At 51.8% G+C, this 137,707-nt stretch overlaps 7 protein-coding genes across 14 annotated transcripts; 3 read left to right on the forward strand and 4 right to left on the reverse strand.

Moving 5' to 3' along the window:
• Positions 1–14,987: 14,987 nt before the first annotated feature.
• TAFA3 (TAFA chemokine like family member 3) lies at positions 14,988–30,606 on the reverse strand. Of its 6 annotated transcripts, none has more exons than XM_033080366.1 (5): positions 30,521–30,606; positions 25,744–25,828; positions 18,592–18,741; positions 17,579–17,703; positions 14,988–16,267 (listed from the first exon to the last, which is right to left on the reverse strand). In XM_033080366.1, exons 2-5 carry the CDS (start codon positions 25,775–25,777, stop codon positions 16,256–16,258), a joined length of 321 nt encoding a protein of 106 aa, XP_032936257.1. In that variant the 5' UTR covers positions 25,778–25,828; positions 30,521–30,606; the 3' UTR covers positions 14,988–16,255. The 6 variants fall into 6 exon arrangements, with proteins under 6 accessions (XP_032936257.1, XP_032936252.1, XP_032936256.1 ...); XM_033080361.1 differs by lacking the exon at positions 30,521–30,606 and adding an exon at positions 25,360–25,478 and having other exon boundaries at positions 25,744–25,831; XM_033080365.1 differs by lacking the exon at positions 30,521–30,606 and adding an exon at positions 25,550–25,623 and having other exon boundaries at positions 25,744–25,831.
• Positions 30,607–34,766: 4,160 nt separating this feature from the next.
• Positions 34,767–43,705, forward strand: PPM1J (protein phosphatase, Mg2+/Mn2+ dependent 1J). Its single transcript, XM_033080228.2, has 10 exons — positions 34,767–35,014; positions 36,241–36,343; positions 36,818–37,141; positions 37,632–37,744; positions 39,349–39,433; positions 40,955–41,073; positions 41,249–41,312; positions 41,480–41,587; positions 41,710–41,861; positions 42,123–43,705. The coding sequence occupies exons 1-10, from the start codon at positions 34,767–34,769 to the stop codon at positions 42,268–42,270; spliced, it is 1,464 nt and encodes a 487-aa protein (XP_032936119.1). The 3' UTR covers positions 42,271–43,705.
• A 2,055-nt stretch (positions 43,706–45,760) lies between these two features.
• On the forward strand, positions 45,761–54,469 carry RHOC (ras homolog family member C). 3 transcript variants are annotated; one of them, XM_033080280.1, is made up of 6 exons: positions 45,761–45,866; positions 47,048–47,314; positions 52,643–52,800; positions 53,034–53,154; positions 53,438–53,568; positions 53,708–54,469. In XM_033080280.1, exons 2-6 carry the CDS (start codon positions 47,293–47,295, stop codon positions 53,879–53,881), a joined length of 606 nt encoding a protein of 201 aa, XP_032936171.1. In that variant the 5' UTR covers positions 45,761–45,866; positions 47,048–47,292; the 3' UTR covers positions 53,882–54,469. The 3 variants fall into 3 exon arrangements, with proteins under 3 accessions (XP_032936171.1, XP_032936172.1, XP_032936173.1); XM_033080281.1 differs by having other exon boundaries at positions 47,048–47,120; XM_033080282.1 differs by lacking the exon at positions 47,048–47,314 and having other exon boundaries at positions 45,776–45,866.
• A 1,012-nt stretch (positions 54,470–55,481) lies between these two features.
• MOV10 (Mov10 RISC complex RNA helicase) lies at positions 55,482–61,422 on the reverse strand. Its single transcript, XM_033079941.1, has 21 exons — positions 61,289–61,422; positions 60,492–60,585; positions 60,263–60,396; positions 59,938–60,176; positions 59,488–59,728; positions 59,184–59,303; positions 58,942–59,095; positions 58,706–58,860; positions 58,430–58,606; positions 58,201–58,348; positions 57,947–58,108; positions 57,749–57,852; positions 57,420–57,517; positions 57,209–57,328; positions 57,018–57,120; positions 56,693–56,816; positions 56,422–56,613; positions 56,207–56,281; positions 55,971–56,096; positions 55,701–55,789; positions 55,482–55,596 (listed from the first exon to the last, which is right to left on the reverse strand). Exons 1-21 carry the CDS (start codon positions 61,420–61,422, stop codon positions 55,482–55,484), a joined length of 2,904 nt encoding a protein of 967 aa, XP_032935832.1.
• A 1,517-nt stretch (positions 61,423–62,939) lies between these two features.
• Positions 62,940–73,437, reverse strand: CAPZA1 (capping actin protein of muscle Z-line subunit alpha 1). The gene is made up of 10 exons (XM_033080004.2): positions 73,306–73,437; positions 69,354–69,417; positions 69,045–69,096; positions 68,155–68,218; positions 66,641–66,847; positions 66,178–66,257; positions 65,678–65,756; positions 65,134–65,205; positions 64,501–64,563; positions 62,940–63,921 (listed from the first exon to the last, which is right to left on the reverse strand). The coding sequence occupies exons 1-10, from the start codon at positions 73,420–73,422 to the stop codon at positions 63,781–63,783; spliced, it is 939 nt and encodes a 312-aa protein (XP_032935895.2). The 5' UTR covers positions 73,423–73,437; the 3' UTR covers positions 62,940–63,780.
• Positions 73,438–73,950: 513 nt separating this feature from the next.
• On the forward strand, positions 73,951–94,642 carry ST7L (suppression of tumorigenicity 7 like). The gene is made up of 16 exons (XM_033080002.1): positions 73,951–74,152; positions 74,812–74,894; positions 75,777–75,936; positions 76,444–76,498; positions 77,020–77,135; positions 78,974–79,052; positions 79,843–79,997; positions 80,122–80,219; positions 80,498–80,612; positions 82,369–82,441; positions 83,153–83,255; positions 86,404–86,554; positions 86,672–86,764; positions 89,335–89,474; positions 93,824–93,891; positions 94,107–94,642. The coding sequence occupies exons 1-15, from the start codon at positions 73,951–73,953 to the stop codon at positions 93,875–93,877; spliced, it is 1,677 nt and encodes a 558-aa protein (XP_032935893.1). The 3' UTR covers positions 93,878–93,891; positions 94,107–94,642.
• Positions 94,643–101,522: 6,880 nt separating this feature from the next.
• On the reverse strand, positions 101,523–120,295 carry WNT2B (Wnt family member 2B). The gene is made up of 5 exons (XM_033080416.1): positions 120,012–120,295; positions 107,191–107,411; positions 105,427–105,704; positions 104,750–105,014; positions 101,523–102,548 (listed from the first exon to the last, which is right to left on the reverse strand). Exons 1-5 carry the CDS (start codon positions 120,173–120,175, stop codon positions 102,319–102,321), a joined length of 1,158 nt encoding a protein of 385 aa, XP_032936307.1. The 5' UTR covers positions 120,176–120,295; the 3' UTR covers positions 101,523–102,318.
• Positions 120,296–137,707: the final 17,412 nt, after the last annotated feature.

The following is a 137,707-nucleotide window of genomic DNA, read 5'->3' on the forward strand; positions in this document are numbered from 1 at the left end:
AAGGCCAGGCTGGACAGGGCTTGGAGCAGAGCTTGAGGCAGTGGGAAGTCCCTGCCCTGACAGGGGTGGGATGAGATGAGCTTTAAGGCTCATTCCAAACCAAACCATTCTGGGATTCTGTGGTAGTGGCTGTCCCTTGTATCAATAGGCCAAGAAAAATCCATGGATTTACCTTCTCCTGCCTCCTCTCTTTCCATTTACTACACCACCCTAGATTATTTTCTTTTATATCTCATTAGGACATATAAAATATGCAAAATTAGAGCAAAAACAGAATTTTGAACATTTGTTCTTCTCCTTTGTTCTGAGTGTTGATGACAGAGATTCCCAGCAATGTTTGCTTTTTCTCCACAAAACATCACTGTCAAAACTGACCTGGTTTGGGACATCAGTTGTGCTCCAAAAGAATGCAAAAGTGTTTTATGTTAAAAATCACAAGAGCTTTGTTTTGTTTTCCCTTTCTTTCCAATCCTAAATAAAAAGAACCATTCTGTTTTCTCATAATTAAATGCCCAGGAGTATTTCAGCTCTCCAAGATGTCTCAATTATCCAGCAAGCATTGGTACTCCTCAGCAAAGGGTGAAGCAGAGGGTTAAAGGGTCAGAAACACAACTGCCAAAAACAGGGGCTTAAGACAATTCCTGAAACACCAATTATTTTTTATCATACAAGTACATGCATATGTGGCAACATTCAACAAGTGAGCTAAACCCTTGGGGTGTAAAGCACACATTAAAATACAGGACTAAAGTCAAAGTGACAAATTAAAGGAGATTATTTCCGTAAGTGTGAATGTGAATTTTCTGTCCTTTTCCTCCAGGAACATTTTTATCCTCTCTGCACCCAATTTCCATGGCTAGCTCATTCTTGTAATTGCAACCAATTTTTTTGTATGTAAATTTAATGAAACTGTTTTCAATGTTTAAACCAGCTCATTAGAAGGTTTTATCTTGGTGAAAAGGGGAAAAAAACCCACACAGAGACTGTTATCCCCGAAGGGATGAGCCCCTATGGATCAGCCTGAACCCAAGGGTCCAGAGGTCCCTGGTCTGGCTGGGCATGAGGGACCCCGTGGGATGGGGGCAGTGAGGGACGGGGGTCCCTCCCGGAGGGGTCTGGCTGGCCTTGGAAATGTCCTCATTATGTGTCTGCACATCTCTGTCAGCCTCTCCCCAGGGAGAGGGGCCAGCGAAGAATGCTCTTGTCAGAGCGATAACGAGCTGTGAACTGAGGAATACATTTAGGCTGGAAACAACAAAACTGTTTCTGAGCTTGTAGCAGGGTGGGTCAGGCTGTAAAACCCTTCCAAGAACAGCGGGGAAGAAATCCACCCTACTTCTACACCTGAGGTTTGGCGAGTTCCCACAGGCACTTGCAGGGAGCAGGGACAGGGCTGGGCTGTGCAGGCATCCTCCAGCTCTGAGCTCTGGGAGGCTGGCACAAAGCAGCACCCAACCCCTGGCCAGCTGTGCCATGGAGGGCAGGCATGGCACCCAACCCCTGGCCAGCTGTGCCACCCAGGGCAGGCATGGCACCCAACCCCTGGCCAGCTGTGCCATGGAGGGCAGGCATGGCACCCAACCCCTGGCCAGCTGTGCCACCCAGGGCAGGCATGGCACCCAACCCCTGGGCCAGCTGTGCCATGGAGGGCAGGCATGGCACCCAACCCCTGGGCCAGCTGTGCCATGGAGGGCAGGCATGGCACCCAACCCCTGGGCCAGCTGTGCCACAGAGGGCAGGCATGGCACCCAACCCTGGGCCAGCTGTGCCACCCAGGGCAGGCATGGCACCCAACCCCTGGGCCAGCTGTGCCACCCAGGGCAGGCATGGCACCCAACCCCTGGGCCAGCTGTGCCACCCAGGGCAGGCATGGCACCCAACCCCTGGCCAGCTGTGCCACCCAGGGCAGGCATGGCACCCAACCCCTGGGCCAGCTGTGCCACCCAGGGCAGGCATGGCACCCAACCCTGGCTGAGTGGGACAGGAATGTCCAAGCCCTGCAGGTTGCGAGGGGATGATGACCTGGGCACTGCCAGGGCAACTCTGGGCTCTGCTTTGAGAGGTTCCAGGGAATGCTGAGGAAGCTGATTCACATCCTCTGCTGACCAGGACTGCACTGCTCAGCATGGGGAGAAGCCAGAAGATCATAAAAATAATCCAAATAATTCACAAAAAAACAACAAAATAAAAATCGAAACTACCACCACCACCACCAAAAAAACAAACCAAAGAACTGAAGAAAGTCAGAGAGGGACAAACAAAAATCTTCTTGCACTCTCTAGAAAACACCAGCAGAAGGTGCCCTGTGCAGAGCATGGCTTGTGCACTGTGCTCCCTCCTGGGGCCAAATACATCTCTTGGAAAAATTACTGGCTGCATGGAAGTGGACTAACAAGAGGCAGGCAGCACCAATGAAAGCAGTTAACTGCTTATTTTGCTTTCCTTTGCTGATCCCTGGTGATTTTCTCACCACTGAATAATTCAACAGCCACTGACACGAGTAACATCTCCTGATTTGCATTGAGCATCATTCATTAGGAAGAGGATGAAAACCTCATCTATCTGCCAGCTAAAACTCCATCTCTGGAAGTGTCCCAGGCCAGGTTGGACAGGGCTTGGAGAAACCTGGTCTAGTGGGAGGTGTCTCTGCCCATGGCAGGGGGGTAGAACGGGTGAGCTTTAAGGGCCCTTCTATTGCAAACCATTTGATGATAATGCAGGTTTGTTTCTTGTTCAGGACCTGGCAGCCCAACACATCCTTCTGTGGACAGGAGGGGAGCACCATGTCCTGATACCAGGGAGTCCCCACCCCATGGAGAGAATTTTGGGACCATCACCCCATTCAGTGCTGGCCAGGGATGGGAGCCCACATCTCCAAATCCGCCTTATTTCCAGCATCAGCCTTTTGGTGCTCTAAATCACTGAGTGCTGATAATCAGATTTACTGATGGAGCTTCTCTGTCTCAGAGGCTCAGCTAATCCCTTTTAATCCTTTTCTTAAACTCTTTCTTACAAGTGCTTACAACTGACTTTATCTTTCAGCTTTGCATCTAATTTTGGTTTCCAAATGTGGTTTATTTTCAAGTAAGCATGTAGCTCTACTCGTCATTTCTAAATGGCTGAAGTGGAACATATTATAGAAGCTTTATAATTATTCCACTGCTCTCCCAGCTCATGCACCATCCTGAAAAATGCATCCACATGTAGCAAAGGGGCTGGGAGAGACACGGACATGGAGTTTGGCAGCAACTTTGCCTCCCGAAAGGGTGTGTGCCACCATCTGCCCAGCATGGGGCATGTCCATGCTCCAGGCTCACAGAAGGGAGGGTTTTAGCTCCCTTTAGGTTTTCAGGGATCATTTTTAGGAGAGATTGCTGGTTTGTGGTGTGTGATGCACTATCAGGATTGAGGCTCAGCAGGCCTATGGCTTCAGTCTTCCTTCCCATAATCTCCCAAATGGAACAAAAAAATTCATTTTTAACCTGTGAGCAATACTGGTGAGGTGAAGGGCAAGGGGAGGAACAGGCTCTTGCCTTCCCACCAGCAGTAGATGGTCCTGATGCCTGAGCAGTGACCTTTACAAGTGAGGTTTAGATTGAATATGAGGGGAAATTTCTTTTCTGGAAGGGTGGGCAAGCATTGGAACAGGCTGACCAGGGAAATGATGGAATCACCATTCCTGTTCAGAAAACATGTAGATGTGGTATTGAGGGACACGGTTTAGTGGTGGACCTGGCAGTGCTGGGTTAATGCTGGACTCGATGATCCCAGAGGACTTTTCCATCCATGATTCAAAGTCAAAGGTGATTTAGAAACTAGTGGACAAAAAAAAATCATCAATTTCCTTTTTTTTTTTTTTTTTTTGAGTGGGCGCTACAATCATTTCAACACCTCCTCACTGCAGTCCAACTCCAGTGCCCAGGCACCTTTTGGGAGGGCTGCAAATTGTATAAAAGCCCAGCCTGAGTCACACCAATTAATCTCTGCATCCACAGCCCCACTCATTCCTTCTCTTGCCTCTCCTGGTGTGGGCTTCCAATCAAGCAGCTCAACCTGTTCCCATAGAAACTGAGCAGCACATCACTACAGAGTCAGCTACTCGGGCTTTTCAAGTTCTCATCAGAGCTTTATTCCACCCCTCAGAAAGCCAAGCTGTTCACGGTGGCTGAGGACAGCCACTCTGCCCTGGCTGCCAGCAGAGAATGGGACTCAGCAGCTGATGATCCCACGCCAGCACCTGGAAAGGCAGGAGCTGCAGTTTTCTGTCAGTATTTCCATCTCATTAATCTATTCCAGCTGCAGATCAGGCAAGAAAGAGAGGACACAAAGAGGGTAAAGCCAGGGATGCTTTTTTGCCTATTGGCACCAATATTGGTCCACTTTGTGCAGGTCGAGTTTCTTAAGGAAGTACTTTAAAAATTTATGTATTCAAATAAACTCCAATGCTTTTATTTATTTTTTCCCCCCAGAAGTGGAACTCCTGGACATCTGGCTATGATTAGATTTGCTTATAGTTTGCAACTAGTTTGATTAGATTTTACATTTCAATCTCTAATTTATGGTAAATTGCCTACAGATTCATTAAAAATCCCATCCTTTAAATATGTCCTGAATAATCTCTTCCATGCATTTTATATATAGAACAAAAGAGAGGTGATTCTGTATTCTAAAGGGACACCTACTGATAAGAACATGTTGCATTTGTAGCAGTTTAAATGCAGGATATAGAAAATGTCTATCTTGTTGGGATTTTAAATCCCCCTAAAATGCATTTCAAGGAATCAATCTGTACCAAGTCAATGTACAAGAATTGCTTTAATAAATCTAGAGGTGTCAGACTCTAAGTGAATTGCACACTAAATAAAATCTGATTCTTCATTGAATGTATTGATTATTATCATTAAGAGCAGATCTGCTACTCTTGGTGAGCAGGGGGCTGACAGAATGACAGCAGCACTGCTGAGCTCCAGAGAAAGGATGTTTTGTGTGCAACCTGGGAAGTTCCACAGAATCCCAGAATAGTTTGGGTTGGGAGGGGCCTTAAAAATCACCCAGTTCCACCGCCTGCCCTGGGCAGGGACACCTTCCCCTGGAGCAGGTGGCTCCGAGCCTCGCCCAGCCTGATCTGCTCTGGAGGTCAACCCCAGGCACATCTGGAAGAGAGCCCAGGGCTGGAGCAGGAGCTCGGGCTGGGATGGGGATGGTGGAGACTGTGGGGATAGAGGGGATGGCTCACAGCTCTGCCCTGGACACAACACCATGCCCTGCGCCCACCTGAACCACTGAGCTGTGACTGTGGCAAGTTCTTAATTCACTGCTTGCACGCAGATGATTATAAAATAAAATGTTCAACCCACTGCCTTTGCATTTTCTTTAACTCCTTTAATCAGTTCAGGACAGATATTCTGTAATATATATTCTACCCAAAAGTGTGTATTTGATGCAAAACAAACTATTCCAATGTCTGATTTATAAGGCAAGTGAAATTTCTAAGTGAAAAAAAAAGAGATGATGAATTTGTCAGGTGTCTCACTGATTTATTTGCCATGTGGCAATTGATTAGTCATGTCAGCAACTTCATAAGTAACACAATTAATTCTGAAGTTATCCTCAAGTTATCCAAGTCCTGTGTCACTGATGAATATGTGATGGGTCTGAGTTATAGGTTGTCTCTCAACTTGACTGACTCGAAATAAGTCACCGAGCTGAGTCGTAAATCACAAGAGATGGATCGGAGTACATCGCTGAGTCACAGGCAGGTTAGATCACACACATCCTGATTTACAGGCTGCTGAGTGGCCTCTGCTCTGTCTCATGCTTTGGGAGGAAATGTCAGAGTGTAAATCTGGGATGGCAGTGTCAAACAGCACCTTCCTCGGGGACGTGCAGCACCTTCCAGGACACTCTGTCACACACAGGAGCACGCTGGAATCTGCACCAACGTCCCTGTGCAGAGCAGAGCTCCAGGTGTGCCTCACATCTCCTCCTGAGGTACTGACTCCACAGTGAGCCTGACTGGCGCCGGCAGACATTGCAGATTATTAATTAAGGTGTCATTTACAGGCCCACTGGGTGACCTTAATTAAACTATAAAATGGCAAACACTAATAAGGAAGATCATACTCCTGTGGGGGGTGAATCAAGCACATTAACCTCCTGGTGAGGAATTCTCTCTCCATCTGACAGACGTCAGAGACCTCACAGCTTGGTGTGAGGTGTCCTCGGGGTCCCTGCTGGGCTGCTTACGGGACACATTCCTCCTGCACAGCTGTGGTTCCTCCTGTGGAGCACAACTTGGTGCATAACTCCTGCAGGCTTCACATGGGCACAGGGACAGCCCTTGGACCTTTCCTCAGGGCATCAGACACTGCTTTCCAGGAGCATCAAGATGTGGTTCCTTTCTCCTTGCCCTTCTCCTTTTGAGGCTCTTCTCCCTTTTTTGTTTATTACCACAGACAGGTGGAGATCACCAGAAACTCTGAGAATGTACATGAAGCCCTTCTGTTTGTTTTCCTTCCTGTGCATCGCTCCAATGCTGTTACACTAAACACTAATTTCATATTCCCAGGGGATGAGAGAGATGCCATGAGAGACACATTTACATCTGTAAACTGCAATCAAAACTAATTAAACCCAACACAAATACTGATTAATAGAAGAGGGAACCTGATGTCAAGTCCCACAGCCCCATCCCAAATAACAGTGGCTTCTTTTTTAAGACACAGATTTGCTTGGTTTCTTTAATTCTTAACATCTGGTGGCACATCTCCAGCTCCTGGCTCGAAGGCAGCTATACTGCATTTGGAAGGGAAAACCATTTGACAGCCAGAGCTCTGCCTGAAATGCAGCTTCTCTTTAAAAACTCACCACTGGGACACTACAATATGCCACGAGCTTCATCCTTGTGCTCGTTTTTGCACCAGGCCACTGGCTTAATTTTATTTCATTAAAGCTGAATTTATTCCAGCAAAGCAGTTAAAATATTAATTAATAGCCTTGTTGCCTTTAAGAGTCCTAGATTCTTTGCTCCAGGCATCAGCTTTCCAGATGAGGTCTCAAATGGAATAGGTGCTAACAGGAGAGATGAAGGTGCAGAAACACTCACTGGAGTGAGTGGCCACACCAACACCTGCAGCGAGCACAAGCAGCAGCAGAATCCCCCTGCGAAAGCACAAAGCATGACACTTGTTATGGAGCACTGAGGGGGACTGGGGGGAATGGTTCTCAAGGGAGAAAGAGCCAGTTTGTTGAAAAAGCAAATTATTGATTATTGCGGGGACAAAGCAAGCAGAATCACTGGGTGGGGTATGAGTGATGGACATTTCAAGGAATATTGATTTGGAAGTGGTGACTGTGGCATCAATCATCAGCTGTGTCCTGGCAGACACAGACCCACCAGTGCTGGGACAGCACCCACCCATTGCCCCAGAGGATGGGAGAGCCAGCCCAGGGCAGCAGGGGCTGGGCTGGATGCCACAGGCAGGGACTGCGATCCTCAGCGATCCTCAGCGCTCCCTCCCCGTCCCAGGAGAGGCAGATTTGTTCTCTTTCATTCCCAACATCTGGTGGCACATTTCCAAGTCCTTGCTCCAAGGCACAGACAAATAATTAATGTTAGTGAAGAACCACTGAGATACTGGCTCATCTGGCTTTTCCCTTCACAATGAGTCTTTATAGTTAGTCGCCTGACAGTTACTATTGTCACATCACAATTTTTTTCCACAGCTAAAGGCTGCTTTCCCCTCAGCCAGTGGGCATTTTATTGTTTGAATAGTGTGAAATCCTTCTTTATGAGCCACTTGCCTTCTGGTCTACAAGAATGGCCTCTTGCAGCATCCAATGCTCCCTCGTTAACCCCAGCACTATTTGTTAGAGAGACAGCCTGTCCTCCCCTGCCCCACCATCTCACTCCAGGTGCTGCTCTTGAGGATTTAAAGATAAAGTGAGGGATGCTGTAGATGAGGATTTCCAGGCACTGCAGCCACAGGTCATTAATCTTCCCGTTTCTTGAACAGGATTTAAAAAACATTTCCTGGTGGAAATGAGAGGTTTGCTCTGCTTGCACTTCTTGGGCTCTGCTGTGCAAGGCTTCCGATTCAAAGTGAAGGCGGAAAAGCCAATCCGAAATATTGAGCAGACCGCAGAGGGCTCCAGCTCACTCCTGCCTTTTCCCAGGAACGAGATCAGCTGGGAGAAAGGCAGAGATGGGGCTGCAGTGGGGGGAGGCTGTGCCCAGGGCTAGCTGTGTGCCAGGGCTCTGCAGGGCACACACTTGGGGGGGCAAAGCTCTGAGCTCTCCTTGCCATCAGCCAACACCCATCTCCTGGCACTGACACTGGGTGCTTCAGTGCTCAGACACCCTGCACGGCAAGGACACCAGCTCACAGTGATCAGTGTCAGTCTGATCACATAACGTTGATATTCCACCTTTAGCTCAATTTATTAACCCACTATTCCTTTTAAACAAAATATCACATTGCCTAATTATGTCTTGGCTGACCATTTGCAAATGCCACCAGATATGGAGAACATGACACCATTGCCTTTTGCCAAGCACTGGAATCAGACTCTGTGTCACCCTCTGACAGGAGCAGGGTAAAACTGCATTAATCAAATTGTGAATCAGTCACAAAAATTAAAGAGTAATTTGTCAAAGTCACGTCTGGGCTCAATAACCATTCGGAGATGACTAAGTAATTAATCAATAATGTGTTCTCACCTTTTCATTTCCCTAGGTTCCTGAGACTTGCACGGCAGAATGACTGGAGAATAACGCACTGGGCTGTCTGGTTAGTGTTTACAGGGGAAACATTGGTTGGTGTTAACAGGGGAGCGGATTCAGCCCCACCTTCCTCCCTGTGTGGCACGTCCCAGCCCAGTGGGAGCTGCACCTCACAGCAATGGTCCTGATGCACAGAACCCATGTCAGGCCACATGCCACCAAACAGAGGCCAAGGCATGAGCAGAGGGATGGAAAGCCTTGCCCAGTGCTTGTGTTCCCAGCCAGACTCCTGGATGGAATCCTGCCCAAACCCTCTGCTGGGACAGTTCACCCCAGAGCCAGACACAAGCTTCAATTCCTCAATCCAAACCAGGCTTTTCACCTCAATGCTCACCCCATAATTTAAATAACTGTTTGCCAGAGATCCTGTAAGTCTAATTTCTTATTTCTTAATGTTTCTGAAAGAACACCCTCTAATGCAACCCCAGAATAACACATCAACGCAATGAAAAAATTTGCCCATGAGACTGAGTTGTGACTTCTTCGATGCCGTAAAAGTGATAACTTGATTGATAAAATGGTCAGATTTGCAGTACCACGAGGCTTTCCAACTCAGAATCAATCACTTTACATTTATTGCTCAGTATTGGATTTACTGAACATGTTGTTGAACTCACTGAAAACTGTGTTAGTAATATTAAGTAATTAGTGAGATTAATGCTGTCGCAGAGCTATAACCTGGGCAGAGTCCAGATTATTCAGAGTTAATTATCTTCTGCTTAAATGATTTATATTCTTATTTCCCTGTTATGTAAGAGCAGAAAGCCTGAAGGAAGATTGCTGTCCTCAGCATGGTCATGCACGTACGCAACAGAGGATGTTTCAGAAAGACACCCCTCACCAGGCAGTCACTAACTCATCCTCCTCCTCCTCTTCATCTTTGTCCTTCTCCAGGCCAGGTCAGTTAATTTTGTGTGTCCAGCGATCAGGCCCGTGATCCATCTGCATCCTGGATGGCTCAGGCAACTCTGTGTCCACTGCAAAGCCAAAATTCTCTGCAAAGCCAAAATATTCTCAATTGGATTCATGGATTCAGCACACTGTTTGGCCCGGAGGGTGGATTCAGTAACTTATGCATGATCCTGGCTTTCTAATCAAAATTTCATTATTATGACTGATTGCAAAAGTTTTCATATTTTACATTTTGTTTTTGCAGGGAATTTTAAACATTAATTTTGTCCCTTGGTGCTGGTGTATGTAATAATCCTGCTGATTCATATTCATGTCCTCCCAGCCTTCCAGTTCCTGCACAGTTTTCACCATTCATAGGATAAAGTCCTTACAGAACTGAGTATCCACTATATTTATTATTGTTGTTAATGAACATGGTCTCAGCCTCTGTAATAATCACAGGATTCCCCGTGTATTTAAGTATTATTGTATTTAAATAATTGATTGACTTAGAGCTCACTAATATGAATGCATCCCGGAGTGTTTAATAGGATCATTACTTAATCCTGCCTCCGTGCACTATATCACATTACCAATAAATCAATTATGCATCTCTCTGCCTGTAGGATCTCACTGCTGGTGGCTCAGAGGACCAGGCTGGGCTGGGAGCATTGCAGAGAAGGTGACACAAGGGACGTGGCCAGTCCTGCTCCTCAGGGCTCCAGGTGCAGCTGGCTCCTGACACACGTGGGGAAGCTGAGACCAGAGTAAAGCGCATTATTAGACGGAAATGGAGCATGTGCTAATTTGTCTGTGCTTTCAGTTAGCAGGCATTTATTAGGAATGTCTGACTTGTTCATATCCAGGTCAGTCTGCTAATACATTAACCTCCAGTGTCACTGATGCGCACAGGAAAAATTCAAACCAATTCACAGGGATTTTACTCACTGCCCAAAGCACCTGTCAGCACTGGCAGCCGGAGGCACCACTGCTTGCCACCACAGCATCCATCACCCTGACAATGGAGAGATGCTGAGGCTCCTGATCTGGGGCTCTGGGCCCAGCAGCAGGGGACTGGGGGCCCTGTGAGACTGGGAACAGGGCACTGAGATGCCCATGAGACAGAGCAGAGGGGATTGAAACTGTCCTGTGATGGGGAGCAGAAGATTGGGACCCTCTGAGATTGGGACCAGGGTATTGGGAACTCTGTGAAACAGGAAACAGTGGCTCAGGATCCCCATGACCCAGGAAGCAGGGGATGCTGAATGGGTCACAGACCAAATGCTCCTCCAAATGTCAACAAAACCATATACATATTTTCATTTCTACCTATTTGACCCATTAACTAACTGCAAAATTTCTCAGTAATCTCTAGTAGAGCATCAGAGCGGACCTAAGGTCCACGCTAATCCCTTTACTATGAAGCAATGCTATGGAAATCAAATACGAGCAGTAAATCAGGAGATTAACAAGCTGGGAAATGCACAAATTAAATTGCATCATCCCTCTCTGCTCTGCCCCAGCCAATGGCTCTTTTTCTGCTGTGGCCACTGCAGCTGCCCCAGCAGGAAAACAAGGCTAGAAATCGCTTTATAAAAATGAGCCTCTATTTAATCCAGGTAGTAAGCAGAGCCTGCCCAGGATGAACCCATGTTTGTGCAGTCCCTCATGTCCATATGCCCTTCTCCTGGGGAGGGCAGAGCACGATGCTGTGGTTCTATGACTCTATATTCTATGATTCTACGATCCTATGATCTGCCTTTGCCCAGCATGCAGGGACCCAGAGGTGGAGGTGGAGAGGAAAGACATACGGTGCTTGGGACTCCTGACTTCTGCCAGCTTGGGAGGGGAGTCAGGCATGGGGTTTTGACTGCAGCAGGATGGGACACGGGCACTGCTCCATGGTGCAGTGCCACCTCCACAGCTGTCCCCAGGCTGTCCCATGTCACCTGCCTCAGTGTGGCACAGACAGACTGACCCTGGACAGAAGAAAATACACACAGCAGAATCGTGGAACCCTGGAATGGTTTGGGTTGGAAGAAACTTTAAAGATGACCTTGTTCTGCTCCTGCCATGGGCAGGGACACCTTCTAGCAGGCCAGTCCCGTCCAACATGGCCCAGAACATTCCCAGGGATGGGGGAGTCACAGCTCCTCTGGGCAGCCTGTGCCAGTGTCTCACCATCCTGTCACGCAGTGACTGCTCCAGGGCCAGATGGATCCACGAGTTCTGCATGGAGGGCTGTGCCACAGCCTCTGGAGAGGGCTGGGGTCTCCCAGGCAGCTGGCAGCAAGGGCCAGCAACCCTCATCCACACCAGGCAAAGGTGGGGCTCTTGGGATGTCCTGTGCAGGGTTGGGAACTGGGCTCAGTGATCCTTGTGGGTCCCTTCAGCTGAGGATATTCTGCAATTCTGTGATCCCCAGGGACCCCAGGGCCCCTCAGGAGCCAGGCTGCCTGCAGGAGAGCAGCTCTGCCCTGACTGCCTTCACTGCACAGTAGCATCTGAATAAATATTTTATTCATTCCCTTAAGAACATCTCCACAAATGCACATTTGAATAAAACATGAGGATGCATTTTTGGAAGAGCCATCTAATGCTTCAAACAACCCCATCACAGTGTATTAACAAGAGAAAAAACTGTGCTGCTGTATTTTTATCTTGGTGATTCTAATGGAGCCCCATGGCATAGAAGGCAATGGGGAAGGTGCCCATGGCCCCACGTCCCTACGGCCACATGAGGCCACATCCTGGCACTGGGGGCAGTGGCTGCTGCTGGCTTCTGTCCTGAGTGCTGGAAGGATCGGGCAGCATGTCTGGATGCTGAAGCCATTTGCTTCACATCCCCAAAACAGGGATACATCTGCTTGCAAACAAGCCAGAGAGGGGAAAGAAAAAAAAGAAAAAAAAAAAAAGGAAAAAAAATTGGCAAAGTAGAAAAAAGCCTGACTCACATGCTCATGTCCAAAGACACGAGTGCCAGAACAGCCACATGCACCTGCCACCTCTGTGAATCCTGTAAGCTGCACGAGACAGATTCTGCTGCTCTTCAGTTCAGCCAGTTCCAGTTTTCTCCATTCCTGAGCACGGGAGATGCACAGGGATGTTTTTGCATAGCTAAGGGGATTCTAACAAAAAATCTTTCCACTTCAGGAAAAGACAATTCTTGTTTGAATTAATTGAAAAGCAGCAATAAAGCAAATGGGCAGAGAGGAGCAAGCAGGGCAATGGCAGGAGGGTGGAGGGGGCAGAGGTTATAGGGAATGGGAGCCAATTAAGCCTGAGAAGAGGAAATTCAGCACAGTTAAAGAAAATGTTCCTCCAGCCCTAAACTGGAATTCAGGCCATCAGTGCAAGAGGCCACAGATGGTAGGTTCCTTGTGAGATGCCATTGGAGCAACACCTGCAAAAGTCAGAAGGCTGGCACTAGTTAGAGCAGCAGAGCATCAGGGAAAGGGAGCCAGCTTTTGGGGAAGAGGACAGACCAGATGTGGCCTGAGGGCACCATGGCTGGGTGAAGGAAAGGGCACCAAAGATGTGACCCTTGGAAGCATCACCTGCTCCTGCAGTGACACAGAGTTCACCACCCAGGAGAGCAGCCCCAGCCTGGACAAGGTGAGGTCCCTGTGAACAGCATCCCTTGGAAAAGTCCTGCTCTGGATTGGCTTGGCATCACTGCTGACAGGTAACACTGATTTATAAAATAGAAATAAATGAACCTGCTCTGCAATTTCACCTAATTTTGTCTCCCATTTCAACTTGCCATCTTTCAGCATAATGCTGGGTGGTTAATTATGTTTCCATCTTATTTCTCTGATAATACTGCACCTTGTACTGCTCAAAGGGTTTCATTTTACCTTTCATTTCACCTCCTAGCACAGCTCTAAATTTAGTCAGCTTGTAATTTGGGGGGTATTTTATGCATTATGCTTTTAGTATTTGTAGGTAAAATGGAATCCTTGTCTTTTAATTCTCTCTCTAATAATTCTCCACCAAATCTTAATACAAAAGACTTTTTTTTTCCCCTGAAGACTAATTGAATGGGATGTAATTATAATACCCAGGGAGACGATATTGAAAGTACGTTATCTGTGACAGTTTCCTCTAACTAATCACCCCTCGGGAAACTTCAAATCTTGTCTGTGCAAGCTCCCAGTCAGCTGCTGCACGGATGTGCCAAGATGGAACTCGGCACAAGACCTCCCCACCAAGATGGGGACTTGGGCAGGGTGTGGGACCCTGGGGTGTCCAAGCTGCTGCTGCAGCTGCAGGGTCTGATTTGTGCTCCAGGGACCAGCAGTGTGGCCACATGTGGAGAAGGAATTGGGGTGTGCAGGGGGCTGGGACCATGCAGGCAGCATTGTCCCACTGAGACAGGGCAGCAAAGTCCTTGCCTCAGCCTGGAGATGTTCCCATCACCATCACCCTCTTCCTTCCTTTATTGCTGTTCGTCTGCTTGGCCGAGGGAAAGCATTGAAAATTCAGTGAGTGGAAGAAGGGCAGAGGGCCAGGAGTTGTGGCAGGAGCATCCTTCCCTGGCTACTCAGGAGTCAGAAATAACACCAGCAGCCCTGCAGGCTGCAACGTTTTCCTTGGAAACGCTTTTACCTGCCAGGAGAGGAGCAGCAATTTGAATATTTGTGTACTCTGATGGTGTGATAGCAGCGAGGTCAGTACTCAGCAGAGACACCAAGGGGCTATTTCCTCACTAAACTGTGCACTGCAGCAAATGAAAAATAAGCTTCAAGGGTGCCTATTATGCAGACAATAAAATGCTTTTATATCAATGTAGGTATCAACCCCAACACTTCTGCAGAGTGGATCCTTCACATTATGAGCCAGCTGTGAGAATGCTCAGCCAAGCAGGGATGCTCCCATCTGCAGCCTGGTGTTTGCTACTGGAAATAAGAGATTCTCACTCTGCATTCAGCAGCCTGGGTTCTCAGAGGGGACAGGGCTCCAGGGGGGGACCTAACAATCACAGTCTGGACTTTGGTAGGGGCAGATCTGTGGGGAGATGGCACTGCAGCAGTGGGAACTGCCACACAAAGGTGGAGGGGTGGAGGGACAGGACAAGAGAAGCTCTCAGCAAAGCACCCTGTAGAAATTAATGCACTTTTCTTTAGGATCACTATGAGCTAATCAGTCTTTGCTGGCCACAACAGGCTTTCAGCTCCCACCTAGAGTCACCACCGAACAACCTGGTTGGGATTGGAATGGCCAGGGCAGTCCCCAGCCCCTTCACCTCAGATTCAGCAGCATGAGAAACACTCTCAGAGCCCCCCTTTGCTGCTGAGTGAAAAGATTCTTTGCAGAGATTAAAATTAATTTATTATTTCACAGTTTGGTATTTACATCACATCTGGAGAGGGTATTACATACCCCATTACAAAAACGTCTCAATAATGAGTCCTGTGGTGGGAGCCAGGGCAGGAGGCAGCAAACACCAGTGACCCTCTCACTGCCATGGCCCCACATCATCTCCAGCCCCTCCTGCACCAGCACATCCCCAGCAGGGTCCCAGAGCAGTCACAGAGCAGGGCTGGAGGTGTTGGTCCCATAGCCCCAGGGTCCCAAGCACTCTGACATCAGGGGCACAGAGCTCACATCCTTCCCACCCTGAGCTGCTGCACCTCAGGAAATGGCATGTCCTGGAGAAGGTCATGAGCTCAGGGCCAGGAGGTGGTACATTTTTCTTTATTTTGGATTACTGCAACAAAATGTGGCTCAGTCTGAGGCTCTGTCTGGGCACCTGCATGCCCCAGACACCCCAGAGTTGCAGAGAGAGAGATCCCCTCACACAACTCTGAAATTCAATTGCAAACACAAGCAGAAACTCAGTGCCTGGGACTTGCATGGTGGAAAACATTAAATTTGCAACCTTATTAATGCAATTACCGAGGAAGGAGCAACCAGCAGCATGCGCCATGGAGACATCTCACCGTCCCTGGGGGCCAACAGTGTGTCAGACACCCTCTGACCACATCTGCTGCATGTGCATGGCAGGAAGGCAGCGGGGCAGGGAAAGCTCAGTGCTCCGAGGGCTGAGCAGCCCCCAGTGACTCAGGATCAGGCTGGAGCTCAGCAGCTGCTCCGAGGAACCCCAGGGCCAGGAGCCACATGGGGAAAGATTTCACAAAGCCATTGACTTCCTGATTCCTGACTGCAACTTGGATTCAGGGAAAGGCAACTCACAGCAATGATTTCAGCTATTCAGATTAAAGAACCTTTTGGAGGCCTGCTGCCTGTCTGTCTCTGTATTGTCAACAGCTCTTACATAGTGGGAGTATTTTATGTAGGAGGCTTGGAGAACGAGCCCATTTCTTGGTTGGTGTCCACAGAAAAGGAGGAAACTGTGGAGTGAGGGGATTCTGGCAGCTGCACTGGGGTCCCTGCCTGCAGCTCCACGGCAGCTGGGCTCAGCGGATGCTCCGGTCCAGCAGCTGTCACAGTCCTGCTGATGGGTGCAGGATGGTAGCCCTGGAGCATCCCAGCTCTGCAGGCACTGGGCACATCCTGCTGCTCACGGGAGCACCAGGACCCACGCCAAGGCTGGTCAGCCAGGGCCACGCTGCACAGAGGCTATCGAGTGACCTGCAGGGGAGAGGAGAAGTTATCCAATGCATCCCGCTGATTCCCCATCTGTGAATGATCAGCAAACAGCCTGAAGAGGTGCCAATAAGGTTTGCTCTTTGCTTTCATTTAATGGAGTGCCCATTCCAAATGTTGGCTTATGGATGGTTTGTGATTTCTGTGCTCTGGCTGCAGCTCCCACTGAGGTCTGTCTGCACAGGGGACTGAGATGCAAATCCTGCCCTTTGGCACCATTCCAAAGTCACTGAAATCACCCAAAGTCACCAGAAATCCTTTTGAAAACATGGGGCTGTGTTTCCAAACTGCCACTTCCCTGAGGAGGGCATGGCACCCAAAAGGAGGTTGGCCATGGAGGGGTCTGCAGGATGAGGCAGGAGAGCAGCAGCTCCCGAGTCCCACTCCCATTCCAGACAGGAATGGTTCCAGTGAGAATTCAAGACAGCAAAGCCAGAGCAGAGGCTTTGGCCTAAGTTAGTAGCTGGGGGAAACCAATGAAGCAACACTAAAAGGGGAAAAAGACAACCAGCTGAATGTAATGCTGCAATTACTGGTCAGTGATGGATGCTCAGGGAGGGAGGAACCTTTTTGGATGTCCACAGAAACACCTCAGGATGAAAGTGCTTTCTGTGCACAAAAATAACAGCAGAAATGAAAAAAATCCCGACGTGGCTTAATACAATAATTTTGTGGTGGGGGATGTGGGGCGAGGAAAATGAAAGCATAAGGAATAATTACACTCAACAGTATGAACAATGATTACAAAATTATGCAACTGATTAGCCATGGCATATATGTAATTACTAATGAGTTTGATAAAATTTTAATTACACCTTGTTCTTTGGGGCATTCAGCAAGCCACAAAAATAATAATCGTGTAGTGCTCTGTCACAAATGATTGCCTCAGACAGGGAACAGGGACACATTCAGGGCTGTGCCACTGGGTTGGGAAGGGCAACCTGCTGCCCTGGGAAGAAACCCAGCCACCGTGGGAGACCTGGGACGTTACAGAGACACACCTAGGATGTCTGCCCAGGGACTGAGCCATCCAGCACCAAGCCACCCAAAAGAATTATCAGTTGGAAAAGCTGTGGCATCCACTCAGGTTGTGGTACACCTGCCAGCCCCTCCAGCAGCAGTGACAAGGGCACAGCCTGGACCCTCTGCTCTGCTTCACTGACTCCTTACCAAGCTGCTCCTGAAGGAGCTGGAGCTCTCTCCTTCCCCACAGAATGTGTGTGCACTTCTGGGTTTTGCTTGCCCCCGGCTGGGGAAGGCACAGCTGGGTTCCCCCATCACCTGCCAGGGACGAACCTTGGTCGTCTTCACTTTGTTGCCACTGCTGCAGCTCCATCCCGAGAGGTCAGGCAGCACTTTGCATTCCTCCCCTTGGAGACACGGCTCCATCTGGCACCACCACTTCTGCAGCACGATGGAGGCTGGGGGACACGAGGGAGGGGATCAGCGGCCCGGCTGTGACACCAGGGGATACAGCCCCTCTCTCCAGCACAGCTCACACCAAGGAGCCCTGGCCAAGGAGCTGCTCCTCACCTGCCTGACCCAACTGCTCCACCTGCCTCCAGAACACCCTGCTTTCTCTCACTGCCCCAGGAAAAAAGAGCCCAGTGTCCTCACTCCCAGCGAGAGCAGTGCTGTTCAATAACCTGTGTCAGGCTCCTCTTACAGAATAAAGGGATTGCCCCCACCACTCTGCTCTATTAGGGTCTTGTGAGTCATGCCTCCAGTTTGGGCAACCAGAGCGGGCTCTCTCATAGTTGGGAACAATATGACCTGAGCAGCTGGGGACAACAAGAGCCTTTCCTGACAATTCATTCTGGCATTACTTAGTGTTGCACAGAACTGCAGCCCCAGGGCATTGGCTGTCAGGCAAATCAATACCATGCTGTCAGGGGCTGGCGGTGCTCCTGATAACTCTTTGGTCATGGCATTCAATAAAACACACACAGTTTGAGTTTTGCTTGGTGCTCCTCACAGGCAAAGGTGCTGCATGGCTGGAATCACATCCAGGCTTCCAGCAGGGTGAGGAGACGTGCAGGGATCAGTGCTGCAGACCTGACCCCAGCACAGTGAGGCTGGAACCCCAGTAACTCCCCCACAGCACACAGCCCAGGGCTGCTCAGAGTGGAGTATCACAGCCACACCAACTGTGTTAGTGTCCCCAAAATGTGCCCCCTTCCCCACTGCTCTGCTGCAGGATCCCTGGGCAGGGACACGGACAGGGGGATGGACATCCCACACCAGCTGTACCACATGTAAAGATGAGGTCAGGGATTGAAAAAGGTGGAGTTGCACCACGGGGCACTCACCGTCCACGCAGGAGGGAGCTGCCCGTGTTGTCCCTGCCACCTGTCCCGGGAAACAGGAGCATTTCACCGTCTGCGAGCGCTCCTCGATCTTGTTCCTATTGCAGCACCGGTGAGCGGCGATCACTTCGCACGTGCCGGGCTCCACGTGCACTGCAGGAGGAGAAACGGCCACCTCAGGCCTCAGAGACCTCGGGCCATGGGCTGCCCAGTGCCTTGAGCAGAGACCCCAGACCACCTGCTGCCCAGTGCCCTTCCGTGAGCTGCTGTGAGCTGTGCCCAAGGCCCTGGGAGAGTCCGGGGTGTGCGGCGCTGGCCCAGCCTCAGGAACCAGCCAGGGCTGCTGGTGACACGCAGGTGTCTGGGCACAGCATCTTCCCAGCACACCTGTCAGGAGAAGTGGTGACTCCTGCTCCACACCTCTTGCATCTGAGCTCCAGCTCCCAACAGCTCTCACACCCATACCACCCTCCAAAACTGATCCCCTCTTGCCACAGCTAAGCCAAGAGCTTTATTGAAACTAATTATTGAAACTAATGAGCACATCAGCTAATTGCAGCTGATAATGACATGCACTCTGCTACAAAAGGGGATGGTGCATTGTGCTGCTTTTGGCTTCAAGCAGAGCACCACCACCTCCCACCCCGCTACAGCCAAAGCCTCCAGCTCGCCATCACCCACCCTCTGCCTGGAGAAGGAAGGATCAGGATGGGTTTCCACCCTGCAGTGGCAGAGAAATGTCATGGTGTTCATCAGCAATCCAAGCTGCTCTGCTGCTCCCCCTCCCAGTGCCATTAAAATATTAAGGAAAATAGAAAGCTACTGTGTTGGCTGATCGCCTCTGGGATCAGAGTTTAGAGCTGGTTAGCATCTCAAATCAGTGCTTCGGCTGGGTAATGGCCCACACAAGCACAATACAAATCAGCCAGAAAGGGCTGAGAGACTTCATTCCCATGACCCCAGAGATCCGTGCAGGTCCTGCTTAATGAGCACTGGAGGAGCAGTGCAGAGCCACACACGGGCACGCCTCGGGTCCTGTGGGTCACCAGGAACAGGCTTCCATTCCCTAGCAAACAGGAACCAGGCTGGGCAGAGGACAGGAAAGCTGCATTCCGGCAGTGTGGCATCCCAAAACACACCTGCCTGCAGGTAAGCAGGCATCAGGGCATCCCTTGGCTCAGACACCTCCCACATTCCGGAGTGCAGGAGCTGTCCCCAGAGGGAAGGTTTGGAAGGAGGTGCAAGCAGGACGTGCAGGGCTGTGTGGAACGATGTGTGCTGCCGCTGCAGGGAGCTGAGAACACTCTGTCCCCTCCCAGCACATCCCTGCTCTGACCCACCCTGCATTTGCCCCATCCTGCCCCAGCTCCCAGCTCTGCCTCACCCCCGGTCACTGCTGGAGTGTCCTGCTGGGGATGCCATCCACCCCAGTGACACCAGGACAGCTGGCCCGTGTCACAGCCAGTGCCACCTTGGCAGGTCCCCACACCCACCAGCAAACACTGCCCAGCTTTGGGAACGCAGCCACTTCGCCTCTCCAAGGAAAGCTGAGGGAAATGGGATCTCTCTCCCACCGCTGGGGGAAACACTTTTGTCTTGCAGACATTTTTTCACATCCCTGCTCGGAAAAGCTCGTCTAAGTGTAAAGGCCTGGCCTGTGCCAGCGGGGCATGGCTGCACCAGCTCCAGCCAAAGCACTCCCTGCCCTCCTGCTCCCACCGTGTCTGAGCGCCAGACAGGAGACACAGAGGATGTGAGAGCTGCCCCAGGACACAGCCCTGTGCCCTGCACCCACCACACACAGGCACAGTGGGCTGCACAATCACCATGCCTTTAATTTTCTTTATTTATTGCTATTTCATGGTAATTTTCTTTTAATGAACCCTTACTTTCATTTCTGTCCATAATAATTACACAACTATTATATGGAATATTTTGTAATAGCATCTCTGGCCACAAATGTTATCTTCGACTTGAAATGCCATCGTAATAATGAATTCCATTCTTTTTGCATAAAGAAATTGTAGACTTCGGTGAAAGTGAAAAGGAAAGCAATTATTTGAAGAGCAAACATGACTGTTTTGCCCTTTTTTTATGCTTCATGGGATTTTTCAGATAATCTGAGAAAGAAGTAGAGATCCTTGGGTTTGGCTGCCTATGAACCCACATTACTGTCACTCTGCGGTCCAGGACCACAAGGAGTCACTCTTCCACCCCGTGCATCTCACCGGGGAATTTTACACCCTCAAACCTCAGTGTTAACACGTAGTTATGGTTTTGACTCATTTTCAGAAAAGCCTCATTAGCAGAGCTCTTCCCGGGAGAGCTGCCCAGGCAACCCCTTGCTCCCTTGCATTCCTGCTCTCCGGCTGCTCATTTTCAGCTAATTTTCAAAGGCTCAGCCGAGGGGGAGCCAGGCAGAACTGAGAAATCGCTCATTACAACCATGCAATAGCAGTTTGCTAACGTGTCAAAGCCCTTTTAATTTGCTCAGAAAGGTGCAGCTCAGAGATAAAGAGAAATTTGACTCCCTCTGCCTTACTGCAGTTAGCTGAGTGTGGGGCACTGCGGTGCTGGACCTGCAGCCTCAGAGTCCCTGCCCAGGAGGAGCTGCCTGTGTGGGGCAGGTACCCCACAGCCCTAACACAGCCCCACTGTCCTGGCACAGCCCCACTGCCCCTAACACAGCCCCTGGCACAGCCCCACAGCCCCTGGCACAGCCCCACTGCCCCAGCACAGCCCCACAGCCCCTAACACAGCCCCACTGTCCTGGCACAGCCCCTGGCACAGCCCCACTGCCCCTGGCACAGCCCCACTGCCCCTAACACAGCCCCACTGCCCCTGGCACAGCCCCACTGCCCCTAACACAGCCCCACTGCCCCTGGCACAGCCCCTGGCACAGCCCCACAGCCCCTGGCACAGCCCCACTGCCCCTGGCACAGCCCCACTGTCCTGACACAGCCCCACAGCCCTGGCACAGCCCCACTGCCCCTAACACAGCCCCACTGTCCTGGCACAGCCCCACTGCCCCTGGCACAGCCCCACTGTCCTGGCACAGCCCCACTGCCCCTAACACAGCCCCACAGCCCCTAACACAGCCCCACTGTCCTGGCACAGCCCCACTGCCCCTAACACAGCCCCACAGCCCCTGGCACAGCCCCACTGCCCCTAGCACAGCCCCACTGCCCCTAACACAGCCCCACTGCCCCTGGCACAGCCCCACTGCCCCCTCGGGGCACACACAGCCCCTGGCACAGCCCCACAGCCCCTAACACAGCCCCACAGCCCTGGCACAGCCCCACAGCCCCTGGCACAGCCCCACTGCCCCTAACACAGCCCCACTGCCCTGACACAGCCCCACAGCCCCTGGCACAGCCCCAGAGCCCCTAACACAGCCCCACAGCCCCCTCGGGGCACACACAGCCTCACAGCAAGAGCTCTACTGATGGCATGCAGCCCCAGAACCCATCCTGCTCTCAGGTCACAAAATACTTCCATTTGCCTAAAGGTCGTAGAACTGTAGAATCAGAGAGTGGTTTGTATTGGAAAGGACCTTAAAAATCACCTTATTCCATCCCATGCCATGCAGGGACACCTTCCCCTTGACCAGGTTATTCCAAGCCCCATCCAGCCTGGCCTTGGACACTTCAGGAATGTGTTCAAGGGCACCCTGTGCCAGGGCCTCACCACCCTCACAGGGAAGAATTTCTTCTGAACATCTAATCAAAACCTGTCTCCTCCCAGTTCAAAGCCATTCCCCACTGCACTGCCTTGTGACCAGCTGGCACGCTGCTCTAGGACACGATGGCCCTGGAGATTTGTCCCTCAGGTGCCAGCCCCAGCCCTGGCAGCAGGACACACTGCATCCCCCTCCCAGGCCGTGGCATTTGAGCAGAGCTGACTGCCCATGGGGTAAGGGCCATCCCAGCTGGGATAAAGCACCTCAGCTCAGGCACACCAGATTCACTTGTCTCCCCAGCCCTGCAGGCAACTGGACTGTGCCAGACCCCAGCGTGCACAGGAGTTTGGGGTTTGTAACTGAGAGCAAAGAAATCCCTCTGCCTCAAAACGGTGATTCCCAGGACGTCAGCAGCAGACACTGCTGTTCCCTCGCTGCAGAGGAGATGAGCATCCCCAGGAGGGATCCAGCAGGAGAGAGGAGCCAGAGCTTTCATGTCCCACCCCTGGAAATGCGAGCAGGGAGGGTGAGCCCTCGTGCAGCGCGAGCAGCGGGCTCAGAGCTCCCTGCAGCTGCTTCTCCTTTTGCTGAGCAGCAGGAAACTTGGAACAAAATGCGTATCAGATGGATGGTGTGTTTAACACCGACAGCAGGAAACCTCCCGGGAGCCTGGGATAAGTTCCAGAGCTTCTGGCATGCTTCTCCCTCCCATTTAACTGGTATTTCCCCACTGGAACCCTTTTTGAAAAGACACAGCTTATCTCGTGGAGCCATAAAAGAATTTTAAGAGCAAAAGGCTTTTGAATCCTGCATGCAAAAATAAAATAAAAATGCTGTCCTACTCTGGTTGACCTTTAAATGAGCAGCAGAACATGGGGTTTTTATGGCATAACCTGAAATGACACAATTTGAGCGTCTCAGGGAGCGTGGGCACAACTCCACATGCTCAGTGTAAAATACTGTGAAGAGCTACAAAATGAAGAGAAGTTGGATGCATGTAAGTGCCAGGCAATGCCCAGAGAACCTAATTTCCCAAAAGAAAAAACCGCAGCTGATTTAAATCTCTTTTACTTCTGCTTCAGGCTGAGTGATGAACAGAAATAAAGGCAAAGACAGCCCTTTGATTATCAGCATTAGAAGGTGCTGGGGCTGCTTTGGTGGGAGTTGGATCCAGACATTCCAGCCTTGCTCATCACTAAGACCTCACCGTGTTACACAGGGGATTAAACTGCTGGTGAATCACTCATCACCAAGGAGTCTCCTGTTCTGTTTCCAAATGACTGTGCTTGATTCATGCGGCTCTTTAAATCCAACCACACTCTGCAGGAAGCAGCGCTTTCCTTGGACAGAGCAGCATCTCCACGTGCTGGTGGGCACAGGGGATCTCAGGCACACGGTATGATTGGTGTGAAGGGCCAGGAGTTGGACTTAATGATCCTTGTGGGTCTCCTGCAACTCAAGATATTCCGTAATTCTATTATCAGATCTGGTTGCCACAGTAAGATGTGCAAACAGAGGGTTTGCATGTGGACTCTCTCTTCAAGAAATGTGTAAGTTTGAGATCACAATTAAAGATCTTCCTCTGCTATTGATAATTTTGAGGTGGTTTTACCTGTGAATAAACACAATTCTTTAATGGGATGAAAGCTCTGGATGTATCTGTCCCTCAGCATCTCTGATTCTGGGAGGTCTCAGGCATCAGTGACACAGTTCAACTCCACACAGAAACATAACTGCAGCTTCCCCGGACACAAATGTCACTGCCACTGAGAATGCAGCATTATGAAAGCAGCATTATCATGCAGCATTATGTTTCAAACACAACCTTCACTGAAACCTGTCCCAAATGCAGCAACAACAGGGCAGACAACAGGAGAGTAAAGCCCCTGAACTCAGCAAGCTCAGAGCTCACCTTGCTGCACTCCCTGCCATTACCAGGGCTACCTCCCACCAGAGCAGGCTGCTCAGAGCTCTGTGCAGCCTGGCCTTGGACACTTCCAAGGATGGGGTGTCCAGGGTTAGGACAAGGGAAAGGCAGGAAGCTGCTGACTGACTGGGTGAGGGAGTCACTCCAGAAGATGGGTTCTGGTTTTAAGCAATGGGGGTGGGGATTACAGGATTAGAACTGCTTTAACTGTCAGGCAAAAATGACAGAAATAGGACAGGGTCAGGTGTGGGGTCAATCAAGAGCACGAATGGTTTCAAATTAACCCATAAATGCCCTTTCCAAGCAGAGGCACATGGAGCACACAGCAGGGCCCCAGGATCTGAGTGTTTGCCTGTGCTGCCAGGGGCACAGCTCTGCCAGTAAATTCAGTAACACCAGGACCACAGCAGCACCAGCATCCACCTCCCCATGTCCTCCCACCACGCTCCAAGGAGCCCCCAGGCCTGGATCCCCCCAGCCCATCAGGCTCCTGTGTGAGGGAGGATGGGCACAAAGGGCTGAGCACAACTCCTCAGATGCTTCTCTACTCCGGACACAAACTTCAACCATGGGTTCACATAAACCCGCGAAAAAATCACACCCATGCCACAAAGCAGCATCCCAATGCTCAGAGAGGAAATCTCAAATTCACAGTCGGTAATAACAAGTGAACATCTCAGAGCCACAGTGGTGTTTTACAGCAAGACTTTCAGTTCTACATCACTTTACATTTGTTCTGTCTTTCTATATGATCTTTGCAACCGGGGGATGGCAATTTTTATTTCTAATGAAAACCTGGAGAGTGTCCACCACATAACAAGCAGGGTTTGTGACACTCATAACAACTCGGGTGGAAAGATTTACATCCACTGCTCACAGAGCAAGAATTACTGCAGTAACAGATTCACAGATTTATCAGATGTATATATGGATCATAATATGTCTCAGATTTTGCTACAGACATGAACAAATTCCTTCTTTAACTCCTCAGACCATCCCAACTCACCAAGCCACATAATGAGTATTCACAACTCCTAACTCCAAGGAGCAGCTTTACAGCTTTACAGCTACATCCCGTGAAGACCCCAAAGTGCTACCATTGTCATGGGGACCCAGATGATTGCACAAGCATGTGACACATGCAGACAGGACCTTGTTCCCCTACCTGAGTGGCTTCTGTGATGATGCATGGAGGCCAGCGTCAGTCGTCCCCACAGCGTGGTAAGGCAGAGACTGAGCACCAAAACCCATTTGCTCAGGCTCTGTATATCTCTCTCACTCATTCTACCAAAAAGAAGAAGAGATATGTGGAGGAAGAGGGACTGAGGAGGGCTGGGAGGTGCAGATCCACTCACCAATGCTCCTGCACGCAGTGGTATGACTCCTGACCGTTGTGAGGACTGGGGTGTCCTGGCTGTGGGACATGGCCCTGGGAGATGATGTGATTCACCCACCACCCTCAGATGACCTCAGACTTCAGCAGCAGCACAGGCCATCTCAGCAGGACAGAAAGATCCCACCAGCAGTGGTAGTGGTGAGTGATGGTTACCTTTTGCTGGGGATTCACGCTCCCATCTGTGCATCTGCCAGCCTCAGGTGGGTCAGGTCTTTGCAAGGAGCAGACATCAGCACATCTGAAAGGAGAGAAAGGACATGGGCAGGGATACCTGCCATCAGTGCGAGCCACTGTGCTCCTGGGAGTGGCTGGGGACACCTGGGAATCCCACCAGCCCCAGTTCAGGACACACACTCAGGTGCAGGAGCATGTGCCCATCCCACCACTGAAATTTCTCCAGGAGCAGGTGCTACCCCTGGACAGACCAAAAACCTCTCTTGGCACCACACTGGCACCACTCCCACTCCAGGCAGCATGTGCTGGGAAGAAGCCAAGTTTTACATAATTTAGAGCCCCTAAGGAAAAATGTAAATCCCAAAAAGTTTTGTATTTTACTGCTGAGTTCTTTAAATATGTTCTCTTCACTATTTACAGCCACAGCCCTTCAGGCGGGAGCAGCTCTGGCGCTCTGCACAATGTCACTGCTTGGCTCCTGCCAAGGCACATGGTGACCCCCAGCCTCCACTATCTCCTCTGGGGTCTAACCAGGTCCACCAAACAGCCATTTCCCCCCTAAAATTTTAGTGCTGGATCATAACTTCCTAACAAGACGCCCCAAAGACGAGTGGTGATGACACTGAGGTTGGGGCCAGGGGTGCCCCTGTCCTGTGACAACCTTGCACCCACAGTCCCCTCCACGGGCAGTGCAGCGTTCCAGCAGCGCACTGGACAAACCCACACCTCTCAGAGAAGAAATCTTTGCTTTTCAACTGTGTTTGAAATTTCTACCTGCTCTGGACTATAAGACAGTGAAACCACTGAGTCCTCTAATGAAGATCCGGGACACAACATGCTGACGTTTTTAATCAAAACAAAGTGATTTGAAGGGGTAAAAAAGACATTTCTTGTTCTGAAGCATTTAAAAATGAATTTTCCTGTTTTCAACTGACATTTCAAAATGAAAAGTGCTTCATTCCAAAGTGATATTTTGCACTTTGATTCTCCCATCTGGAAAACAAAAATCAGAAAATGTCATCAAAAGTGTTGACATTTGCCCAGTAAAAAACAAAGATATATTGACAAACGCACATATTTTATGCTAAAAAATAATTTAGAGTAAGGAAATACTTCTAATTAATGCTGTGGGATGGTCAGCTTGGCCAGGAGCAGACTGAAGAGTGGCTGGCAGCATCCCACTTGCTGACTCCATCCCTGCCCACTGGGTGATGAGGGGCTGCCCCTGCTCCAGCCCCTCCATGGCCAGAAAGAGCCCAACAAGAAAACCCTTGCTCCTGGAGGTGATGTGATGGGCCTGTGAGACTGTGTCCTGCAAACCTGTGTTTAGGTGATCTCTGGTGCTGCAGCAGAACATGCTCTGCATGAGGCTTCTCAGAGAAGGATCATACAGCAGCCAGTGCTGCTGGACTCCCTTTGGAGACGTGACAGCCCACTGTGTAAATACTGATGTCAGCTTAAAACATGCACTATTTGCTCAATGACAAAGCAAACAGCTCTCTGAGAGCGGCTCAGTCCTTCACCTGAATCCAGAGCAGCGCGTGCCTCAGCGCTGCACGTGCCCTGCCCCTGGGTCACCCCTGTCCCCGGGTCACCCCTGTCCCCGGGTCACCCCTGCCCCTGGGTCATCCCTGTCCCCGGGTCACCCCTGTCCTTGGGTCACGCCTGGCCCTGGATCACTCCTGCCCCCGGGTCACCCCTGTCCCCGGCTCACCCCTGCCCCCGGGTCACCCCTGTCCCTGGGTCACCCCTGTCCCTGGGTCACCCCTGCCCCCGGGTCACGCCTGCCCCTGGGTCACCCCCACCCCCAGGTCACTCCTGCCCCTGGGTCACCCCCACCCCTGGGTCACCCCTGGCCCTGGGTCACCCCTGTCCTTGGGTCACGCCTGCCCCTGGGTCACCCCCACCCCCGGGTCACCCCTGCCCCTGGGTCACCCCTGTCCCTGGGTCACCCCATCCCCGGGTCACCCCTGTCCCTGGATCACTCCTGCCCCTGGGTCAGCCCTGTCCCTGGGTCACCCCCACCCCCGGGTCACCCCCACCCCCGGGTCACCCCTGTCCCTGGGTCACCCCTGCCCCCGGGTCACGCCTGCCCCTGGGTCACCCCCACCCCCAGGTCACTCCTGCCCCTGGGTCACCCCCACCCCCAGGTCACTCCTGCCCCTGGGTCACCCCCACCCTTGGGTCACGCCTGCCCCTGGGTCACCCCCACCCCCGGGTCACCCCTGTCCCCGGCTCACCCCTGCCCCTTGGTCACCCCTGCCCCCGGGTCACTCCTGTCCCTGGGTCACCCCTGTCCCTGGGTCACCCCTGCCCCACGCTGCCCCCCCAGGAGCTGTGTCCCAGCTGCACAAGCACGCAGCTGTCTCACCCATATGGGGCACATCCAGCCAGATGTGTGGACAGCAGACACAGTGCTAGTGCAGTTTTTACAACAGTGAGTCCCCAATGCCAACAAACCTCCCTTGTGCCTTCCAGCAGAGCAGGCTGGGCCCCATCAGGAGACCCCGATTTCCTGGCTGCTGCTCCATGCCAGGGGCACAGCCCAGCTCCCAGGCACCAGACCTGAGCCCCAGGGCACACAGCAGAGCCCCTCTGCAGGAGCCCATCTCCACGGGACCCTCCAGGCCAGGTGAGTTTACATCCCTAAACCTCACAGCTGGACCAAAAACCAAGCACTCCACTGGCTGCTCCATCCACAGAGGACAGCAACACGCTCCCATTAGCTCGGAAAGGCTGAGCTGTTTGCTATAGCCAAGGAAGCATAAATAAATTACGGTGTTATCAATAATGCAATCCACACTGTCCATGCCACACCCCGAAGGGAAGCCACTGAGCTGAGCAGGAGCCACGCTGGTGGTCAGAACACATGTTGCTCAGGGGAGCACGAGGACAAGGTGCCTCCAGTGCTCCATGCTGGCAGAGGCACTCAGAGCTCCCACTCATGCCCAAACTCCCATTAGAAAAAACAGCTCCGCAGAAATTGCTGTTTTGACAGTTACCAACCTCCAGTGTCATGAGATTACAACTACAAATGTTTGGTCTGACTTGAGATTTTTCAGCCTGGAACATCAGTGAAAAGAAGAGTGGTATTCTGGCATGTCAAAACACTTAATTTTGATTGAAAATCTCAGTATTCTCCATTCTGTTACATGCTGTTTGGAATTTTGTGGATTTTTTCACTAACAGTTTTTGTTGCTTTTGCCTTTTGGGTCTGAGATGGGACCTGAAGGAACTGTCAAGTTCCCCAATCTCTCAGACTATCAATCTCAGTTGCAACCAGTGTCCTTTTGCACATTTAATTTTAGCACTTAATCGAGACATAGTCACAGTGGTCCAGGCCCAAAGATGTGCTTATGGGGGCAGCATGAAGCATGTGCCCTCTGACCCGGCAAAGAGGTGGCCTGGGAGCACAGAGAAACACAAAGGACTCCGTCCCCCAAGCGGGCTCCTTCATCCTCTTCTCTACACTGATTTATTTCCAGCTTCTTGCTCATTCCTCCAGCATCTGCAGCATTTCCTTCCCAGCCAAGATGAGCAGAAGAGTTTTTAATTCCACCCAAGCATGGGCCTGTTCCTGCTCACTCACAGGTGGATCCCACTACCCCACTGCCCCTGGCATTTTGAAGGTCAGCTCTGCCAGCAGTCCAAACCTCAGCCTCATCGAGTGCCAGGATTGTTTCCCAAGGGATACAACACCTCACCTGTGCAGGCTCTTTGCTGGGGTGTGGGTGTCCCAGCACAGGTGAGCTCTTCCAGGTAAAGGGCACCCACACACTGAACAGCTGCCCAGGCCTCTCCCTGCAGCAAAAGGGATGAGCAGCAGGAGCCTCCTGCTTCCCTGCCTTGGCACCCACGGCATGGACAAACTCGTGACTCCAGAATGGACTGGTACAGCTCACGCTCTCCTCGGGCCACTGAGCCTCTGCTCGTGGTGATGGGGGCATCTGACCCATGCCCATCCTGTGCCCCTCGAGCCACCCCAGGAGCCACTGGCTCTCAGTGCCACTGCCCAACTGCAGCCTGGTTCTGGCCAGAGGCAAACCCATCCTGGCTGGAGGAGCTGCAGCAGAGAGGGAGGAAGCAGAGCAACATTAAAGCCCCCATCCCATCCTGTCCTGCTCAAGGCTTTGGCTGCAGGGACAGCTTGTGCTGAAGGCAGCAGCAGTTGGGATCCATGGCCCATTCCAGAGTAAAGGAGCATCCTTGGCTGCAGAACCTGGGATCGCTCCAGCACTGCTTTGCCTCCCAGAAAGGCGAGTGGCTTCGCAGGGCTGGTAAAACAGCATCCGTGACGAGCCCACTGCCGGAGCCGGTGCCGGACAGAGCCCTTCTGGGTCCGAACCCCCGCACAGCCCCGGGGCGGGCAGGAACCGTGGGCGCCGCTGCTGTCGGACCCGCCGGTGACGGGGCGCAGGGCAGAGCTGGCCCCGAGAAACTCACTGCAGGGGCCCTCCCGAGCCCCGCACCGGCACCGGGCAGCCCCGGAGGGCGACAGGGGACCGGGACACGCGGGGACCGGGCAGCGACGTGCGGCGGCCGGGCAGAGCCGGGAGCGCTGGACCCCACGGCGGAGCCGGGACCGGCACCCGGTGCCGCCGGTGCTCGCTTGCGCGCCGATCCCGGCGGCTCCCCGAGCCCGGCTGCCCGGCCCTCGTCGGGACTCAGCGTCCCCTCGGAGCGGCGCTCTGTTCCGCCACCGGAGCCGCCCCGGCGGTGCCGTCTCGTTCCCCCCCGCCAAACTTTCCGCACGTACCTGCCAGAGGCCTCGGTGCGGCCGGGGCCCGACGCTGCCCATGGCCGGGGGCCGCTCCGCTCCGCCGGTCAGCGCCGCCTCCGCGGGCCGCAGCCGCCGGGGGCCGCGGGCATCGCCGGGCGGCAGCGCGGGGCTGGGCGGGGGCGGCAGCGCGGAGCCGAGCGCAGCCCGGCGGAGCCGGAGCCGGCACGAAGGGGCGCAGCGCCGCCTGCTGCTGCTGCCACCGCCCGGGGACCGGCCCCGCGATCCCGGGCTGGCACCGGAGCCGGCTGCGCACCGAGGGCGCTGCCCCGCCCCGGTCAGCCCCGGTGCCCGTCAAGGCGGTCGGGGAGGAGGAAGGGGCAAGACGGAATTTACCGGAAAAATTACTTACACACACACAACCCCTTTTTCCCCTTGCCTTCCACCCCCCAACCCCCCCGGAAAAAAAAAAAAAAAGATAAAAAAAAGTGGGGGGAAGGCGTGTGATGGCCCCGCGAGCTCCGAAGGATATGGAATGGTGATGGGATGGACGGACGGACAGTCAGCCAGACTGAGTGCTGGCCCTGGCATTCTCCTCCACAAAGGATGAGCCTGGTAAGAGCTAATTTACCCAAAAACTAATTTCCCCCGCCAAAAAAGGTGTGATGGTTACGGGATGAGGGGACCCAAGTTTCCAGTATCCGCAACAAACCAAGTTTGGAAAGCGAAGGAGCTGCCCAAGAAAACCCTACCAAGATTTCCTCATGTATCCTTAGTGATAAAGCCTACTCTGTCACGTGCCTGGAATTCTTCTGTACCTTTCAGGTGAGCAACCAGCCTTTTTAATTTTTCAGGAAGAAAACCCATGGGTTGAGGCTTGGGATGCAAGAAGTGTTAGGGGCAAATGGTTATGCAGAGGCCCAGTACAATCAACTTATCTGCAGCTGCTAATAGGCAGAAGGGTACAAATTATTTTATTAGAGCTGGAAAAAGCAGAACTCCTGACATTTTATTCCTGGGGAAGGTTTATTGAACCCTGTTTTCAGTGGATCACTGAATTAAAATTCAAGTTGATTTATCCCCTTTATCTGAGGAGGCCCCAGTGCCCCAGGCTGTCTCTGAGGATTTTGTTCCCTTTTCAGAAGGTTTTGCTGACAACAGGGAATTCCACTGCAGATTCCCAGACTGTCAAAACAGTGGTCCAGGGAGAGGGTCTCTGGGAAGCCTGGGCACTGCTGCAAAAGCAGGGAGAAGTCCTGCTCCCTGCATCCTCTGGAATGAGGGACTGAGCTTCCAAACTGAAAAGCAAGTTCCCCAAAGGCTCCATAAATTCCAGTGAATGTTATTGTTATACATTTATTCTTCTTCTTCGGTATATCTCCTGTCAGGTAATATTAAATGAGACCAGGAGGCTCCAGAAGACTTTAAGAGCAGAATTGCGAATGAAGATCCCTGGGGAGATATGAAAATGGCATGGAAAATTTTGAAGCAGCAGAGGGGGAAAAGCCAAGTGACCCAAGGAGGTGAATGTGCCCCTTCCCCCCTCCCCTCTGCAGGGAGAGGAAAGGGTAACACCCTCTGGGAATCCTCACCAAATCCAGGTCGTGGGCTCTGGCAAACACTGATGTCCTCACCTGCAGAGAGGTCACAGACACGCCCGGAGCAGCAGCGCTCCAAAGGCTTCTCTGCACTCCAGCAGAAACAGACAGGGAATAAAGATGTGTGGTTGCAATCAAATTATCCCTTCAAAGAAATAACAATAAACGCTGAACTTCCCAATTACAGGGGACACACAAACCTTGGAAACCATTAAGAACCACTTCTTCTGTTGATGAATTATCCAGAGTGCACAGAGCTATTTGCTGAGCTTCCCTGTATTATGCTAATTATAAATTAATATATTACTCATTACACAGTCAGGCTCTACAGTCAACTAATGCAGTGCTGCAGCCTGTTTTAAAACATCCTCTGGTACTTTTATGATCTAGATCTTTAATTTACTTCTATTCTGGCTTAAATGCCACCAACATGTCACTCACAAAGAAATATCCCTGGCTCTATCCTACCTCCTCTGGGGCTCAGCAACATAGATGAAAGATGAAACTTAGAAAGGCTTTTTCAATACTGAGCAGTTGCATGAGAAATTAACTAAAATAGCATAATTTAAGATGAATTCCTATGTTACTAATTATTAAATCATGGTTTATCATGGCAGCAAGCTGGAATGCTTCTCCTGAAGCTGTGCCCATGGAAAGTGAGTACCTGACACCCCGATGCTCAGGGAGGGCACTTTGGGTGAGAAGGGAGAGAGGGAAAGCATGAGCATCCCATTCCCAGAGGGATGGGCAGAGCGAAGGGCAGAGCTGCTGGCATCCGAAGTCGCTGTTTTCTGCTGTTGGCCTCCCCTGAACTGTTTAATCTGACTCTGTCTACAGCATCTGCATCCCCACGCTTGTGCCAGGCAACCGTGTGAAGGGGAACATCAGCCTGGTAAATAAGGAGAAAGCTTCACACGGATCTGTGTGGCAGGATGAATAGGGGGAAATGGAGCCCTCTTTCTTGGAAAACAGTCTTTAGCACCACATTGTTTCAGGGAGCATTCCTGCAGAACGTGTTTATTTGTCAGACCATTCTTTCCATGCCGTGCTCAACACAACGGAAATAAATATCGAGCAGGGTCACAGAAGTCAGTCTGGAAACTGCCATTTCCTTCTTTCCAAGGAAAGCATCCTGGTGACTCAGCAGTACGGGGCAGACTGGCTGTCCCACAGCAGGGAGACACATTCGCTGGAGAATTTTCAGCCTTAATAACACCATGATATTGCACTCAGAACATCTAAGAGCACCCCATGCGTGACCAGCAGCTGGGCAAGGATGCTGTGAGGGAAAAGCATCAGGAGCTAAGGAGAGGACCCATGAATGCTGGACAGGAGCTAGAGGGGTGCTGGCCTCAGGCTGGAAGGGTTGGTTTGAAGGGACCTTAAAGATCACCTATTTCCAACCCCTCAGGAAGGGACTTTAAAGATAACTTCATTCCAACCCCCCACCGTGGGCAGGGACGCTGCCCAGTAGATCAGGTCCTGAAGGGCACTGAATGAGCTTTAAAGTGCACTGAAGACCTTAAATCTTGGGATTAGTAGGTGGGAATAGAGGTATCACTGAGTCACTTCTATACTGTGATAGTAATAATCTGGTACAATTTGACGATCTCTGGCTGAAGATGGCTAAAGCCTGGAGGGCTTCTCAGTGCTGCTTCTGCTTGAAACTTACAGTGCAAAAGGTCGGTGTTGACAGGAACCGGTGGTTCCTCTGTGAAACTGAGGCACTGGGACACACAAATTTTAACTAACAGCCTCAATTTTCCTTTACAGTAGGCAAGGACCGTGTTTTTTCATCAGTTTTTTTGCTGTCACAGGAGCCCACAGGCAGCGAGGTGCTGAGGTCAGGCCGTGCAAGCGATGATGTTTACGGCAACTTTTCATCCCCCAGCCAGGGAGGATGTGTTGCTGTGATCAGCTAAATCCGCATCCTGCTCACGCTGGAGCGCAGCATCCTGGGTGAAAGGGAGGGAGAGGTTCGGCTTTCAGCCCTCTCACGGTCCGTCCTTGCTCCTCCGGGCTGCTGGTTATTAATAGCCCGGAACGGCCGCGCGTGGGCCGATGAGGGCGGAGGGGGGACAAAGCGCCTGGCGCTGGACGGGAATGTCCCAACCTCTGCTGGAGCCTTGGGACGATCCAGTTGGGAAACCCACCTCGGGAAGATTTTCCCAGAGCATTTTCTGCGCCGGGATGGCTCCACCCGGCTGCGGGATAGCGGCGGGGTTCATGGCCCGGGAGGGCTCGTTCTCCGCTGCCTGCGGGATAACAGCGGGGTTCCTGACCCGGGAGGGCTCGTTCTCCCTGCCTGCGGGATAACAGCGGGGTTCATGGCCCGGGAGGGCTCGTTCTCCCTGCCTGCGGGATAAAAGCGGTGGGGTTCATGGCCCGGGAGGGCTCGTTCTCCGCTGCCTGCGGGATAACAGCCGTGGGGTTCATGGCCCGGGAGGGCTCGTTCTCCGCTGCCTGCGGGATAACAGCGGGGTTCCTGACCCGGGAGGGCTCGTTCCCCGCTGCCTGCGGGACAGCGGCGGGCGATGCGCGTACGCGCTGCGGCGCTCAGCTGCCGCGCCTGGTTCCCCCCCCAGCCCGCACCGCGGCGGGGCGGGAGGCGGGGCCGGGCGGCGGGCTCGGCTCGGCTCGGCTCGGCTCGGCTCGGTTTGGCCCCGCTCGGTTTGGCCGGGCTCGGGATGCTGCTGCGGGTGCGCGCTGCCGTGGCGCAGCTGGCGGCGGGGCTGGGCGCGCAGCCCCCCGCGGAACCCCGGGGCGGCGGGGCCGGGGCGGGCCGGGGATCGCCGCCGCCAGCCGCGTTCTGCCGGCCGGCCTTCCTGCAGCTGACTCCCGAGGAGCTGCGCCGCGCCGATGACCACACGGGGCGGGCGGTGCAGAGCCCCCGCGACAGCCGATGCCGCCTGCCCTGGAGCACGGGCTACGCAGAGTGAGCGGGGCCGGAGCGGGGCCGGAGCGGGGCGGAGGTTTGCAGCCCGGGGAGGGCAGGATGGCACCGCTCGGCGCTGAAGCGGGGACCTTGGGGACGAAAGTGGGTCGCGGCGGGTGGTGAGCTGCGTCTGTCCCTTTTCCAGGCACAGCAGTGAGGAGCGGGCGCAGTGGATGCCCGTGATGGGAGAGCATCAGCGAGGGGCTGTGCTCTTACCCATTCCCGAGGCGTTTAGGCTCTTCTGTACGTTTTGTTTTCTGCGCTTTCTGCGCAACACTCGCTGTCACCGATGGGTACCGAGGGCGAAGGAGCTGCGGCACCTCTGGCAGGACTCGGGGGAAGCAGGGAGCTGGGAGCTGGGGCTTTCTCGGCAGTGAGACTGCTTAAGACTTCCCCTTCAAGGTCCTGATTGTCTTCTTCTTTCACTAGCTGCGAGTTTCAGCCCTAACTGAAAGCGGGCAGGAAGGTCAGACTTTGAAGGCTTTTGCTGCTTAGTGCTGCCAGCCCACTCCCGCATCCCTTCCTCGAGCTGATCTTCCCGATATCCCAGAGAGCTTTATGAGATGATTTGCTCCTGGAGATAGTGGGGTAGGAGTACACAGAGTGAAAAAATCCCCTTTCCGGTGTCCCAAGAGTTCTTTCTGCAAACCACTTGGAAAGTCTGCCCAAAGAAAAATCACCCTGCTGTGTTTACAGCTTCTTCCTGTGAGCAGGTTCTGCAATCTAGACCTGAAATCTGCTATGTCAGCACGGGCTGGGAAAAGTCAGGGTGAATCTTTTGCAAAACTTCTGCCGGTCTCATCATCACCTTCTCCCCTCCTTCCCTGAGCCCCCTGCTCCCCCCAAGAGAGGATGTGACATGGGTGAGGCTATCATTCTCTCTGTGTCCCCTGGGGGTGTATATTTGAGGCTAATGCAGGTTTTGGGGCAATTATTCTGCCTGGGGCAGTGTAGGGACCTTTAGCAAACCCAGTTTATTTCTGGTCACCTCCCTTGGTAGGTGTGTGGACAACTGCTCCCCCCTGGACCCAGCTGGGATCGACCCACACAACTGGTCTGGGACAGCTGGGACAGGACAGGAGCACCTGTGCAGGGCATCCCTGGCATCTCTGGGGACATGGGGACACGAGTGGAGGGTTGGGGTGGGGGGAAGAGGTGCTGTGAGATGGCGTTGGCTGAACATGATGTGAAAGAAAGGGCCTTGACACCTTTTTTCCTCCTGGCAGGGTGATAAATGCAGGGAAGAGCCAGCACAACGAGGACCAGGCGTGCTGTGAGGTGGTGTTTGTGGAGCAGAGGTCCAGGGAAGGCAGCGGGGAGCTGGATGGGGTGAGAGCTGTGGTGGTTCACAAACGGGGACACAACAGAGATGGTGCCCAGCAGCAGGGCATGAGATGGGACACGTGGCAATGTGTGCACACTGGGGATTCCCTCGGTTCCTGGCCCTTCTCTCTGCCTGCTCCTGCCATCCTCCACCCCCATGTCCCTACCCCAGGGCTGGCTGGCCCTGGGACACCGGTGGCCCACGTGCCCTGGGAGGCTGCAGAGGTGGCTGCTGTGCTGGTGCCCTGGTGCCTCCCCTTCGGAGGCTGCTGGAGGCAGAGGTGTCTGAGGCTGGGCTGGGCTCCAGCCGGGGATCAGCTGTGTCCAGACACCCTTGGTCAGCTCCCACACTGCTGCTGCCTGCACCGAGACCTGTGAGACCCGTGCCACCGTCCTCAGCTTGTGGCCCCAGCTGCTCTGAATTCCCCATCCTGTCTGCTTTCTTGTAGACTCATTTAACCTTCCCTCTTCTCCCTGCAGGGCAGGAAAGGTTTTTATTTCCACTACTGGGCCTTGTTTGATGGCCATGCAGGCAGTGGTGCTGCTGTCATGGCATCTGAGAGGCTCCACCTGCACATCTGTGAGCAGCTCCGGGACCTGGTGGAGATCCTGCAGGACCCCTCCCCACCTCCCATCTGCCTCCCACCCGACACAAGGACGGGTTCTGCAGATCCCAACCAGGTGTCATACGCGGAGGATGGTGGGGAGGTCCCGAACGATGCTGTGCCACGGTTTCACCTGGAGAAAGCAGTGTCCCATGAGAGCCTGGTGATTGGTGCCATTGAGAACGCCTTCAAGCACATGGTGAGGATCCTCTGCTGGGGCATCGCCCAGCCCATCCCCTGGGAGCACCTCTTTGCTGTCTGTGCCTGCATCAGCTTGACCCTCTGGCAAAAGGCAGCTCTGCAGCAAGGAGGGACTGCAGGGAGGGCTCCAAGCACAATGATCTCAGAGAGGGCTCTGTGATGTTCTGCATTTTGAGCTCTCAGACTGCAGAGGCTCTGGGCTCCAGGCCTGTCTGGGTGCAGAAAGCTTCATTACACTTTGTTCCAGGAGGTGCACCTGCTCCCCTCCTGTCTTGCTCTTTCCTGCTTGTCCCACTGCCCCAGAGAAGCCACATCCCTGGCTGCCCCACAAGAGCCCTGGCCCTCCGAGCCCTACAGCCACTCCATGGCTGTGTGGGGAAAGGTGCCCTGGCTGGTCACTGCTTCCCACCTGGAGCTGAGGTGCTGCTGGAGCAGACAGGTGCTGTTTGGGGCTGCCCACCTATCCTGCAGCCTCTCTGTCTCCCCAGGACGACCAGATCGAGCAGGAGCGGGCGTCCCAGCACCTTGCTGGGGGGTGCTGTGCCCTGGCTGCCATCTACCTCATGGGCAAGTTCTACGTGGCCAACGCTGGTGACAGCAGGTACAGCCCCACAGGGCAGCCCTCACCTTTGCTCAGTGCCTGGGGACATCCCAGCAGAGTGGGGTGGTGGCAGAGGGATGGCTGGTGAGGAACACCCAGCTCCAGCCCTGTCTAGGGGAGGGTGAAGGTGGCAGAACTGGGCAGAGTCATTTCCTGCCTGCTCCATGCCCTGGGGACAGTGTACCCTGCTGTGATCTCTGTTTGCCAGGTGCACACATAGGGCTGTGAAATTGCCTCCCAAAATCTGGGATGTGCTCCCTTCCTTCCTAACAACATCCTCTCTGCTGCCCAGACTCTCTGGATCACACCCTGGCCCCTGCTGCTGGCACTGGCCTGGGCTGCAGGTTCGAGAGTGGAAATTGCACTCAGCAGAGCTTTCAAAAATGTGCAAGTCATTTCAGAGTACGCTTCATACCAGTGACCTGTTTCAGGAGAAGGACACAAATCTATGTGCAGACAAGTGCAGTGGGAGCTTGGAGCCCACGAATTTGTGTGTTGCCAGGTGTGTTTCCAGGGATGGGCTGAACTGCACGTGTGTGCCCCCACACCCCCAAGCAATGGCAGGAGGGCAGGTCCACCTTACACTAAAGGTGACACTGCAGGTGAGGCTGGTTTGAACTGCCTTGTATTTATCATTGGGCCAAAGAAGGGTTTGGGTAGGAAAGGACCTTAAAGCTCATCTTGTTACTCCCTGCTGTTTGCAGACACATTCCACTAGACCAGGTTGTTCCAAGCCCTGTCCGACCTGGCCTTGAACATTTCCAAGAATGGGGCAGCTGCAGTTGCTCTGGGTATTTACTGCAGGTGACCTTGTCCTCAGCAATGTCAGACCAGCAAATACAGGCTCTGGTCAATTTTCTGAGGCTGGATGTGCTTCCAGCTTTGGGACAGAGAAGAAGGAGATCCCTCATCTCTCTGCTTTTGGGTGCAGGTCCCCCTCCGTGGCAGCAGGATGTCAGCATGGAGGGAGGGGTCCTGGGGCTGTAACTGTGCCTCTGGGTAACAATCTGTGTTGCCTTCTCAAGCATCAGACGCTGCCAGAGCCCAACTCAGCCTGGCCTTACATCATTGGAGGAGACTCACAGCCACCAGAGTTGGAGATCCTTGGGCCTACCATGGCATCCAGAAACATGCCATAATCAGACCCTTATGTTTTTTGAGACATTGAACTCTAAGAGCAGCCCCAGCAGCAGTGCTGCTGACAGTGCTGGTGTGGGATGGGCACGTGCACCTGTGTCCTGCTGCAGGCAATTTCTGCCTCTGCTGTGTGCAGCTCCCTTCTAAAGGAGGGTGTCCCACCTTTGGGCTGCTCCTTTTCTAACCATTTCCTGTCCTTTGATTTGGTCTACTTCATTCCTCTCTGCCCCATGCTTCTGTGCCATTTCCCCTTCCTTCCTGCCCCTCTCCTGCACAGGAGGGAGGTGTGCTGTGCCCTGCCCGGGAGCAGTGAATCCAGGAGGCAGCCCTCACCTCAGGCTGGGAAAAGGGTGGGGAGCAGAGGGGAAGGCTTGCACCACTCCTGGGAACCAGCCCTGGAGATCCAGGCTCAGCTCCTCTGCCCAGTCTCCTTCTCTCTAATCTCATCCTTCCATGTTTCATTGCAGGGCCATTATCATCCGTAATGGGGAAATCATTCCAATGTCCAGGGAGTTTACTCCAGAGACAGAGAGGCAGAGGCTGCAGTTTTTAGTAAGAAAGACCTTTCTTCTAACCTCATTCCTGCTGAAACACCTCCTGGCCTCTTCCCAGTCCCCTGTGCTGCCTGCTGGGCTGCTGCCACGGTGGGTTCTGGACCCCAGGGCAGCCCCGTGGCTGGGACCTGCTGTTGGCACTTGTCCATCCCAGACTGCTGCCTGGGATGGGAAGAGGCACTGAGATGCAGAGAGCTGGCATGGGGGCATCTTGTGTCTGGCAGAGCCCTGGTTTGCTGTGGGCTCAGTGAGGGTCTGTGGCTGCGAGCCTGGCGCAGACAGGACGTGGAGAGCCCAGCTTTTGGCATGGGGCTGGATTGACACATTTGCATGGGGCCAGTTTGGTCCATCTTGTCCTGCTGCTGTTCAGGGAACAGGGAGCATCCCCTGCCTGGGCTGCTGTGACCTGGAGGAGTGTGGGTCTCCATCCACTGTGCTCCCTCTCACTGTCAGAGCTGCTGCAGTGCCTCTGCTGATTCCGAGTTTCTTCCCTGGCTGCTCCCTGGAGAGTTGGAGCTGATGTGTGCCAGCAGGTTTCTGTCTTTCACCCTGAAAGCTCCTTGTCCTTCTCCTGGATGAACCCCCTGGTGCCACCTGGGGAGACTTTTTGAGGTTATAAAGACCTCTCTGAGGGCAGCACAGGGGAGGAGGAGTTTGTTTTGGAGAAGGTCTCACTGGCTGAAATTTCCTGGCTTGCAATGTACTTGGAAAAACACTGAGGCGTTTTCCCTTGAATCTATTTTTGAATGCCCGAGAAGAGGAAACTGCTGTGATCAGAATCCTCTTCAGCTGTGCAGGGCACAGGCTGGGACAGGCACACACTGCTCTGCCACATAATGCTGAGGCTGTGCTCAGGGCTCCCCCAGAGTGGGCTGGGGGTCTCCTTGCCTCTGCACCAAACCCCTGTCACCCGCTCTTCCCAAAGGATCTCCTTTTCTCTTCCTGCTTTTCTTTCCCCTTCAGCACTTTGCAGCACTCCCTGTTCCCGGTCTCCTCCACACTGTGCTCCATGAGGGCTTGGGGCTGCCCTGGGCTGGGTTCTGTGCTGCTGCTCATTCCTTGTCACACTCACAGCTGGGACACTGTTTCAGAATAAACCCATCACTCTTTTCCTTGGGTGAGTGCCATGCCCTGCGCTGAGCCCGGCATCCTGGGAGGTTTGCAGCTATGACTCCTTCTGGGTAAATTCCAGCTTCTCCTGGAATTTGCTGGGGTTTGATTGTTTGATCCCTTTTGGAGATCTTTATTTCCCAAAACCCTCTTTGCAAAAGCTTCACCTTCTTGCTGAGTGCTGGCATGGCTGTCCTCAGCTCCAGTTTCCCCTCTGGCTTAGCACAGGTGGGTGGTTTGAAGCTGCTTTACCAGCACCTATTCAAGTGGCTCCAGAGCAGCCGGTGTTATCCCACCACGGAATGTTGTAGCCAAAGTCCCGATGGATGTGGATCCTGATCTGGGCAGGGCTGGATCCACAGATCTCGCTCTCCCAGCCCTGTGGCTGAGCTGACACTTCTTCCTGCAGGCATTGCTGAGGCCCGAGCTGCTGGGGAAGGAGTTCACCCACCTGGAGTTCCCCCGCAGGATCCAGCCCAAGGAGCTGGGGAAGAAGATGCTCTACAGGGACCAGAACATGAATGGCTGGTAACCCCCAACCCGCCAGTGGCACTGGGGCCCTGCTGTGGTGGCTGCTCAGCCGTGCCATCCCATCCACGGGGCAGGGGGCTCTGGCACACTGGGTACCCAGGTCCCAAGTGGTCAGCAGAGGTGCTGGAAGCCTTCACCTGCTGACACCTTGTCTCTGGCTTATTTTAACCAGGGCTTACAAAAAGATAGAAGAGGATGACCTGAAGTTTCCACTTATCTTTGGGGAAGGCAAAAAGGTAAAGTACTGTGACAGAAATTTGGCAGGGGTTGTCTCCTGCCTGTTCGCACTGTTTTAGGGGATTTAATCCCATTGTTGGTAGTGTTGTCATCACCAGTTCTCAGCAGGGAATGGAGCTGGAGATAAAGCTGCTGAAAGTTCTCTTTTGATTCCACCACTCACCAGGCTCGGATGATGGCCACAATTGGGGTTACGAGAGGCCTGGGAGACCACGACCTCAAAGTGTTCAGCTCCAACATCCACATCAAGCCTTTCCTGTCCTGCTTCCCTGAGGTAAGCCTGGCTTCCAGCTGCTTTGCCCCAGGGGCTCCTGCAGTGGCCAGATCCACGATGTGCCCAGTGCAGCAGGAGCCCTCTCTGCCTCTCACCCTTGCATCTCGCCCTGCTGCCTGCAGGTCAGGGTTTACGACCTCACGCAGTACGAGCACTGCCCTGACGATGTCCTGGTGCTGGGCACCGACGGGCTCTGGGATGTCACCAATGACAAGGAGGTGGCTGGTGTGGTGATGGAGGTGCTGACGAGCTACGAGCCCAACGACCCGTGCAGGTGAGCTGCAAGTGGGCAGGGGGACAGGCGTGTTGTGAACTCCACCGCCTCCCCTTGGCCTGGCTCCTCGGAGCGCTGTGGCTGCACATCCCTCTGGGCTCCAGAGCGTGCATTGCTCCCCTGGATGTGCATGTCTGAGCCTGGATCTCTCCAAAGGACCCTTTCCTGCACTTCTGGCTGCCCTAGCTTCTCCCTCCTTGCCAGGATGCTGCCTCAGGGGGTCTGGGGTCGCTGCTGAGTCGTTCTCTGCTGTGCCTCCAGGTACACCATGGTGGCCCAGGAGCTGGTGGTGCGATCACGGGGGGTGCTGAAGGAGCGGGGCTGGCGGCTGGCAAACGACAAGCTGGGCTCTGGTGATGACATCTCTGTTTTTGTGATCCCCCTGGGTGGTCCTGGCAACTACACATGATGCTGAATGAGCCTGGGGCAGCAGGGCTCGCCTTGCCTGGATGGAGAGGAGTGGGACACTGGCGCTGCCTCTAGGCGCTTGTTTTTTGAGCCAACTACAAGAAGAGTAATAAACCTGGAGCCTCAGTCTGTGCTCCTGTGCAGAGCATCCTCCTCCACCTGCTGCCATCCCAGTCCCAGGTGGAGGCAGAGAGGCTTTGGACAGAGAGTGAGCACTGGGGCTGAGGGATGTTTTTATGCTGCTACTTTGTCAATGCTGTGAGAAGCCTGAAGGCTCCTTGGCTCCTCAGCATATCCTTTTCCTCTTGCCATGCTGTGCTGACTGCAGCCCTGTGTGGCAGCTGTGGGGCTGCTGGGGTGCTCATTCCTGCAGCAGTCACCGCAACTCCTGCCCTGTGATGCTTTGGCCAGTGACACTGAAGCTGCTGCTGGAGCTGGGAGCTGGGGATGTGACTGGGAGTAAAGCCCCACAAGCAGCTGGGCAATGCTCAGCACGGCACAGGTCCAGTTGTGGCCCCACAAAGGTCATCCCAGACTTGTGCTCCCAGTTTTCAGCCCCTCACACCTCCATTCCATCATGGACCTTGTCTCAGTCTCCAGTCCAGGAGAATGGAGCAGTGACCCAGCCCTGCCATGCACCCAGAGCCCTGAGGAGGGATAAGCCATTGCACTGGCACTGGCTGTGCCACAGGTTCCAGCCCCTTCCTTTCATGCCTTGGATCACTGCAGTGCTTCTGGAGCCAATTATTTATTAACTGGAGAGCTGAGCTGGAAGATGTCTAAATCCTTTCTTGGTATGCAGCCTATGGATGTATGTCTATATTTTGGAGTGGTTCTGAGTTAGCAGCCTCACACAGAGCAATCCTATTCAGGTGAGCTTAACAGCTTAACTGCACTGGATCTGCTTAGCACAGCGCTGGGAACCCACAGGAAAAGCAGCTTGGTGTGACCAGGGCAGGGAAAGACAATGCCCCCGTTCTCCTTGGTGATCTCAGAACTGCTGCAGAGGGGAGCTGGAGCAGTTGATCTCTGCACAGAATTTTTGCATCACACATGTCTCTTGACCTGGAGCATTCATTTCCCAGACATCTGAGTGTTGCATCCTCCAAAACTGTGAGGGATTGTTCCATTCTGACGATGTGTGGGGATGGGGAGGGCTGGGCCATGGTCTCTTGTTTGGGAAAGGCTCTGTGGTACCAGTAGTTTGTGTCCTGTCATTGGGTGCAGGCAACTCTTGTCAAGTGTCACCTCTGGTGAAGGTTGTTTGTCTGCTGGGGACATGTAGACAAACTGGGTGCACATAATGGAGAGTGGAAGTTATGCACAAGATTTGAACCTGTTGGCATCCATGCTGAAGGGAGCAGGGAGTGGTGCTGGGGCCGGGAGCTTGTCCTTGTGTAGCACTGTGTGTTTAAATAAAGATTTTGCCACTCACAGTCCTACTTCAGCCTTCCCTTGCAGAGCTCCTGCAAAGAAGACTTACCGAAAAGCCAATTAGTTCTGATTAATTTATGTAGGCAGGCAGAGAGGCCTGCGCAGAGCCATGTGAGCCGCTGTCCATCTGCCCTTGGCACTGGTGAGAGCCCGTGGAGTGTCCACCCATGGCACTGGGAGCACTGGTGTGCTGCCAGCCTCAGCATGGTGCTGTCCTGGACCCCTGGCCCTGGCTGGGAGGCAGCAGCAACGGGCTCTGGTGTGAACAGGAACATTGCCCACGGAATAGAGAAAAGGCAAATGGTTTTCCTGTCCCTGGGGGAGGGAGTGGGGCAGGCTGTGGCTCCGAGGAATGTGACTGTCCCAGGCACCCAAGCAGGAGCTGCTTCTGCCTCGAGGGCGGGCTGCCTGCTGCAAGCATCCCTGCTGTCCTACGCCCCTCTGGCAGCGTCTGGTACCCCGATACTCCTGATGCTCTCTTCACACTTGTTTGCACAGCCTTGTTGCCCTAGCACATTCCTTTTCATGCTGGTGCCTGAGAACTGGCTCTGCTTTTCCAGGTCACTGCCCGGCTGTTGGGTAAGGCAAGGAGGCAGAGGCTGCTGCATTTAAAGCTTCCTCTGTGGTTCCCTTTTTTACTAAGGAAACATTTCCTTTGGAACAAACTCCTGGCCTGGGGCTTGATAAATTAAGAAAAATTGTCTGCAAGCCCTTAAAATAGCAGCGGTTTATGAGCCTGGGTCTGGGCCAGGCTCCTGGGGCTGCCTTTCCCTGGCTGAGGGACTGGAACTCTGCCCTGCAGCTGGATGTCACGGGGAGAGCAGCCCGGTCCTCCCTCCCTCCCGCGGTGGGCACGGCGAGCCGGAGCTCTGGGGGCTCTGGGGGCACCTGAATGCGGGCACAGCACGGCACAGCCCCCTCCTGCCAGGCTGTGCAGGGACCCTGGGGACAAGGCGTGTCCCTCAGCCCCCCGTGCCTGTCACAGCGCCGGGGGTCTCACCTGGCACCGGGGGTTTGAGGCAGCTCTGCCCCTCCCGGGGGCTCGGGCCGCCCCCTCCCCACCCGGCCTCGGGAACCTGGACCTGGGATCGCCCTGGGGGCGGCCAGGGGCTCCGCGGGGAACACGGGGGGGTCCCGGAGCTGGGCGGGGGCGGCGCTGCAAGGGGCTCGGCTCGGCTCGGCTCGGCTCGGCTCGGCTCGGCTCGGCTCGGCTCGGCATGGCATGGCACAGTGCGGTATGGCACGGCTCGGCTCGGCTCGGCTCGGCACAGCCCCGCACGGCTCGGCACAGCCCCGCACGGCTCGGCACAGCCCATCACGGCTCGGCACAGCCCATCACAGCCCGGCACAGCCCCGCACGGCTCGGCACGGCCCCGCACGGCTCGGCACGGCCCATCACAGCCCGGCACAGCCCCGCACGGCTCGGCACGGCCCCGCATGGCTCGGCACAGCCCATCACGGCTCGGCACAGCCCATCACGGCTCGGCACGGCCCATCACGGCTCGGCACAGCCCATCACAGCCCGGCACAGCCCATCACGGCTCGGCACAGCCCATCACAGCCCATCACGGCTCGGCACAGCCCATCACAGCCCGGCACAGCCCATCACGGCTCGGCACAGCCCATCACAGCCCATCACGGCTCGGCACAGCCCATCACAGCCCGGCACAGCCCATCACAGCCCATCACGGCTCGGCACAGCCCATCACAGCCCGGCACAGCCCCGCACGGCTCGGCACAGCCCATCACAGCCCGGCACAGCCCATCACGGCTCGGCACGGCCCATCACGGCTCGGCACAGCCCATCACAGCCCATCACGGCTCGGCACAGCCCATCACAGCCCGGCACAGCCCATCACAGCCCATCACGGCTCGGCACAGCCCATCACAGCCCGGCACAGCCCCGCACGGCTCGGCACAGCCCATCACAGCCCGGCACAGCCCATCACGGCTCGGCACGGCCCATCACGGCTCGGCACAGCCCCGCACGGCTCGGCACGGCCCCGCGGTCCCGCTCCGCCCTTGGCACGGCCCCGCACGGGGCGGTGCCCGCGGAGAGCAGGCGGCTCCGGAGCGGGAGCGGGATCGGGAGCGGGCTGTGGAACGGGAGAGCCGCCGGAGCAAGAGCAGGAGCAGGAGCGGGACGGGCAGCGGCGCAGAGAGGTGCGGGGTCTGGGGGAGCCGCTGGGGAGGGGGATTGGGGTCCGTGCTGGAGGGGAGTGCTGGTGAGGAGTGGGGCCAAAGCTGGGATCTGGGGGAACTAGGTCTGGATTACTGGTTGTGTTTGGGTCTAAGTCAGCGGCGGAGAAGCAGGGCTTGATGGTTACTGGTGGTGCTTGGGGGAACTGGGGTCAGGGTTTACTCGTAGGGTTTGGAGAGGTTGAGATCTGGGGTTACTAGCGGGATGTGGGGTCACTGGTTCTGGTTTGGTGTGGGCTCAAAGTGGGGTTCCTGGGGTGTGGGGTCAGCGCAGGGTGGGGGAATGGTCCCGGCCGGGTGCTGGGTGGGGTGGGTGTGCCTGGGGTGGGGTGGGGGAGCCTGGGTGTGGTGAGGGATGGCTGAGCTGACCCTCAGTTACTGCAGGTTGTCACCCTTGAGGGTGGCCTCGGGCTGCGGGTCCCAGCTCGCGGTTTCTCCCAGGCAGTGTCTGACCTGGGATGGGAGCCTGGGGGCTGCTGCCCCATCCCACATCCCCTTCCCACAGCCCCCACTCCAGCAGTGTCCCTCCCCATGCACAGCCTTGCTCATGGAGCGGCCACTCTCTGTTTTCTTCAGAAAAAGGAAAAAAAGTTCCCTTTCCTTACTGCTGAGCTCATTCTTAAACATTTATATTAGGGGGGCTTGCGGGGAGGGGAAATAATTGTGTAATGTCTTAGGAGCAGGGGAGCATTCCAAAAGCATGACTGCGTGGCCTTTTCCAGCGCTCGCAGTCTGGCAGCCAAGTCTCTCAGTGGCCGCCAAGCTCCCTAAAGCCAGCCCAGCCTCTCAGCAGCCTCGGGAGAAGGGAGCGTGATCCCTGGGTGCGGGGTGGGCTGGGGGCAGGGGCCTGGCTGAGCCCCCCAGGCTGACATCCCCGGGAAAGTGTTCCAGTCGGGAGCTGGGGGCTGGCGGTGGTGGATTGGCTGGCTGTGTGTCATGGGGACCAGTTGCACTTTGTTTCTATTTCGCCAAGTGCTCTTGGTGTCCAGACAGTTTCAGTTCATGTCCAGCTTCTCCTCCTCAGCTCAGGCAGAGACTCTGCATGAGATTTTGTGGACTTTCTCTTGCATCCAGGTTCCTGACAGCTACAGCTTCTCCAGTGAAAACATAAGTGGAAAGTAAGCCAAGTCACTGTCTTCCAACAGGTTATCAGGAGCGTTTAACCAGGCTCACCTCCCAACTTGCCGTTTGCACTGGAGAGGCGTGTTGACATGAAAAGTAAGGAATTGTATTAGCAAACACTGCTCGGCGCTGGGGCAGGCAGGCGTTGCACAAGTACAGGCATCTGCTGGGATTGTGGCATGTTATTTGGAGCTTTCAGCAAGACACTTGCGCTGCCGTGAGGCTGGGAAGGCTGTCACTACTGCAGGAGGTAAAATAAGAACATGGCATGATGTCCTTTGGAAAAGGAGGTAAGGGCAGGCAGCTTTTCCCACAATGCTCAAACACTTGTGGTTTGAGCTTTGTTTAAGCTTTCAAATTCTTCTGTTCCAAGTTCCTTTCTCTGTTCTGCTTGTGGATGGTTTTTTGTGGGATTTAGCAATGAAAATTAGCCAGTCTGGACACTCTGCTCCAGGTCTGGGTCTGCTCTGGACAGTTGCCCTTTGCCACTGGAGTGTATGTTAAGCCCAGCCTGCCTGGTTGTGCCCAAGGAATATCTCCAAAAACATGGGTAAGGTCTAAACTCGAGCACTGGGCTGAGCTCCTGTTTTGATGATCACTTGTTGTTTGGATGGAGCAGGTCTGGAGCTCTGAGGGAGGTTCCAGGCAGCTCCCTCAGGGGTACGCAGGCGTTTTCCCTGGTGCTGGCAGCAGAGGCAGGCGAGCCAGGAGGCTGGGGGCAGTGGGTGAGGGTCAGCCCTGGGCAGGGCTGAGGGCTGGAGTGCTCTGCACAAACTGCACAGCTCGGCCAGCCAAGGGGCTGGACAGGCAGGAAATTACAGAGGCTGCTTTGCCAAAGCCAACACCACTTGGATGGTCTCGAGGTGCGGAGCCCAAACTCTGCCCTGCCCATTCCATTTCCCCTTAGCATCACTGTTTGCTCCCAGCCCTTTTTGGGATTTTTTTCTGCCTTTCAACGTTAATGATTCTATGATCCTGTAGTAAGAGTCCCTCTGGGGCTTGCAGCAGTGGGTGACACTTGTCCTGCCCTGTCTTGGCCGTGGCTTTGGTGTCTCAGCAAATGAAATTCCCCTCAGTGGGCATTCCTGTGGGGTTTTAGTTTGGAAGTTTACTTACTTTATCCTCGTACCAGTGAGTCCAAACTGCTAAAACCATTTCTGTATGGTCACACCAGGCCCCACAGTACTAGGGTGTCCCTGTGGGTGTCCCTGTGGGTATCCCTGTGGGTGTCCCTGCCAAGGGCTGCTCCCAGCACAGCTCTTTGCCCCCAGCCCTGCCCAGATTTCAGAACTGTGCCTCTGGCCAGGGCTGTGATCCCTGGTGTGACCGGTCTGACCAGGGTGGGGCCATCAGCAGTGCTTGGGAATTTCTGCTTTAGAACAAAACCCCTCTGTTACCTCTAGGAAGTCGAGTCTGGCCAAGGAGGTTCATTGAAGGATTTATGTCCCTGGTTGGAGTCCTTCAAAGCATTAACATCTTTCTCTGCTATTCCTGAGTCCCCGTAGCAGACACTGGATGATGGACACATCCTGCTGCCAGAGGAATTCCCCATATCCTGCTCAGCAGGAACTTGACAATTTGAGGCACAAAGCTGGAAGAGACCAGCAACACAAGGGCTGATTTTATGGTGATGGCTTTAGAATAATTGCTTGGAAAGTCGAACAGAGCAATTTGGGGTCATGTTGCAGCTTTTTGGTGAGCTGAAGGAGATGCTCAGGATTTGGCTGCTGCTGGCAGTGGTGGCACAGATTAAACCCACAGCTGTGCCCGTGTGGGCCCAGCAGGTGCAGGGATGGGCACTGGAGCCTGTGGGGTTTGGCAGTGGGAAATGCTGGCACACAGTTGCTGCTCCCTTTTATCTCCATGGATGAGCAGGAGGCATCTCCAGCGGGGCCCTGCCAGTGCTGCTCACACCCCAGAGCTGCCAGTTTGGATTGCCAGCGTGGGCTGGGCAGCACTGGCTGTAATTTGGGGTGGCTGGCACTTGGCAGGGTTTAAAATCTCAATTTCCATGTCTGTTGTGGATGACTATGTGCTTTTAATAATTTGGCATGATGGCAGTTGTAGTAAATCTGAACTCAGATGATCATAGAATCCCAAAATGTTTTGGGTTGGAAGGGACCTTAAAGCTGATTTTGTTCCACCCCCTGCCCTGGACAGGAACCTTTTCCACTGTCCCAGGTTGCTCCAAGCCTCGTCCAACCTGGCCTTGACACTTCCACAGACGAGGCAGTCACAGCTTCTCTGGGCAGCCTGTGCCAGGGTCTCACTGTGCTCTCAGGAATAATTTCTTCTGGAAAGGGCTCTGAGGTGTCCCCAGGCTGAGCACCCCCAGCTCTCCCAGGCTGGCTCCAGAGCAGAGGGGCTCCAGCAGGTCTGTGTGGTCCCTGTGCTGTTCCCCAGGGCTGGGGCAGCTCTGCAGGTGGGGTCTCACCTGAGTGGGGCACGGGGCAGAATCCCCCCCTGCCCTGTGGGATCAGCCCTGCACACAGGGGCGTTCTGGGCTGCCAGTGAACGCTGCTGTGTCATGCTGAGCTTCTCATCCACCAGCACCCCCAAGCCCTTCCTCTCAGGGCTGCTCTCACTTAATTCTTCTGCGTTTGTACTTGGGATTTCCCTGTTTGTCTTCATTGAATTGTCTTCATGTTTTCCACTCTTTTTATCTGCTCATGATCTGGCAACAGTGCAAAGAATCCTTGTCCCAGGGACTGGCCTCATCCTGCTGAGCAATAGAGCATCCCCTGGCAAAGAAGCTCCTCTCTCCTGGAGCAGAGAGCTGCTGGCATCTGGAGTTGGTGCTGTGCCAGCTGCTGGGTGCAGGGCACAGATGGGGGCACCCAGCAGACCCCTGGGGCTCGCAGCTCTTGCAGCCTCCTTGCCCTGCTCTCCATTGCACACCAGCTCTGGATTAGTAATGGGCTATTTCTGGATGGCTCTCCTGAGTAATGGAATGAATTGTGCTGAGCTTTTGGGTGGGGACAGTGCCTCTGCCCTCTGAGTCACCGCTCGGCATCACGCCGGGCTGGGAGCCGTGCCGGGTCAGGGAGGACGCTGGAGGCCGTGGGAAGGAGCTCTGGGTGCGGTGCCTGTGCCCAGCCTGGGGCTCTGTGTCCCCCTCCCAGGGCAGGGCAGTGTCCAGCAGGAGCGGTGCCACTCGCCTTGGTTTTGGTTTCAGTCCAGTGTCTGCACTCTGGGCACGGGCAGGTCCTGGTGCTCGTCTGGGAGCGGGTGTTTGTGTCCTTGGGCATCTGCTGCTCCTTGGCTGCAGGTGTCATCTCCTGGTGCTGGGGGTTGGATACTGGCACGGCCCAAACCGCCTTTGCTCTTGGAGACACGGAGTCACAGAGCAGCATGCCACGTTTTCTGTGGGCAAAGAAGCTTTGTGTCCAAGTAAACAGGCTTTTCTCTTCCTGAGCTCTCTTTTCCGTGCTGTGGACATGCTGCTGGAGAGAGGATGAGCAGACAGGAAGGATGGTTGGAACAAGGATTGGACTTGTGCATCGCAGAGGATTTTTCCAGCCTTAATGATTCTGTGGGACTGTGATTCTGGGTTTGCCTGGCCCAGCTGGGACAGGCAGGAGCAGCAGGGCATGGGGAATAGGGACAGGAGCTGTTTCCTCTCCATGCTCAGCACTTGCCTCCCTAAAAAGTGCCCCTGGTTCCTAAAAAGGGACTCTTTGGAGCACCTTTTTAGTTTATTCTCTGACTTCAGTGTTGCACAAATGTTCACACCTTCCTGTAGACGGGCTGCTCCACTGGGATGTGTGCCAGACACCAAGGATCCCAGCTGAGGACTGTCACATCCTCCCGGATGCAGCCCTTGATCCTCACTCTTCTCATCTTCTAAGTGCCACCTTTCTATTTTTATTAACAGCTCTGGAGCACTCAGCAACAATGAACTCAGCCTGTGAGCCAAAATGCTTGGAACCTACAAAGATCCTTGGCTACAGCAGGGTCTGGTCTGGGGATGGGTGAAAAATCTCTCTCTTTTGCCCAAACCTTTGGGCAGTTTGATTTGTGAAACTAGGGTGGTTTCCCGGGGTTTGTGTGACAGGGTGACCTGCCAGGCACATCGATGACACAAGCAGGTGTTTAGCCTGCCTTTGGAATGTGAGTCAGCCATTCAGGCTCATTTCTTAATCCTTCCCTTGCAGCTAACTATGATGCAGCTGGACTCCTGTTTTAGCCTTTCCCCCCTTTTCTGTTGGCACAGTGTGAGGGTGGGATCGCTGGGGCAGGGACAGGTTCCTGGCCTTTGTTAAGGCTCAGTATGAGTGCCCTGGTTAAAGGCCAGGCTTGTGGTATTCTGGCTTTCCCAAGGTGATCCCAGTGATCCTGGAGTGACCCCAGCATGATCCACTCGTGTGTGTCCTTCCCACAGGGTTTCTTCCTGTGAACCTTCCCCAGCATGGATGGCTCCTTCCGTCCTGCTGCCTGGGCAGAGGGTTGGGATGCAGCTGAGGGAGAAAGCATGGAACAACATCCCTGCCTTCAGGAGAGGTTTCTTGTACACCTGTAATTTCCCCCAGAGCAGTGTGAATTTTCAGGGATTAAACCCTGACATGTCAGCCTGTGTCATTCCCAGGATCTCTGCTGGAACAGGGAGCTGATGATGTGCTGAAGACATGCAAGGAGTGGGTCAGGCTCTTTGGACTGGGAATCTGGGGATGGAAAGGAGATTTTGGTCACAAGGCTGGGGAGGGATGTGATCCCACCATGGCTGATTTTCTCATGGCTCATCAGAAGCGGTGCCAGGCGTTTTGTGTCATTGTCCTGGCTGGTTCCCAGGCTCAGCTGCAAACCCCTTTTGAAAGTGAGGGATGCAAAGGCACAGTTTTCCTTGCAGAACTGCGTAGTTTTCCCTGGAGGCAGAAAGCCTCCTGCTTTGTGGTGTGGTTTCAGCTCTGTTTGCTGAGTGATGACTGGCAGCCTCTCCTGCTGCCAGTGCCAGTGTTGGCTCTCTTGGTTCTGTGGCAAAGGCTCCTTTTTCAGACAGGCTGGGATGGGGCCAGCCCGGTGCTGGCTGCCAGGCACACACGTCCTGCTTGCCCAGACCTCCAAGAGCTTGGCTTGGCGTGTTCCAGCTGCTGATCAGATTATTTGGGGTCTGGTGAGCGTGCTGGGGTGAAACCCAGAGCACAGTTCTGCCCTGAAGAATTTATAGTTTAAAATAAACCCAGCGTGTGCGTGCAACTCTGAGGTTGTCTAAAATCCTGGTTACCTGGGTGGTAAGCAGGTAGCACAGCAAAGCCAGGAGGGTTGGATGTCTGGGGAAGGCAGAGTGGTGTGTCACCTCCCACGAGGTCCCTGCCTGCAGCCACCAGCACTGACCACAGCTGGGATGGTTCACCCAGCCACAGCAGCAGTGCTGGGTGTAAATGGCTCCAGTCAGGCCAGAGCTTGTGGTGCCCATGAGCTGAAGTGTGTGGGAGCTGGAGGGGAGTCTGGCAGAGGGTTGGGGGAGCCTTTGTTCTGTCTGTCACTGGCCACTCACAGTGGGATGTACCCAGGTGCTTGTGTCTGGTATCTCGCAGGCTGTTGTGCACAGGAATTTGGGGGGCCAGGAGCATGAGCTGCCCGTGCTGCTCTGTCCTGCTCACCTGCTCGTGTCCCCACAGCGATGGCAGCCATCAGGAAGAAGCTGGTGATTGTGGGAGATGGTGCCTGTGGAAAGACGTGTCTGCTGATCGTGTTCAGCAAAGACCAGTTCCCCGAGGTCTACGTGCCCACCGTGTTCGAGAACTACATTGCTGACATAGAGGTGGATGGGAAGCAGGTGAGGGCTGTGGCCATTGCCATCCCGTGGTGCCATGCTGGCAGTGCCACCCCAGTGGATTGCTCTGGGTGCTTGGGTGCACCTGCAGGGCATTGAGGAGCCCCAAGGCTCCAGCATTTCTGGGTCACCCTGAACCTGCCCCAGTTTGAGGAAGAGACAGCTATACCTGAGGAAGATAAATCTGTCCCTCCTGGCCTGCAGAGCCACTGAGCCATGTCCTTCTCCGCTGTCAGGTGGAGCTGGCGCTGTGGGACACAGCAGGACAGGAGGACTACGACAGGCTGCGGCCGCTCTCGTACCCGGACACAGACGTGATCCTCATGTGCTTTTCCATCGACAGCCCGGACAGCCTCGGTAGGGACCGGGGGCTCCCACAGGACTGGGTGCTGCTGCTGAGCCCCCTGGGTCTGGGAAACCCCCACGCTGCCCCTCGAGGATCCAGAGCCTCCCCTTCATCCCCTGGCTGTGTGTGCACTTCAGGGAGGTGCTGGGAACTTGCTGGCTGGGTGTGGTGGGAGAGGAGGATGCTGTGGGGCGAGCTCTCCCTGCTCCAGCGGGAAAAGCTTGGGGCTGGTTGCTGTGAGGAGGCTGTGGGGTAGCAGCCCCTCAGCTCATAGGATTCCGTGTGTGCTTGTAGAGAACATCCCTGAGAAGTGGACACCGGAGGTGAAGCACTTCTGCCCCAGTGTGCCCATCATCCTGGTGGGGAACAAGAAGGACCTGCGGAACGACGAGCACACGCGGCGGGAGCTGGCCAAGATGAAGCAGGTGGGGACAGCCCCGGGTGCCCCAGCCAGCAATCCACCTCTGCCCGTGCCAGAGCCTGGCTGGAAGGGCTGCACGCCCCGAGGGCAGTCGCTGTTGTGTTCTGGCAATGTTTCCAAACGCTGTTTTTACTGCTTCCTAGGAGCCGGTGAAGCCAGAGGAGGGAAGGGACATGGCCAACAGGATCAATGCCTTTGGGTACCTCGAGTGCTCGGCCAAGACGAAGGAGGGGGTGCGGGAGGTGTTCGAGATGGCCACGCGCGCCGGCCTGCAGGTGCGCAAGAGCAAGAGGCGCAGAGGCTGCCCGCTGCTGTGAGCGGCCCCGGCGCCGTGCCCTGCCGGGGAGGGAGCGCTGACAGCCCGGCCAGCACCTCCTGGTGCCGCTACCTGCCCCGAGCCCTTTGCACCAGAGCTGCCACCCACGCCCGCGGGGTGTCCCTGTGCCGTGAGGGGCCAGTGCCTTCAGAACCTGCTGCTCTCCGTGGGCCGGCTGCTCCTGTTGCTCTCCGTGCCCCCTGGTTTGTACTGAGCTCCCTGGTTTGCCTTTCCCGTGGGCATTGCTGGGGTGTTTGCTCTCCTCGCCCAGCTCTGGGCAGGTGCCACAGAGGCAGGAGGTGCCGGTCACAGCTCACGTGCGGGCTCTGCCAGGCCCTTGGTGTGCTTTGCCCGCTCTCCTTGCCCGTGCAGGCAGCACACAGCAGCCTCACAGACTCGCCCAGGCAGCCTTAGCCCTGTCTGTGAGCAGAGCTGGGCTCAGCTGCTGCCAGGAGCTCTCCTCCGGGACGTGTGCCCAGCTCTGCCGGTGCCGCCGCCTCCGAGTCTGCCTCGGTCACGGACTTGGCAGCACTAAACCCAACTGCATAATTGGGAGAATAAATGCAAACTGGTATTTTAGTAATTGTAACTTTGCTTGTGTGGTGTTGTTCTGGCTCTCCTTTGTGCCCCTCGCTGCTCCAGGCTCCTACTTGGGGCTTTGTGCTGCAGGGTGGGGACTTGCCTGGCCCCAGCCCCTCTTCCCTCAGCTGCTGGTGGAGGATCAGGGCTCAGGACCCAGTCAGCATGCAGTTTTCATGGGAAGGACCAGGCAGGAGCTGCCCAGCTGGACCCAGTCCCTGGGTGCTGGGCACTGCCATCACTGCTGGAGCAGGTAGGGCAAGGCTGCAGTGAGCCTGGTGCTGCTCTGAAGCTCTCTCGGTGTAAACAAGGCCCACCTAGCACTCAACAATACACTGCTTTTCTCTAAACTTTTATTCCAGGGAAATAGAGTGCCTGCACAGCCATGCCAGCTCTCAGGCCAGGCAGCTGCTCAGTGGAGAGCTGAGCCAGCTTGTCCCAGGCCAGGTCTCTGCCTTCCCCAGTCACAGCAGCACTGGGCACCCACTGGAGCTCTTTAGAGGTCAGAGCCTCCAGGCTTAAGCCTTTCACTGAATAGTGAGACCGGTCACAGAGAATTGTTTTGCCACAGCCATATCAAAAAATGATTAAAATGGAGAGTTGTCCCAGTCTGATGCTGGTGTGGGCTTTGTGGCTGGCAGCAAAGACTGGCAACAACTTGTGGTCTGGTGGGTTCAGCCCCATCTCCACAGGGATGCAGGGAGCACCCCAGGACTGAGACAGAAAGAGCAGGAGGTGCTGCAGGCCAGGGACAGGCTGAGGGGATGCAGCTTCATGGGTCTTCTCCTCCCTTCCCAGGTGCGTTTCCTGCAGAGAAATCTCATGGCAGAGCGGGCCCCTGACTTTGAGATGGAGACATGCAAGCCCTAGGCAAAAACCTGTTGTAAGCCCTGTGGCATTTGGGGCAGGAGAAGCCTCCCAGTGCCCCAGCTGTAACCCTGGCCCTGCTGCTGCCCCGGGGTGCTGACGTGGCATGACCAGCACCCTGCTGCTCTCAGGGCCCAGCTCTGCCCACCTGGGTGCTAAACACCGAGCTGCAGCGTGCGGAGCTCCTCGGTGATTCTGTCCTCAGCCGTGCTCTCATCCTCGTAGGGGTATCCTGTGTAGCCACCCTGTTCCTGGCAGTACCTGAGGAACCTGCAGGTGCAGAGGCAGGGGGTACAGGCATGGCCAGGCGCCAGGTGCTGGCAGCAGGAGAGGGCAGGGGCAGGTGAGCACTGCCAGGGGCAGGAGCAGCTCACCTGTGCCAGTGCTGGTCCTTGCTGAGCACGGTCGGATTACCCACCACGATCAGCAGAGCCTTGGCCCTCGTGATGGCCACGTTAAGCCTCTGAAGGGGACAAACAAGAGGGCTTTACCTGGCTGTAACACCTCCCATCACCTCACAGCCCCTCCTGGGGGCAGGCAGCTCTGCTGTGGCACTGAGCACCCAGAGCAGCTCTGCAGACTGTGAGAACCAGAGGGAAGAAGGGGATGCCAAGGAAGAAGGGTCTGCTCGGGCAAGGCAGTACCTTGGGGTCCTTGAGGAAGCCCAGCCTGAAGGTCTGGTCGAACTGGAGGTAGGTGCTGCAGCTGCGCACGGTGGAGATGAGGATCACGAGCCGCTCCTGGCCCTGGAACTCCTCCACAGAGCCCACCTGGGGCAGGGACACAGGTGAGGGGCCAGAAGCACCCCTGGGCTGGGGCTGGCAGGGCTCCCTCCTCCTGTGCAGGGTGTGCTCCTCTCTCCTCCATGCCCAGGACATACCTTCAGCTGGCTGATGTCTGCCAGCCTCCGCAGATCGGGATCCAGGGAGGTGATGGCTCTCCGGATCTTCTCTACCTGAGGGGAGGCATGTGGCAAAATCCAGCCACCACAGGGCCATCCTTGTGCCAGCCCTGGGGCTGCCCGTCCCTCCCAGTGTTCCCTGTCCCTCAGGGAGGTCTCTGCCCGTGCCCTGCCTGCAGAGCTGTGTCCCTCACCTGCTTCCTGTAGGGAGAAATGATGCCGATCTCCTTGGGGGGCACAGTGGGGCAGCTCCCCTTGCCCCGGCTCAGCAGCAGCTTCTTCAGGTAGTAAATCAGGACCTCAATTTCAGCCGTGTTGAAGAATGAGGGGCTGTTGGCCTCTCTCTGGTCTTCCCCACAAACCCCGTGGAAGATGATGGGGAAGCCCTGGGGATGGAGAATGTTTAGCTCTGCTCTGCCTTTGCCTCGGGGATCCCCCTGGGTCAGTCCCTCCTGCGCCCCTCACTTTTTTGGGAAGCTCCTCCCAGGTACAGTACAGATTCCGGATGTCAAGCCTGTTGTTCTTGCACACCTTCAGCTCGTTGTCATAGAAGAGCTCGTTTGGAATCTTGAGAATGGCCTCGTGGGACCTGGCAGAGGCAGGACAGTGCCCAGGGTGGGTGCCATGTGGGTCCAGAACCCTCTCAGGCACCGTGCACTCAGGACAGCAGGTACACTGCCACCTCCCACACCAGCTGGGGCACTGTGAGGCTCTGGGGGACAGATCCTGGAGAGCCATGTTCACCAATCCCTGCCTGCTCGATCCCTTCCTGCACCATCCCTGTCCCCACCTGTAGTTCCAGAGCAGCTTGGTGATGAACTGTGGGTTGTATCCTCCACTCGACTTCTTGTACAGAGGGTTGTGCAGCATCAGCCTCTCCAGCAGTGAGGTGCCTGTGCCCAGTGACAGCCTGTGGCTCCCCACAAGGCCACTCAGCCCCTGTGGGGTGCCTGCAGCACTCCCACCCCTCTCCATACTCACCCAAACCATGCTGGATGGCCAGGGGTGAGGTCAGGACGGGGCCCAGCTGCTTGGGGTCTCCTGCCAGCACCAACTGCCCCCCATTGGGGTTGGTCTCCTGATCCATGGGAGCCAGGAGCCCTGGGAACAGGGAGAGCTCAGTGGGGAATGGGAGGGAGCCCAGGCCATGGAAAAATGCTGGTCCTTGAGACAGGAGCTGAGCACCACTCACCTGCGATGGCAACCACGCTCTCCGGCTCCACTGCACGGCCACATTCGTCAATGAAGACGTGGGAGAAAAACCCAGGCGGGAAATTGGCTGACACCAGCCTGGAGGAGAGATGGAATGAGGCTGTCTCAGCATTCTGCCCCACCTGGCCATCCTTTCTCCTCTACCCTTCATCCTCATCCTCCCACAGAGGAGAGATTTCCACCCCTGCTGCCTTCCCCCCTCCAACTCCTCCCTGCTGAATCCCAGAGGGACTGCCTTCACAGCCTGGCTGCAAGGCAGCCCTGGGTCCACCTGCCACAGATGCTGGGGACAATCCCAGCTCCTCTGACCTTCCTGCTGTCACCAGTGTGGTGATGATAATCCGGTACCGCTTCAGGCTCTCCTTGCTTGGGTACACGTAGCTGCTCTGCTCCTCATCCCAGTTGCAGCAGGGCTGGAGCACAGGCATTGGGTGAGGTCCCACTGTCCAGGGGGATGCCAGCCCAGATGTGCTGTCAGGATTTCAGGGCGGAGGGGCAGGGACCTACCGTGATATCGGTGGGCACATCCCTGTAGTTCCGGGAGCTGGCAATGAGCCTGTAGACGTTCTCAGGGGCAATGTCCTTGATGAGGCACTGGCACAGCAGGTCTGTGGCACTGTTGGAGGGGGCACAGGCCAAGATACGGGCATTCTTGAAGCATGTCCACACCTGGGTGGGAGGAGGAGGAGTGACAGCACTGAGCCCTGCGGACAAGAGTGGGCAGCAATGCTCGGGGCTGGATTTGGGCACTGGCCACTCACCTGCTTGATGGCCTCCACCATAGTGACCGTCTTGCCAGTGCCAGGGGGACCAAAGATGAGGTATGGGGCTGGCCGGGACAGCCCCGCGACAATGTGGGTCACAGCTTTGCACTGCTCCTCGTTGGTCTCCAGCTCACGGTTAAACCACCTGTGGGAGCAGAGGCTGCACTGCTGGAGCCCCATCGCCTCCACTCCCAGACCCTCCCACCCTGCAGAGCTGGGCACTCACTGGGGCTGGAAGGGGCCTGGGAAGAGGGACTTGTGGCAGGAGGCAGAGGGGAAGAGGAGGCTGAACAAGCCGTGGCGCATGGCCAGGAATGCAGCCCGATGCTGGACCTGCAGTGGCAGCCGGCTGAAGGTGAAGGTCACATCAAACTTCAGGTTTTTCACAAACTTCTTCTGCAGCCTAGGAAGGAATGGCATGAGCAGTGCATGGACACTCTCCCAAGCCCTTCTGGCCCCTTCCAACCCGCTCCTGGCATCTCTGGGACCAGACATCACTCACTTGGAGGAGAAGCCCAGCCTGACCTTCTCCAGTTCCACGCTGTGCACGTAGCCCTTGTACTGCACGAGCGGGGAGTGGTCCCGCTCGCTGCTCAGGTGGGCAAAGAGGTGATCCCCTCTCAGCAGGGACGGGCGGTTCTCGGCCACGCCAGGAACCTGTGCCAAAGGGCCAGTGTGATGCCAGGCACTCTGGGAGTCCGGGGGCTGTGCCCTCCCAGCCCTCACCCCCCTACGCACATCAAGAACCAGCAGCCCCCTGTCCTGCACCATGGTCACATCCTGCATGTCGTAGCGCCGGATGTCCACCTCCATCTGGATCTCCTCCAGGTGCAGCAGCAGCTGGAATTTCTTCTGGTAGTTCTCAGCCTGCAGAGGGGCTTCCAGCAGCGAGCTGAGGGCAGCAGCAATGTCAGTGTGTCCCAGGGACAGTCTGGCACTCAAGAAACAGCTCAGCATTGCTCTCAGCCCTTGGCACTCACCGCATGGCAGCCCAGCTGGAGCTGCCACTGTTGGGTCCGAGCAGGATCGTGTCCTTGAGGCTCTTTGGGTACTGGTAGGTGCCCAGAGGGATTTCCCTCTCCAGTTCATTTTTCAGGGAGCTGGGTGGAGGGGACAGCAGTGATGCAGGGAGTACATAGTGTCCCCAACCCCACTGTCACCAGCCATCTCGCAGGGCTGAAGCATTGTCCTGTGGTGCTCAGTCAAGGAGCTGAACCTTGTCCTTGCTGGAGAACAGACTGGGCCCCTCTGCTCAGGATGGCAGCAGGTGACTTCACCACATACCTGTCCGGGGGGATGCCTTCCTCGGTGATGACTGTGACAAGGCGCGGGAGGCTGGCTGTGTAAGGCTGGAAAAGTGCTGAGGGCCCCAGGTCCTTGGCCAGCTGGCTCTCGGCAACGGCAGCCACGTAGCGTGAGATGCTGAAGGGCTGGTCTGGCTCCTTGGTGAACTCGAAGAGCACCACAGCACTGAAGTGCCCATTGCAGGTGGTGAGGCACCGCACCTGGATGGGGTACATGCCACCTGCGCGGTGAAGTGGTGAGATTGGGTCCTGTATCATCTCTGCAGGGCGGGGCAGGGATGGGATGGGATGGGATGGGATGGGATGGGATGGGATGGGATGGGATGGGATGGCATGGCATGGCATGGCATGGCATGGCATGGAATGGCATGGCATGGCATGGCATGGCATGGCATGGCATGGCATGGCATGGCATGGGACAGGACCCTACCTGGGTGTAGCAGCAGGGACTGGCCCTGCACTGCCCCCTGCTCATCAGTGAAGGAGAGCTCCTTCGACTGCTGGCGGGGCTGGAACCGCTGCAGTGTCACCACCTCGGTGCCTCGGTTCTGCACCAGGACAGTGACCGTGCAGGGCTCACCCGGCACCACTGGGAAGCGGATATTCCCATTGCCCTGGTCGTAGTCTGAGACGATCTCTACCCCGTGCTTCCCACGAATGAGCTCAGCCCTGTGGGGAGGGAGGGTCAGGCTTTCCCAGCCGGGGTGGGGGCTCCAGGGGTCATGCCAAGGCAGGGTGCTGCCTGCTGGTCATACCAGTGCTTGGCATAGATCTGGGGCGTTTGTGGAGCAGAGTTGAGCTGCTGTCCTGAGGCAGAGGTGGACACGGAATTCTGTGCATTCCTTCTGGGTCTCGGGTACTGGTCTGCCACCACCACATTCGTCTTCACCTGCAAGGAGCAGCCAGAGTCAGCGTGGCCCCGGGATGCTGCAGGGGGCTCCTGAGGAGCCAGTCCCAGTGGGCACTGCCCCAGCACGAACTCACCTTGAATTTCACCACCTGTCCGTGCACCTGAACCTGGTGGGTTGTCCTTAGCGCGTACAGAATGCCAGAAAAACTGGGTGTCTTTGCATCAGTCCTGCAGTGCCAGGGAGAGGGTTTGTGTGGGACAGTGTGGCTCAGCTGCCATGGGCAGAGGTGAGGCAAGCAGGAAGATGAAGCAGGACACTGAGGCTGCAGTGAGGGGGCTCTCAGCAGGTCCCCTCTGCTCCAGGAGAGGAAGAAGGACTTGGGCTTCCCACTGGTCTGTGCAAATCTTACATCCCTGCTGGCTGCTCCAGCAATTCCGTGCTGTGCCATTGTTGTTCCAGCCATGGCACAGCCATTCCAGCCCTCGGTGCCTCACTGCCTGGCCCCGACAGCCGTGCAGACCCTGTCCGTGCCAGGGCTCAGGGGCTGAGCGGGGACAGATGGTGGCTCTGCTAAGGCACAGTCACTGTGCTCCCAGCAGAGATGACTCCCCAGGTACCTCCTCCCAGTCCCACCAATGCACTGAGCCCTGGCTTTGCCAATGATTAACAGTGGTCATATTGCACAAAGGCCAGCGAGATTGGTGTCAGCAGGGTGAGTATGGTGGGCAGTGGGTGCCCAAGGCCATCCCCAGGCAGCTGCTGGGGGCCCATGGAGCTGGGGATCATCCCAGCAAGGTGAGACAGAGAAGCTTGGGGACCCCAGCGATGCTGCTGGGGACCAGTGATGCTGGCCAGGCACCGGGGATTGGGAGATGCTGGCCAGGGGTCTGTCCCAGGCGATGCTGCCCGGGTCTGGCCGGGCGCTCTCACCTGCCCCGGAACTCCTGGTTGTAGATGGTCCGCAGCGTTTCCCGCAGGCTCTCCTGCTCCCGGTCCGTGTCCTGCAGGAACTGCAGGAATTGACGCCCCCAAAAACCGGCCTCCGCCACGGTGAACTTCGGCATGGTTGAACCGAGCCGAGCTGAGCCGAGCCGTGCCGTGCCGAGATGGTGCCCCGTCGAGGAGTGCCAGGTTAAGCCGGGCTGGGCTGGGCTGGGCTGACCCGGGCTGGTCGCGCAGGGAGAAACGAAAGCGAAAGGGGAGCGGCTGCGGGGCCAGAGCAGCACGGGGGGGACCCTGGGGCTGGGTGGGAGATAACGGAGAAGGGCCAGGAGGCAGACAGGGAACGAGTCAGTCTAAAGGATGATTAGCTGAAGATTTGGAGAAGGACAAAGAGATAGAAACTCTCTTAAGGCTGGCGCACCGGTGGTGAAGTGCCTCCGGTGTAACCCAGGAGCAGAAAGACTAGCCTTGAGGCAGATAAAAGCTGTGTTGTGTGCAGAGTCTTATCTCGGGCCCTGCTTCAGCTTCACATTCTTGGCATTGCTGCAGCAATTTCCTGGATCCAGGGCCGCAGCCCACAGCACCTGAGGCGCACACAGCTTTCATGTCACCTGGGTGCTGCCCAGGGAGAAGCCTCTTATCAAACTGTGCCGTGCACAGCACTGTGCAAACCCCCCAAAAAGCCCAGCCTTGTCCGTCTGGGATACGAGCAGGAGTGTCTGAGGTAGGTGTTACAGTAAGACACCGAGGATGAGTGGAATTACCTCCTTGCTGCCTTTTTTACAGGGTAAGGAGCTGCATTAAAGCTCTGTGATTTTTTTTATTTTAATGTGGAGGCTCAGCCCTCCAGTTCCCATGTCTGATGCTCCCATTCCAGGGTGGGAGCATCACTCATGGGTTTGGAGTTCTGCCACCCCTGCCTGATCACGGAGCTGTTAAGGTTGGAAAAGACCTTTGAGATCAATAAAGTTCCACCATGAACCATCACCGTGTTCACCACTAAACTATGCCCTCAAGTGCCACATTCACATTTTTGAACACTCTCAGGGATGGTGACTCCAACACTTCCTAGCCTTCAGGAAGTAACAGGAGTGGGACCGTGAAAGAACAGACACAAATGGCTTTAAACAAAAGACTGGTGTATTTGCACTAGACTAGTTGATACAGAGGATGCCTGAGGGATGAATGGTCAGTCTCAGCAGCAAATACAAATATATTTTATTTAGATAAAACTCACAAAGGAGAAACACTTATTTTGTGGTGTTACTGTGCAAAACCTGAAGTGTAACGTGCAGGCAACCCCACCCCTCTCTTCCCAACCTTTTTTCCTTTGTGTGTTTATAAACAAGAAGACATGAGCCAGTTTAAAAACCAGAACCTGCAAGGCGCCCAGTGATAACCCAGTGCAAACAAAGCAAAGGGAGTTCACCAAAGGAGGATCACTTTGTAGTGAATCCATGTTCCAAGATCTGAGAAAGGCGGACGTGTATCTTTTCATCCTCCCCTTCAGAGAAACTGTTATGACTGCTAATTTTGATATTAGAGAGGAAAATAGTAATGCACAGCAAGCATGTAGAAGAGATTCATTCCAAAATCCCCTCTAAGCATAAAAATAAACTGTCCACAACTGAGACAAATGGAAAGGATTTTTTCTTTCACTTTGGTGCAAATTTATTTATTTTGTACACTATCCATCCATACACCTGTGATACAAATCTATGAACCTGCCACAAAGCATTAAAGCACAACATACCTATTATTCTGTAGACATTTGCATTTTTAATCACCATCCAGCCCTTGTGGATCAGCAGTAACTCATCTTGTAGTTCTGTAAAAATGCAGATGTCTGGTAACCGTACGTACACAAGGGAGGGGAGAACAAGGATGTTCACTTTTTGGGAACATGGCTCAAATCTTCAGATTAAAAAAAAGTTATGTTCCTGGAAGAGCTGGGTCAGTAGGGAATTCTGTAAAGGATCTTGTAAACTTTTTCTACAGTAAAATCTAAACCTGCAGGCATCTGCTTTGTGGAGGTTGGGAGTAAGGACACGAGGACTCACTGTCTTGCACTTACTGTGTCCTGCAGCGCCGTGAGCTCTTGGCAGGTCTGACAAACTTACTGGATACCTGGAGTGCTAGATACAGGTGAAGGAACTCTCTGCACCCTCTCCTGGGGTAATCTTAGGGCTTTGCCAGCTAGGAAGTTTTCCAGCCAGAAACTGAAAACAGCTATACTTCTGAGCCATGAATGGCTGAATTTAAATGACCTATTAAATGCAGCTACAACAGGAAGTTTTATGTGGCAGGAGACACAAAACACAAAGACAACTATTTGTTCCACGGTTCCCTCTCAGGCTAGAAAACCTGTTAACTTTGAAAGCCCTAAAAAATGCTGCTCTGGTTTAGAAACCATCTACTTGGCATAGGACCACATTTGTTTTTTTGCACACGAATGTTTCATACACCTCCTTGTTTCTGCATTAAGCATTCTGCATTTCTTTGCCAATCTTGTAGCTGAGGATTTTGTTCCAGTCAATCTTGGTGCGGGTGACGGGCAGCTGCCGGCGTAAGGCTTTGAAAGTGGTGTCTGACATGGTCTGGTAATTTTCACTGATTGCTGTCTGCAAGGGCAAGCAGATTTGGTTAGGGCACTCATAAAACACTATGACAAAGCTCAACTTAGTGCTAAAGCCACAAACTCCATTCTGTAAGGTGTAAGGCACACTATTAACTGAATGAATAATGCAGTCATCAGTGTGTGTGCAAGTCAAAGGCCTTTTATTCACCTCCCCTGCAAGGCAGCAGCTTCTCCTTAGGCCTTGCACTGACTTATCTCTTTCCAGTCTCCTTGCACGCAGGCTGGGGCAATGTAAAAGCTGTTGCACACATTTCCTCCTCAATATTTTTAACTGTCACAGAGGAAAATACATCGATTCACCCACTCCCCTCCCATGCTTGTCCCAGGTATCGTTTGTAATCCTTTAAAAAAACCATACAGCAAACCTGATAGTTAATTACAACACAGCTTTGTAACTTCACAGCTTTATAACTATATTGTTTAAATACTACTGCCCTTTTCTGGGCAATTCTTACAGTCAATACTGGATTCAGCCAGGTACAGAACCAGAGGTCAGTTTCCCATTAACTGCAAATGGAGACTGATATGATTCTATGGTTTATTTAACTACCACTGATCTTACCTGGTACTCATTTTCTGCATTTTCTATGATCTTAATAAACTCCTTAGCAGTTTGGACATCACTCTGCAAAGGAGAAAAAAAAGTTTGCATGTTTAAGAGCAACTTACATGAGCTACACCATAGATGTCTTCTCAAGTGATAGGCTGAGTACAGATAAAGTAGGCAACATCATCAGCTTGTGCCTCCTGGTTGTAGCTGGGCTCCTTTCACTTACTACACACTGGGTAGAGCTTGTGCTCCAAACTGGAACACGGCTGCACCCTAGTGAGCAAAAAGGAACCTTCATGGTAAAATGAGTCACTGCAGCTGTTGCTCCCTCTACTATACTGGAGGGTTTCTTGATTTCCCTTGGTGTATGTTTCTTACTGTTCTTTCCCATGCAGAGAGATAGAGAAGCATATTCAGTCCTCTTTAACCCAAACTTCCAAAAGAAGCTTTCCAATAGAGATTTTCTAATAAAATTGAATTTTATGCAATTGGGAATCTGGTACTCCTATGTGACTCTAAACACCACATTGACTGTTTACCCTAAAATCACTTTAAAGTCAAGAAAATGCAGTCACAGCAGTGCATGCTTCATGAGCTGTTCAAGGAATAAAACAATTGATCATAAAGATCTTTTAGCATACTTACTGACACCTGTACAGAGTCCTGAATGTCTTTGTGACTAACCAGCTGGACGTTGCCATCCTCATAGTAATGGACCTGGACAAAAAGACAGAATGCAGCTTTTATCAGGACCACTCACTCCAGGATTCCAGCCCCAAACAGCTCAACAGAGCATTGTAACAGTCTTCTCTGCTTACATGGAGACTAGAAGCAGGATGGATTTTCTAAAAGCTTTCATTCTTTGTCAAGACTGTTCAAGATTATGTTAATCAGTAAATGCCTAGAGCTAAGAGAAACTATAAAATACTCAAGGTAGAGGTTTTAACCCTATAAAGTGAAGCAAAGTGGAGGCCTACAGGGCAATGCTAAATAAACCACAGGCTGGATCTGAGACCATTCCTGAAATACTAGATTTAAGAATTTATTTCTTGAATTGTTTAGTTTAATAACATCCTGACTTGAGAAGGACATCTCTGCTGCATTTCAGCATCTCATTCTGAGCCAAATGCATTTGTGTAAGAGAAGCACAATGCAGCTTCTCTCATTACTGCCAGGAAAAATAACTCACTTGGATTTTGAGCACTGCAGCCACTTGAGCTGTTGGTGGTGTGATGGTAAACTTCCACTCTGATCTCCAACGCCCATTCCTAAAAGCAATCAAAGCATGAAAAACTATTTCCAAGAAGTTCTAACAGGAAAAAGAATTGAATTAACAAGCAAGTTGCTCCTGATGTTGTTTTATCACCAATCCCACCTGGGATTTAGTGATTTAGATGGCATGGAGTTAAATTTCTGCAGCCCAGTTGAATATAACGCAGCTTCAGTACAAAGAAGCTCCAGAGATGTAAAGGAGTATCTCCCCGGCTCTGCTAATGACTTTTCCTCTGGACAGGTCACAGGAAGAGCTTTGGTATATGCCAAGGGGGCTCGCAAGGAAAACAGACTACAGAAGGAAAAGAACTTATTGGGAAGCCCAAAATTCCCTGTCCTTCAGATCGTGTCAGAGTGAGAGGCTGGTTTGAGGAATCAGGCAAAAGTAGAAAAGACACTGTGTTGAAATAGTCTTACCAGAAGTTTTTGGGCTGAAACTGGTGGCTCTCAATACAGGCAATAATTGTCTGCTGTCCATCTATAGATTTACCATAAACCTGTATTTAGAAAAAGAGTTAAAAAGGCCCAAAAGCTAAGGAAAGTCATTCTTAACGTCTGTTCATGGCAGCAGGGTGCAGGCTGCTGTGGTGGCACCTCAGTGGGAACAGGCACCACGAGTTACATTGTCCCACACCTCCCCTGGCAGGTATTTTATTACTGGGAGGTGTGAAGGTGCTTGGCAGTCATGCCACTGAAAAAGATCTAATCCATCTTTAGCTCCATTGCACACCAAGACAGTTGCACCCCCTCTGGAACATGTCATTCCAAAGTTAACCAAAATGCCAGTGAGGATGGAGAACTGCAGCAGCTCTGCCCAGCAGAGCCTGCTCTAGGTGTGACTCAGAGGAACATTTCCAGGGAAACAGGAGGGATACTCAACAGTGCAGAAGCCATTGGGGTAATGATCTTTGACGTAGGCTCTCAGTGCACTGTCACAGGCATCTCTCCATTGCTTCAGAGCTGATTCTGTGTCCTCGGGCTGCGGATCACTTGCTTCTTTCCTTAAGTGATCAAACTTAAAAGAAAGCTTGTTTCTTGGGTCTAAAAATCTGCCATTGCCCAGATCACCATGTTCTGTGATTAAGACCTGTAAAAGAAGTTGAAATGATGATACATTTAGACTGCTATAGATGTGTTATTTTGTATTTTTCCCTCCTTGCATCTCAGTGCTACAGTAGGTTCTTTCATTGAGCTATAAGATCACATAAAGAAAACCAAGTACTTTCAGTAATAATTTAAATTAGTAGTTGTTGTGAGGCTGAAGGTAACTCTGCTCTCCACAGTAATGCTGCACTTAAGACTTCTGTCCCAGAAAAGGCTGAACTCTCATGATGTATGTATTTGGCTTAAAATTTGGTATCCCTGTGATAGAAGCAGGTTGTTTTGCCTTTACAGTTATTTTAGCTGTTTTCCTTCTTCGTTTCCAAAGGAAACAGAGACTTTACTCTGGAATCTACCATTTATTGCCTGTTCCATGTTGCAAGAGCTCCACTTCTGGGCAAGAATGGTACATAGATGTGACTACTTCTAAAATACACCAAGTAAAGCAGACAGCAAAGCAGCATTGCACATTCCCTTCTTTTTAATTTTTCACCTTAATTCTCTGGCTTCCCAAATACTGACTTTATCTGAGTGGGTTTTTTCTTTTGCAGGTAGTACTGTAACTTTCTCATCAAAGCTATTTCTATGAACACCTCTCATAATACGTGCCTCCTGTAAACATATCTGGGACACCAGAAAAGCTGGGTCAGAGCTTGGATCAGAGAACAGAGCAGATGGCCAGGCAGCTTTCTGGCTTCTCTACGACTTGCTGTTTGTTCTAAAAAAAGTTTAAAAAAGCCACTGAAAAGACTTGTTTTGCTGGCATAGACTGGATAGTAGTAGGTATAATCACTACACCAAATCAATGATTCTGTAGCAACAAAGAAAAGTTTGTTTTTTAGGGTAGCTGGGAATGGATTAAAATTGCAGAAAATAAACCAAACAAATTCTTAAGAATCTACTATCAATTGTCAGTTGGAATTGTAAGCAATTAGCAACAGAAGGATTTGTAAGCGAGCTTTAAATAGACAGTAATCTTTAATCATTCATACTCTTATGTAAAATTCCAGTGACTTCAGCATGGAGCTTTAAGGAACAATGAATTGGATTTATTAAGTAGTAGGACACAGAACTTAAAGAGAATATCTTGCTTATGCTTTGTTCTCATAGAAGAACGTTTGTCATGATAATGATATCTGGGGGAAGGAGCAGGGGTGGTACCTTGTGAGCACAACGAGTGAGTCAGCTGATGGTGATGTTGACTTGTGAGCCAACATCCTGACAAAACCACACTTTTATTGCTTTTTCACAGTGCAGTAATAAAAACCTCAGGTGTACAAAGTCTCCCCTTACCTGATCATCGTACCCTTCGATCTTCACCGGAGTGAACTGATCCATGTTGTACTGTGCAAATGCACTGGTGAGGAGCAAAAGAACGTGAACTTTAGATGTACATGCACATTTATTTTGACTCAAGTATGCTGTGTGATTGAATTACAGCAAACATCACCTTAATCAGGCAAATAATAAACACACAAGCACCGTTAAAGGGTTTCCAATACCTTTTACTGTAGATAGTTATAAACCCCAGGTCTAAGAGCAGGTTTGTTTAGTGATGACCAGAAAAATACAGCATTCAAAAGTAGAACAGCAGGTAGCCTGGGGAAATGTGAGCAAGCCAAGGCAAAACAGGAACACCCCAGCTACAATTTAGACAGCAGCAAGGTAAACAAATGAATAGATGAATATTTACAACAATTTTCTTATGCGAAGACTTGCTGACTGACATCACCTAGCTTGAACTAGATCTTAGCGTCAAAAAGCTTTTATGTGTAATCCTTAAGCACCTTCTGATGAAGCTGTGGAAGTAAACAAATTTTGAAAACTTTTTATTGAGGACAGTTCTTTTCCTAAACTTAGGCCATGGATTAATCAGTATTTCAGGCTTCACTTACTTCATAAATCAGACAATTCAACACAATCAGACATTCCTGCTGCTGCAGAGTTAAACTTTTTTGGCAGAGTGCCTTCCTGTCAGTTTTATACAGCACAAATTCCAATTTAGGGCTTTTAATAAGAATCATCCACGCCTTTCATTATATATTTTGTTAGGTGGGATAAGAAATTACAGAAGATTGCTCTGAATACAGCAAATGGCTTTCTTTGTCACAGAATGATGGGTATAAGAAAACAGCAGTATCTCTGATGGTAATTTGACCTGTGCTTGAAATCTTAGTACTTACTGTGCTGCTCCTTCCCTGAGAAGATTGTCATTGTTAAGCAATAACCGGACATCTGGAGAAGAAAGGGTTCAGGTATGTTACTGGATTTTTTGACCAAATGTTTCTCTTTATGCACTTTATTTTCAATTGTACAAACACAAACATTAAAATGATTAAATAACTTCATTAAGCAGAAGTAGTCTGGAAGGACTGCTTGCTTTCCCTAGCCACTTAACCTTAAGAGCAGTATGGTGTGACACAGCCTTAGATTTTTATAATAGATAAAAAGAGAAGAAAGCACCACAGATCATTTTTCCCTTAATTGCTTACCATTGAAAACTTCATTGAACTCTCCAGGGGGTGCATGAGTGATGAATTTTGCAGCTATACGCACCTACAGTGAAGCAGAAAAGTAATTAAAGATTAAAGATAATTTACTGAGTTCATACATATTGAAGCAATTCACCAACAAAACCAACTTTGAAGAGACAGAAAGTGGCAGGTGAAGGGAGAAATCTAGGCATGCATTGTCAAGATAGAAACAGTCTCCCAAGACTGTTCAAAGCAAGGCTGGGCAGGGCTTGGAGCAGCCTGGGCTAGTGGAAGGTGTCCTTGCCCATGGCAAGGGGTGGAACTGGGTGATCTTCAACCCTTTCAACCCAGACCATTCTGGGATTCTATGAAGGCACATGGAACTGTGATGATGAAGGCATCAATAACTGAAAAGGCCAACTCTCAACAGCCAGAAACTCTGAAAAGAAAAACCTCTCTTCTAAAAGTGTAATAAAACTGACATGTGTTCCGAAATGCAGTATACATGTTAGAATTTAGGTGGTCCAGGTAGTGACTCTGTTGGAGTTAGTAAGAGTTTATGGTTTTCATTATCAAATCCTTTATGGCTTTTACAGGACCAAAGGGAATAGAAAGATCTTGGAAGAAATGAAAGAGGAAATGTCACAAAATTAAACCTCTCCATTAAAATAATAAAAATGTCTATTTCCTCTGATAAGCTCAGCTAACAAAGATGACCAATAAGCCTCTCTGGTCTAACGAGACATTTATTGGAAGTGACTGCAGAATTGCTCATTACAACTGTGATTGTTCTGTACTTCTCATTTTGAGTGGCAAAATAAAGAAATATCCAACTGCTTCACCTGAGTTATCACCAGAGCTGGAAATAACTCGCTCCTCTCAACAGTCTCCCCTGTTTTAATTCAAAATTGTTTGTACTGTTGTCACATAATTATTTAAAGCAAGTCATGAAGAGAAATAAGCACTTTTCCAAACAAGATTACAGTAATTTCACGATATTTTCACGAATTTGAGTCCCACTGTGGGACTGATAAAATTACTGCATCCCATTGGGAGTTGCTCCAGCCAGGGGGAAGAGCCCAACATTTCTTACCAAGATAAAAACAGAGGGTTTGGGACACTAAGGGAGCCCCTTTCTCCACTGGACTCCAGAGGAAAACCGGATTTCTCCACATCCCCACTGGAGCTCCGGAGGGAAACTGCACCTTGTACAGGAGCACTGCTCCAGCTGAGCCACATCTGTCACTGCAGGAGGATGCAGCCACCATGGGATGGGACTGCTGCCAACACCCTGCCTGTCGGGTGTCAGGCTGTACTCTGACTGTGTCAGGGTTTGGGGTTTGTTCTTTGTAGTGCTGTATTGCTATTTTAATTTCCCTAGAAAAGAACTGTTATTCAAATTCCCATACTTCTGACTGAAAGCCTCTTGATTTCAAAATTATAATAATTTGGAGGGAAGGGGTTTACATTCTCCATTTCAAAGAGAAGCTCCTGCCTTTCTCAGCACACACCTGTCCTCCAAACTAAAACAGCAACTTTTTGTTCTTTGTCCGTATATAAGCCGCACTTGATTATAAGCCGCACTTCAGGTTCCCTGAGGCAAGAAAGATTACGTGTGAGATTTTTACACTCTTCCACAAATTCACTTGGAAGGATGAACAAAATTAAATCAACATAGAAAGGCCTCTGTACTTCAACCAAATGTTATTACAAACCCAATTCTGAACAAAGCAAAGGCGGCAAGTGGAAAGTGTTCATTTGGTTAATCACCCCTGCCCTGCCTCTCACAGATCAATAAAATACAAAAACATTTCAGTCAAACTATTCAAATCATGAGTGCAGGAAATAGGCTGGGGAGTGATTAATTTGAAATACCAAGCACTTGAGTGGTTGTTGGTTTTCAGAGCTGGTTTCTTGGAGGCCAGTGTCAGGATGCTTCTCTGCAGAAACACCAAAATAGGACTTTCTGCAGCTTGCCCCATTTCCTGGCCCGCGGGGCCATTTCAGGTGTCACTGCAGCTCTGCAGCATCAACTTCCTGCTTCTAAAATGGGGAAAGTGTCTGAGGGGAAGGGAAGCTGCTCAGCCATCAGCTTAAACTGGTAAAACAGCAGCAGAATGAACTTGAGCAAAACAGAGGAACTTAAAACAAAAATCACAGAATTCGAGACTGGTTGGGTTGGAACTCATCCAGTGCCACCCCCTGTCATGCCTAGGGAAACTTTTTACTGTCCCAGGCTGCTCCAAGCCCCAGTGTCCAGCCAGGCCTTGGACACTTCCAGGGATCCAGGGGCAGGCACAGCTGCTCTGGGCACCCTGTGCCAGGGCCTCAGCACCCTCACAGGGAAAAATTCCTTCCCAAAAATCCCATTTACCCCTGCTCTCTGGCAGTGGGAAGCCATTCCCCCTTGTCCTGTCACTCCAGGCCCTTGTCCCAAGTCCCTCCCCAGCTGTCGTGGAGCCCCTTTAGGTGCTGGAAGGGGATCTAAGGTCTCCCTGGAGCCTTCTCTTCTCTGCACTGGACACCTCCAGCTCTCCCAGCCTGTCTGAGAAATAAATCTCTTACCTGTGATATAATACACCCACAGAGAATAAAGGAGTAAGCTTAGAGGATGGAATAAATTAATTTTGTTGCTCAATTGATGCTTTTGGGTTTTTTGCTTTAAAGTACCAGTAAACTCAGACTTTAAAATTTAACATACATAACGTTCTAGACTCATCTGAATAGTCCCATACTACAGTAAATCTTTGCTGCATGTTTCTCTTTCAGATCCTCCCTTAAGGTTATCCTTCTCTGCCTGTGTGAGGCATTGAGTTAGTTGAAATTCAATGTTCTAAAGGCCATATCAATTCTGCCCTGGAAGACTTATTTCAAACAACATCACCTGAAATACTGACTAATGGATGAATTGCACCTCCAAAGCTCTGCTTGTTTCACAGATGATGTCACTGAAATTAACCTGAAATTGCAGTTTAAGGGAGAAATGAAAGCAGCCTCTGGACCTGTAGGATCCCTGAAGATCCAGGAGCCAGAACAACTCCTCCAGAACCTTAAGAAACAAAGCAAGCACTAAGTTTAACACTTCTAAGAGGTAAGGAAGAGTAACAGTATATTTTTAAACTACTGTGTGAGACAACAGTGTATTACCTGGCAGAGAACTTGCAGAACTTTGCCACATTGCTACACAAGAGAACAAACTGCTCATTTTCCCCGTTCCTAAAATAATTATGGCTCTATTTGCTCCTACTTAGTCCTTTCCATCCAGTATAATTTGTAGGATCTACATCAAAGTTCCTGTCAGCAGCTGAATTGAGCAGAAAACACAACGACACGCTCAGAGGGTGTTCAGGAAGCGGAGAGGTTGCAGAGCACCTTCTAGGCACGCTGGTTACTTTGCTGATTTGGGAAATGCAGCGCTGAAAACACATTTTCGCAAAATCATTTTGGTTGGGAAAGACCTTCAAGATCACCAAGGGATCCACCTGTGACTGACTCCCACCTCGTCAGCCCAGAGCTCTGGGTGCCACGTCCCTGACTATGCCCAGGGATGGGGACTCGACCACCTCCCTGGGCAGCCCCTTGCAATGTCTAATCGCCCTTTCTGTTAAGAAACTCCTCCTGAAGTCCAACCTAAACCTCTCTTGTGTCCATCTGCATGCACAACGACTGGCCGAGACGCCTCGGCTGCACCGAGGCAAGGAGGAAATCGGAAGGCAAGGAGAAAATGGGAAGGCAAGGAGGAAATGGGAAGGCAAGGAGGAAATGGGAAGGCAAAATGCTGCTCCAGTAAGGAAGAGCCGGTCCTTCAGCCGGGCGGCGGCCCGGTGGTCTCCGGGGCCCGCCCGCCCCAAGGCACTCGCAGACCGACACACCGGCACCAGGCGAGCTTGCCCGCATCTCCCCACCCACTGCCTTTCCGGGGGTAGCAGCGTCGGCCCACAGCGGAGGGGCGGCCACCCCCTTCTTTTACCTTCTCCTCATCCGACACCCGCTCCTCCAGGTCCGCCATCTTGGCAGCTGTGTGCCAATCCCGCGCAGTGCATGCCGGGAGCGCCGGGCGGCGACCCGAGAGCGCTGGCAGCGCCATCTTAGCTGTGGGCAGACATCGCGGGGCCGCCATCATAGAAGCGGGCGCGTTCTCGCGGGACCGGCTGACAGAGCCGCCGCCTCCCGCAGCCGTCGGGGCTCCCGGTCATCGTGTGGGAGATGCTCAGATGGAGCAGCAGTGATGGAGTCAACGAGCAGGGTGCCCAAGCTGGAAGAGCCCCGCCCTGGCCGTACCGGCCCTGTCCCGGCGTGCCCCGTGGGCTGAGCCGGCCGGGAGCTGCAGCCCGGAAGCGCGGCCGTCGCCATCTTAGCTGCGGGCAGACGCCGTGTTCCCACCATCATAGCAACGGGCAGGGTTTTCGCTACCGAGAACACGGCGGTGGCCAACCTGCCGCGTCCCGGAGCCTCCGGAGATACCCGGAGATCCACGGCTGTGCTGTGACGGACGATCGGTCCGCGCTTGGCCCTGGAGCAGCGGTGCTAGGGTGGGTGAAGGGGCCACCCGCGCTGGCGGAGCCCCGCCCCGCGGCTTGTCCCGCCCCTGTCCCGGCGTGCCCCGCTGGCGGTGATGGCGGAGGGCAGCGGCAGCGCTGGGAGCGGCAGCGCTGGGAGCGCCCGCGGGCCGCCCTCGGCGTTCCGGCGTTGGGAGCAGCTGCGGCGGCGGGCTGCGACGCCCTGGGCTCGCGGGCTCCTGGCCGTGGCCGCCGGGCTCGGGCTCCTGTACGCAGTGCTGCGGGTGCCGGTGCGGCTCCGGGACGGCCTGGCGGCCGGTGAGGGCGGCAGGGGCGGATGGCGCCGGGGGGAGGCGGCCCCTGCCTGTGGAGCAGGCCCGGCCGCACGCTGGGCTGTGTCGGGAGTTGTATCCAGCGGTTGTGTCCTCTGGAGCCCTGCCCTGGCCACCACTGTCCCTGTCCAGCCTGCGCTGGTGGCAGGTGATGGGGCTGATGTGCAGTTTGAGTCCAAGCCGTGGTCAGAGCACCAATAGATAATTGCATTCCCTGCACTGTGCTCTCCATAGCAGGAGGGAGACGTATCTGGAAAATGTGTGTGAGCACTGAATATAAATTTGCATCAAAATAGGATGTTTTAATCTTAAAGTGAAATAATGCGTTACATTGGCTTGTTGTGGTCCTCCAGCCACTGCATGGGTGAAACCATGAGATGCTTTGTCTAGAAATGTACAGTGGTTTGTTTTTTGGTTTTTTTTTTTAATTTTTTTATTTTTTGGTTGAATCTAAAACTTGACTGTCATAGGTAGATACAAACAAAATAATGCGTGGTGAGGATTCCTCTAACAGTGTAGCATTATAAAACTACCAGGGCTGTAGTGTACTCTATATTTGCATGCTATTTGGCATTCTTTAATAGACAAGCTATTTTTGTTTTTCAGTTCTACTTACTAAATCTGTGGTTTTGTTTCTCTTAACAGTGACTGTGTTCTTAAGCACTTTGACTCCAAAATTCTACTTTGCCCTTACAGTAACTTCATCTTTTATATCTGGACTGATATTTGTAAGTAGTCCACTTGTCTTGTTTTTTTTAACACCACTCAGATGACTTTGAGGGGTGAAGGGAATGAATACCAGACTCTAGAGGGTGCCTGTGTGCTGGGAAGGAGTTTCTGATGTATCATTGCAACTCTTCTGCTGTGTGTTGTATGTTGGGACTGTATGAGTGAGAGAATTACTTGTACAGAGTGCCAGAGTGGTTTACTGCCCCTGACTCCGCTCCAGCTGCTCCCTTGGGTCCTGTCACTGCTCACCAGAGAGGAGAGACCAGTACCTGATCCAGGCACAGGGTCCAGGTTGGTCCAGGGCTGACAGTTTGGTGTAGTCCTTGAGGGCTTGTGATATGCAGGTGTTTTTAATGGCTTCAAAAAGAGATGGTAATATTTTTGGCCCAGAATTTCTGCTAAGTGTCTGTCATTGCTGTTAACTCCTTTAGCCTCTCTCTGGTTAGCAGAACATCTCAGTTTACTGGGCCATTTTATGCTTTATTCTTTTAGATTATTTTTGTGAAATGAAAAAAACTATACCTGTGTTGCATGCTTCAAATTTGATGCTACAGTTAGGGCTACAGCCTCACTAGAAAAGGATGATATGATGTTTTTTTGCCTCTGTTCCCAGTTTTTCTATACTGGCATTTCTGAAAGGGTTTATGAGTTACCCTAATGAACTGGGCAGGGAAGAACATAACATTTGACTTTCATGTTCTGTGAGTGGTCCTGCATGACAAGACAGGCCAAACCAGATCATTAGTGTTCCTCAGTATGAGATAAGTCCCATCCCTGATCATTTGCAAGGGGATGTTCTCACTGTGATCACTCTTCATCCCTCCTGTTTTCTGAGAGGTGTCACCTAAGGAAATTTCTGGTGCTTTTTTCTCTGGTGACAGGTGTTTGAGTGGTGGCACTTCCGAAAATACGGCACGTCTTTCATCGAGCAGGTTTCTGTGAGCCACCTGAGGCCCCTCATCGGGGGTGCAGAGAGCAGCCCCCCAGCCCCAGCAGCTTTCTCGGCGGGGGACAATGAGAGCAGCAGGCAGAACATGCCAGGTGATTCCTGATGTGTCCCAGGAGCTTTCCTGAAGCTCTGAGGTGGCTTTTAATGGCTTTGGCTCTGCATTAGTGCTTCTGAAAAATGGACAAAGCCTGCATCTAACAGTGTTTTGTTAGCAGTGGTAAAAATAAACTAATAATAATATTTTTTTACTCTAAACCGTTCATTGTTAAAAATATGATTTAGCAAATATTAAACATTTAACTAAAACTGTTTCAGTAATATTAGTTATTTACTGTTCAAAATATGTGCAAGGTAAATATTGCCTGAGTTTACATGCATTGCTTAATCTTCCCACCCTGTGCTTTTGTACCCCAGAAATGTTGGGGAGCAAAAATACTTACGGAATAGCAGAAGTTTATGAAGATGATGATTGCATAATAATAAAATTAAAGCAGCTTTTGAAAGCACAACTGGTTTTGCATTACTGCATTTTAACTGTAAGGTAATATTTCCCGTGCTTTTAATTTAAAAAGTACTTTTCTTTTTTTTTAATTCCTCAGAGTGCAAAGTGTGGCGAAATCCTCTCAATCTCTTCAGAGGGGCAGAGTATAGCAGGTATTAATTATCTTGCTTTCCACTGCATATTTTTTAATTTAATTCGGGGCGTGCACATGACTTCTTCACAGAACTTGCACTGGTAATGTCAGGAGACAGCTGCAGACCTGCAAGATTGTAGGGGTGATTGATACCAATCCTGTATTTAAAAGGCACCAAGCCAACCTTTGGCAGTTTCAATGTTAAGAACAAAAATATTACTGTAACGTCAGGGCTTTTGGGGAGTAAAATAGGAAAAAAAACTTTATTCAGAGTTGTGACAGTGATTCCCTATCTAAATTCTCTTTTATTAAACTATATTGTAAATCTCCCAGTGGTACTTCATGGGAAAAGCTGGTTCTAGGAAGCAGTTCCCAAGCAGTTTGGAACTTCACAGATTATTGAACAGTAGTACTTGAAACTTCTTGTTGGTAGCTTTAGTATTTTATTACAGATTTTCTGCACTAGGCACATGAGATATCCCCTTGGTATCAGCATTGCTAATTTCTAGGAATGCCTCAGTGAAATTTCTGCTGTTCTAGGTACATGTGGGTGACTGGGAAGGAGCCTCTTACTTACTATGACATGAATTTGTCTGCTCAAGATCACCAGACCTTTTTCACGTGTGACACGGATGCCCTTCGGCCTTCAGACACAGGTACTGATGTCTGTGTGAGGTGTGTGAGTGCTGGGCAGTGCTGTGGGCTTTTAGTGAGCTTAAAGGAGTGCAGGTTATCCTGTCAAATACTTTATGAAACTGTGGCCTTTCTCAACTCCTGGAGAGGTTTAATAGATGTAGAGGATCATAGAGTGGTTTGGGCTGGGAGGGGTTAAAGCCCATCCAGTTGCACCCGTGCCATGGGCAAGGACACCTTCCACTGTTCCAGGCTGCTCCAACCTGGCCTTGAAATTTAGTGTTCAGTGAAATTTAGTGGAAAGATGTTTTCTGTTGTGCGTTCTCTACAGCTTTAGTGCTGTCTGGCTCCTGACATTTTTTAAGATCTCACACATTTCAAATAATTAATACAATATTGAAAATCTGGATTATATTCTCAACAACCAAAATGTGGTCTCACTGAAACCTTAGTAATGAATAGTGCAGTCTCCAGATTTTTTTCTTTGTGTTCCACATGTTTAGTGCAGAAAATGTTCTTTACCTGGTTATTGTCAGTGTGGGTGTGAATTATTGTCAATTTGTCACATTCCGGAGGTGTTCCTTGTCAGCTGACTGTGACATGTTTGATATGAAAGATGTGTTTTTATTTCACAAAAGGGAGTGAATTGTCTCGCTTGCTGAGCCAAGACTAATATTTTGTTTCCGAAAGAAAACTCAAATATTTTTCCACGTTATTCTTGTTGGACAGCAGGAGGTTTTGTTCCAAAAGAAACATGTATAGATTCTTCAGTTTTCTTATCGTCCTTGAGATAGGCCAGATATGGAACTCCATGAATGTAAGGTTTTGGAGTTCTTTCAGAACTGGTTTTTAGTGTGAAAGTTAATAATCCTGCATAGAAAATGGGAGCTCTGAGAGTGTTGTTTTCCTAGAAGTTGATTTTCACTTTGTGTTTTCCAGTTTTACCAAATGGAAGCGTGGTGGGGAGGGATTTAGAGTTGTTGTATTGAAATAATTTTGAATTCAAGTTGTAGTTCAAGGGACACTTCTGAATAGACTTCACCCTTTTGACTTGTTCCCTAGAACACTTTCTAATAAGCTGATAAATGCATATCTTGAATTGGCTTTGCCATGTGATGCCACTCAAGTGTACTTTATAAACTTAAAAATAAATTGTTAACCCTTTATGATCTGACAGTTGTTTAAAATAATCATGGACCAGAATTCCAGGATGGTTTGGGTTGGAGGGAACCTTAAAGCTCATGCATCTACACCCCTGCCATGGCTGGGACACCTCCCACTGCCCCAGGCTGCTCCAACCCCAGTGTCCAGCCTGGCCTTGGGCACTGCCAGGGATCCAGGGACAGCCACAGCTACAACTTAATATTGAAGTACAAAACTACCTGTGCAAGACACCACTTACTCCATCACCGTTTTCTTTGAAGTTCTGTTTGAAAACTTAAAGTTCTGTGCAGGTCTATGCAAGAACCTGTGTTTAACAATTGCTCCTGCCAAGCTTTCAACAAATCTTGGGAAATGCTTCCAAAAATCTGTAACAACTTAGAAATTGTACATCTGCCTGGTTGTGTAAGCTGGGTCTGTGCTCCTTGTAGGAGTTGTGAATGGTCAGTGAGGAATCTTCCTGCTGGTGTTGCTTTCTTAAACTAAATTTGGGGCGTAATGAGCTGTTGCAAAAATTTGGTGCTTGTGGTAGGAACAGGCTGAAATTGAAACACTTATTTGTTCTTCCTTATAACAATGGTAGAACAAACAGGAATTTTCAGCCTGGAAGGGAATGTTGATTAGAGCTGGCTCCGAGCAGCCAGTGTTGGCTGGCCTGGCTCCTGGGTGTGTCACAGGTGTCCTGTCCGTGTTTTCACAGTCATGCAGAAAGCGTGGCGGGAGAGGAACCCGCAAGCCCGGATTAAAGCAGCATATCAAGCTCTGGAGTTGAACAATGAGTAAGTTTATGAGTTCAGTTGCTGTGTTTCTAGTGTGAAGGATTAAGTGGAAGGATACTGAGCACACTATCAGCTTCTTCATCAAGTAATTCACTTTTAGCAAAGTTCTTAATGCTTAAAGGGGACTCTTTGGACTGGGAATTGCACTTGGAGCTGTAAATTGCCCTGAAGTATTGAACTGTCCTACTAAAAACATCTTTTGTGTTGCTTTTTCCTTATATCTTGTATTACTGGCAATAAAAAATGATAAATCTTATTTAAGTACAGAATTGTCTCAACTGAATATAAGATCATGTATTTCAGAGGTGTCATTGTGGTGGAACTGCATTTGGAATTCAGAGGTGCCACTCCTGTAAAGGATTTAAAAATACTCTGTAGCATAAGCCAAAGAATTTCACCCACAGCTCTGATCCATTTTGTTGTGTTGTCTTGGTTATTTTTGCGTGATATTTTGAAAAAACAAACCAAACAAAGAAAAACCTTTCCAGACAATTACAGACCATTTTTACAGTTTCAAGAAAAATAATTTAACTTGCTTTAACAATTTTTTCCTTTGCTTTTTCTCCAAATGGGAGGGGTGTGTGTGAATTTTTTTCTGCAAAATGGAAAAGATTTCTTTTTTCCTGTCACTCCTCCCTTTAACTCAAGTCAGTATTTTGGAATTTTAATATTGTCAATGCTTACATCTTAAACGTAAGTGAATCTTGCCCATTTCTAATACTTCTGACACTTACTAAAAATACTAAACTTCCTTCCTCAAAATAACTAGTAGGGTTTTGTCTTATTTCAGTTGTGCTACTGCATATGTCCTCCTGGCTGAGGAAGAAGCAACAACTATTGTGGATGCTGAGAAATATTTCAAGCAGGCTCTGAAAGCAGGAGAAATGATTTACAGAAAATCTCAGAACTGCCATTCCCAGAGCCCCCAGCACGAAGCACAGCTGAGTAAGGACTTTGAATCACACGAACTCCTGGGTTTTTGTGAACAGAAATGTAAAACTGAAGTTCTGATTGGAGAGATAAGGACTGAAACTGATGGAACAATATTTTTTTTTGTCTTTATAATCAGGAAGAGACACCAATGTATTGGTGTATGTGAAAAGAAGACTAGCTATGTGTGCCAGGAAACTTGGAAGAATACGAGAAGCAGTAAAAATGATGAGAGATGTAAGTAAAAGTAAAAAAAACCAACCGAGTTAACCATTGTTTTCAGTCACATTGTCCTAATTGATGGTTTTAAGTTAATTTCTAGGCATCATAATTAATCTAATTGAATTATTTTTCCATTAGATTTGCACATCATTATTGAATGGGGCTTTGAGTAACCTGGTCTAGTAGAACCATTAGAACATTATAAAATCCTGTATCATACTGATTTCTATTAAGTATTTCAGTGATTCAACTGCAATTCTATATGTAATTTATTTCTCTTTACTGACTTGCAGTTGATGAAAGAGTTTCCACTTCTCAGTATGCTGAACATCCATGAAAACCTCCTGGAGGCCCTTCTGGAGTTACAGGCTTATGCAGATGTCCAGGCAGTTTTAGCCAAGTATGATGGTGAGTGATGCCTGTTGGGAAATGTGGGTGCTTTTGGATGAGAGTGTAGGTGGGGTGGGCAGGGGATGTCTGTCCACAGGCAGGGCTCTGCCCTGACCTCAGCAAGGTGAGCAGGTTCCCTTCATCAGCAACAAATGCGTGCTCGTGGAGTGCAGGTCAGCTTCTCCTTTTGACTAGGCAAACTGAATTGCATATGAATGACTTTCTATGTTTTAAGTTACTTCTAATCTGTAAGGAAATCCTTGCTTCAGTTCAAGGATTATTTTAATTAATCTCTTCTACATCCCTGCATATGCCTAAATTCATCAGCCTTTCTCAGCCAGCACATAGCCCTGTAAGTAATTGATGTGAATGAGCTGGAAAAGTTAGTTTTCCTTTTTGTCATCTTCCAGGCTTGGTCTTGTGCTTCTGTAATACTGAGGTTGCTTGTCAGAGATGAGCAGTGTGCAGTCATGCAGCTGCCACACATCAGTGGTGTGCATCAAATGGTGCAGTTTGCTTTCACTCATCATCTCAATTAGTACATTTCAGATATTCTGTAAGTCTAAATAAAGGCTAATAAAATACTTATTAATAATACTTATTAATTTTAATAGTAAAATACTTCTTTTTATTGCCCTCAGTTTTGCCACCTAGATAGTGCCCACTTTATGAGAGTACAGAGGGCTGCTGTCAAAGCAGGGCCTTAGATCACCTTTGGAATGGAGGGACATAGCAGCATTTTATGACAGTTATTCTCAGAAGTTGATGAGTTCTCTTAGGTCAAATCTTTCTTGCCTCAGGGAATCAAATGTGTGCTATTTTTGCCCAAGTCCTGTGCCACTTGTACATGGCCAGCCTAACACCCAGCTCCTGTTCCTTGATCCTCTTCTGTGTGGATTTTGTTTAATTTATGAAGACCATTTGCACTTTGCCCAGTGCTTCTTTCTGTTAACACCGGGAATTGTGACACTTTCTTAAGAAAGCTTTGCTGATTTTTTTCTGAGCATCTGGAAAAATGAGTATGAGCTTCAAACTCCCTGCAGCACCTCTGTGTTTTGCTTGACACAACAGCCGGACTTGTAGTAAGTGATGGACAGGCCCAGGATGGGATTTACAAAAAAAGCAAGAATCATCTGACTATACACAACGTGGTACTTGGGAATTAGACCCCAGACTTTGTCTGCTTTTAAAGTAAACTTGCACTGTGGAGTGCTAACCTTCTAATCTGTAATTGTCAGCTCAAACTTGGCTTCAGATATTCTACAAAGCTACAAGTAATAGAACTTTCCCCTGTGGAACTGCAGAAGAACGGAAATTGCATTTTTGTTAAAATTCATCTACCTGTCTGTAATGTAATTTTTTGCAGTCAGCTTCTGGTCAGCCTCTCAGTATTGTATAAAACTGTGTTCGTGCACAATTGCAAAATTAAGTAAGGATTAGAAGCTTACTTTAAAACTTTGTGGGTTAATACAGAAAATCCATTCTGTTCTTAAGTGTATTTATGTGTTCATCTTTTTGGATTCAGTTTCAGTGTGTTGGTACATTTAGAAACAAAAAATAACTCTATCACCTAAATACAGCTTGGAGTCTCGATCTGAGACTGGCTGGTGACTGTGCAAAGAAATTCAGAGTTTCTAATCACAGCTGAAATGTTCCAGATGTTACATTCATTGTCTCCCATACCCTAGGAAAAATGTTTAACTCAAAGGATGTGGGTTTAAAATGTTTTTGTTGCCTTGGAATCTTACAGCTTAATTATTTTATTTTATCACAGATATCAGTCTTCCCAAGTCAGCAGCAATATGTTACACAGCAGCTCTGCTAAAAGCCAGAGCTGTTTCAGAAAGGTAAGCAAGGACGTGTGAAAACAATGGTTTGTTGCTAATCTTGGGTTTTGATATAAAATATGAAGGAAAAAGAAATCTTTTATGTTTTAAAATTACTTCTAATCTGTAAAGAAATATTTGCTTTGATTAGAGGATTATTTTAATTTTTTAATATTTTTTACATCCCCGGTTATACCTAAATACATAGCAGTAACAAGCTTGCAAGAGCAAGTTGAGTGTATTTATACAAAAACATATATTTGTGTGTGTAATAGAACACAATTTAAAACTACTTTTAAGTATCCGTAAAGTTAGTACAGGTGAGGATGTTTTCCACAAGCCTCTGTATTGGCCAAGTGCTTTTGTACAACTTCTGTTTTCAGTGTTTTGCTGGGATTTGTTTTTGGGAGGGTGCAGGATATTTGTGGTGGTTGATGCTGACATTTCCCTGTGAGCTGAGCCCAGCTCCACCTCCCAGCAGGTGAGGCTGTGACAGGGAGCTGAGAGTCAGGGCCCTCACCTGACCTGACTGACAGGAATTTCACATCGTGTGGGCATGGATAACAGTCAGGATACCTGACTTAACATGAACATTTTTCTCCTAGAAGGGTTTGATTATCTTTCTTGATAAACTAGCCAATTTTTAATGAACTCCAAGCTTGCAGTGCAAATAACCACCTGGTTAGCATTTATTATTTATTACTTTTGTTCAAGGTGGGTTTTTCTCCTCAGGTTCTCCCCAGAAACTGCCTCCAAAAGAGGACTTAGTACAGCAGAAATTAATGCTGTGGAAGCAATTCACAGAGCTGTGGAATTTAACCCTCATGTTCCAAAGGTAAGAGTATTTTATTTCTTATTGGACCACTTGTATTGTGGACCTATGTATTCTGAAAAATACCATATTATAATATAATTTTATTATTGGAGCCTTTCCAGCCCCATGTTTTCTTGAACTTGATTATGACTCCAGCCATGGAGTTGGTAAAAACATTAGTATTTATATCAGAAATGTTTTGTGGCCAGATTTTTTTTTTAATAATAGCTGCTGTTCAAACAGGGTTTTTTGCACAAAAATTTAAACTTGGAATTTCAGAGCTCATTGGAAAATCCAGTAATGGATTTTCTGAAGGCCCTTTACTCTCAATAAAGATGGACATTAATAAATATAAATGTAGATATTTAAAGTAATAAAATAATCACAGAAGAGTTTGTGTTGGAAGGGACCTTGAAGATATCTCATTCCAGCACCCTGCTTCCAAATTCCTGTAAGTTCCCCAAACAATAATCACTCTAGTATTCCAAACCCCTTTATTCTGCTGGGCTTTCAACCATGGCTCCATGGTTATTGAAAGATCTGCAGTCACTTATTTTCTTCATCCACGTGTAAACAAGATAAGAGTCTCTCACCACAGGCTGTAATTTAATGTCTGGCATCTAAACACAGATTCCACAGAGCGTTGGGTGAATATAAAATCGTTCATGGCCTTTCCCTGTACTGGTGATGCTTTCAGTGTGAAAGCTGGAAGCAGGAGCTGGCTCAGTGCAGGGTCTAATCCTCTGCAAATGATGATGGAGCCCCAGTGGCTGCTGCTGGGGAGGCTGGAATGATCCGGCCGCCCCGTCCTGTCTGCCTGTCCAGTCCAATAGAATGTGCACTGAGGAAGCTAATTGCTGGGAGAAATTGCTGCTTGCTTGCATGACTGATCAAGAGCCTAGCAAGTTCATTTCAGACAGTCTCAGACAGATTTTTCTTTAGCCTCTGCCTTTAGGGGCAGAAGATTATAATGCATTATCATTATCTAAAAGTTCTTTTGTTTTGGGTATCCTCCAGTTGTTTCTGGAGCCTTGTATACCTTTTTAAAGAAGTTAGAGATGGTTTCAAACAGGCTGTTGTTAAAGTATGGTCTGTAGTTCTGCAGACAAATGCAGAAACTGTTTCCAGGTTTCAGTAAGTTGATTTTCTCTTCTAATTGTGCATCTGTCCATTCTTCATGGGTTTTTTTATGACAATATTGCCTTGAGGCACCAGTTGGTTAGATGGCAGAGCAGAATTTACTGGTGCAGGCTGTTTAGAGCCCTGAAATGTGTTTGGTCAAAGCAAACAAGTGAATAAGGGCAGAGAAGTGAAGCAGCTTGCCCCATGGATCACAGAGGGGAGGAAAATTTTGAATTTCCACTCTGTTCTGTCCCATAGACTAAAAATGAGTATGTAAAGCAGGAAGTCCCTCTCTTTGCACATCTGATGAAAGTGATTGTCTTTGTACGTAACATTTTGCATAAGGAAAATAAAATAAGGTTTGTTTCTCTTTGTTCTACTTTTACAAGGCTGGGGTTTGTTTGGAATGGTAGAACCAGCTAGAAAACTCAATCCTCTCAATCCATTTCAGGTTAGAAATCTCTAGCTGCATTTTGGTACTTTACAAAACAATCTTTTGCAGTCATCTTTGGAATATCTTAGAGATTTTTATTGTGTATAAAGACTTGAAAACCTTCCATTCAGTACTGAGATACCTTCAGTACTGACACCTCTCCTGTTTTATGCTTAAACATGAATGTGAAAACCTGCCAGACAGGAATTTTTCTGTTTATGTGGTAACACGGGCTCAGGGAGAGCCAAAGCCTGGAGTTGAGCACTGGTGTGTTGTGGCAATACTTGCAGTGGGGCTTCACCACCACTGCTGGGTTTATATTCCCAGTTAGCATAATGGAAAAGTGGGCACTGTGGAGAGCATGAGGAGTCAGGTCAGAGGTCAGATATTTAAGACCATTTTCCCACAGCAGTGCTGTGTGAATGATCCTTTACTGTGTTAAAAAAAAAAAAATTGAAGAGGATTAGAGGGGATTAGCAAGAATATTACCCTCTGGAGAGCAGGCCCAAGGCACTGAGAGAAGAACCTAGCCAGGCAGCAAATGTGCTTTATTTGGCTGGGGCACAACCCCATCTACATTCCTTGAAGAGTCTGAATGGGAAAAATTAAGTCCTCAAACTGGATTAGTAAATAATCTCATAGTTTGTGGCATCTGCTGAAATAAATCGGTGAGTTAGCTGCATTCTTACACTTTGGGGGACACTGCGAGGAATTGCCAGCTATGTTGATCAAAGATGGGGATTAACTTTGGCTGTCATTGAATGAGACACTGTATGGTAGGAGAGGACAGCTCACAGGTAAACAGTAGAGCTGAAACTGTCATTTCATTCTTGTAAAAAGTAGTCATCTGTTTTAAAAAACTAAGTTCAAATGAATACCTGACATTTTTAATGTACCATGAGAAAATGTGGTATGTTAAAAAATGGCATGTTTTGTGTTGCAGAGAAATAGGAAACGATTAATCCTTGTGTTCTTTGACCCCTCTGAGCATCAGATTTTCTGCTGATGGAGGGAGACGGTGGAAATTGAAAAAATCTGAAATCAAAGATACTTTGTGGTAGCCCAGTAAGACCACATTAAAAGGAGATTTTCCTGGGTTTGGTTTATTATTCTTCTTTTGGTTAGCACACTGACACTTCCAGGTTTGCTGCTCGTACTTCAGAGCTAACAAGTCCTCAACCGCCTACATTGAAACTTTCAGTGATGAAGTAATGAGCAAAAATACTGTTGGCTTGGGGATTTTTATCAGCCTTAATTTGTCCCTCATTGGTGTTGCACCTGCAGCATTATACTTAATGTGTGTTGCACAAAAATGTATTTTTATTTTGTCTTGCTGAAGCTGTATGGGGTTTTTTGGGGTTTTTTTGGGGGGATTTTTTGGGATTTTTTTGGGGTTTTTTTGTGTGTGTGTGTGTGAAAGCCTAACTTCAGAGTCACATACACAAGAGTGTGTTTTGTTGCTTTTCGTTCCTCACTTAGTGCAACCTGGCTGCTGTGTGGTAGAAGCTGCCCCCTTCTACCCTCAGTTACGCCTAAAAGGATGGTTTATGTTTCACAATCAGAGGTTTTGTAACATTCTGTGTAACCAGGTGTACTTCCCATTATTCCCTTCAGTATTTACTAGAAATGAAAAGCCTGGTGCTGCCTCCAGAGCACATTCTGAAGCGGGGGGACAGTGAGGCAGTGGCATATGCTTTCTTTCACCTCCAGCACTGGAAGAGGATAGAAGGGGCTCTAAATCTGCTGCACTGCACATGGGAAGGCAGTAAGTATCTCCTTTTATTGTTTTTCTGCCTTTACCCCTCAAAGATGGTTGGTTCTCTTTGTGAGAAGCTGGTTGCCTGGTTAGTTTCAGATCTAATGTCACTCGTCCTTTTTGCAGCATTTAGGATGATCCCATACCCATTAGAGAAAGGACATCTCTTCTATCCCTACCCGAGCTGCACAGAAACAGCAGACAGAGAACTGTTGCCAAGTAAGTGGTTTCTAAGCAGTAATGATAATAAAACACAGGCTAAGGACATATTCAGTATGTGGTATTCTGTATTTACCTTACTGTGATTTTTTTAGTTTGAGCTTCCTGTGAAGGGGATTCAGCTATTTGTTGATGTCCCTCCCAACAGATCCTGAAGCACTTGATGTGTGTGTGGTAAATGTCAGCTTGATGCTGCAATAGCCCAAGTCCTTCAGAGAAGAAATCTGTGTGTGGTACATTCAGGCTGAGTCTGGCCAGCCTTGAGAACAGCAAAGCTGACTGTTTGTTAAAAATGGCTTTTGAAAGAATTCATGGGTTTGACTGCTGTTAGAGCAACGAATCAATCCATGGTTCCAGTCCTGCATTGGGTATGCAGTAAAACCTCTCTGTGATCTTGCAGAGACTCTTTGGTTATTCTGTAGCTCCACAGAATATGCATTGCTTTCTGTCATTAATTCAGTGGTCTGTAGTTATCTGCTGGCTGCTTCCTGGAACTTTTTATACATATATTTCTATAGATTTCTACTAATATTTGATACTAAAAAGTAATTCTTACCCAACTGCTCTTTGCTTCAAGGTTGCTTTATGCAATGATGAGCCTACATGTTTTTTCCTTTGGGCAAGACAAATAAACTCTATCTTACTGCATATCCTCATGATATTTAGGAAAATAGCATTAATTTAGATTAGAATTGAGCTGTTAATTATACATCTTAATTGAATTCCTTTGGGGTTGAACTTCTGTATCTTGAAGAAACACAAATCCCCTGGGACTGGAAAGGGCTACTGCAAAAGCACCAGCAGAGACCACAGCTGTGGAAAGGAAAACTGCACAGACGCGTTTCTATTTAAAAGCCTGAAGTTATATTTAAAATGTGTAATTTAAATTTGCCCCCAGACTGCTTTAAATTACTCATTTCTCACTTATGCAGGATATTGCACAAGGAATTCCTTGGTTAGCAACTAACCCTAAATTGTAGACTTCCCAGCATAATTAAACACCAACACATGCAGATATTTCAACAGGATCACTCACGCATTCCTGTTATGTTTTAAATATAAAACTACCTATAAATAAAATCATCTTAACACTTTTATTGCAGTACTTCCTCGAGAAATCTTGACGCTTAATTTTAAAGAAATGTATCTATTTAAATAATGTTGACCAAATCAATGATTCAAAAAACCGGGATTGGTCTGATGAGTAACACGTTTCAAGTGTCTGTGAACTGTATAGAATTAGTCTAGTTGTCTTTTCCTATTCTGAATTTGGTTTTAATTTCCCAGTGCAGGAAAAGCTACTGCAAAAAGAATTAGTTCCTATTTTTTTAAACACTTTCCTAAATTATATTGCTCCATGTTTTAGAAATGAGGGGAGTTTCTATGTAGTATGAATCTCTGGGTGCCATTAACATCTCTTGATGTTACACATGGATCTCCAAATATTCTACTTAATTGTGCTCCAGAATCCTGTCGTAAAACAAAAACAAACCCTGAGCATTTTGCCATTAATGAGTTACAAGAGCACAAGGCACTTTTCCTGGGTTTACTCTTCTAATGGTGCCTCAATGTGCTAGCATTCAGAAGCAGGAACTGGGAGGGTAAAGTGTCTTTTTCCTCCACAGACTTCAGTTTAAGAAAGAATACAATTCTATTTTTTCATTTTACAATAAAAAAGACTCATTTATAATTTCAGGTTTTTGTTGGATTTTTAAATCAGCTTGTCAAGAAGGGCAGTCCTTTTAGAATTACTTGTGTCTATAGAAACTATTTTCTTCTTCATTTAAAAATCTTTTAAAATCATTGGATAGAAATCAGAGCTGCAGGTATCCAGAGCCAGTAATTGCAAATTCACCCAGCAGGTCCTCAGGAGTGACCAGTAGTAGTGTTGTGAGTGCTGAAAGCTCCACAGGGCACCCTTAGCCTGGCTAATCACCTGCTTTGGATTTTGTTACCAGAGATTGGAAATTGCAAGGAGCTGCTATGTACAGAATTTATAACCCAGTCCTGGCACTGTTTTCCTTGAGGTCTGCTCTGTCAGCTGCTCTGAACAGATTTACTGTAGTCTGCAACCAGGAGTCTTCAAGAAGTACTAAGAAATAGATGTGTGTACAGCATGCTGGTTGTTTTGTACTTGCTCAGCTTCTTGCAGGGTGCAGAGATGTGTCCTTCTTTGCAGGTAGCAGGATTAGAGCTCCAGAGAGCTGAAGACACTTGAATTGTTTTAGTTGTTTTGGGTAATTTTGACAGCTCATGAATTTCACAGGTGTCCCTCTGTCCTGTTAGAAATGTAGGTACCAAAAACTGAGCCTGATGAAGTGCTTCAAAAATAAAGCCCATGGAAGTGAAAAAGAAGGCTGGGAAGAGAATATTAATGATGAAAACAAATATGTAAAGACTGTTAATAATGAACACAAGCATGTGATGTAGGGGACAAATTTTTAAGAAGTTAAGATGTGCTGCAGGAGTCTTTCCTTCTGAAAGTCCAGAAATGAGTTACAAGTCCATAAATAATTCAGAAAGCAGTCCTTGATTATCAAATGTCAACATTGTTCATTTTTCCCTTTCAGCATTTCATGAAGTCTCCGTTTACCCCCAGAAGGAACTTCCCTTTTTCATCCATTTCACAGCAGGCCTGTGTTCCTTTTCAGCCATGCTGGCTCTCCTTACCCACCAGTTCCCTGAGCTGATGGTTGTTTTTGCTAAAGCAGTAAGTACTGTCTCTGTCATGGGGCTTGCTCAGGTGTCTCTTGAGTTTTTAGGAATTTTGAGATCCAGGGTGAAGTAGCCTTCTGTGCCTGTCTCTTTTCTCTCTCTCTGCCCTGCTCTTTTTAGGGTTTCTTTCCCTCACTTATTTGTTAACATCTGCTGTCTGTAGCCTTGCCACCCTTCCCTGATTTCTGGAAGCTGAGGAACAAAGTGCATAGGCAGCTTCTCAAACTACTGCAAGCAGTAAGTTTGGCCTTTGTTGAACTGTGGATCTTGTGCAGCAGAGCAGAGTAGCAAATAAAGAGCTCTGAACTCCAAAGGGAATCATTTATTCTGGCTTTGCTAGTCAAAATGGAGGGTAAAAGACATTTGTGTGCTGGCTGGTTTAGTGCAGGTAATGGAGACCCAGGAGGAGAGCCCTACTTTTTCAAGAATACTTTGTTCCTCTAAGTGTTGGCTTTACTAGTGAGCCCAGTCCAGTGTCCAAGCCATGCAGGTCTGAGAGTGGGGCCTCATTTCCACACAGTGGTGTTGATCTTCATCCTGGAAAATGTAGTTGGACGTGCTGGTGACAAATTTCAGTTCTGCTCATAATTGGCTGGGTTCATAGTAACTAGGGGCTAACTCTCTGCTTGATTAATTCTGTAAGGGCTGCATTAGCAAAGTTGTATGATTTCCAAAGAGATACAAGGTCAAATGTTATGCTAACAAAGAGTTACTTGGTGAAGTTCTCTCTGCTGGGTTTCTTGAACCAAAAAAGAGAAAAGACTTTGTACAATTGAGTTGGCTTTGCAGTTGGGATGTCCAGTGACATGTCCAAGTATGGGGGGAAAGCCTTCCAGGGTTTAGTCATTTGGCAGTGTGTTTATTTGGTTTATTTTCTTTAGGAAAAGATGGCTAGCATCTGTTGAGCTGAAAAGAGATGATCAAGAAGAGTGCACATTGCCACAGCATTCCCCCAGCCAGCTCAGTGGTGGCAGGCACAGACAAAGGGGCTCTCGACACTCCGTGAGGCTGTTTATCAGCAAAAGTTGAAATTGTGTGCTGAGATCATCAGGCAGGAAGGGAATTCTGTATTACTCTCTTGAGATTGACAGCTGAGAAGGAAATACCAACTTCCAGTATTCTGCTGTTTTAGCTAGAATTAGTATTGACTCTCAATCATAACTCTAATGATAAAAATTCTTCCATATTTTACTTATTAGATGATTGTACTTGTGATTCCATTCCTGATGTTTTCAGAGGGATTCAGAGAACTTGTAAGAAATGATACTCACCATCAAAGTAGCATTTTTGGTTTTATTACTCACAACAGGCGTGTTGTGTTGCATCTAGCTGACTTGAGGTCCCTTCCAACCCAAACCATTCTGTTATTCTGTGATTCTGTGTTTTGGTTAATAGATTGCTTCTATAGTTTAACTACAGATAATGCTGTGATGGCTGCTAACAATTTATACATACTCTCTTGTCTGCTGGAGGTCTGTAGTAGTAACATCTACTTGAATTTTCATACCAAAAATGGAAGATTATCTTGTATTTAATGATACCAGCCTTTCCACTCAAGCATACTGTCATAAAGCAATTACTACTTGCTACATTGAGCATTATATCTTCAAGTAATCCCTGTGCTTTAAGCTTTTAAAATTATTTTTCCTATGTATTTTGTTAGTTCAAGTGTTTTTCATCTTACTGTTCATTAACGTATTAAATAGAATAATTTGAGATAATAAAGTTCTAGCTGGTCTATCTGGAGTGCTTTGGCCATAGATAAAAGCATTGCAAAATGTGTTTCCAGCTCTTGAATTTCCAAGAAACCTAGAACACAGTTTTAGGAATGGCAATTCAAAAGTACTGTATGTGGAATTTTTCACTGTTAATCTCCAAGCAGTGACTCCTTAGATTACATTTCAGTTACTTCTTAATCAAACTTTTTTTTTCCAGCAGTTGAATCCACAGCGGGCTGAATGCCTCAGAAGGGGTTTAAGAAGTTGAATACCTTTCTGTGGACTTGAGAAGTCTGAGTTTACATATTTTCATTTGTTAGTGCTTGAGTTTGTTTCCTCCATAATAAATCACTGGGTAAACCTTGGCAAATTGCTAAAAGTCTTCCAAGTGGCCAAAAATCACAAGGAAGCATTAGCTGGTTCCAGTGTACACAGTGTGACCAGCAGCAGGGCTGGAGCGCTGGCACCGGCACCGCCACGATTTCGGGGGCCTGGGGGGCTGCACGTGCTGGGGATGCTGCTGGCACAGCCTTGAGCATTTCCTGATGTGCCAGAGCCCACTGAGGTGCCATGAGGCTGTGGCTACCGAACCCCTGGAGGGTCCAAGGCCTGGTTGGATGTGGCTTGGAGCGCCTTGAGACAGTGCCAGGTGTCCCTGCCCTTGACAAGGTGTTGCAATTAGGGGAATTTAAAGTCCTTCCTAACCCAAACTGTTGTAGGATTCCGTGTTAACCGTTCTAGGATTCCATGCTGTGTGAGTTGGTGCTGGTGAGGACAGTGAACAGGCAGTGGTGGAGGATCCACAGGAGCTGCAGGACCAGTGCAGGTGCTCCCTGGGCCTCGCTGCTTGTTTCATTCAGATTCCTGATCTCTTGGAGAACCACACTGTTCTTGATCAGCAGACATCTCTGTTTCTGAAGTAATTGCTGTTCAGATTCTTCACAGTAAGTGACAGAAGGGAGGAAGGGATGCAAATGACAATAATCTGAGCAGCTCTCTGAACAAACTGAAAAACACTGCTAGATAAAACAACTTATATCAGAGTTGCAGACAAAAGGGTCTGATTGTTTCATCATTCAGTATGAATTCTTATTTTTTAATAATTACATAGATGGAAGACTGGGTGGGACTGTGAACAGATCTCAGAAGTTCCTGAAAACACTGAACATACCTTTATAGAATCATGGAATGGTTTGGGTGGGAAAGGACCTTAAGGCTCATCCTGTTCCATCTCCTGCCATGGGCAGGGACACTTTCCAGTATCCCAGGGTGCTCCAAACCCTGTCCAGCCTGGCCTTGGGCACTTCCAAGCATGCATGGGGCAGTCACAGCTTCTCTGGACATTCCAAGCAGATCAATCCCATTTTTCACATTGGAACCTTACATTACTGGAATAGACCAGTGTAAGTTATTATTAAAACACTGAAAAAATAGTGCAGCAGTGTTCATGCTGTATCCTACTGAAAACAGCTTTCTTTTTCAGGGAATTGGACAAAATCCTAAGACCGTCCCTGTTCCAAAGTGGTTTTATACTTTCACAACAAAGAAGGGAGTCATGGGACTTAAATTAAAAATTGGCTAATTTTTATGATTGCAAGATTAGGAGAAAATATTTTTCATTCTGGCTGTTCCCTGGCTCCCTGTTGGAGAATTCCTTGCCATTTTTTCCATGGCAGCCATCTAGGGGCAGAAAATATGGCAAAGCAGAGCCATGTCTGGCAAGTCCTGTTTTGTGTGACACTCTGCTTTACTTTAAGAACAAATCCCCCTACCACTTTCCCCAAAGCTCATTAAGTGAGACTGGAGAATTAACTTTTTAGCCAGCTGCTGAACTTTTCATATTTATAAACACTTGAGTCCTTTGCTTATCTAAGAGAAAATGTGTATAGTTTGGAGATGTGCACTTCCCTGCCAATGTATAATGAGTGGTTCTACACTTGGTAGTGAAAAAAAAGCCTGAAGTTTCCTGTCAGAGCTGAGTGTCGATGCCAAGGGCAAAGGTTTCTTGCCTTGCTAATCTACATCTTAACTCATGCACTTAATGTGAAGGTGCCACACGCAAACAGGCAGGGAAGAAGCCCACTGCAAGGAAAAGCTCCTACACTGCTGTGAATGTTATGTTTTAAAAGCCTTTTTAATGTAATATTTGAGGTTATGATAGAAGCCAGGAGGGCCAAAGTAAAACTTTAAAAGTAAATGAGTCCTGTTGTTGCTAACTCGTGAAGTGAGGGTTTGTACAAGGATAACCTGAGTGCCAGCAGAATATCTGGGGGATGGGTTGAGAAGGTGCAGGGGAGTTTGCACGATTTGTTTTAGCCTAATCTTACTTCTGGAACTGTTTAGATGGCACCTAGAATATGGATCCTGTCTGGAAGCACAGATTGGTCTTGGTGGATGGGCTGTTCAGTTTGAGTCCGTGACCTGTAAATAATCTATGCCTGAATATTGAAAAAATAAGGTGATCTTTAAGGTCCCTTCCCACCTAAACCGTTCTGTGATTCTCTGAGATCCCCTGTCCTCCCCTCCCTGTGTGTTGAGCCCTGAGGGGCCGGTGTTGAGCAGCTGGAGAGCTGTGGGCTGGAGGAACGCCGTGCTAACCCTGTGCTAACCCTGTGCTTCTGCCCAGGTGCTGCGGGTGCTGTGGCCGGTGAGTGCCCCCAGCGTGCTGGCCTCCAGCTGAAGGGACCGTGCTGGGTGAGTGGGCAGGGCTGGAGCTGGGCCTTCCCTGTGTCTGCAGTAGTGTCTGATGTTTGCAACCAGCCTGTTTCATGGCATCAGCAGTGAAGGGATGGGAATTGTGTTGCTCTGAGGGAAAGACACAGGGTGGTGTTTTGTTCATACCTTGAGACTGCAGAAGGAAGTTGGTTTGGATACTGAGCTGATTTGTTTTTGTGTTCTGTTTCTTCCAGAGCTTTGGGACTCTTCTTTCACCTTCATCTTCACTATGGAACACACTGAGGTCCTGCTGCTGTCCAGCCCCTGGCACCAGCTCACTCTAGTGCGACTGGAGTGTATTTTCCATTATAGTTTGGGTTTATTCTCATGAGCCTCGCTTGGTGCTTGGCTGACCCCCAGCTGTGGGAGCCGAGGAAGAAATCTGGGCTCTTCAAACTGATATCCTTGACAGGCTTCCATGTTGATGGTGCTTAACATGTGAATTTCTTCTTTGGCCTTAATCTAAAATTATCTAAGAAAATAGTTCTTGTTGAGCAATAGTTTATTGCTCTCTAAATCACTTGGACAACTGGAAGCTCATACTTCCTCTGTAAGAAAGGAGAATACACAAACTGAGCAGGTGTTTGGAGTATTGATGCTTCCTTCTCAGCTGCAGATGCACCAGATACTTGGCTTAGATTTAATTTTATAAGCCTTTTTCAAAATATTTGTTAATAGCAAAGTATGGTTCTGCTTTCTTTATTAAAAGGTTGCTACTTAACACATTGAATTTGTTGACTTCTTAAGTGTCTGTTTAATATAGATTATAATGTGGAAACAAAGATTTGTTTCTTATTTGTTTCTTTTCTATCTTATGAGCTTGCATTGCTCAAGGAGATGGTAAACTCCTCTATTTGATGTTACTTCTTTAGATTTATTCTTCAAGACAAAGCATTTTGAAAGACAGGATGGCTGCTGAAACTGCCCACAGTGTTTGATATCTGCATGGGAGTCTGTTGGGGACCTGAACTTTCACTTGTTAGTCCAAAGTAGTGTCACTTGATATGAAGATGTGAACAGAATGGAGATGTGGAAAACTCTGAAGGATTTGCTTCACATGCAGGGTTTGCTACTGCAGAGGTGCAGGGATGCCTGTGGCAGTGGTTTGAGGTAATTGGTGTGGCTCCCATTTCCTCTCTCCCATTTGAGCAAAAGTCTTTTCCTGCACAGGTCTGCTGCTTGGCATGGGGGAAGCAGAGTCATGTCAGCCCAGGCTTCTTAGAAGGGGAAGTGATAAAAATAGCACAGGCTTGTGGATTAATGCTAATTCATGAAAACCCATCATCTTACTTTTTGCAGATAAGCACATTTGCTTACCCCTAAGAACTGGGGAGATTTTACACATTTACTCTCCACTATATTTGTGAATGTTTGTGACATTGATGACTTCTTCCAAAGGTGGTGCAAATTAATTCAGTTTCTGAATCCTGGATGGAAGAGGCTTGCTGTAGCTGCTGTGTTCTCTGAAACAATCCCGACATCAGTCAATTCCAAGTCATTTGAATTGACTTAAAATACCTCCTTATACAGAAGATCAAGAATTAATTATTTTTCTTTTTCCTAATTTTCAAATGCTTCTTTATCTTGTAAACCAAGTTCTGTGAGGCAGAAAGTCACCTCAGCATCTCATCTAAGTATAGTTTATTTGTAACTCTGAAGGGAAACACACTTGGTTGGGTAGAAGTGCCATTGTTTGCTCTCCACTTTGTATTTCTGTTGACTGGACTTAAATCCAACTTAACTATTTGAATTTATCAAGGAATCAAAAGGGAACCCCTACAGAAAGATACTACCAGTGTTTTTGGAGTTACCTATCACTAGAATGTAATTTTCTCAACTTTCTTTCCAGTTGGTCATTGGGGCTGTTTCTCACTTTGGAATCACTGAGGTGATTAATAGGCCTGTTGTGTTCATGTGATTTCACTTCGTGGTCTGCAGGGGCCCATAAGGTAACCAGCCTAATGCTTTTTAAAGTTGAACCTTTTCCAGCAGTTGTGTGGGGTTATAAATGAAGCTCTGCCTCCCATGTATCATCCCAAGAGCTGCTTTCTCTCACTGTCCTCCCCTGACATAACAGTAACAGAAAGGGGATGGGCTTGTTCTGAAAGGAGAGCTGGCAGCAGGCTGGGTAATGAAAATCTTCCTGTCTCTAGAAGTGCCAGCAATTCTTGAGGAAGGAGTGCTCTCTGTGATTTTCCAGTAGGGTTGTCCATGCTTTTGGGAAGTGTTCCTTGCCACTTAGGAACAGGGACTTACACCTGACCCATACCTTGGTAATACCATATCAATTATCTTGTTTGTGTGTGTACATAAACATACATATTTATATGTGTATAAACATAAAAATTACAATTATGACTCAGGACAAGATGAATATTGCTGTAACTTCCTTGAAACAAGGTCTGTGGTGACCTTACAGCCATTGGGATGGCAATAGCTCTTCCACAAGGCTTTCTTCATGAGGCATTAACAGACTCCTCACATTTTCAGTTCATTCAGAGTAGCCAGTGAAAGCTGAATCTTAAAAATCAGCATATATTTGTATACCTGGATGTGTGTATTTGTAAACCAGGGTGATTATAGGCTCTTCAATCACTCAGGCAGTTTGAGTTTGGGGTGAGTTTGGTTTGTTGGGTCGTTTTGGGTGCTTGCACTGTGTCACCACGTCATGATCAGGGTGTCCAGGAAGAGAATGTTGCTGCATTTCTTCCTGCCAACCTCTGACTTCTCCAGGAGTATTTTCCAAAAGGGACAGGAAGGGTAGGAAACGGGGGGAGTGTTACCACAGTAAAACTATGGTTTGTGGAGCAATTAAGCAACAGAACACTTGTGTGAATTTGCCCTGTCTTACCACTGACTTGAATGAAAAGTGTCTAATGATCTTTAATTCAGGAGTTTATTGCTTGTGCATCTGGAGAGATGACACAGATGTGATTTAACACATTGCTGAAACAGCTTCCTAACGTTGTCTGACTGGCAGGGTTTGGAAGTTGATGCTCACAGGCTATTGGCTATGGGATTTCATGGAACTACTGGAGTAAGAGCATTTCAGTGTAGTGTGCCATGATGGTACAGTGGGTGCTAGAGCAAAACTTCCTGCTGGCTATTGGCACTGTTAGAATAATAAAACTCTTACAGCAGAGGTGAGGCAGTTTAGACTAATAAATATTTCAGGGTAACAAGGTCTGTTCATTGCAACCCTAGTTCATGTGGGTTATAAATCACATCAGAATTCTGGGGAATAATCTCTGGCAGATATTTACCATGCTGGGAGCCCTTCATTTTTGGAATTTGTCATAGATGCCTGTTAGTAGCTTCTATGCATGTATGTATGTGGTAAAAGATTTTTCATGCTGTCAGACATTTGGTCACTGAGGTTATGGGGACGAATTCATATGGAGATGGCCCTGGGGTGGTTCTCCATCCAGATTTGTCACAGGCCAGTTCCCTTCCTGCATCTCTCCAGCGCTGGCCAGGCATGTTTATTCCCTGCTCCTCACCCTGGAATTGTTGTGAGGGTGCCAAGCCCCACAGATCCATGACTCTGAGCAAGGCAGGGTGTAAAGGTCATAGTTGAGTCCATTAATAACAAGGTGCAAACGGCTGGTTTATATGTAATGTGAAGCTTTTTACTTATTTCATTTTTGCACTTTGGGGGCTCTGTTTGCTTATGGAGCACTTGGTGTCTGGTACCTATTTAGCCTGAGAGCAGGCAATTGGGTTCCTTCAGGCCTTCAGAGGAATGCAGAAAATTGTTCTCTGGTGTTGTAATTCTACTGGGATAACTGGAGCTTATTTGTCTCACTGCTTATTAAATGCATACTTGTCTAGAGGTTCTCTTTTTTTTCTTTTCTTCTCTTTTTTTTCCTGAGAAGCGTTGGGTGAATCCCAAGGACCACAAGTGAGAGGAAGATTCCAGGAGGAGGGGGAGAGGGAAGTGCCTGCACCTCTCCACAAGCTGCATCATCCACCTCCAGTGCCAGCAGAATGAAGAGGTTAAATATGAGAGCAGCCTCCCTTAGGGAAGGAGATGTGTGTGTGCGGCTCGGCCAGACGTAAATCAGCATTGCCCTTCCCCCTCTCAGGGATGAGCAGTGAGGGGAGCAGCACCTCCCAAACACCAGTGGGGTGTGGTGGGGAGGCAGTGGGGCTGTGCTGGGGTGTCTGAGAGGGCCCAGCTGGGCAGGTCAGGAGCCCACCTGGGCTGTGCTGAGCTCTGTGCAGAGCACACTGTGGGCACGGGGCAGGGGGTTCCTGGAATCACACAAGGTCCAGAGCTGAAGGGACCTGCAGGGATCAAGTGCAACTCCTGGCCCTGCACAGAACACCCCTGTGATCCCACCCTGTGCCTGAGGAACGTTCTCCAAACACTCCTGGAGCTCAGGCAGCCCAGGGGCTGTGCCCATTCCCTGGTGAGCCTGTTCAGTGCCCAACCACCCTCTGGGGAAAGAAGCTTTTCCTGATACCCAGTGTAAACCTTTCTCCAGCACTGATACCCTGCCAGCTTCTGTGCAGTGCCCAGCTTGCCCAGTTTTGCTTTTAAAAGGGACAGACTCCTCTTGTCTGCAGTTAGTTAGGATGGCTGCAGAGGTGATGTATGAGCTGTTGTCCCCTGTGTTTGGGTCAAAAATCTCTGCAGATCAGTCAGGATGACAGTAGCAATCACAGTGGGCTTCTGTGTTGAGTGTGCTGTGCTCTGAATTCAGCCATCTAACCGTAAAGGTGGATAAAGAGCAAAGGCAGCTGCAGTTCCCAGCTCTGTCTCCTGGCTGCCTCCTCCCTGTCTGGAGCCTCCTTGGCAGGGTGTGCTCTGCACGCCCCAGCCCTTACTGGAGGGACACGGCCATGGTCAGGGATGCTGCTCATGTGCTTGGAATTTTCCTCATTTCCAGCCTCCACTGCTGCTGTGTGCTTTGGTGGGACCTTCAGTGAGTCTGGTCACTGGGGACAGCGAGATAACACACCCTTGCTTACAGCACCAGTGAGGGTGAATCCACCACAATGAGTGTGTTCCTCCCTTGGGATCTCCCCCTTTGGTTAATTCTGGCCAGCAACATTTTCTTTTTGCTCTGGATGCATTGAGTTGTGCAATCCCAGCACGGCCTCATGGACTGGACCCTTCTCTTAACAACCTCTTGATTTCTTTGCTAATTTGGCTGTGGGCTTTCATCAGTTATAAAACAGTGACACAGTGTGTGACTATTGCATTCTCCTGCCTTGACTCACGGGCTGTGATTCCAGAGCAGTGACCCCCCTGCTGCTGGCTGGAGCCCTCTGTGACTCGGCTTTGGGGATGTGGGATGTGAAAGCTTGCACACAGATCTTGCAGGCTGTGTGAATGTCAGTCCAAAATCTGCCCCTGTGGGCTGGGCCTGTTTCAGCAGGTGCTCCCCGTGGATTACACTGAGCACAGGTACCTGAGCAAAGCCTTCTGTGCCTTTGTGAACCCAGTGGAGAACAGAAAAGGCCCATGGGGAGACAAGGGAGCACTGGGATTGGGGTGTCCCTTGGCAATGTATTCACCTGCACTGCTGAGCTCAGTAATTTACAGATCTTGCCATTACCCTCATCCCAAAAAATGGTGGTGACACCTGAACTAAGGCCTGTTCTCACCCACATAGAGAAAATCAGAATCATAGAATCTCCTGGGCTGGGGAAAAGATGCACAAGGAGCATTTGGATATCCAGTCCAGTGCCTGGCCCTGCACATGAATCCATGTTTCCAATCCCTTCTAACTCCTGTGTGTTCAGCTGCTTCAGAGAAGGTAATATATTCAGAACCTCATTAAGCAATTAATTCTGCACCTTGTCCTTGAGTGCAGACATGCTTTTGACTGGAAGATAATTAGAAGATGAACTTGGTCCACATTTTAGTCAGATTACTTAAGAGGGGCTTGTGAGAGGGACGGAGTGTACCCTGATGAGACTGGAGCCTTCAGAAATGTTTTGAGATGGAAAACAGCTGCTTGCCAAGGATGAGTGTGCTGAGGGGCTCATCTGCAGCAGGGCACTGACCAGCCTGAATTTCCTTCAGCTCACAGTGGGACCTTCAAGCACTGGGAGTTTGCTCTGGCTCACTGGTGTAGTTCTGTTCCAGTTTTCTGCTAATTGCCTGTTAATAAATGAGTGTAGCCTTGCATAGTCCTTTGCAGAAAAAACTCACTTCTGGACTTGAGCTCGATGGCTGCTTCCCAGGTACTTCTGTAGTACTTGCACAGCCCTCTCGTGCTGCAGTGAATGGGTTTAGTTCTGTAAGAAACAGGTTAGGCAGTGGGGAGGTGGGATTCTTGTAATTCTCTTGAGCTCCATTAAGATGTCACCTTTTGGCTTGGCTGTGGCTTTGCAGCAGCTCTGCTGAAGGTCCTTTTTCTGCATGAGCACGCTCATGTTTGGCATGGAGGAAGGTGCTTAATCCAGCCTATGGCAGGCTCTTTTAATTCTTTGAGCAGTTCCCCCATCAAAGCCGGTTTCAAAGTGGATTTCTCTCCCCACTTAAACTATTATTTCCTAGGGCCATTGAGTAAAATCCCTGTTCAGAGATGCTCTTGGTGCAGTAGCTGATGGGTGGCTTAGGACCAGAATAATCTTCTTTGCCTTAATCCCATCCTGCTCCTTTGACCTTCCTCCAGACTTTGCTCTTGTAGCCTGCTGGGCTCCCTCTTGCCCACATCTCACTGCTTCCAGGAGAAAGCCCCAGCTCCTCAGAGGGCTCTGGCAGCAGTAGAGCAGACCCCAGCAAAAAGTATTTGCAGGTGAATGTCCCTGTTGACTTGGCCTTTCTTACTGTAAATCTGGAACTTGTGTGAAAACTTCCTTCAGCACCGTGCTGAGCAGTGTTAGGAAAATGAGCCCAGTTTTTCGTGGCTCAGGGAGGAGGCACAGCCTGCCTGGGGCAGAGGGCAGCCTGGCTCTGGTGGGGGAACTGCAGGAGCACACTCAGGAATTGCAATGATTAAGACAATTTTTCTTTTTTACCTGTGTCAGTTTAGTGTCCAGGTTCAGCTGTTATACATTGCATTTGTTTGTGTGGATTGGGACCTTTTGACTGGACTATAAAATATCTGTACACTGAATAAAGCATTTTTATAATGTCTGCTTGCTCAAATTGGTGGAGAAAAGAGGAAATTGGTAGAGATGAGGGGTGGATCCCTGTAACTTACCTACCAGCAGCTCTGCAGCTGCCTTCCCCTCCTCTCATCAGCTTTGGTTTTAGTTGATTGTGTTTCGAGTGTTTGGGATTTTTTAATGGGAAAGATTTGAAAGTTTATCCAGCATCTCCTGCTTCAGCCAGTGCTATAGAACCATGGCATGGTTTGGGTGGTACAGGACTTTAAAACTTACTTGTTCCACCTCCTGCCATGGGCAGGGATCCCTTCCACTCGACCAGGTTGGTCCAAGCCCTGTCCAACATGGCCTTGAACACTTTTGGGGAATGGGGCATCCACATGTCCTGAAGAGTGATGCTGCTGAGAAAGGATTCCCTGGGACTCTGGGTGCTCAGCTCTGGGACAGCAGCGCTGCAGACAGCGGGGAAAAGAAATGCTGCAGGCTGGTTCCTGCTCTGGGGACGTGCCCAACTCAGTGTGTATGAATTCAAAAAGCAAAGGACATGATTTTCTGATACAGGTTTATAATGAATTTTGACTTAAAATAATAAGCAGTTTACACAACATACACGTGAATTGTACAGAGATGCTGCTGTATCACTGACTTCAGAACCTACCAGTAAGTTCACAGGTTTCACTTGCTCTCTCAAGCCCCATGTGTCCACCAGCATCTAGAGGTGGCCTTCGTCTCTGTGCATCCTTCAGGGTTCAGTTCCAAGTCACAGCTCCACCTGCTCCCTGTGCTGGGGACACAGGGACGAGCCTCGTGCAGAGGTGACTCTTGCTCGGTGGGGTTGGTGAGATGTGCCAGGTCTGCTCGAGGGAAACACAGGTACCATGGAACTGTCTTAGGGATTCACAACACCCTTCCTCTGGCCTTGCAAAAAGGAGAAAGCAAGAATGCTTTTACAAGAGTGGATTATTCTGAACTAGTGTTTTTCACTGGTGAAGTTTTACTGGAAGGTAGATTCTCCGGGCAGGTGCAGGATTCCTCAGCCATCACGTCCCGACAGTCAGTCGTCCGAGCCTGTAGTGGTTGCACCGTCCCTCTGCAGGTTCAGTTTAAGCAAGGATCACAGCCTCCTGCTAGGTCGGGGATTAGTTTTGCTGAGCACATCGAAGGGTCCACAGCACCTCCTGGGAACAGTAGTCCTTTCCTTAGTGCTTTGTAGAATTAATTAAATAAAAGCCATGCAGTTGAACTACAGCTCCCAGAACATCGTGGCCCTCAGGGCACGGGGGTTTAAAAAATATTGCAAGGGGGGTGGCAGTGGCTTCTTCCCTCGGTGCTCCGGTCCCATCAGGTCTGGTCCAACCACTCGGCCCGTTTGGGTGCTTTACACGTGTGCACATCCACAGTGTCCTCGCACTCCTTGCAGCGCACAGCGCAGCACCAGTGGAACTTGCACTCGCACTTGGTGACGCGGGTGACGCGCGTGGTGTCGTAGCCGCGCCCGCAGCACATCACCTCGCAGCCGTCGGTCCCCCTCGACGCCTTGCTGCACACGCGGCCAGCCGTGCCCAGGGAGCCTGCCAGGGGACAGCACGTCAGGATGTGCCTCGTGCTCAGCACCCCCTGCCCACCCACCCACAGGGGTACTGGTGGGACTGGGATCTCCATCTGCACTGGGGACCTTGGACGCTGCTTCAGAGGGAGCCCCTTGGTCCTGTCACAGCACCGCTCCTGTCACAGCACTGATCCTGTCACAGCACTGTTCCTGTCACAGCACCGCTCCTGTCACAGCACCACTCCTGTCACAGCACTGACCCTGTCACAGCACTGCTCCTGTCACAGCACCGTTCCTGTCACAGCACCGCTCCTGTCACAGCACTGATCCTGTCACAGCACCGCTCCTGTCACAGCACTGATCCTGTCACAGCACTGCTCCTGTCACAGCACTGATCCTGTCACAGCACTGTTCCTGTCACAGCACTGATCCTGTCACAGCACCGCTCCTGTCACAGCACCGCTCCTGTCACAGCACCGCTCCTGTCACAGCACTGCTCCTGTCACAGCACCGCTCCCATCACAGCACTGCTCCTGTCACAGCACTGATCCTGTCACAGCACTGTTCCTGTCACAGCACCGCTCCTGTCACAGCACTGTTCCTGTCACAGCACTGACCCTGTCACAGCACTGATCCTGTCACAGCACTGCTCCTGTCACAGCACTGCTCCTACCACAGCACTGATCCTGTCACAGCACTGTTCCTGTCACAGCACCGCTCCTGTCACAGCACTGCTCCTACCACAGCACTGATCCTGTCACAGCACTGATCCTGTCACAGCACTGATCCTGTCACAGCACTGCTCCTGTCACAGCACTGCTCCTACCACAGCACTGATCCTGTCACAGCACTGTTCCTGTCACAGCACCGCTCCTGTCACAGCACTGTTCCTGTCACAGCACTGACCCTGTCACAGCTCCTGTCACAGCACTGCTCCTGTCACAGCACTGCTCCTGTCACAGCACCACTCCTGTCACAGCACTGGTCCTGTCACAGCACCGTTCCTGTCACAGCACTGCTCCTGTCACAGCACCACTCCTGTCACAGCACTGCTCCTGTCACAGCACTGTTCCTGTCACAGCACTGCTCCTGTCACAGCACCGCTCCTGTCACAGCACCGCTCCTGTCACAGCACTGATCCTGTCACAGCACTGCTCCTGTCACAGCACTGCTCCTACCACAGCACTGATCCTGTCACAGCACTGTTCCTGTCACAGCACCGCTCCTGTCACAGCACTGTTCCTGTCACAGCACTGACCCTGTCACAGCTCCTGTCACAGCACTGATCCTGTCACAGCACCGCTCCTGTCACAGCACTGATCCTGTCACAGCACTGACCCTGTCACAGCACTGTTCCTGTCACAGCACTGCTCCTGTCACAGCACTGCTCCTGTCACAGCACTGCTCCTGTCACAGCACTGATCCTGTCACAGCACCGCTCCTGTCACAGCACTGCTCCTGTCACAGCACTGAACCTGTCACAGCACTGATCCTGTCACAGCACTGAACCTGTCACAGCACTGTTCCTGTCACAGCACCGCTCCTGTCACAGCACTGAACCTGTCACAGCACTGATCCTGTCACAGCACCGCTCCTGTCACAGCACTGTTCCTGTCACAGTGCTGCAGTGGGGTCCCCAAAGGCTTAAGGCCTGCACTTGCTGTGCTTTATGGACATGGGATGCCACAAACCTGGCCAGAGATGCAGCTTTGGTGTCTCTCATGTCCCTCGTGATGGAGGGCTGGAATGAGATGATCTTTCACATCCCTTCTAATCCAAAACATTCTGGGTTTCTATGGCAATCTGCATGGCCCCCTTCCCATGCCCACTGCTAGAGCCAGTGTTGGCTGCTGCCAGAGCAGTAGGAGGCAGGGATGGGCTCTCTGCAGCCTCTCTGTGCATGGAACAGGCTCTTTGTAGCCTGTCCAGGGAGCTTTGCTCTGCAGGAGATGGGCTCTGAGGGGTCAGCACATCCACTTCAGTGATGACCAGAAACCTGAGGGGTTTGGGGCCTTAGTGTAAAGCCTGGGGATTTTGGACAAATGCAGTCCTGCCTGTGCAGGTGTGGGGTGCTGTGGGGACTTTGGGTCAGGTAACCCCCTTTCCAAAGACTGGGGTTGAGTGGGGAAGCTGAGCCCCCAGGCTGGGCTAGCTGGGAGCTGCTGCCCTGTTGGGAAGGGAAGAAGAGATGGTTTGGGTAATGACTGGAGCTCTGGGTTTTACCTGCTGACTTGTCCATCACGCAGTAATCAGGTGAGTTCTCAAAATACACCAGATCTGTTTTTGTGGGCTTCCTGAAGTTCTTGTTGGCCACTGTGAAGCCGGTGCCATCCTGATTCATCGTCACCTGGATGGCCCCATTGTATTTCTTTCTTAGATAATCCCCTGTTTTTCGGAAATCTGACATTGCCAGCCAACAAGTCCTTAGTGTGCAGGAGCCGCTGACCCCGTGGCATTTGCACTCCAGCTTCAGGAAGCGCTTCACAGCCTGTGGGAAGAGGGATGGGTAAGGAGCAGTGGGCACCCTGGGCATCAGACACTGCTCCAGTGCCTGCTCATTCCTGGTGCAGCCCTTGGCAGTGTGGGATGGGGCTCCTAACGGGAGGTGGGGGCTGTTATGGAGGTCACTGATGCCAACATCAGCGAGGACACAGGAGGCAAAGGTGAGCGAGGTGCTGCCATTCCCGTGGGGCCATTCCCGTGGGGCCATCCCCGTGGGGCCATTCCCTAGGGCAGAGCGTGCAGGGGAGCACGGGGAAGGCAGGGCAGCATCAGCCTCACCCACAGCAGGAACTGCCCAAGGTCCCGTTTCTCTGGCCATGCTGTTCTGGCCCCCCAGTCCCCTGCTGAAGGTCCCAGAGGGATGGGGAGCTGGGCTCTGCTGCCGGGGCTGCACTCACCATCCTCCCGCAGCGGTTGTTGTGCAGGTTCATCAGCGCCCGGGCATCCTTCACTTTTTTCTCCTTGGCATCCACGAAGGCTTTGGCGAAGCGGATCCCGTAGTTGATGTTGTCGCTGCAGCCGCCCCAGTCGAACTCCCCGCGCTCGTCCTTGGAGCGGCCCCTCTTGAGCGGGTCACAGCTGCACACCTTGAGGTCCCCTTGGCTGCAGGCCCGCGTGATGGCATAGACCACCCCGGCCGAGGAGATGGCGTAGACGAAGGCGGCCTCCCTGCTGCCTGCCGTGGGACAGAGACAGGGACGGGGAGTGAGTGCCAGGCTGTGCCAAGGGCCTGCAGCCCACGAGGAACCAGGGCATGGGGAGCGAGACCATCCTCTGAATGGGCAAGCCAAGCCCAGCCATCTCTGCTGAGCACAGGTCCAGCCTCGGCTTCCCCTGAGCCCTTCAGAATAATTGCAATGCTCAGGGTGCATGCCCGGGGTGCAGAGACCAGCTCCCTTCCACCAGGGCCACTCCTCTCTCAGCGCTGTGCACAGGCAGGGACAGCCCCAGCCCTGCTGGGCTCGGCTCTCCCCTGCAGCACAGATTGCCGCCTGCTATTTTATGTCTCTGGTTCAAGTTCGCAGCTGTTTTTATAATGCTGTAAAAGAAGCTGCAAATCAAAACCATGTTAGTCTTCATTTCGAGAGCCTTTGAAAGCAACTTCAAAGGCTGCAGAGCTCTCTTTGGGCCTCGCAGGATGGGGCTGTGGCGAGGAGCTTTCATCATTCCCCATCCTTTGCCAGGAGAGGATGCGAACGGGAGAAAAGGTGCCGTGGTGGGAGCGGAGAGGCTGAGCAGGCAGGCATGGCAGGGTGGGTGCTGCGTTCAGCATTCCAGTCCCCTCCAGTCAGGTCGGGCTGCTGGCGTGTGGCTCTGCTGCTTGTCCACCCACGGGCAGCTGCCCCATGCCCCAGCAGCTCGGGGCAGGCCCCGCTCACCAGCTCCTTCTGTGGCACTCACGTGTCCTCCATATGAGCAGTGAGTGGAAAGACCCTTCCAGCCGCTTTTGATTTGGAGGCCACATGGCTGGATGCTCCCAGCACGTCATGGGATGCAGCAGCATCTGTCCTGCAGTGCTGGGGCTCCCAGGGCGTGTTTGCTCCCAGAGCCCTCCCGGGGCAGCTGCAGCCCACGATGCTGCTCCTGCTCTGGGGCTGCCCCAGCCCTGTCCCCTCGTGCCTTTCCTCTTTGTTCCTTGGGTGTATTTCTTGGGTGCATCCCTGCTTGTGTCGTTCCTGTCCCTCACCTGGAGTGGGAAGGTCTGTCCAGGGCAGGGGCCGTGCCCAGTCCTTTGGGCACCTGCCCCAGAGCCGCTGTCCTGCTGCACCTCGGAGCCTGAAGCAAGGACTGAGGCTGTGCCTGTGCCTTGCCTGCCTTGCCATGCGAGGGAACAGCCAGTTCCCACGTGAATTGCTGAGTCCTGGCCAACCCTGCTCTCCAAATATTTATATATCCCATTACTGTTTACATATGAGCCTGTTCTCTGGAGGTGTCTCCTCCTTCCCCCTTCTCCCCCAGTGCTCCCCCTGCTCCATCTCATCTGGTGCAGCTATTCCAAACGCGGTGCTCTGCTCCCATTAGGGCTTGATTAATTTACAAGGAAAGGCAAAGCTCTCCTCAGGGAGTAATCCAAGCCACCGGGCATGGCAGCCCAGTGGGAGGAGAGACTCTCCCAGGAAGACAAGGCCATGGTGGTGGGAAGGGGACAGGGCAGAACCTACTTCGCAGCATGACCCGGCCGAAGACAGTGTGGTCCCGGTCCAGGGTGCTGCAGTTCCAGCGGTGGTGCCGGAATTGGTGCTGGCACTCCCGGATCCACTCCTTGGCTCCCTCCCCAACCGACTGCATGATGTCAGGGTACCTCTGGCAGAGCTGTCGCTGCTTGTTCACCAGCCCGGGGATGTTGTCACAGATCACCCTCGCGCCCAGGGCCCCGATGTACCTGCACGAGAGAAGGGAGCCACTCAGTGTCCTGCACAGGGGAGTCACTGAATGGCCTGAGCAGGATGGGACACAAGGATCATCGAGTCCAACTCTTGGACCCGCACAGGACACCCCCAAAATCCCACTCTGACTGAGAGATTTGTCTAAACACCTCTTGAGCTCTGGCAGCCTTGGGGCTGTGACTGCGTTCAGTGCCCGACCACCTTCTGAGAGAAGAACCTTTTCCCAATATCCAGCCTGAACCTCCCCTGACACAGCTCCAGGCATTGCCCTGGGTTCTGTCCCTGGTCACAGAGAGCAGGGGTCAGAGCTGCCCCCCACTACCCCTCAGGAGGAAGCTGCAGACCCCAAGGGGGTCTGGCCTCAGTCCCCTCCTCTCCAGCTGAACAAACCAAGTGACTCCAGGGCCTCACCCTGCTTGGTGGGTCTTACATTGAAGTTTAGCTTTCCCTCTGTCCTTTCTAGCTGTGTCAGAGCTGCTGCAGGCTCTGCCCTACACAGCAATGTGCTCCCTTGGCATGGGGCTGCCTGGGACTGTGGCTCAGACGGGCAGGACACAGGGACAGGGCACAGTGACAGGCACAGCTGAGCCATCACAGTGGTTTTGTTTAATGAAATAATCCCGAGATGCAGCACCAGGAGCGAGCAGAGCTGTTCCCAGTGTGCGCTGTGGAGCCTGTGTGCCCCAGCAGACAGCTCTGGGTGCTGTGAGTCATGGCATGTCTCCCCTAAGCCTGGGCTGTGTCAACTCCTGGGGCAGCAGCACAGAAACTTGCTGATGTGCAAAACCTCCCTCCCAGCCTCTTCCCAGCATCCCAGCCCTGCTGAGCGCAGCAGGATGGAGCCCAGCTGAGCCCAGGGTGGCTCGGGCAGGCTCTGCCCTGTCTCCTGCCAGAATGTCCGTGGCACAGACACCTGTGGCATGCACAGGTGAGGGAGGAAGAGGAGCAGGCTTCGCCTCTTGGGGCTGCACTCCGTACTCACACTGTTATCCCCCAGCTGTCCATTCCTCTCTGTGCATCTCCTGAACATTTATTCTCATGCCCTGAAGCTCCATAACCGATAGAACTGTGCTGAACCGATAGAACTGTGCTGTGGCTTCTCTCCTGCCTGGATCCTGCCTGGATCCTGGTCCCCTCCCTGCAGCAGTGGGGAGAGAGCAGGAGCTCGGAGCAGAAAGACAACAGCAGCTACCAGAGCCTGGCTGAGCCCCATGGGCAGCTTTCCACAGCCACGGGGGAGGGACCTGAGCTCTGCCCCGCATTCTCACACCATCCCGGACAATGGCAGCAACATGGAATTTTCCATCCCACTCAGCTCCTGCCTGCACCACCCGCTCACCCCTCTGGCTGCTTGTGCTTGAGCGTGATTTTTGCCGCAGAGCACGGAGCTGGGATTCTGGCTGGAAGGGATGAGGTTTGGGTGATATTCAGATTTTTTTCTAGCCTCCAAACTGGAAGCAAAAACCTTCCTTCAATAAAAATAAAAGCAATAAGCTTGGACAATATTTCATTGTCTGTCTCTGGACATGTTCTCTCAGTTCTATCCACCCCAGAGAGAGCTCCCAGGCTCAGGAAAGCCCTGCAAGCACAGAAAGCAATGGGATCTGTTCCCTCTTTTAAAATATTTTGTTTAAATGCTGGCAGAAGCACAAGTTCATCTCGGGCTGGAGCTGAGGATAATAAACCCAGCTCCCCATGGCTCTGCAAGCCCAGACTCCAAGGGGCAGTGAGCATTATTGTCACAGGCATGCTCACCAGCCTTTCATCCTGAAGCAGAGGAGCACAGAGGTAGCAGAAGCTGGGAAAGAAAAGCCAACAGGAGCTCCTCGAGCACTGCTGACTGTGGATGTTTCACTGCCTTGCTCGTGCCAGGCTGGGAGAGCAGCACCAGACTGGGAGAGCAGCTCCAGAGAGCAGCCCCAGAGTGGGAGAGCAGCCCCAGAGTGGGAGAGCAGCTCCAGAGTGGGAGAGCAGCCCTGGAGTGGGAGAGCAGCCCCAGAGAGCAGCTCCAGAGTGGGAGAGCAGCCCCAGAGAGCAACACCAGAGTGGGAGAGCAGCCCCAGAGTGGGAGAGCAGCCCTAGAGTGAGAGAGCAGCCCCAGAGTGGGAGAGCAGCCCTGGAGTGGGAGAGCAGCCCCAGAGTGGGAGAGCAGCCCCAGAGTGGGAGAGCAGCCCTGGAGTGGGAGAGCAGCCCCAGAGTGGGAGAGCAGCCCCAGAGTGGGAGAGCAGCACCAGATTGGGAGAGCAGCCCCAGAGTGGGAGAGCAGCACCAGATTGGGAGAGCAGCCCCAGAGTGGGAGAGCAGCACCAGAGTGGGAGAGCAGCTCCAGACTGGGAGAGCAGCACCAGAGTGGGAGAGCAGCCCCAGAGTGGGAGAGCAGAACCAGAGTGGGAGAGCAGCCCCAGAGTGGGAGAGCAGCCCTGGAGTGGGAGAGCAGCCCTGGAGTGGGAGAGCAGCCCCAGAGTGGGAGAGCAGCCCCAGAGTGGGAGAGCAGCCCTGGAGTGGGAGAGCAGCCCCAGAGTGGGAGAGCAGCCCCAGAGTGGGAGAGCAGCCCCGGAGTGGGAGAGCAGCTCCAGAATGGGAGAGCAGCTCCAGAGTGGGAGAGCAGCCCCAGAGTGGGAGAGCAGCCCCAGAGTGGGAGAGCAGCCCCGGAGTGGGAGAGCAGCTCCAGAATGGGAGAGCAGCTCCAGAGTGGGAGAGCAGCCCCAGAGTGGGAGAGCAGCCCTGGACTGGGAGAGCAGCCCGTTCCTGCTCTTGGGGGCCAGGCCAGGGCAGGGCAGGGCAGGGACGAGGGGCATCCCACCAGCAGTGGCATCCCACCAGCTGGATGATGGCACGGTGGCATCGAGTGGGACTGCAGAATTCCTACAGGGAAGCACGGTCAGGTCCCCAGCCCTAAATTCCTCCTGCCCAGCAAGGTTGGGCATGGCTGGTTTATCCTGCCTGGGCAGGGATAAGATGAGATGCTGGGATGTGATGAGATGCTGGGAGGCAGCCGGCTGCAGGATGGAGGTTTCAGAAAGCCAAAGCTCCTCTTTGCTGGAGAAAAGTGATGCTGGGGAAGCTGGAAAAGGTAAAATGCTCTGTGAGGGGTCACCAGGGACCTGTGGGGCTGGGACACAGCAGCTGGCAGCAGAGCTGCCTCCCGGACTGCAGAGTGATGGATAAAGCACTAATGCATCCCCTGGGAGACCGAGATCAAGGGAAACCCTCCAGACAAGATAAACACTAGGCACTCCCTTTTTCACACTGCAAGCTAATTTCTTCTCCTTAATTCTCCTGCCAAATACCCGGATCAGAGCAAACATTATCAGCAGGAGAAAGTGGAAGGAGAGCAGTGAGAAGGGCCCCAACTGCTGCAGCAGCACCTCTCCATGAGCACCCCAGAGCTGCCAGGGTCAGGGCCTGCATCTCCCTTTGCCTGGGGCAGAGGATTTACTGCAGTGCCTGCAGCATTCCATCAGAGTTTATGTGCTGAAATCTAACAACCAAAGGGAAAGTTCCTCCCATGTCCTGGAAAGGCTGTGGTGATCTCGGCAGAGACAAAAGCTTCCACTTGGTGAGAAATGCTCCAGTTGGGTTCAGTTACTCTGAAATGGAGCAAGACGAAGAACATCAGAAAATTCTGCCAAGCAGAGTTTTGGGAAGGAAAAAACCCAAACATTTGTTTTGGATAGATGAAAGCATCCCTTCTAATTTTATTTCTCAAAATCTGTGACATTTTAAAAACACTGCAGTGGGAAAGACAATGGATGTTCTGAGAAGTCCCCAGCTGCCTTATCAGAACTTTGTTTTCAAACAAATGAAGCTGTGCTGGAAGTGGCACACTTCTGCTGTGCTGTACTCTGGGGGAATGTGCATTTTTCCAGCTTAAAAATCCCCACAAAACCCAAGCCCTGAGTTCAGAAAAGTCTGTGAGACAAAACTTCTGATGCTGGAGGCAGCTCAGGCCTGGACCTCAGGGCTGGGAGGAGAGAGCAGAAGCAGGAGCCTGCAGTGAGGAGGAGCTGGGAGGCAGGGAAGAAGGGAGTGGATAATTAAGTGCGTGTGGGGATAACAATCCCCCACCCTGTCCAACGGGATTCCATCTGCTGCTGCCTCCTGAGGGTGCGGGAAGCCCTGGCATCGCCCTTTGCCGAGTGCAGAGCTGCTTGTCCAGCTGGGTGAGGGGCTGGCACAGTCCCTGTGCCCCCCAGGCTGCAGGATGCTGCAGGGTCACCTCTGCTCTGCTGACCATGTGCAGCCCCAAGCCGGGTGCATTTCCACTCCCCCGAGCTCGCTGCCAGGGCTGGGTGTCAGGGCTGTGCCGCAGGTGCTGATCCCCTCCTGCTCCCCTTCCCTCTCACAGGGCAGCAGAGGATGGACCCCTCCTGCCCCAGGGGCAGGTGCTCTGGGAGCCTCGAGGCCGAGCCCTGCTGTGTCCCTGGAAGCTGCAGGGATGCAGCCAGGGCTCGTCCCAGCATCCTGATCTCGAGGGAACAGGAGACACCCGTCACGCGCTGCTTCCAAGCTGTTGTTCTTGTGGAGAGCCTGCTGACTTTGGCTCTTGTAAACAAGGAGAAACCTAAATTGCTTCTAAGATAAACATGCAAACCAGAGGCAGACGCATCTATTTACTTGGCAGCGTGCAGGCTCCGTGCTGGATGTGTCCTGCTCCCGTGCTGCCCGCTGAGCCCAGGGCTCCTGGGGCCCTCGGTGCCTGTGCCCCTGCTCAGCTGGCACCACAGAGCCGAGCAGCTCTGAGCTCTCCAGGCTGAGCTGCTCCCTGCACGAGCTCGCTGGAGATACCAGGTGGGAAATGAGGTTTTGAAGAAGGAAATTAATGTAATCGGAATTCATAAAGTTACAGGGAATCAGAAACTGTCCTGTTGCTCTTTCTGCAAAATAACTGAGTGCCCTAATTCAGTTTCCAATGAAATTTATACTGCACACTGGTTTAACCAAGACTTCGTTTTTCACCATTTCAAAAGGCGTTGGAAAACCTATTTGAACATGACTTGATTTTGAAAGGGAAATCTTTGTAATTGCCATTCTCAGACAAATCAACATTTTAGTGGTCTGAATTAAAACAGCTGCTTGAAATGTCATAAACTCCCATTGTGGGTTGCACTGATACCATTAAAGGCACAGTTTTAAATTAGATTAATAGAAGCTAAGTTAACTAAAATCACTGTCACAGCTTTACATAAAAGGATGTCTGTGCAAGCAGCTCTGGGGATGCAGCGGGGCAGGACCCAGTATGGGGAAGCTCAGGGCCATGACTGATCCCTGACACACAAAGATCCACTGCATGAGGCTTCCTTGTTAATGTCCCTTACTAAAGTAAAGAGAGTTTGTGGGTGAAAACTCGAGGATCTCAAAACTTTGCCAGCAGTTTGTACCTCCGTGTTTGGTGGCAGAGCTGGGAGCGTGGGTGGCCACAGAGCCCAGGGTCAGGGGGAGCTCTGGCTGGACACAGCGCTGTGGGTCCCTTCACACAATGGCTTTGAGGGGCAGAGATGCTCCTTCAGCTCAAAGGCTCTTAGCAATGGCAGCAGGCTCGGCTCTGACATCCCAGGCCGTGTTTTCCAGCTGGACAATTCGCCTGTCCTGGCACAGCTGCTCCCCACCGAGTGCAGGGTGGGAGCAGTGCCCTGGAATCCCTGAGCCCAGCCCCGGCTGCTCCAGGGGCTTCTGAACAGTCTCTGCTTCTTGAGGCTGGGGAGAGAACACGGTCTGGCATCTTGGTGGCATCAGAGGCTGTTGGAGTCCATCCCCTGGGCAGAGTGATTCAGCTCCCCACTGCCCTGCATCAGCTTTGCCAGCCCTGACGGATCAGCTTGGGAGCCAAGCTAATCCTGGCTTCTTCCTGGTCTGTCCTGCCCTCTTCCCATCCCACTGAGTCCTCATGAAATCTGTATTTTGGAGGGAGGCTGGAAAGCCATGGGCAGCTGTTAGAGACAGCTAGTGCAGATAGGATCAAATCCAACACCCCTGCCTCTTTGCCTGCTGAAGAGCAAATTCCATCATGCCTGGCAGCATTTCACCTCCTTGAGTTCTTTGCATACTTCCCAAGGATGCTGCACCTTCCTTCCTCTGCTCTCCCTGCTGTGGCAGGCAATTTACAGCCAACTGCCAAGCACTTTGTGTTGCAAGGTGCTATAAACATCTGAGATATTGTTTTAGTATTACAAACTCTGAGTATTTTATTAAGCCCCACTGGGAACAGGGCCATCCTGGCCTGCTGGAATTGTTAACGCCTTTGAGTGATTAATAGTCCTAATTTCCTCACTTAGAGCCACTACTCTGCATGCTGATAGTCTTAGTCTCACTTCAATAATTTTTAATATCATAATGCTGAGCCACTACCAGTGTCACTCAAGGGACATGTGTTTCATTTTCTGCACTGGTATCTTTCTCTTTTTTGTGCATCCCTCTTTTCAAGTTGTCTGCCTTCAGATCCTGGTCAGAGTCCCCTGTCTGTGGTTTTCCTGCACCACTGGGATGGAGTTTCTGTGAGCAGGACTGAAACCCTGTGGTCCTGGGCAGATGGAGCAGATGGGTGCTGTAGTCTGCTGTCCCCCAGACAGATGTGGGAGGTTTTTCAGAACAGCAACCTGAAAACTGAGATCTGAAAACTTTGGTCAGCACTGGGTGAAAGCTGTTCCTCAGGGACATTGCTGGTGGTGCATAAATACAAAATAATTGCTCATTAAAAATATGGCATATTGACTATGGCTTTACCCTCTAGAATATTTTTTTTTTCTCCTCAGATGTCGAAGTCCTTTGCTAAAAGGTGGCAGGTAAGACAGCCTCTGGTAATAAAGCTGGTTGTACAAATCTCTTTTCCATGGCACATCCTGTGTGTTGGGTGTGAGCTGCTCCAAGAAGAAGCTGGGTTTCCACGGGCTCTGGCCCAGCACAGATCTCCTCATGGCATTGCTGAAATCACTTTTGGTAATAGTGAAAGCTAATGAGCTTGGAAGAACAGAAGGATTTTTTGCTTCTGCATTTCTTTCTAAGAAAGATTTCCCATAGGTGAAAGTGACCCTAATGACAAATGGACTAAGCAGCACAGTTAGGATTATTACAACGGCGCAGAGTGACTGAGAGAACCCATCTGTTCCATCCACCCCAACCAAGAACACCAGGGCTGCTGCAAAGGCCACGGGGTTCATTCTCCATCAGCCTGACATTACTTTAAAACTTATTTTTCACAGCATGGCTGCCTGGACAGCCAGAGCTCGGAGCGCCGCAGGATAAAGACTTCCTGGTCACTGACCTCGTGCTTTTATTGCCATGCAAAGTGCTCTGCAGAGCGCGCTGACAGCGGGGCGAGCGCCGGGGATCGCCGTGTCCCCAGCGCTGCACGTCCCCTGTCCCTGCCCGTGGCATTGGGGCTGGAACTGGCTGCTTTAGGGTCCCTTCCAACCCATCCCGTGGTTCTGTGGTTCTGTATCTGGCCTGCAGCAGCGCCAAGGCGCGAAGGGTGATGCTGCTCAGCAGCAGGAGCTCTGGTGGCAGAGGCAATGGCTCATCCAGGATGGGATCACAGCCACGGACACACAGCCCTGGGAGCCCCCACGCAGCCTGAGAGCCCCTCTGCTGGCAAAGCCCTCGGGGGCTGCCCTGGTCTGCCCAGCTGAGGCTGGCACGGAGCGGAGGAGCGGCACCCCCGGGGTTGCACGGGGGCTGGGGAGCTCCTCCGTGCAGCTGTCTCTCCCTTGGCTTAATTTCAAACATTCCTATTTATGCTATTTCCCCTCCCACACACCTTAGCATGATGCCTGCTTGAATGAGCCTCTCTCTCCTATCTCCTGTATCCTATATCCACGCACGTGTGGCTCCGTTTTTCCATCACTCCTTGTGCCCATCCGCTGCACCTGGACCGGGAGCAGCGCCGGTGTCACCGCGGAAACACATCCTGGAGAGGAGCACTGACGGGAGCACAGCCAGCGACCCACGGTGCTGGGAATGTCCCCTTCTCCATCTGCAGTGGGGCTGTCCTTGCCAAACCCTTGGCCAGAGCCCGGCACCATGTCCAGGGGTTGCTCTGGACACAGGGAGCCGTGGGCACTCTTATTTCACGATTTACCCTTGGTGTGTTTTCCATGCCCATGAACACACTCCTCCTTCCCTGGCCGAGGGAGGGAGCTGGGCCACAATGGCTCCTGAGTCTGGGCTGGTCATCCCCAAAATCCCCATGTGGGCATCACCCCGGGATGCAGCAGCTCTCCTGGAGCCACGTTATCCTGACAGCACCATGGGCTGCCCCATGTGGTTGCCAGGCTCCCACACGCTCTCCAACCCACACCCAAACTTGAGATTCTCTTCCTTCCACAGATTTGTTTTATCTCTTTGGGAGCCTGATGCCTCCCATCTGTTCCAATGCCAGATGAAATTAAATATTTGTAGTTTCCAAGGGCTGTGGTTAGCAATAAACAAGTTAGCTAACAAGGATTTGGTGTGCTGGGGACCTGGGGGGGGTCTGTGTGGCTCGCAGGAGGGTGGGTGTGTGTGAGGGTGGGATGCAGGGAGGCACACAGGCCTTTGTGTACATTTTTCTTTAACCAAACCTTTAATTTCAGAATGGCTTTCCACACCAGAACAGCTCGCCGGGCTCTCAATAGCGGCTAAACCCTACTTAGTTATTTACAGCAAGTTTGTTTATTGCACAGTTTATGTTTATAAGCAACATTTGTCTGATCTCCCAAATCTTTCCAGAGGAATTTCGGAGGCCGCTCTGGGGGCCGGGCGGGTACAGCCCTGCCAGCCGCATCCCCGGACGGTGCTGCTCTCCCTGCCCAGCGCACGCCAGCGTAAACGGGATTTAGGGATTTTCCCCTTGCATTCCTTCTTAATTTCTGTCTGTGTTTCAGCTGGTATTTTGTTGCTAAGTAACACTTTGGAGTTTGGAAGGGTTTCTGCAAGGTTGCTGCTCCCCACAGCCACCCCTGTTAGTCACAGTGGCCTCGGGGCCCGGCCACAGCCACGCTGTCCCCCCCACACTGTCCCCACCACACTGTCCCCACCACACTGTCCCCTCCACACCATCCCCACCACACTGTCCCCACCACACTGTCCCCTTCACTCTGTCCCCACCACTCTGTCCCCCCCACACTGTCCTCACCACACTGTCCCCAGCCACTCTGTCCCCTCCACACTGTCCCCACCACTCTGTCCCCCCCACACTGTCCTCACCACACTGTCCCCTCCACACTGTCCCCACCACACTGTCCCCTCCACACTGTCCCCACCACACTGTCCCCACCACACTGTCCCCTTCACACTGTCCCCTCCACACTGTCCCCACCACACTGTCCCCACCACACTGTCCCCACCACACTGTCCCCTTCACACTGTCCCCTTCACACTGTCCCCTCCACACTGTCCCCACCACACTGTCCCCACCACACTGTCCCCACCACACTGTCCCCTTCACACTGTCCCCTCCACACTGTCCCCTCCACACTGTCCCCTCCACACTGTCCCCAACCACACCGTCCCCCCCACACTGTCCCCACCACACTGTCCCCACCACACTGTCCCCTCCACGCTGTCTCCACCCTCACTGTCCCCACCACACTGTCCCCTCCACTCTGTCCCAACCACACTGTCCCCTCCACACTGTCCCCACCACACTGTCCCCACCATGCTGTCCCCACCACTCTGTCCCCTCTACACTGTCCCCTCCACACTGTCCCTCCACACTGTCCCCACTACTCTGTCCCCACCACACTGTCCCCACCACACTGTCCCCTCCACACTGTCCCCACCACGCTGTCCCCACCCTCACTGTCCCCTCCACACTGTCCTCTTCACACTGTCCCCTCTACACTGTCCCTCCACACTGTCCCCACCACTCTGTCCCCTCCACACTGTCCCCCCACACTGTCCCCAACCTGTGCCCTGTGCTCTGAGCACGTGTACACGCACACACCCCCACCCACAGCCGCTCTTTTGGATGCCAAAGTTCACCAATTCCTGGCGTTTATGTGAGGCGGCTGGGCCATGCCTGACGTCACTGAAAATTAATAATTTGCAGTTGTTTAGAAGAAACATTTGGTTGATATTTCCTTTCCATGTACTACGATCAGAGGGGACCCAGTTTTTCCTATTAAACGACTCAAAAAGTTGACTCTGGAAATGAGAAGCATTTCCTCTAGTTCCACAAGTTTATTGTGTGTGAATCCCTAGAAGAATTTGGCAATAATAATTAAAATAAGGGACGATGATGCACCACCAAATGTATTTACTGTAATATCAGTGGTGCTAAAGATGTGCTTGGAAATCTATGCAAAATCACTGAATAACTTTTTTCCCAAACTGCAGCTGGTTGAAACCATTTTCAGTAAAACACAATTTCATCTAAACACGCTATTTTATCAGGACTGACATGTCCAGCACAACAGCACTCGGTTCACTTTAGGGTTTTCTTATGAATGTTCTGCTTTCCAGAAGAGAAAGTCCAATGGAAAGTGTGAATCTTAAGAGTTTAATATATTGCATTTCTAATTGCTTTTGTTTTTAAGGTCTTTGGGACCAGTGCTGCTTGGCAGAAATGTCCCAAGGCGTCGCGCCTGGTGCACCGTGGGGCTGCCCAGCCCCAGACACGCCGAGCTCCCCCGGCTGCCCTGCCCTGCCCTGCCCTGCCTGCCAGCCGGGGACCGGCCTGCAAGCTGAGAACACAAACTGCTGTGGGAGCTAAATCTAGCTTCCTCCAAACAAGCCACAGCTACCGAGGCTTTAAACGTGGCTGGTTTTCCTCCTGCTTGCTGGGAAGCGACACGCACTTGGAATGAGGGCAGACCGCGGCGGAGCCGCTGTGGGGAGAAGTGGGGTGCGACAGCAAGGGAAATAGGTGGTTTTAACACCCCTCCTAAAGAAGGAATTTTCACCCTTCAGGCAGCATCCACGTGTGTTACCAGAACTGCCCACCTCTGCGCAGATGATGCTGTGTCTGCTCCACTCCTCCTTTTTTCCCAGCCGTGCACCCACTGCTCAGCTCGAGCCAACCTCTCTTCCTCCAGCCTCCGCGATAATGGAAATAATCCAATTTATCCACTGTCCCCTCCTTCCTTCTTCAGCTTTTCGCATTTTAGCAACCTCACCTTGCCCCCAGAGGCTGTCCTGCCTTCACCTGCCCTGCTGGGTTGGGGCAGAGCTGGCTCTGGAAGCCAGGTCAGTGCTTGTATCAACCTGAGACTCCCCGGCACTGACTCATTTTCTCTCCCAGTGATTCCAGCTCCCCTCAGCTGACCAGGCTTCGGGAAAGCTCTTCTGGACACGGCTGGGAACAACGTTGCCCTTTCTACTTCCCATTTGCCCCCCAAAGCATTTTCTGGTCTCCTTTGTGCGCGGTTGCCAGCAGCTGCCCTCGCAGGCTGTGCCCTGGGCTCCGCGCTCCCTCCTCGCCCCACCGCTTTCCCACCCGCCTTCCTCACCCTGCGCTCGCTCCTCCAGGGATGCCAGCCCGGCCAGGGCTGCCGCACGCCCAGACGTGCTCTCAAACACCGGGAATACTTGTGCTATCTGCCTGACTATTAAGTGCTCCCGGCCCCTTACAGAGCGCTCCACAGTAGCTGAGAATTTCCAGAAACTACCGTTTTCTTTCAGTGGCAGATGGGTTGAACTTGATTAAGTTTTGCCTCATCCACCACGATCTATTAATGATGATGAGATTGGCATGGAAAACACTGTTTTCCACAAGATTAGAGACGACTTTTATAGGGTGGGGGACACTGAGAACTTTTCTGTAGCCAGCTATTTTTTTCTCCAGTGTTGCTGAACTACTGCTACAGCACAGGGTCGCTTGGAAAACTTCTCGATCCTTGTTTACTGTCATTTTGCATAGATGAATTTTCATTGTTACACGAACCGGGCCAGGAGGAGACGAATTTCCCGAAAGTTTTTGCTATGGTGTAATTTCTGTCTGTTACAAATCCTCATCTTATCTAAAGGAAGGGGGACACCAACTTCTTCGCTTTCCAGGAGCAAAGTAATATAACTGTGCAGGCAACACCGCAACTCCCGCAGGGACGGGAGCTCCGGCGGGATCGGGGGGGGTCAGGGGATCCAGGCTGCTGCCGCTTCCCCTGTCCGAGCCGGACCGAGGGGCTCACGCTGCTCCCCGCCGTGCCCGGGCAGCGACGGCTGTCGGAGCTGCGGCAGCGCACGGGGCTCGGCTCCCGGCAGAACCGGAGCTCCCCACGGAAAGCCCCATCCCCAGGGAAGGAGCGGCGGCATTTTCGGGGCGCGGGTGTCCGTGACCAGTGCGGTGACCGGGGAAAGCCTCGGTACCGGCCCCGGGACCGTTCATCTCGGCCGCTGCGCTCTGGGAGCCCGGGACGCGCAGGTGGAGCCCGCACAGCCCCGGCCGGTCCCCACGTCGGGCGCTGGGCGCCGGCTCCGGCTCTGCGGGACTCGCTGCGCTCCCGCCGCCGCTTCCCCGACCCTTAGTCTGTCTTTCCTGTCCCCATCGCATCCACGTCCCCACCCTGTCCCGTTCTCATCCCTGTCTCCATCCCCGTCTCCGTCCCCGTCCCTCGACCGCGCCCCGCGCCGCTGCCGCCCGCGGTGGCCCGGGGACCGTCGGGGCGCTGCGGGGCCTCACTCACCACCACGAGGAGTCGGCGCGGGGCGTCAGGGCGAGCAGGAGGAGGACGAGGGGAAGGCAAAGCCGGGGGGCCGCGCCCGCCGTCCGAGGGAAGGCTCCGCACTCCGCACGCCCGGGGGCCACGGCAATCCCAGGAGACGCTTCCAGGCGGTTTGGGCTGAGCATATCTCTCCGGGGCGGGGTCCAGACGGAGAAATGACCGGGGAAGGGGGTCCTGCCCGCTCTCCCCTCGGGGCACTGCCCGTCACGGCCCCGCGGCGCGTCCGCCGGCTCCGCGCTGCTGAGCGAGCCCCGGCTGGGCCCCCGTACCCGGGCTCATGCTGCTGGGGGGGCTCCCCGGGGGCTGCGGGGGGCTCAGCGGGGCCCGCACCCCCCGAGCGGCGCGGGGCGGGCGGCGGGGCCGGGCCGGGCCATGGAGGTCCTTGCGCGGAGGGCGAGGGCGCTCTGGGGATGGGAGCGCGGGGGCCGCGGCCAAATATTGCCGGCGCCCGGCGTGCTGCGGGCTCTCATTGGGCAGAGTCAGAGACGCGGAGCCGCCGCTCCGGCCGGACCGACCCCCGCCTCCCCGAGGGCACGTCGGACAGCCCCCTCCGGGCTCCTGCCCCCGCCGGGCTCCTGCCCCCGCCGCCGCCCCGCACCGGGGCCGCTCCCACCGCCGCACTCACACCCGCGGGGATGCGGAGCGCAGCCCCCGGTCACGGCCGCCCCGTCGGGCCGCGCCCGGGGCAGGGGCTCGGCGGGATGCGGGATGCGGGGTGCGGGATGCGGGATGCGGGATGCGGGATGCGGGATGCGGGGGCTGGGGCCGGCTCCGCCCGCGCTCGCCCCGCCAGGTGTCACTGCCGGGTGGGAAAGCGCAGGGCGAGCCGCGCTCCGCGGGGCTCGGGGGGCTCCACGCCCGCCGGGTGCGGGCAGGAGCGGGCAGGAGCGGGCAGGAGCGGGCAGGAGCGGGCAGCGCACCGAGATCGGCCGGCCGGGAGCTGGCGGCTCCGGTGCGGGTGTCCCGGCCATGGGGTGAAAGCGATGCGGACCCCACAGGTGCCCGGGGACCTGCAGGCAGCGGTCTGGGGGACAGGGACGCAGTGGGAATACACTCCCGGGGACACAGCAAGAGCCACCGTGGGGTGTCGGTGTCCGAGCTCAGACACAGCTCTGAGCGCTAGTTTGGCCGGGGCTCTCCCTTCTCTCTTCCCGCAGGTGTCTCTGTCTCTGCGGCTGTGGGACAGGCAGAGCTAGTGCCTGAGCTGCCCTGGGCTCTCAGCTTTCCTTCCTTCATCCCTACAACTGGTGACTGACAGCTGGTGAAGACCAGCCTTGCCTGGCAGTTCCCTGCTCCCCATGCGGTCCCTGGCTGGTCCTTCCAAACCATGGAGGTGAGCAGGCATTTGGGTAACCTCTCATTGTCAGCACTTTTGTGATATACCTGATTAATTACTGGCATTGTAAACCCCATTATCCGCCAAAGTCCTTTCCACACAGCCAGAGCCCTCAGCCACCCCCTCCCCTCCAGCCAGCTCAGCTCATTCTGCTCTTTCCTTCCTATTCCTGTTGTGCAGATCAGAGAGAGACTTCCCCAGCCTGGCAGAAACACGGACTAGAAGCTCACACATGGTTATAATCCAATTATACTTCAGAAAACTGCAGCGACAGAAAGCTGGTGCTGGTGGGGTGCTGTCCTTTTGTCCGAGAGCCCACACAGAATATTGCATTATAGCTTATGCCCAAAGTGGTGGCACTGAAAAGGCTGATATTTATAGACTATGGAAGGCTGTGAATTTGTTTAGAAGATCCATTACAGTGGGCAGAAGCTGGAAACTCTGCTGTGGCTGTTTATTGGGCTTTTCTCTGTTACTGGATTGTTTTCACACAAAGACAGGAGCCTGAGTCCTCTGTATCCTGTCCTTATGGGGAGGGAAAGGGAGGAGGTGACAAGCACGATGTTCATGTGGGTGTGCAGGTCTTGGCTGTGATGTGGGGCTGGGCAGGAGAGCTGGCCCGGGGTGAAACTCAGGATGAGAGCAAGGGGCAGCAGTGCCAGCCCTGGGAGGGGATGGGTGTCTGCAGGAGGGGTCACAGCTGAATTTTGGTGTTCAGTGAAATGCTCAGGCTGGGTGTCAGAGCTTTGCGTCCAGGTTACTGAGCTTCTCTGTCAGCCTGGTGGCTTATCTGACACTCCTCTCCATAAATCCCACCTGACAGCCCATGGACTGCCCCGGGTTTGTTCGAGGCTCTCCCTGTGCTGGGCAGTGCAGAGGCCAGGGCAGCTCTCACTCCTCCAACTGGGCAGAGCCTCGTGTTTGATCTTCCATTCAAATTAGCAGTTCTCAGAGTGTCTGGGCTCTTCATCCACATGAGCTGTGGCGAGTAAATAAACAAGGCTCTGCTTTCAAAGGCTTTCACAATTCATTAACTTCAAAGGAGCGGGCTCTCTATTTTCTTAGCAGGTCGGTCATCCCACAGACTCACTCTGGGTGCTGAAGGTGGTGACTGGCCATGCCAGGGAGGTGGGGCAGGGCCCTGTGTCACACACAGAGCTGGGGCAGGGTCCTGTGTCACACACAGAGCTGGGGCAGGACCCTGTGTCACACTCAGAGCTGGGGCAGGGTCCTGTGTCACACACAGAGCTGGGGCAGGGTCCTGTGTCACACACAGGGCTGGGGCAGGGTCCTGTGTCACACACAGAGCTGGGGCAGGACCCTGTGTCACACACAGAGCTGGGGCAGGGTCCTGTGTCACACACAGGGCTGGGGCAGGGTCCTGTGTCACACACAGAGCTGGGACAGGGCCCTGTGTCACACACAGAGCTGGGACAGGGTCCTGTGTCACACACAGAGCTGGGGCAGGACCCTGTGTCACACACAGAGCTGGGGCAGGACCCTGTGTCACACACAGAGCTGGGACAGGGTCCTGTGTCACACACAGGGCTGGGACAGGGTCCTGTGTCACACACAGGGCTGGGGCAGGGTCCTGTGTCACACACAGAGATGGGGCAGGGTCCTGTGTCACACACAGGGCTGGGGCAGGACCCTGTGTCACACACAGAGCTGGGGCAGGGTCCTGTGTCACACACAGGGCTGGGGCAGGACCCTGTGTCACACACAGAGCTGGGGCAGGGCCCTGTGTCACACACAGAGCTGTGCTGAGGAGCAGAGGAGCAGTCCATGGTCTGTGTAACGCCTAAGGAGGAGAACAGGGTAAGTAAATGCAGGGGCAAGACTGGTGTGTGGCATTCCCTGCCCCAAAGAGCTGCTCCATAGGCGGTATCCAGCCTGCAGCGTGCTCGAGGCAGGGTTTGCAAGCCATGGCAGGTACCAGATCCAGCCCTGCTCTGCTGTCACCCCATCCGTGCATGGAGAGGAAGGCAGTGTGATCTCACCTGCCCCTGCCCTCCCCAGCTGTCTGTCCTGCTGTGGTGCTGCAGTCTGGATTTCTCTTTGATGGTGCAGGCACGGGTGCTGGGGCTGAGGGATCGCTGCTGTGCCTCCCCTCTGGGCACTGCCAGGGAGCCTTGCACAGCCACAGCCACCTGAAACCCCGGGGAAAATCACTGTCCTGGGATGACCTGCCAGGCTGGCTCACCTCATGGGAAACCCTTTTTCTGGGGGAGCAGAGACCTATTCTAGACACATTTATTGGGAACTTATTCTGGGGTTGATAATGCAGCTCAAGCAAGCTTGTGCAGAAGGGACTGGTGAGGGGCTGTGTGCTGCTGGGACTGCAGCCTCCATCGAGCTCCTTTCCTCTCCAGCCACAGCACAGCAGGGGACACAGTGCTGGACCTTGTCACTGCCCAGTGCAGTGGCACCAGTGCAGCCCCAGGTGGGATTAGGCAGGCAGTCCTGCTCCGTGCTGGGCCTTCTGCTGCTGGCAGAGCTGGCCCTGGGCCCCCACATTCCCCAGACTGTGCCAAGGAGGATGCTCAGGAGCAGTTCCAGCTGTCTGGAGACAGGATAGGGGTTCCTTTCTGGGGCAGGTAAGGGGTTCCTTGCTGAGGGACAGCACTGGGACATGGGGGTCATGGGAGCCCAGGGCCCTCTGCAAGCTGCACCTGGCTCAGCAGAGGTGACAACATGGTCAGTGCTGAGTCCTGGTGGCTCCAGCACCTGGCTGTGGTAGGAAGGTCTTTCATCCCCCAAAAGTTCTTTTATCCCCAAAAGAACACAGCTCCCAGTTAGCCCCTGGCCATCTCCCCGGGCTCTGAGAGGTTAAGAATGCATTTTGGATAGATTCAAACAACCAGAGCAATGAATTGACCCTTCAGCATGGCCCCCACCTCCATAGAAACAGAAGCCAAACAAACAGGCACAAGGCAGCCCTGTTAGCAGAGTGACAGCATGTGCTTAGTTAGTCTATCCCCTGCTTCCAGTGTTAATTGCTTTGTTCCTCCTCAGATTAATTGATGAATTGCTGTGTGGACATGCAGCCCTGTGGTGTGTGTAACCCTTTGCAATCTGGCACAGACCTTGTGGGGACGTCCTCCCCTCCCACAAGTGCCCACTGAGCAGCTCCTGCCTGGCAAACGTGGGAAGGGGATCAGCTGCAGGTTCCACTGCAAGCAGGAGTAAATGTCAAATAGCGAAATTAAAACCCTGATGTCAGACCTGGGTTTCCAACCAGGAGCTTTTGTGCCTTCCTGAACTGGTTTCCCATCATGGGATCTATCCCATGCTGTGGTATCAGCTGGGACCTGGCTCCATCCCTCCCTTCCTTGCCCACCAGACCCCCAGGCTTCTCCTGGAGCAGCTCAGTGTGCCCGAGCACCCCGGATGGATGGCTGCAAATCCAGCTGTGTTAGTCATAGAAGTCACTGCAGGCCAGAAATGGTGCAATAACACCTAAAAATACCCACAGTGCGCCGAGCAGCTCCGGTTTCCATCATCCTGCAGAGGCATCTGTGTATTGTGTGTGCAGGAGAGCCGGGGAGGAACCGGCCATAAATCCACAAATCCACAAATCCTGCGCTCCCGGCCCGGCTGGCCCGGCTGTCATCGGCAGATCCGACGGGCTGACACTTGACAGGCCTGTGGAAAAACACGGGGTGACATCACACAGAGACACCAGCCCACTGATTAATCTCCCAGGTCAGTGGCTGCTTTATTTATAACCAGGGAAGGGTTTGAGGTGGGTTTTTAGAGGAGTGGAGCAGCACGGGCTGCCTGCTCCTCATCCCACAGCAGCTGCCTTCCCCTGCACACCTCTGCCTGCTCTGGGCACCGCTGGAGCAGCTGGAGTGGGGCTCAGGGCCACCAAACCAAGCTCAAACCAGCACTGGAGCCCTGCTCCCACCAATGCACCTTGTCTGGATTCCAGCTGCCTTCTTTGCTCCTGGAGTTCCTCCTCACCCTCCCCAGCAGAACCAGCTCAGCTCCCCCCAAAACACAGCACATCAAACTTGAAGTGTTTAGTGAAACTCTGTCAAGCTTTGGAGGAAAGGGAAGGTGGTCCCCAGGGCAAAAACATTCTATTTCTTCAATTTCAAAGCAACAGTTCCCATTTCCAATGGCTGTTTGTTTTGTGGATTTTAACATTTTCACTCTGCTTTATAACGCAAACCAAAATTACAGTTAAAATAATGTATTTTGAGTTTATCAGTTTGAAGCATTTCAAGCCATCCATTTCTCTAGGTTTTATTTTACAGATAACCTGGAAAGCTTTGGGGTGGGTGATTCTGAATTGGAACAGAAAAAGGTTTCAGAATGTTTTGCAAAGGCAGAACTTCATCCCTGCTGCCAAGTGGGAAGTGGCCAAGGGAGAAAAAAATCCCTATCAGGTTTATCTCTAGCATTGTTTCTAAGTGTAGAATTTTCCCTGTGATTAATGAAAATGGGGAAATAGGGCCAAATCCTGCACATGCTTTGACCGCAGAGCTTGTACAAACACGCTGTTGGGCTTTGGCCGAATGGCCAGGTTTAATTAGCCCTCTCCTATCTGGGGATGCGGGCTGTGCTGTCAGCACAGCGAAGGATTTATGTTTCCTTTTCCTCAGGAATATGATCAGTGTCTGAGTATTAAGAATAATCATTTCACTAATGTAAGGCAAATCTCTTATCCTGCAGTGCTGATAGTGAGGGGCATGCTGCGAGCCACGACACTGGTGTGGTGGTTTGTAAAGATTTCCTGAAAGCCAAACCATGACAATGGGTCAGGTGGGGGCCTGGGGGTTTCCTGCTGCTGCCATGAACCCACGCTCAGCTCCTGGACACAGGGGGACGCAGGGGGCACCCACACCCTGATCCTGGGTGGAGGTGGCTCACCTGGGCACAGGTGACCCACGGCGCTTATGCAGCCTCACCCCGAGTCCTGCTGCACCTTTGAGCACCTCAGTAAAAGAAAGTTATAAAGAGGATGTCCAAATGAGGGTCATGAGGATGCTGAAAGGTCCAAAGGAGCCATGCAAGGAGTAATTGGGATTATTTGCTTTGTTCAGCTGAGCTCCTGGGCTGGTGCATCACTGCAGCAGCTTTCCTGGTCACAGGTTTTTTCTGCCCTTTGAAGTAGGTGATGCTGTGCCTCCCCAAATGGGACCCATCCTTGCTGCCTGCTCCCTGTTGAAGCCCAGTGTGGTCACTGAGTCCAGATGAATCTCCACTGAACTGCTGGAGGTTTGGCAGCTTAGCATGGTGGGGAATTTGGAAGGAGAAAGGTGGTGGAATAAGCAGGGAAGTGCGGAGAGCCCAAGCATAACTCCAAACTAGGGCAGGAAATGCACCACACATAGCTCTAACCTTATCATCCAGGATGGATTTTAAGTGCTTCTTCAGTGACTCATCATCCCTGAATGGGTTTGAAGGACTGTCTGCCGGAGAGGAAAGGCCAGAGAGCTCAGATCAGATAACAGGTTATTACAAAGCCCTCACGCTGCCGTGGGGCATCTGCCAGGCCAGCAGCCAGGGCTGGGCAGCCCTGGGGAGACATAAAATATGGTCTCTCAAGTGTGGTCCAGGTGGTCAGGGGGTAGAGAACAGGGCCTCTTTCTCCTCTTACTGATCACAGAATCTCAGGATGGTTGGGGTTGGAAGGGAGCTTAAAGATCACCTTGTTCTGACCCCCTGCCCTGGGCAGGGACACTTTGCACCAGACCAGGGTGCTCCACTGCATGTCCACACTGCCTTAGAAGAATTCCAGGGATGGAGCAAAGTTCGTACTCAGTCTCATTCCACGAACACTCTTGCTCCCTCTTGCCACCTTCGGAAATTCCTTGCCAAGTTTCGCGGTTCCTTGTACCTGGGCTCCCAGAGTCGGGTGAGGATGGGGGAACATGCAGTGTGAAACACACATTATTGAGCAAACCTGCTGCAAAAAGCCCTCTCTGTATTGTGCCTTACATGAAAGGTACTGCTCTGGTTCAGAGGTTAACTTTTATCTTAAGCTCAGCTAGAAGCTGAAGAGTTTTAGCATTTTTTAAAATATCAGAAAAACATAAAAAAGGACAAAATCTGATCTCTGCTGTGCTGGTATTAATGGGGAGAAATTTAATGAAAGTCTGTAGAAGCTTCTGATTTACTCTTGTGTGAGATTGGATAGAAATAGCCCAAAGAATCTCATTGCTACTGCCCAGATTCAGCTGCACAGCAGAGAGCTATTAATGCTCTGTTTTCCTGCCTTTGGTCAATACATCTTGCAAGCAGGAGGAAGCTGGATTATGTCTGTGAGTGTCCCAATGTCATGCTATGTCGGATAATGAACTGTGGATAAATTGGATCAGCTTTTCAGTTGCCAGCCTCTCAGAAATCCAACAAGGAGTCAGGGCAGCAAGCTGTGCTTTCAGCCTTTGCTCTGATAACCTGCGTGCTGCTGTCAAGAGCTATTGTGGTGATTCCAGGCTGGAACAGGTGAACATCATTGTTAACCTGGAAAATGTACATTTCTGTTTAGCTCGGTGCTTCCCCGTACTTTAGAAACGTCTGGTCTGGTGCAAATCCACTTTTCAAGGAAACAGAGATGTAATGAGAGCAGCCCCTCGCTGAGCTGAATTCAGGCACTGCTTTTGACCTGGTTATTCAGCTAATCCTGGGCCAGGAGTGTGACTTGAGAAGCATCCAGCCTCTGGAGGAATGATAAGACCCTGAGGTTGGACCCCTAAAGGTTTTTGTGTTTCCATGGAAATGGAAGGTTTGATCCAGCGTTACTGCAGAGTATTGAAAGACCCCTGTTGGTAGCAGGGCCCTCAACCCCGGCAGTGAAGCCCTGGCCAGCTCTTGTCCTGCCCACGGGCGGTGGGACCTGTCATGATGTCACCATGTCACGATGTCACGATGTCACCATGTCACCATGTCACCATGTCACGATGTCACCATGTCCCTGTCCCTGCCCAGCGCCCTGCAGGGTGTGCGCTCCAAGCTCTGCTCCCAGTGGGCTCCAACACCCCTGGGATGGGATCCCAGCTCCACCAGCACTGCTGCCGCCTGTCCCTGCTGCAAGGGGGGACACTGGGACATCCCGAGGTGTGGCAGCCCTGGGTGCTGTGTGGAGGTGATGGCAGCGTGCGCTGCAGGGTGGCACAGGGTCCTGCAGCCTCCTGCTCCCGGCTGGTGAGTGCTCTGGGGCAGCTGCAATGCTGGCTCGGCTGGGACAGAGCAGCCTCAATCATAGAAACCTTCCAATCTTCTTGGAAGGGAGCTTAAATCTCACCTACTCCCAAGCTCTGCTGTGGGCAGGGGCACCTTTCACTGGACCAGTTTGCTCTGAGCCCCATCCAGCCAGGCTCGGACACTCCCAGGGATGGGGCGTCCACAGCTTCTCAGGGAAACGTGTGCCAGGGCATTTTTGTGTAAATAATTTCTCCCTAACACCTACTCTAAATCTTTCAGTATAAAACTGCTGTCTCCTGTCCCTGTCTGCCTGTGTAAATCCCCCGTAGCTGACAGAAAGATGAGCCCGTTCCCTCTGGATCCATGAGGAGCTCAGCCCCTCTCTTTATCGCGATTTAAAAACCCCCGGAGCCCGGGGCCGCCGTGAGCGGGGGGTGCCGTGGGCAGGGTGTCTGTATTTGCATTGGCGCTCCCGGGAGGGTAATCCTGTTAGGGGCTGAGGTCTGATTCAGCTGTCCTGCTCTCCGCTAATCCTGCCAGCGGGAGCGAGCATTATCCGCTCCCGGGGCGGCTCTGCCCCGCTCCAGCCCCGCGCTCCTCCCTCCCCTTGGGAAGCGACCTCCAGAAAACCTGGGGATTGTGTCCCACCCCGGGGAGCTGGGCAAGGCTGTGTGGGCTCCTTTGAACTCTGCTGAGCGGCTTTAGGGCCCCCGGGCACGGCGGGCACGCAGCGCGGCACCCCGGCCGGAGCACGGGGGAATTCCGGCTTTGATCCCATTGTCCGCTCTTGGGGCTGCGCTGCTCAATGGATCACAGCCGGGGAGTTAATTTACTCATTACCTATACATCTGCCAGGATTTAAATGCCATTTTTTGCTCAGGTCCTCCCTTCGTTTGTGTGATTTCCCCTTATTTCGGGGACTATTGCCCTCCTGCTGTGGGCAGGGCATGGTCTGGTGGGGTTGGTGTCACTTGGGGGGTTGAAAATGCTCTTTAAAAATAAACTTGCTACAGAAAAGGCCATTTTAACTGCAAGTATTTTTTGATAACATGTGGGTTTGCCTATTTCTCCACTGAAAACATTTTAAAAATCCAGCGCTGATGAACAAGAAATATGTGGATGGATCTGGTAATAAAATGGGTGGGTGCTTTTGGCAACTGTGGGGGTGTGGAGATCCACGGGAATTCCTCAGTGCCAGGGACACTGGAGGTTTCACTGTGCAGCAACCTTGCACTGGGTTCATTTTGGCCATTTGATTAAATTTGGCCACAGCCCTTCCCTTCAGCAGATGCTCCAGGAATGCCCATTTCATCACTTTCCACTATAACCTGAGACAGTGAATCTGGGGTTAAAAGCCTGAAGGAAAGCTGATAAATGTGTATAATATAAACTATTGAAGACTAAAAAATTCTGAAAACACTGGAGAAAGTAAATATAATAAATTTGGGGCGACATTTCTCTTCCTATCTCAGGTTTTCCAGCAACAGCTTTCCAGCCCTCTAACAGCCCAGAACTCCACATCACCTCCAGCCAGGGTGGGCAGGAGGAGATTGATGGGTGCTGTTGGTCTGTGGGCAGAGCTACGTGGAGTTGTGGCCATGCAAAACATGGTGAGGGCGTTTTGCTTTCTTGCCTGGCTTTTTTCTGACCCATTCCTGGCCACCAACACCTGCCCATGACCAGGGCTGTGGGCAGGCAGTGGGATGAGCTGGGCACTGGGCTCTGGGTCCCTTCTGGTGCCACTCCCTGTCACAGGGGTCCTGTGAAGATGCTGAGGTGCCCCCAGGGCTGTGCCAGGCCGTGTGTGCATTCAGCACGGTGCTGTTTATCCAACAGCGCCAGGGCACTTAAGCCCTTTATGAGGGTGAGTTATGCCATGTTTACTGGCTGGCGTGCGGCGCTGTCAGCCTGTGGGGCCCAGCCTGAGCTCCCCAGCCGTGCCATGAGCATCCAAGTGACCCACAAGCATGCAGCCTCCCTCGGGGTCCAGCTCCTGGCTCCCCACCAACCTTCCTCCTAATAATTTTGCCTAAATGCTTTGCAAATCAGCCAGCAACCAATTTATCCCTGAAGTATTTTGGAGATGTCACAGTGGGAATGTTAATGGTGCGTGATTCAGCGGGCCTGGCGAGCTGGGACATGCAGGGCCGTGCAGCAGGAGGATGCGGGTGGGCGCTGGGGCAGCAGGCAGGGGACAGAGCTTTGTCCCTGCTGGGTCATCCTGGCCCTCAGACCCTGCTCCCCAGTACTGCTCCTTGGCAAACTGCTGGGGACACGGAGCCATCGAGCTGGCGAGGATATCATGCTTAAAACTTGTTATTTTTGGATGGAGTTTGCAAGCCCCTTCTGCTCTTGTGATGTTAAACATGGTTGTTTATTGGGGCTGACAGAAGCACGAGCAGTGTGAGAGTCCCCCAGCAGTGGAAGGAACATGAGGGAGCTGGTGACTAAAATCCAGCGCTGAGTTTTATGTGCTCCCAGCTAAAGGGTCCCATATGTTCCCGTCTGGGTGAGGCTGGCAGCAGGAGCAGGAGACCTTCCCTACAATGATGTGCTTGATACCCATCATTTATTGGATGTGATGCCCTCAATACCCATCATTTATTGGAGGTGATGCCCTCAATAGCCATCATTTACTGAATGTGATACCCTCAATACCATCATTGCTTGGATGTCACGAGCCTTGGAAGGACAGGCTGGCCTGTGCCAGGGGATGAGCCGCTGTCCAGGCTGCTCTTGGAGGAGAGCTCCCCTCTGGTGCTGCTTTTCTCCAGCTCTGATCCCTGTTTGACCCCATCCCTGTCTCCCTGCAGAGGTGGTCCCGGCAGTGGCGCTTCCAGGGGCTGAGCTGCCAGCCTGGCCCTGCGCTGGAATTCCTGCTGCAGCGTCTCCAGCGAGTTCCCATCTGTTACTTCATTCATGTGATTAATCTGCCAAAGAAATTCCTGATGTAAACACAGCATTATCAGAATTTACTCCGGACTTGGCCCCTGGATTCCCTGCCAGCTTTTGCTGGAATTGCACTTCTGCTACAGCAACTCTTCAGTGCAAACAAAGCAGCTGAAGACAGGGCGGGAGGCCGGGGGCGGGCTGGGGAGGCAGGGATGCTCCAGGTCAGCCCTGGGAAAGGCTGCGGGTGCGATCCTACAGGGATCAGCTGTTCGCGGTGCAGCCAGGAGGCAGCGGAATGCCGCGGCCGCTGGAATGTTTCAGCGCTCTGGAGCATGCCAGCAAAAAGACCTGTTCCAAACGCGGCCGCATCCCTGCCCTGTCCGCACGGATCCCGCGGCAGCAGCAGCGCTCCTCGCAGCGATCCCGATGGGTGGGACCCGCTCGGGGGTCCTGACACCAGTCCCAGGTTGGGGATCCCGACGGGTGGGACCCGCTCGGGGGTCCGGACACGGGTCCCAGGTTGGGGATCCCGATGGGTGGGACCCGATCGGGGGTCCCGGCCCTGCCCCGCCCGTGCCGGACGGGTCCCCACGCTCACTGTCACCCGTGCGGGCTCGGGACGGACACACGGACCCTGCGGGGACGCGGCGGAGCCGGCGGGGCCAGGGACGGACCCGCAGCGCTACCTGCTGGCTACCAGCCCTGCTGGCTACCAGCCCTGCTGGCTACCGACCCTGCTGGCTACCAGCCCTGCTGGCTACCGACCCGGCTGGGTACCGACCCGGCTGGCTACTGACCCTGCTGGGTACCAGCCCTGCTGGCCACCGACCCAACTGGGTACCAGCCCTGCTGGCTACCAGCCCTGCTGGGTACCAACCCCGCTGGGTACCGACCCTGCTGGGTACCGACCCTGCTGGCTACCAGCCCTGCTGGGTACCGACCCAGCTGGCCACGGACCCTGCTGGCTACCGACCCTGCTGGGTACCGACCCGGCTGGGTACCGACCGGGCTGGCTACCAGCCCTGCTGGCCACCGACCCGGCTGGGTACCGGGTCACAGCTCCGAGAGCCCTGCAGGGACTGGGGGTCACAGCGAGCATCAGCAGGTGCGTGGGGAGCTCTGTCCCCATGCTTGTTCCCACTCGCTGCCTTCCTGAACTCTCACCTGTCAGCCTGACTTCGCGAGGGTGTTACAGGGGAGCCTCCAAAACGCTGCTTTTCTGCCGAAATAATTGCGGTTTGATTTGGGTTTTGAGGCAAAGGGCTTTTGAGAGGGCTAGAGACCAGAACCAGCCAGAGTGATGCTTGGGGATGAGTAGTTTTGTGCAGAGTTGTTTGTACCTGTCAAAACCTCTGCTAATGCCAATAACCAAAAGGCTCCTGACCCTTCATGGGCAGGGAGAAAACACTGCAACTTGTGCCCCTGCAGTCTCTGTGTCCAGTGTGCTGGGATTAGGATGCTCCAGGATCAGAGGAGATCTCTCATGAAAGGTGTTTTTCAAAGGAGACTTTTAGCAGCTGTGGAATATTTCAGTGTATCAAGTAATATTTCAAACTATTTTGTCAAAAAGAAGTTTTTAATATAGATTATCTCCTAACTTTATAGAGCTTTTATCTCTTTTTTCATTGTGTGGAAGAAAAAGTCACTTCCCACTTGCTCCCCTGAGCAGCATTCCAGCTGGGATGGCTCTCCCACACCCAGCTCCATCCCGCTGTCAGTGCACTGTCCTCTGCATGATCTTCTCAGAGCCCTGCTGGGTGTTTATGCAGGAGGGCACCGTAACCCTTCCTCGCTGGCTGTGTCTGGGGGAGATAAAATCCTGCCCGTGCACAGCAAGGGGAAAACTTTCCCTTCATCCAGCTGGGTCTGCATCCCTGTCTTCTCTGGGGTTTGGTCCTGGTCGTTCTGTCCCTGCTCCCCTGGGAGGTGGGGATGGCTCCCAGAGCAGCACCCAGGAGTGGGAGCAGGGGCCAGCAGGAGCTCTGCTCCATCCCCACTCCTGCTCTTCCCCCGTGGTCCCTGGGCAGGGCAGGGGGGCTGGGAGATGTGGGCACAGGGCAGGATCCCACAACAGTCCGCAGCCATCACTCGCGCGCGTGAGCTCTGTGTTTGTTTTTGTAATCCCCCTTTTTTTTAATTGTGATTTTAGCGGTGGTGAAAGGTGCTGGATTGACAGGCCGTGGAGACGGAAGGGCCTCTGAACTCCACAGAAGTTTACATTTACAAAGGACACAGAGAATAAATAGAAGACAGTGTTTAGAGTCCTCTGTAGACACTTCAGACTTGCTTATAATTCTGCAGCAATTCCATCACCTCCAAAGTGATTGATGCTCTCTATAAAGTCTTGCCTTAAAACATTTTCCTATGTGTCAGGGGAAGAAGTTTATTACACTTTACTGAAAGGGCAGGATTTGTCTTGAGCTGAAGGCTGAGTCCTTTCCAGCCCTATTCCCAGGAGAAAAAATAATCAGAGTGCTGGAAAAAAGGAGCCTGACCCAAGGCAGGCGTGTGGTTTGTGGTTAGCCAGGTCGAGTGCCGGGTGTGGGGATGGAGCTCTCCCTGACTGCTCCAAACAGGGCAGCAGGAACAGATTTTCACCAAACTGTTGTTTTTTAAAAGCTTACATTTTCTTTCAGTGAAAACATGAGATGCATCTGCTTTTGACAAAGAGAAAATAATTTTTTAAAATTAAATCACCGAATACATTGAGAAGAGACTGCTTTGGGATAGAGCTGCTTGTGTTCTGATAAGAGTAGCAGAGATCACGGGCTTTAGATCTAAATTTCATTCTGTATTTCCATTGAAGTAGTTGTTTTGGTTTGGTTTTAGTACGGAAAATTCAGGGCAAGGTAATGCCTTTGGTCCCTGTGCCAGGGCATTCCCAGGGCTGCGGCGCCGTGGGAGCTCAGCTGCCCTGAGGCACTCGCAGGAAGGCAGGGCAGGTGATTGGGGGCTTGGTTGGGTTTTCAGCGCTGGAAGCAAGGTTTCCCTTCCCACACAATGCTGGCGAGGCTCTTGGGGCTGCAGGGGGGCTGGGGCTGGGCTGGAAGTGGAAATCTCCCTGCTTTAAAAGAAAATTATGTAAGGGGTCACTGAGTAATTAAGTCACCCAGAGCAGACACAGATTTCACCTTGGCAAACATCAGGATGCCTCGGGGATGTTAATTTTATAAACCATCTGAAAATAGCTCACATCTTACCCCCCAACACTGGCTCTGGGCCGAGCCCAAAGTTTGCCCAGTGTGGCAGAAGATGTCAAGAGCAATGAACACAAACAGCAGTGTGTGTGGAGCCTGTCAGCAGGAACCAGCCCTGAGCCACGGCCTGGGCTGGGCTGGCTTTGGGAGGAAGGCTCTGACAAACACCAGGGATGCTCCTGGTGCCAGCAGTTCCCTGCACAGAGGGATGTGCCCCAGGGGAGCAACGGGGCTGCCTGCAGCATCCCCAGTCCCAGCCACGGACAGGACACACTGGGTCCCAGCCTCTCCTGCCTTCTGGAAGAGGATCTTGAGACCCATCCTGCTTATTTCTACAGGCACATAGTGGTTGGACTTGATGGTCTTAGAGGTCTTTTCCAGCCTTAATGATTCTGTGTTTCTATAAAACTCTTGGGAAGAGCAGTGACTGGGGTTTTTGGCATGTCAGGCTGCTGTAAGCACTGGATCCCCTTCCCTGCCCCTCTGCCAAGCAGTTTCTCCCTGTGGTGAGCCAGGCTGGCGTGAGCACCAGCGAGAGGCAAGGTCCACCTGCCAGGGCTCTCCACGTCCCACGGTGCTGGCATTCACTGCCGAGGCTTCCTGCTCTTCATTTGCTCTAATTCAGCAGCTGATAAAACACCCAGTGTCTTTGAGCACTTGCTGGAGCCAGGTTTGAGCCTCAGCACAGGCAGAGCCCTTTGGCACTGAGGGCACTCTCAGGAGACTTTGTTTGCTCCTCTGCATTTCAGTCACCTGGAACAACAAACGCACGGTGGCCTCTGGTGGTGGCACTGGTGTCACCCTGCGCCTGTCTGGTGGCTGGGCTGGGTCTTTGCCTCACTCCTGGCTCTCAGACATGGAGCTGGGGGTGCTGGTGTGGCTCTGGGGTGTCTCCCACACTGCCCCTCCTCTGTGACATCCCTGGGATCAGGGATGGATGCTGCCCTGCAGCCACCGGTGCTGATTTATCACTGGACCCACTGGCAAAGAATTATCTGTGTCTGCCTGCATTTAATCTCCAGTTTGATGTTTTAGGGAGAACCCGATGTCAGTTCAGCTAATTGTCTGCTAAAGACTCTGCTCCTTCCCTGCTTTCGTGCTGCATTCACCTTTTTTTCTTCCCTTTCTGCAATGCCCTCAGGTAAAAGACAAATGGCAACATATAAAAAATGACCCCAGTTGCTTAATTTGAACCAGAGGAGACAATAACAGTCTGGAGCAGAGCTGGATTTATCTTTTCTCTCGATGGAGGCCCCTCCTCCAGTGACGGCTGTCGGACGGTGCGAGCAGCATCTGAAGCAAATTGAGGGTAACCTTTCATTCCACAGGGATCTTCCAGCAGGGCTTGCCGGTCCCAGGGACATCTGCAGCCCTCATGTTGGATTTTGGCAGCCTCTGAGCCCATTGTCAGCCAGTTCCATTGCATTAGCTGGTAAAGCACAGACACGTCTGCCAAGCTGGTCCATGCACGCAGGGCCACCGGGGCTTGGGGTCTGGTCATGGGCACGGGGCTGTGACAGAGCTGGGGCAGCTCTGGGCCTCACCTTCAGCCTGTCCATCCTCCCCAAACTGCAGCACGTTCTTCTCTCTGCGTCCTGCTGTGCCCTGGCTGCGCGGGTGCCTGGGCAGTCATGGACCAGCTCAGGGAGGAGCTGCAGAGCTGAGTCTCACCCTGCTCCTCATCCTGAGGGGTTTTCCTTCTTGTGTCCAACGACATGGAAAAAGGAGAATGATGCATAACAAAAAGTGGAACAGGGAATCTTGGCCTCTGCCTTGTGAGCTGTTGGAGCAGCAGCCCAGCAGTGAGAAGCCAAAGGTCAGACTCACGATGCTGGTACTGCACTCGCTGTCCATGGGCTTTGCAATTTGTTTTTCTGACTTTTGAGTTTTGGTGCTGGTACTGCACTCCCTGTCCATGGGCTTTGCAATTTGTTTTTCCGAGTTTTGAGGTGGTTGACTGTGCAATTTGTTTTTCTGAGTTTTGAGGTGGTTGACTGTGCATCAGTCATGGTTCAGTCGCTGTTACAAACTCACTTTTATGTCCACACTGATTCTGCGCCAACCCACTGCCCTCCAGACTCTTCCCTTCAGTTCTCCAGCTCATTCTCTGATCTATGATCAAAATCACACCAAGGAGTGTGACCAGGCCTCTTTATAAAACCATTAATTGCATTTCATAACCTCTTTCCCTAAACCACCTTCAGTGTGTTTAGAAACTTCCTGTCCCTTGTTTCCTGCTTTGGGGTTGTGCTGTGCAGCACCAGGAGCTGGATTTGATGTCCCCTGTGGGCTCCTTCCAACTCAGCATACTCTGTGATTCCATAATTCTGTGATTCCTCACGCCTCAGCTGATGGAAGGACAGATGGACAGATCAGTGAGGTGTGAGCCCCATCCCTGACCATGGCAAACATCCACATCTGCTGACACCCAGAGCTTGGGGGCTCTGGAGGTGCCCATCAGTACGTTCAGTGTCTTCACAGAATCCCTGCTGTGTCCTGCACTGAAGCCCCGATAAATCCCTGCTTTTTTTTTTTTTTTTTTTTTTTTTTTTTTTTTTTTTTTTTAAGACTCCTGCAGCTCTTGCTGCCTTTCAGGAATTGTTTGTTTGGTTTTAGCACAATATAAGCAAACTGGAGATTGGAGGAAATTGCAGTGCCCTCAGCAAAGTGCCTGACTGCAACGGAGGAGTGTTTGCACACAAACAGTAATGACAGAGCAATGGTTTCAGCCCCTGGGACGGGAAATGTACACTGAGAAATTTCATCCAGTGGATCAACAGCATTTAATTTTCATCCCTCAAATCCAAGCCTCTTTCCCAGGCAGTTCAGCTGCGGGTGGCTCCAGAGGCCGTGGGTGCTTTGGACAAGGAGCTGTAAGATCTGCAGTGAGCTGCTGCCCTGCTCCTGCTCCATCTGCCATCCTTCAGTGTGGCATTGTCCCCTGCATTGCCCCGCCCTGGGCAGCCCAAACCAACCCAGCATAACGGCCAAAACATCTCCTGGGGGACTTGCAACTTCCTAACTTTATTTTAGAAAGAAGGAAAAAAGTAAATTTCCTCTGTCAGAGCACTGCTATC

This window comes from Catharus ustulatus, chromosome 25 (genome assembly GCF_009819885.2).
Source record: "Catharus ustulatus isolate bCatUst1 chromosome 25, bCatUst1.pri.v2, whole genome shotgun sequence".
Lineage (NCBI taxonomy): Eukaryota > Metazoa > Chordata > Aves > Passeriformes > Turdidae > Catharus > Catharus ustulatus.

Bases quoted from the DNA above. Each gene is read 5' to 3' on its own strand.
- ST7L (XM_033080002.1), top strand. From the start codon at position 73,951: ATGGCGGAGGGCAGCGGCAGCGCTGGGAGCGGCAGCGCTGGGAGCGCC. The intron at 76,499-77,019 runs GTATTAATTATC...CTGCTGTTCTAG, and splicing joins AGAGGGGCAGAGTATAGCAG to GTACATGTGGGTGACTGGGA. The intron at 83,256-86,403 runs GTAAGAGTATTT...TATTCCCTTCAG, and splicing joins TTAACCCTCATGTTCCAAAG to TATTTACTAGAAATGAAAAG.
- RHOC (XM_033080280.1), top strand. From the start codon at position 47,293: ATGATGTCCTTTGGAAAAGGAG. The intron at 47,315-52,642 runs GTAAGGGCAGGC...GTGTCCCCACAG, and splicing joins GATGTCCTTTGGAAAAGGAG to CGATGGCAGCCATCAGGAAG. The intron at 52,801-53,033 runs GTGAGGGCTGTG...CTCCGCTGTCAG, and splicing joins TAGAGGTGGATGGGAAGCAG to GTGGAGCTGGCGCTGTGGGA.
- MOV10 (XM_033079941.1), bottom strand. From the start codon at position 61,422: ATGCCGAAGTTCACCGTGGCGGAGGCCGGTTTTTGGGGGCGTCAATTC. The intron at 60,397-60,491 runs GTGAGTTCGTGC...TGCTCCTTGCAG, and splicing joins GACAGGTGGTGAAATTCAAG to GTGAAGACGAATGTGGTGGT. The intron at 55,597-55,700 runs GTGAGCTGCTCC...CTGCACCTGCAG, and splicing joins AAGGACCAGCACTGGCACAG to GTTCCTCAGGTACTGCCAGG.
- TAFA3 (XM_033080361.1), bottom strand. From the start codon at position 25,477: ATGAGTGAGAGAGATATACAGAGCCTGAGCAAATGGGTTTTGGTGCTC. The intron at 18,742-25,359 runs GTAGGGGAACAA...CTCCTCCTGCAG, and splicing joins TCATCACAGAAGCCACTCAG to TGCACGTGGAGCCCGGCACG. The intron at 17,704-18,591 runs GTGAGTGCCCCG...CGTGTCCCCCAG, and splicing joins AGCTCCCTCCTGCGTGGACG to CCTCCATCGTGCTGCAGAAG.
- WNT2B (XM_033080416.1), bottom strand. From the start codon at position 120,175: ATGCTCAGCCCAAACCGCCTGGAAGCGTCTCCTGGGATTGCCGTGGCC. The intron at 107,412-120,011 runs GTGAGTGAGGCC...TCTCTCGTGCAG, and splicing joins CGCGCCGACTCCTCGTGGTG to GTACATCGGGGCCCTGGGCG. The intron at 105,015-105,426 runs GTGAGTGCAGCC...CTCTTCCCACAG, and splicing joins ACAACCGCTGCGGGAGGATG to GCTGTGAAGCGCTTCCTGAA.
- CAPZA1 (XM_033080004.2), bottom strand. From the start codon at position 73,422: ATGGCGCTGCCAGCGCTCTCGGGTCGCCGCCCGGCGCTCCCGGCATGC. The intron at 69,097-69,353 runs GTAAGCAATTAA...TTTCTTCTCCAG, and splicing joins GTTCAATGAAGTTTTCAATG to ATGTCCGGTTATTGCTTAAC. The intron at 66,848-68,154 runs GTAAGGGGAGAC...CTTCTTTTACAG, and splicing joins TCGAAGGGTACGATGATCAG to GTCTTAATCACAGAACATGG.
- PPM1J (XM_033080228.2), top strand. From the start codon at position 34,767: ATGCTGCTGCGGGTGCGCGCTGCCGTGGCGCAGCTGGCGGCGGGGCTG. The intron at 41,313-41,479 runs GTAAAGTACTGT...ACCACTCACCAG, and splicing joins TCTTTGGGGAAGGCAAAAAG to GCTCGGATGATGGCCACAAT. The intron at 41,588-41,709 runs GTAAGCCTGGCT...TGCTGCCTGCAG, and splicing joins TCCTGTCCTGCTTCCCTGAG to GTCAGGGTTTACGACCTCAC.